General features: G+C 27.9%; 6 protein-coding genes across 9 annotated transcripts; 2 read left to right on the plus strand and 4 right to left on the minus strand.

Moving 5' to 3' along the window:
- Positions 1–11,289: 11,289 nt before the first annotated feature.
- Positions 11,290–17,052, minus strand: LOC127277968 (putative uncharacterized protein DDB_G0289263). Its single transcript, XM_051299436.1, has 4 exons — positions 16,924–17,052; positions 15,954–16,664; positions 13,567–14,749; positions 11,290–12,297 (listed from the first exon to the last, which is right to left on the minus strand). Exons 1-4 carry the CDS (start codon positions 16,936–16,938, stop codon positions 11,831–11,833), a joined length of 2,376 nt encoding a protein of 791 aa, XP_051155393.1. The 5' UTR covers positions 16,939–17,052; the 3' UTR covers positions 11,290–11,830.
- Positions 17,053–18,126: 1,074 nt separating this feature from the next.
- LOC127277972 (insulin-degrading enzyme-like) lies at positions 18,127–37,927 on the plus strand. The gene is made up of 15 exons (XM_051299441.1): positions 18,127–18,199; positions 18,461–18,660; positions 20,456–20,974; positions 25,139–25,335; positions 25,432–25,689; positions 33,832–33,896; positions 34,249–34,585; positions 34,749–34,858; positions 34,956–35,100; positions 35,225–35,335; positions 35,444–35,564; positions 35,672–35,890; positions 35,981–36,294; positions 36,401–36,610; positions 36,803–37,927. Exons 1-15 carry the CDS (start codon positions 18,144–18,146, stop codon positions 37,031–37,033), a joined length of 3,093 nt encoding a protein of 1,030 aa, XP_051155398.1. The 5' UTR covers positions 18,127–18,143; the 3' UTR covers positions 37,034–37,927.
- Positions 30,297–31,446, minus strand: LOC127277973 (uncharacterized). The gene has a single exon (XM_051299442.1). The coding sequence runs from the start codon at positions 31,236–31,238 to the stop codon at positions 30,393–30,395; it is 846 nt and encodes a 281-aa protein (XP_051155399.1). The 5' UTR covers positions 31,239–31,446; the 3' UTR covers positions 30,297–30,392.
- A 284-nt stretch (positions 37,928–38,211) lies between the features above and the next one.
- On the minus strand, positions 38,212–49,358 carry LOC127277969 (ras-related protein M-Ras-like). Of its 2 annotated transcripts, none has more exons than XM_051299438.1 (4): positions 49,279–49,358; positions 45,751–46,088; positions 44,737–45,053; positions 38,212–43,246 (listed from the first exon to the last, which is right to left on the minus strand). In XM_051299438.1, the coding sequence occupies exons 2-4, from the start codon at positions 45,938–45,940 to the stop codon at positions 43,157–43,159; spliced, it is 597 nt and encodes a 198-aa protein (XP_051155395.1). In that variant the 5' UTR covers positions 45,941–46,088; positions 49,279–49,358; the 3' UTR covers positions 38,212–43,156. The 2 variants fall into 2 exon arrangements, with proteins under 2 accessions (XP_051155395.1, XP_051155394.1); XM_051299437.1 differs by lacking the exon at positions 49,279–49,358 and adding an exon at positions 48,914–49,195.
- Positions 49,359–60,598: 11,240 nt separating this feature from the next.
- On the minus strand, positions 60,599–110,607 carry LOC127277989 (host cell factor 2-like). Of its 2 annotated transcripts, none has more exons than XM_051299464.1 (9): positions 110,575–110,607; positions 107,766–107,975; positions 88,773–88,933; positions 77,609–77,766; positions 63,866–64,022; positions 63,402–63,698; positions 62,921–63,231; positions 62,329–62,648; positions 60,599–62,256 (listed from the first exon to the last, which is right to left on the minus strand). In XM_051299464.1, exons 3-9 carry the CDS (start codon positions 88,924–88,926, stop codon positions 61,599–61,601), a joined length of 2,055 nt encoding a protein of 684 aa, XP_051155421.1. In that variant the 5' UTR covers positions 88,927–88,933; positions 107,766–107,975; positions 110,575–110,607; the 3' UTR covers positions 60,599–61,598. The 2 variants fall into 2 exon arrangements, with proteins under 2 accessions (XP_051155421.1, XP_051155422.1); XM_051299465.1 differs by having other exon boundaries at positions 107,766–107,930; positions 110,575–110,601.
- Positions 86,532–88,450, plus strand: LOC127277994 (uncharacterized). Of its 2 annotated transcripts, none has more exons than XM_051299475.1 (3): positions 86,532–86,687; positions 86,915–87,083; positions 88,047–88,450. In XM_051299475.1, the coding sequence occupies exons 2-3, from the start codon at positions 86,940–86,942 to the stop codon at positions 88,311–88,313; spliced, it is 411 nt and encodes a 136-aa protein (XP_051155432.1). In that variant the 5' UTR covers positions 86,532–86,687; positions 86,915–86,939; the 3' UTR covers positions 88,314–88,450. The 2 variants fall into 2 exon arrangements, with proteins under 2 accessions (XP_051155432.1, XP_051155431.1); XM_051299474.1 differs by having other exon boundaries at positions 86,920–87,083.
- Positions 110,608–121,896: the final 11,289 nt, after the last annotated feature.

Here is a 121,896-nt window from a genome sequence, read left to right on the forward strand (position 1 = left end):
TGTATTCTGTGCAAGAATATGCAATAAAATCGTCTGCCTAAGAAAAATTGAATTTTTTTGGACAGTTTTTTATGCTTTTGGATGCGTTTTTGGTCATAAAAAGGGTCTTCCTCTACTCGGATCTGGGTGTCAATTTTTTTCTACACTTTTCGGTGTATTCTGTGCAAGAATATGCAATAAAATCGTCTGCCTAAGAAAAATTGAATTTTTTTGGACAGTTTTTTATGCTTTTGGATGCGTTTTTGGTCATAAAAAGGGTCTTCCTCTACTCGGATCTGGGTGTCAATTTTTTTCTACACTTTTCGGTGTATTCTGTGCAAGAATATGCAATAAAATCGTCTGCCTAAGAAAAATTGAATTTTTTTGGACAGTTTTTTATGCTTTTGGATGCGTTTTTGGTCATAAAAAGGGTCTTCCTCTACTCGGATCTGGGTGTCAATTTTTTTCTACACTTTTCGGTGTATTCTGTGCAAGAATATGCAATAAAATCGTCTGCCTAAGAAAAATTGAATTTTTTTGGACAGTTTTTTATGCTTTTGGATGCGTTTTTGGTCATAAAAAGGGTCTTCCTCTACTCGGATCTGGGTGTCAATTTTTTTCTACACTTTTCGGTGTATTCTGTGCAAGAATATGCAATAAAATCGTCTGCCTAAGAAAAATTGAATTTTTTTGGACAGTTTTTTATGCTTTTGGATGCGTTTTTGGTCATAAAAAGGGTCTTCCTCTACTCGGATCTGGGTGTCAATTTTTTTCTACACTTTTCGGTGTATTCTGTGCAAGAATATGCAATAAAATCGTCTGCCTAAGAAAAATTGAATTTTTTTGGACAGTTTTTTATGCTTTTGGATGCGTTTTTGGTCATAAAAAGGGTCTTCCTCTACTCGGATCTGGGTGTCAATTTTTTTCTACACTTTTCGGTGTATTCTGTGCAAGAATATGCAATAAAATCGTCTGCCTAAGAAAAATTGAATTTTTTTGGACAGTTTTTTATGCTTTTGGATGCGTTTTTGGTCATAAAAAGGGTCTTCCTCTACTCGGATCTGGGTGTCAATTTTTTTCTACACTTTTCGGTGTATTCTGTGCAAGAATATGCAATAAAATCGTCTGCCTAAGAAAAATTGAATTTTTTTGGACAGTTTTTTATGCTTTTGGATGCGTTTTTGGTCATAAAAAGGGTCTTCCTCTACTCGGATCTGGGTGTCAATTTTTTTCTACACTTTTCGGTGTATTCTGTGCAAGAATATGCAATAAAATCGTCTGCCTAAGAAAAATTGAATTTTTTTGGACAGTTTTTTATGCTTTTGGATGCGTTTTTGGTCATAAAAAGGGTCTTCCTCTACTCGGATCTGGGTGTCAATTTTTTTCTACACTTTTCGGTGTATTCTGTGCAAGAATATGCAATAAAATCGTCTGCCTAAGAAAAATTGAATTTTTTTGGACAGTTTTTTATGCTTTTGGATGCGTTTTTGGTCATAAAAAGGGTCTTCCTCTACTCGGATCTGGGTGTCAATTTTTTTCTACACTTTTCGGTGTATTCTGTGCAAGAATATGCAATAAAATCGTCTGCCTAAGAAAAATTGAATTTTTTTGGACAGTTTTTTATGCTTTTGGATGCGTTTTTGGTCATAAAAAGGGTCTTCCTCTACTCGGATCTGGGTGTCAATTTTTTTCTACACTTTTCGGTGTATTCTGTGCAAGAATATGCAATAAAATCGTCTGCCTAAGAAAAATTGAATTTTTTTGGACAGTTTTTTATGCTTTTGGATGCGTTTTTGGTCATAAAAAGGGTCTTCCTCTACTCGGATCTGGGTGTCAATTTTTTTCTACACTTTTCGGTGTATTCTGTGCAAGAATATGCAATAAAATCGTCTGCCTAAGAAAAATTGAATTTTTTTGGACAGTTTTTTATGCTTTTGGATGCGTTTTTGGTCATAAAAAGGGTCTTCCTCTACTCGGATCTGGGTGTCAATTTTTTTCTACACTTTTCGGTGTATTCTGTGCAAGAATATGCAATAAAATCGTCTGCCTAAGAAAAATTGAATTTTTTTGGACAGTTTTTTATGCTTTTGGATGCGTTTTTGGTCATAAAAAGGGTCTTCCTCTACTCGGATCTGGGTGTCAATTTTTTTCTACACTTTTCGGTGTATTCTGTGCAAGAATATGCAATAAAATCGTCTGCCTAAGAAAAATTGAATTTTTTTGGACAGTTTTTTATGCTTTTGGATGCGTTTTTGGTCATAAAAAGGGTCTTCCTCTACTCGGATCTGGGTGTCAATTTTTTTCTACACTTTTCGGTGTATTCTGTGCAAGAATATGCAATAAAATCGTCTGCCTAAGAAAAATTGAATTTTTTTGGACAGTTTTTTATGCTTTTGGATACGTTTTTGGTCATAAAAAGGGCCTTCCTCTACTCGGATCTGGGTGTCAATTTTTTTCTACACTTTTCGGTGTATTCTGTGCAAGAATATGCAATAAAATCGTCTGCCTAAGAAAAATTGAATTTTTTTGGACAGTTTTTTATGCTTTTGGATGCGTTTTTGGTCATAAAAAGGGTCTTCCTCTACTCGGATCTGGGTGTCAATTTTTTTCTACACTTTTCGGTGTATTCTGTGCAAGAATATGCAATAAAATCGTCTGCCTAAGAAAAATTGAATTTTTTTGGACAGTTTTTTATGCTTTTGGATGCGTTTTTGGTCATAAAAAGGGTCTTCCTCTACTCGGATCTGGGTGTCAATTTTTTTCTACACTTTTCGGTGTATTCTGTGCAAGAATATGCAATAAAATCGTCTGCCTAAGAAAAATTGAATTTTTTTGGACAGTTTTTTATGCTTTTGGATGCGTTTTTGGTCATAAAAAGGGTCTTCCTCTACTCGGATCTGGGTGTCAATTTTTTTCTACACTTTTCGGTGTATTCTGTGCAAGAATATGCAATAAAATCGTCTGCCTAAGAAAAATTGAATTTTTTTGGACAGTTTTTTATGCTTTTGGATGCGTTTTTGGTCATAAAAAGGGTCTTCCTCTACTCGGATCTGGGTGTCAATTTTTTTCTACACTTTTCGGTGTATTCTGTGCAAGAATATGCAATAAAATCGTCTGCCTAAGAAAAATTGAATTTTTTTGGACAGTTTTTTATGCTTTTGGATGCGTTTTTGGTCATAAAAAGGGTCTTCCTCTACTCGGATCTGGGTGTCAATTTTTTTCTACACTTTTCGGTGTATTCTGTGCAAGAATATGCAATAAAATCGTCTGCCTAAGAAAAATTGAATTTTTTTGGACAGTTTTTTATGCTTTTGGATGCGTTTTTGGTCATAAAAAGGGTCTTCCTCTACTCGGATCTGGGTGTCAATTTTTTTCTACACTTTTCGGTGTATTCTGTGCAAGAATATGCAATAAAATCGTCTGCCTAAGAAAAATTGAATTTTTTTGGACAGTTTTTTATGCTTTTGGATGCGTTTTTGGTCATAAAAAGGGTCTTCCTCTACTCGGATCTGGGTGTCAATTTTTTTCTACACTTTTCGGTGTATTCTGTGCAAGAATATGCAATAAAATCGTCTGCCTAAGAAAAATTGAATTTTTTTGGACAGTTTTTTATGCTTTTGGATGCGTTTTTGGTCATAAAAAGGGTCTTCCTCTACTCGGATCTGGGTGTCAATTTTTTTCTACACTTTTCGGTGTATTCTGTGCAAGAATATGCAATAAAATCGTCTGCCTAAGAAAAATTGAATTTTTTTGGACAGTTTTTTATGCTTTTGGATGCGTTTTTGGTCATAAAAAGGGTCTTCCTCTACTCGGATCTGGGTGTCAATTTTTTTCTACACTTTTCGGTGTATTCTGTGCAAGAATATGCAATAAAATCGTCTGCCTAAGAAAAATTGAATTTTTTTGGACAGTTTTTTATGCTTTTGGATGCGTTTTTGGTCATAAAAAGGGTCTTCCTCTACTCGGATCTGGGTGTCAATTTTTTTCTACACTTTTCGGTGTATTCTGTGCAAGAATATGCAATAAAATCGTCTGCCTAAGAAAAATTGAATTTTTTTGGACAGTTTTTTATGCTTTTGGATGCGTTTTTGGTCATAAAAAGGGTCTTCCTCTACTCGGATCTGGGTGTCAATTTTTTTCTACACTTTTCGGTGTATTCTGTGCAAGAATATGCAATAAAATCGTCTGCCTAAGAAAAATTGAATTTTTTTGGACAGTTTTTTATGCTTTTGGATACGTTTTTGGTCATAAAAAGGGCCTTCCTCTACTCGGATCTGGGTGTCAATTTTTTTCTACACTTTTCGGTGTATTCTGTGCAAGAATATGCAATAAAATCGTCTGCCTAAGAAAAATTGAATTTTTTTGGACAGTTTTTTATGCTTTTGGATGCGTTTTTGGTCATAAAAAGGGTCTTCCTCTACTCGGATCTGGGTGTCAATTTTTTTCTACACTTTTCGGTGTATTCTGTGCAAGAATATGCAATAAAATCGTCTGCCTAAGAAAAATTGAATTTTTTTGGACAGTTTTTTATGCTTTTGGATGCGTTTTTGGTCATAAAAAGGGTCTTCCTCTACTCGGATCTGGGTGTCAATTTTTTTCTACACTTTTCGGTGTATTCTGTGCAAGAATATGCAATAAAATCGTCTGCCTAAGAAAAATTGAATTTTTTTGGACAGTTTTTTATGCTTTTGGATGCGTTTTTGGTCATAAAAAGGGTCTTCCTCTACTCGGATCTGGGTGTCAATTTTTTTCTACACTTTTCGGTGTATTCTGTGCAAGAATATGCAATAAAATCGTCTGCCTAAGAAAAATTGAATTTTTTTGGACAGTTTTTTATGCTTTTGGATGCGTTTTTGGTCATAAAAAGGGTCTTCCTCTACTCGGATCTGGGTGTCAATTTTTTTCTACACTTTTCGGTGTATTCTGTGCAAGAATATGCAATAAAATCGTCTGCCTAAGAAAAATTGAATTTTTTTGGACAGTTTTTTATGCTTTTGGATGCGTTTTTGGTCATAAAAAGGGTCTTCCTCTACTCGGATCTGGGTGTCAATTTTTTTCTACACTTTTCGGTGTATTCTGTGCAAGAATATGCAATAAAATCGTCTGCCTAAGAAAAATTGAATTTTTTTGGACAGTTTTTTATGCTTTTGGATGCGTTTTTGGTCATAAAAAGGGTCTTCCTCTACTCGGATCTGGGTGTCAATTTTTTTCTACACTTTTCGGTGTATTCTGTGCAAGAATATGCAATAAAATCGTCTGCCTAAGAAAAATTGAATTTTTTTGGACAGTTTTTTATGCTTTTGGATGCGTTTTTGGTCATAAAAAGGGTCTTCCTCTACTCGGATCTGGGTGTCAATTTTTTTCTACACTTTTCGGTGTATTCTGTGCAAGAATATGCAATAAAATCGTCTGCCTAAGAAAAATTGAATTTTTTTGGACAGTTTTTTATGCTTTTGGATGCGTTTTTGGTCATAAAAAGGGTCTTCCTCTACTCGGATCTGGGTGTCAATTTTTTTCTACACTTTTCGGTGTATTCTGTGCAAGAATATGCAATAAAATCGTCTGCCTAAGAAAAATTGAATTTTTTTGGACAGTTTTTTATGCTTTTGGATGCGTTTTTGGTCATAAAAAGGGTCTTCCTCTACTCGGATCTGGGTGTCAATTTTTTTCTACACTTTTCGGTGTATTCTGTGCAAGAATATGCAATAAAATCGTCTGCCTAAGAAAAATTGAATTTTTTTGGACAGTTTTTTATGCTTTTGGATACGTTTTTGGTCATAAAAAGGGCCTTCCTCTACTCGGATCTGGGTGTCAATTTTTTTCTACACTTTTCGGTGTATTCTGTGCAAGAATATGCAATAAAATCGTCTGCCTAAGAAAAATTGAATTTTTTTGGACAGTTTTTTATGCTTTTGGATGCGTTTTTGGTCATAAAAAGGGTCTTCCTCTACTCGGATCTGGGTGTCAATTTTTTTCTACACTTTTCGGTGTATTCTGTGCAAGAATATGCAATAAAATCGTCTGCCTAAGAAAAATTGAATTTTTTTGGACAGTTTTTTATGCTTTTGGATGCGTTTTTGGTCATAAAAAGGGTCTTCCTCTACTCGGATCTGGGTGTCAATTTTTTTCTACACTTTTCGGTGTATTCTGTGCAAGAATATGCAATAAAATCGTCTGCCTAAGAAAAATTGAATTTTTTTGGACAGTTTTTTATGCTTTTGGATACGTTTTTGGTCATAAAAAGGGCCTTCCTCTACTCGGATCTGGGTGTCAATTTTTTTCTACACTTTTCGGTGTATTCTGTGCAAGAATATGCAATAAAATCGTCTGCCTAAGAAAAATTGAATTTTTTTGGACAGTTTTTTATGCTTTTGGATGCGTTTTTGGTCATAAAAAGGGTCTTCCTCTACTCGGATCTGGGTGTCAATTTTTTTCTACACTTTTCGGTGTATTCTGTGCAAGAATATGCAATAAAATCGTCTGCCTAAGAAAAATTGAATTTTTTTGGACAGTTTTTTATGCTTTTGGATGCGTTTTTGGTCATAAAAAGGGTCTTCCTCTACTCGGATCTGGGTGTCAATTTTTTTCTACACTTTTCGGTGTATTCTGTGCAAGAATATGCAATAAAATCGTCTGCCTAAGAAAAATTGAATTTTTTTGGACAGTTTTTTATGCTTTTGGATGCGTTTTTGGTCATAAAAAGGGTCTTCCTCTACTCGGATCTGGGTGTCAATTTTTTTCTACACTTTTCGGTGTATTCTGTGCAAGAATATGCAATAAAATCGTCTGCCTAAGAAAAATTGAATTTTTTTGGACAGTTTTTTATGCTTTTGGATGCGTTTTTGGTCATAAAAAGGGTCTTCCTCTACTCGGATCTGGGTGTCAATTTTTTTCTACACTTTTCGGTGTATTCTGTGCAAGAATATGCAATAAAATCGTCTGCCTAAGAAAAATTGAATTTTTTTGGACAGTTTTTTATGCTTTTGGATGCGTTTTTGGTCATAAAAAGGGTCTTCCTCTACTCGGATCTGGGTGTCAATTTTTTTCTACACTTTTCGGTGTATTCTGTGCAAGAATATGCAATAAAATCGTCTGCCTAAGAAAAATTGAATTTTTTTGGACAGTTTTTTATGCTTTTGGATGCGTTTTTGGTCATAAAAAGGGTCTTCCTCTACTCGGATCTGGGTGTCAATTTTTTTCTACACTTTTCGGTGTATTCTGTGCAAGAATATGCAATAAAATCGTCTGCCTAAGAAAAATTGAATTTTTTTGGACAGTTTTTTATGCTTTTGGATGCGTTTTTGGTCATAAAAAGGGTCTTCCTCTACTCGGATCTGGGTGTCAATTTTTTTCTACACTTTTCGGTGTATTCTGTGCAAGAATATGCAATAAAATCGTCTGCCTAAGAAAAATTGAATTTTTTTGGACAGTTTTTTATGCTTTTGGATGCGTTTTTGGTCATAAAAAGGGTCTTCCTCTACTCGGATCTGGGTGTCAATTTTTTTCTACACTTTTCGGTGTATTCTGTGCAAGAATATGCAATAAAATCGTCTGCCTAAGAAAAATTGAATTTTTTTGGACAGTTTTTTATGCTTTTGGATGCGTTTTTGGTCATAAAAAGGGTCTTCCTCTACTCGGATCTGGGTGTCAATTTTTTTCTACACTTTTCGGTGTATTCTGTGCAAGAATATGCAATAAAATCGTCTGCCTAAGAAAAATTGAATTTTTTTGGACAGTTTTTTATGCTTTTGGATGCGTTTTTGGTCATAAAAAGGGTCTTCCTCTACTCGGATCTGGGTGTCAATTTTTTTCTACACTTTTCGGTGTATTCTGTGCAAGAATATGCAATAAAATCGTCTGCCTAAGAAAAATTGAATTTTTTTGGACAGTTTTTTATGCTTTTGGATGCGTTTTTGGTCATAAAAAGGGTCTTCCTCTACTCGGATCTGGGTGTCAATTTTTTTCTACACTTTTCGGTGTATTCTGTGCAAGAATATGCAATAAAATCGTCTGCCTAAGAAAAATTGAATTTTTTTGGACAGTTTTTTATGCTTTTGGATGCGTTTTTGGTCATAAAAAGGGTCTTCCTCTACTCGGATCTGGGTGTCAATTTTTTTCTACACTTTTCGGTGTATTCTGTGCAAGAATATGCAATAAAATCGTCTGCCTAAGAAAAATTGAATTTTTTTGGACAGTTTTTTATGCTTTTGGATGCGTTTTTGGTCATAAAAAGGGTCTTCCTCTACTCGGATCTGGGTGTCAATTTTTTTCTACACTTTTCGGTGTATTCTGTGCAAGAATATGCAATAAAATCGTCTGCCTAAGAAAAATTGAATTTTTTTGGACAGTTTTTTATGCTTTTGGATGCGTTTTTGGTCATAAAAAGGGTCTTCCTCTACTCGGATCTGGGTGTCAATTTTTTTCTACACTTTTCGGTGTATTCTGTGCAAGAATATGCAATAAAATCGTCTGCCTAAGAAAAATTGAATTTTTTTGGACAGTTTTTTATGCTTTTGGATGCGTTTTTGGTCATAAAAAGGGTCTTCCTCTACTCGGATCTGGGTGTCAATTTTTTTCTACACTTTTCGGTGTATTCTGTGCAAGAATATGCAATAAAATCGTCTGCCTAAGAAAAATTGAATTTTTTTGGACAGTTTTTTATGCTTTTGGATGCGTTTTTGGTCATAAAAAGGGTCTTCCTCTACTCGGATCTGGGTGTCAATTTTTTTCTACACTTTTCGGTGTATTCTGTGCAAGAATATGCAATAAAATCGTCTGCCTAAGAAAAATTGAATTTTTTTGGACAGTTTTTTATGCTTTTGGATGCGTTTTTGGTCATAAAAAGGGTCTTCCTCTACTCGGATCTGGGTGTCAATTTTTTTCTACACTTTTCGGTGTATTCTGTGCAAGAATATGCAATAAAATCGTCTGCCTAAGAAAAATTGAATTTTTTTGGACAGTTTTTTATGCTTTTGGATGCGTTTTTGGTCATAAAAAGGGTCTTCCTCTACTCGGATCTGGGTGTCAATTTTTTTCTACACTTTTCGGTGTATTCTGTGCAAGAATATGCAATAAAATCGTCTGCCTAAGAAAAATTGAATTTTTTTGGACAGTTTTTTATGCTTTTGGATGCGTTTTTGGTCATAAAAAGGGTCTTCCTCTACTCGGATCTGGGTGTCAATTTTTTTCTACACTTTTCGGTGTATTTTGTGCATATTCAGTTACTTTAAATGTGTTTTAATGTGCAATAAAAATATTTAATTATTTATATGTGAAAATAATGCATAATAATTTGAAAAAATATTTTTTTAATATTTAAATTATTATAAAATATACTATCTTGAATTTTTACTTAATCAATTTATTTTAAAATTAAATTTGAAAATATTAATTTCCAAATTGAAAATTAATACTTTAAGTTTTTTTGAAAAATTTTTGAAGGATAATTTGAATTGGAAAATATTTGAAGAGTATATTACTGAAAGAATCACAATATTTATAAAAAATATTTTTTCTTCTTTCACCTTTTTATTAATTATATATTTATTATCATTGGTCTTAACAATACTTAAAATGTCAAATTATAAATTTTTTGATGCTTAGAATCGGTTTGAAAAAAGTTATTTTATGGTTATTTTCTATACATACATTATTGTTGGTTACAAAATGACTCATTTCAGTTAGATCATTTGTTCTTGAAACTGCACGTCAGCCATTTCAAATTTCGTAAAAAAAAATATTTCGAAAAAAATTTCTCCTTACTACCAGGATTGTTTAGCCCGCTTGAAACTCCTAGAATTGGTTCTTCATATTGGTAAGAATTTATGGTAAAAATTTGAAAGAGAAAAAAGTGGGGTTTTTGAGAAAATTGACTTTAATGATTTTTAGAAAATCATCTCCTTTTTTGTTAATTTTGAATCTTTTTTCAAATTTCAAATGGGATTTTAAAGAGGAATATACCCCCTACAAGATCCAAGAAAAATAATTTGATTACATTCATTAGAAAAAAAATTACAAGCGAAACAATTTTTTTTCATTGTTCTTTCGAGTTTTACCTCTCAAACTTCAAATGACCATAACTTCGTTAAACATAATTTTTATGAAAAATAAAAAAATACGTGTCTCTTTATTTTTCATGTAGAATAACATATTTCATCGACAGAAAAATCTACAACATGAAGGTGGTCAGCCTGTACGTTTTGAAATGGATTCAGCCTTAGATCGATTACTTATATAAAGAAGATGTTGTGGTATAAGTCCATTACTCCTGCACATTAGCAAAAAAGTCAGTAAGTCAGTTGATGTTTAAAATATGACCAAGTTTTTAAAGGAAGAACGGTGTTTCTTCCCTATTTTTCTCCAATGAATTTGAAAAAAACAACTTCGAGGAAATGTTGACGAGGAAATTGACCCTATCGTCTGTATATAATGTGAAAATTGTCATCGAGTCAGTCAGTTTGACTAAATCATTTCTATTAATATGTTTGTGATTTGTAAATTTAAATATTTTATATTTCTGTTGTATTTTCTTTATTTATTTGATTTTATTTATTGATTTTAATTAGGTAAAAAAAAATTATTTTTTAATTTTTTGTTTAATGTTATAATTTTGAATTTAAAGTGTTGTATTTATTTGAATATAATTATAATAAGTGACCTGATGATAGTGGCAAACCAGACCACCGAAACGTTGTCTTAAATATTAAAAAAGTGAAAGATTGTTTTTTCTTTTATACCTTACATATTCCAAAAAAATCGAAAAACTAATTTATTGACTTTTAAAAAAGTTTTCAAAATAATGTAAAATAAAATTGACTTTCTTTTGTCATCAGATTTTTTTTTTTTTTTTTTTGAAATGTGAAGGTTGAGAAATTTGTCATTGACATTCAGGTTTGCAAACACAAGTGCCTGGAATTCCTGAATAACACAGGAGAAAATAATTTAATGTTTATTCACTTTCTAATCACACCCACCGTTTTTTATGTATATATGTGTAGGGAATTTTGTCTAATATTCTTTTTAATTAATACAAAAAAGGTAAGGTCCCTTCTCTCATGAAGCGTCTAAAATAAATAAACAATTGTTGCAATTTTCGCATTTAAAATTTTTTTTTACAAAAAAAAAACATTTTTAATTTTTTAAAGAAATCAAAGCTAAAACTTAAAGAAATTTTGTATCTGCAGGTTTAAAATGTAATGAAAAATCTGATTGAATGTATTTTCCATGTAAATTAAGATATTACAATCAATATTCTACACTTCATGGAGATATGTATTAAAATTTGATTTTTGGTTACGGCGACATAAACACTTTTAAAATATCACATCTTTTTATTAAAATCATTTATCAATGTAATTAAGATTTTTAACTCTTACAATTATAGAGTTATTGTATATATAAATATTGCATAATGTCATACATTTGTAAACACACAAATAATAAAATTATCAGAAGCAGAATAAATGTGCGTAGTCAAAAATATAACTTAAAAAAATAAATTCAATTTTTTTGCAAATAAATTTCTTCTAATGAAATAAATTCAAAAGGTTCTTGAATAAATTTCTTTTCATTGAAAAAAAAGTACTTTCACTGTGACTATATTAATGCACGTTTTCATATAAATATATATATATTCAACAATTTTCGATATGTCATTCGTTTGCGTTGCATTAATTTTATTTTAATTTTTTATTTTTACTTCTAGAAAATTAGAAATTTTATCAAAAACAAATATAGTAAAAGTATAATTCGACTTTTTTTTTTTAATATAAAAATGGTTAAAAAGAAAAATGGAAATATAATGTAGAAACTAATTTACAAAATAAATGGAGAAAAAGTTTGTTTTTTTTTTTTATTTTTCCGTTTGTGTGCATTGGTGTGCTCTGGAGGGAAGAGGAATGATGGTATTTAGTTTTCCGACAGAAAGGGAACCTTGTTGAAACCGTTGTGTTTCGGAAGAAATTCCTTTGGGCGATGTGACTTGAATTTTTCTCATACGAGCTATTGGAGGTCTAGCTCTTACTTTATATTTATACCATCCACGTTGACGTTTTGCAATTGGACTTCTGTCTTCGTTAGGTAAAATAGGACTATGAATTATTGCAGATTGAGATATTGCATCTCTGGGTCGTTTACTTGCGAGATGATTTATACTTTGTTCCAGTCTCGGTTGTGAACTCGATGATGAAGATGATAATGGTGATGATACTAATGATAATGATGATGATGATGATAATTCTATTGGTGATGGTAATTTCGTTAATGATGAACTTGACTCTTCATTTGATGATTCACTTGATTCTTGTAATATACTCGCTCCTGAAAAATTATTATTATTTATTGTTATATTATTATTTATTTTTGTACTTTATTTATTTTTTTTTAAGTTAATTGAATATTATGCAAAAAAAAACATTGAGGGTATGAAGGGTTGAATCCAGGTTCGACGTTTACAAATTGAGAACATTAATTAACTTACTATTATGAAGAAATGTTTGAAAAAATAATTTTCTGATGTCCATTGGTTGTAGTAAATTGGTTAGCGTTCTCAATTTGTGTGCGTCGAACCTGGGTTCGATCCTCCATACTCTAATTTTTTCATTAAATTAACTTGAATAATATTAAGTAAAATATAAAAATTAATAATGCAAGCTTGCTGGTAACAATTTTGAACAAAAATCAGAATTTAAATAAAAACCAACTCTCAAAAACATGTTGCGATATAAAAATAAGAAACATTAAAAAAATTTTAAAAGAGAAAAAAAAATTTTTTTTTGAAAAATTATAATATATTTATATAGAAACGAATTGTTCCAGTAGTGACTGGTTGTCAAGATACAGGGGCTCAAAAATTTATACTCTTATATGAGTTATTTCTGAACTTTCTCTGTTAACATAACTATAATGAGTTTAAAATTCAATTTTTATCTTATATTTTTTGGGCTTTTTAATAGAATAATCAAAATTAATATAAGTATAAATTAAACTGTATTTTGAATAATTATTAATAAAGAAATTTATGGTATTAAAATTATTTCCGTTTATTTTTATTACATTTTCACAGCTGTTAAAACAACTTTTTGAGTGCATGCATAAAAATAATTAATAAATAACTAATTTTTAATACTATAATTAATTAACAGTAATATAATAGTAAATTAATTAAAGACGTCTAATTTTTTTAAAATTTTAATTAACATTTTTACTTTTTAAAAATTATAATATTACTGATATTTTTACTTTTTCATTATACGAATTATTTTCGCCATTCATTATTAAACACTCGATTTTTGTTCAAAAATTTTTATATTTCCATTTCTTAAATATTGTAATATTCAAAAATTAGAGATTAGAAAATTTGATAAAAAATGCTAACGCTTTAATAAGTTTCAAATTTTTTCAATTAATATTTCAATTTTTTCAATAAAATTTTATTCCCCATTTTTATGTAAAATTAAAAAGAAATTTTTATCATTCAAATTACATAAATATTTCTGTTATTATATTGTAGAAATTAAATTCTCTCGTAAGTAAATTTTTTATTAGAATCGTGAGCTCCACAACAAATTAAGTAGAGAAACCATCTACCTGGAAATTTTTTCAAAGCATTTCTCACGACTCGTGCCATTGCTGAAAGAATCCCATCAGATTTTGAAGAGTCTTCATTTTCATAGGACGCATTTTCTTTATTGCTGATACTTGTGAATGATGATTCATTTTCTGCTGTATAACACTCACTACTACTACTGGCAATAGAAAAATAACTATTGACAGATGACGTTGTGGATTTTCTTCTGAATTGAGAATTTTTCATTGAATATTTTTCCTCTTGTGATCCTATTGAACGATTGGAAATTGAATTGTAAACAGTGTTTATCGATGATAATGATGATGTTGATGATGATGATGATGATGTTGTTGTTGTTGTTTCCTCCAATTTTTTTAATTCCGAATCAATTAAAGGTACCAAATCTGATCTTGAAAATTGTGATGCATTATCAATAAGAAGCATCATGACAATTCGTGAAGATTCTGCTGCTTGTTGATTTTTTCTTGAATTTGTCTCAGATGAATTTGAATTTGATGAACTTGGACGAATATTTTCAAATTCATTTTCTTTATTTTCATCTTCGCTAATTTCATTTTGTTGATAATAAATATTTGATTCGTCAAATGAATTTTTTTCTTCATCTCCATTTTTCTTTGTGTAAATTTTATTTTCACTTACAGAAACAATGTTATTTTTAAAACAAACATTTTCTTTTAAATAAATATTTTTCATTGATGAAATATTTTTTTTATGTAAATAATTTTCATTTATTGCTATTTCTTTTGATTTATTGTCATTTAAATAAACATTGCTAATCATTAGAGAAATATTATTTTCATTTTCTAAAGAAATTTTATTTTCCTCTAATAAAAATTTATTTTCCTTTTCATAATTTATTTTATTATCATGATTATCAGTATTGTCAAAAGTCGATTCAATTTGATTCAGTGATATTTCATTTTCATTAATTTCTTCTTCGTTATTTAAAAATTGTTGTGATATTTCGGATAAATTTTCATGAGCTTCAAAAAATTCTTCATATTCAGCCATTTCTATTGTTTGGGAAAATTGATCGGAAAATCGAACTGTTTTCTTTAATTGTTTTATATCTTTCTTATAAGTTTCACTTCGATGATATTTTGAAAACTCTTCAACTTTTGTTAATTTTTTACCGGAATTTAAATCCTGTTGTTCACAGGTGTAATATTCGGAGCTGCCACTCTGTAAATAAACAAAAAAAAATGCAAGGCATTTAATTTATTATTTAATTAAATTATTTACATTTAAAAATTATTGAAAATTTATTTTACACTAAATTTTTTGTCTTTTTATTTTAAAAAATTGATAACATTTTGAAATAAAAGACACCTTATCGAAGAGAATTAGTTTAATTTTTAATCAAATATTTTTCATTAAAAAAACTAATTTTTAATTTATTTTTCTTATTTTTTTTTTTTTTTATAAATCTTGACATAATTTGTTTTAATTTTCTTGGGCAAAGAAATACTTCTTTGATTTTACGAAATTTTTTTATTTGAATCCAAGAAATAAATGTTTATTTTAATGAAGAAATTTCTTTTAAAAGAAAAATATATTTATATCATTTTAAAATTGTATATATACATTCATATTTTGATTAAAATATGTTTATTTTTAAATATTAAATTAATTAAATATCTTTGAAATGCTTTGAAATATATTTATCAAATAAATCAATAATTAATAATAAAACAAAATTTTTAAAAATCCACTTGTACTGTTTTCAACAAAAATTATTTTGACAATAAAATTTGTTATAAAATAATAATAATTATTCAACATTTTTGTGTTTCTTGTTTAAAATTAGTAAACAATTATAATTATCTCCTTACTTAAATTTCTTTATAATTTGTAAATAGTTTATCATCCGTTTGTTAATTTAAATAAATAATTTTATTCAATTTTTACAAACAATAGCTTATTTTATACTTTTTAAAAAATTTTCTACAATTCTGTTTGTTATTTTTTATTGAATAAAATTTTGATTATTAAAAAAAAAATTAAAAATTAATTCTAAATAAGCATCAAATATATGTTAAATAACCTTCTCTAAAAATGTAAAAAAAATTTAACAGATAAAAATAAATAAAGAAATATAGGTATATTTAAAATAAACAAATTTTCCTGTATTGAGAATTTAGAATATAATTGTTATCGTTACCTCATTGACGCGGCTTGGAAAAATTATAATTTATCGTAATAAAAATAATCACTTTTCGTATAACACATATATATATATATATATATATATTTTGTTTTTAGTTTTGTTAAAATATTAATAATTTTCCAAATAATAAAAATTTATAAATATTTTCAATATATATTTAAATTTGTTGTAAATAAATTTTTTCCTACAAGAAACACCTTGTAAAATAAATAAATATACCTGTATAAATGATTTTGATTGTGAACTGTATCGACCACTGTTGAATACAGAATCAGAACTACACTTATTTCGAAATTCGTTATTATCCAAAAATGGAGGAGATTCCGTATTTTCCAATGATGATGAAAAATTTCCCGGCGTTTTAAGATGTAAATTTATAGAATTTGATTTTCTCAATTCGAAACTTATCTTGGGACCACTACTTATCATCGGCGTACTTGTATTTCTAATCAACACTGGAGGTGAATTCAATGTCACAAAATAACTGCTTTCTTTATTACAATGAGAATTAATTTTTCTATTATTATTATTATTTTTATTATTATTATTATTATTATTATTATTATTACTATTATAATTATTGCATGAATCGATATAATTATTGACGTCTAATTTTGGCGTTTTTGGTGATAGTGTATTTTCCAAAATTTTCAATACACGACGTGAATTTTCCAATTTCCACCAACCGCACTTTTGAAGTAACGTTAAATCTTCACACGTTCGAAACGACTGACCGCACAAACGACATAGAAGTGGTAAATGATGAAAAACCAAATGACAAATAAATTCGTGACTCTCGTCTCCTTTTATTTGGAATTTTTTTGAACAACAAATTGGACACTTTATTTCACGTGCTGAATGATTTTTTTGCTCGTGTGCCAATCGACAATTTGAACAACAAAATAATTTTTTACACTGTCGACAACGGTTCTGTAAATTTTCAAAAGATTTACCCTTATTATTAGTCATTCTTAAAATTTCATATAATTGACTATAAATTTATTATTAAGTTATCTACTTGAATTGTTTTGTGAAATTATTTTTGTATTTATGTATTTTTTTTTTAATAAGGCGATTAATCATATTATAATAAATTGTAGTATTAAATTTATTTGACATTTGAATATTTTTGTAAAAAATAATTAATTTTCCTAGAAAATAAAAAAAAAAAAGATAATTGATATTTAACCTCGTGAAATTTCATTCTCGATTTGATTATTAATCACATTTCACAACTCACGTTTGAATGTTTCACTTCTACTGTTTACAATTTTCTGAAATATGACAAATTTCTTTTCTTATGGAATTGATATCTTATTTTGTCAGTCAGGAGCGTAGATAATCAACGAAATTATAAATTTTTTTTTTTTTTTTTTTTTTTTTGAATTTTTAATATAATTATAATATCCGTCAAATTTGTAAAGTTATACGAAAAATAATTACGCTAAAATCAATTTTTTATGTAAACATTTAGTAATTGTAAAATTAATTAAATAAAATAAATTTTGATTTCACAATTTGAATTTTAATGAAATTTTCATTAAAGTGAATTTTTATTCAAAAAAATTTTCTGTTTTAAGGGAATTAAACAATTATTGTTAAATATAAGAATTTTAAATTCCGCATTAAACTTCATTTAATCGAATTCTCATATTTAACAGAATCATATCCAATTACCGAATCTTGTTTTATTACATTAAAAAGTAATGAAAACAAAATTTTGATTGGACAAGTTTAAAATTCGCGCTATAATGATTCCAGCTTGCTGGGAATAATAATCTATCAAATAAAAATTTGGTAAATTGATGATTTTTTTCAACTAATAATTTTTTTAAATGAATATTCTGTTAAATGGAGTTAAAATGAATTCGCAATTTTCAAATTTAAAAATTCAACTAAATAAAAATTATTTTTAGTAAAAATCCAGTTAAAGAAGATTTTTTTTTAAATTAAACATAACTTTTATACCTATAAAATATATACTCTTCTATTGTACCAGCACGGTGGTACAATTGAAGGAAATTACAATTACAATTTAGAAAATTAAAAAAATTAAATTAACTAGAGCTAATGAAGCATATTCAAGAATGAATATACACAGTTAATACAATTGAAATAATTTTAAAAATAATGAAAACAAACAGCCAGAAGCAACATTATAATCTACACACATTAAGGTATGTATATATTTTAAGAGATTTCTTAACATTTAACAATTGTCGAAATATATGAAAAATTTATATTTAATTTTTCATTTAATTTTTTTTTAATGAAAATTAATGAAATTTTGAAAAATGGAGCACATCACGTGACGTAAAATAGGTGGCTCCTATAATATATAAATGAAAAAAATTCTTCACTTAAAACAATTTGTAGTTTATAGTGATTGAATTTGAAATTTTGAAAAAAATGACATCGTTTAGTGAAAATGTTGACTTATCAGTAACGGAATCATCTTCTTGCAAGTATGAATTTTTGTCATATATATATATTTAAATATTAGGGTGTGGTCCAAAAAATCAGAAATGTTTTGCTCTAATCCATCAATTTTTTCGAGATAAATACCCGTATTTTTTCGAAATCGGAGAATATTTAGAGATTGCTCAAAGCCAATGAAATGTATGGTAAAAAGTTGATATTGTACAATAGTAGCCGGTTTCCCTTAACGGTTTATAATCATTTGTTTCGTATAATGTGAAAACGTATGTATGTATACCTTTTTTTAGGGGAATATCCTCGGAGATGAAATCTTTTCCAATAAAAGACACATGCATGAAAAATGTGAAATTTCGAAGTGATAACATTAAAAAGTTCCAGAATGATAAAAATGAATATAGAGGCCTTATATTGTCCAATGAAATGAAAGTTCTGTTAATTAGCAATCCGACAACAAATAAATGTGCTGCAGCTCTAAATGTTCAAGTTGGTAAGTAATGTTTTAATTTTATTTATATAAGTATTGTGTTCTATACTCTCAGCACAAGAGATTTAAGGATATCCCTGGGATATCCTAGGGATATCAATTTGCTTCCGGCGGTTTGGACATCCCTAGGATATCCTAAGTTTATCCTAGGAATATCCAAACTGCCGCAAGCAAATGGATATCCTTAATTATCCGGTGCAGTGAGGGTATAAAATTATCCTAACCAAAAATTGGCAGAGTTCACTATTGGAGATTTTAGGACATAATTTAAATTTAACAGAAATCTCATCTGACTTATAATTTCCAATCAATAGAATAAAATCTATCAAAATTTTCATTGAATAGAACTAACTCGAGCTTATTCGATGGAACTGCTTTTATAAGCGCGGAAAGAAACAATATAATTAAAAATAAATTTACTGTAAATGATCGTGATTAAAATTTCATATGGTCACAGAAGACTGAATTGTAAATACATTAAACTTATATGTTTAAGGGTCAAGACACTTTAAGCTATCAGTAAGAAATTGTTAAATGGTATTTCTTATAGATAAATTTTTTTTCAAAATTCTGTCCAACTTAATTCTTATGTCGAATAAAAATTCAGTTATCTACATAAATTTTAGAGCTGTGCAAGTTTTTAAAATTCGAACCGCTCCATAAGAATTAACATGGGCTCGAATCGAATATTCCATCCGAGCCCATACAAAATTCGAACTTTTGCACAGCTCTAATAAATTTCTATCGAATGTAATTTATGCACTGAGAAAAATATGCTATTCAATGAACAGCATTTCTGCTAAAGGTATAAAAATTATTGATTCAAAAAGCATATGCTATATATCTTTGTAAAATATTTTATAGATTCTATAACATATACTTTTGAATCAATAATTTTTATACCTTTGGCAAAAATGCTATTGATTCAATACCATATTTTTCTCAGTGTGTCACATGAACTTTTGGTGATTGTTAGTAAAGTAGTTTTGCAATATTTTAATGAACTTTTGAAGAAACGCCACACGGAAAAACTTTGTTCAAGAATCATTCCTACATTTGTTCAGGAACTGAGGATATGAGATTTGGTTGCGTCAAATTTAGGAATGATTCTTGCACAAAGTTTTTCCGTGCAGAACTAAATTATGTGATTTTAATAAACATTACATGACTACATGGAAAAATTTTTGGTGCATCAGATGCGCAATCTACGGTAGAACTGTTGTACTATGGGTTGAGGGCAAATGTTATCCTGATTTGGTGCGTCAGAAGCACTTGTTCTTAAAAAAAGAAAAAATCTTTTTAAAATAAAAAAGAAGAATAAAAAAGGAAAAAGTCAGAAGCACTGTAAAGGCAGCCCCCACCACGCAGCAAAGGTACAAGAGTAAGAGAGACAGAAAATTCAAATTTAAATCTACTGACTCTCTGAATGGCTCTTACTGGCTGCCTGTGCAGGCAGAAAAGACGGAGCAGTGTGTAGGATGTGTTTCAAATGAGATAGAAAAAGAAAGAGCGGTATTTCTGTCCTTTTCTAACTCATTTGAATCATATCCTGCACACTGCTCCGTCACTTCTTGTGCGAGCGCTCTAAGGGACATCAGACGCACTGTAGGGGACATAAATTGCACCAAACCGGAATAACTGATGTCCATTTTTAAAGTACAAAAATTTTTTAACTAACCAGTACAACCGGTGCACCAAAATTTTTTTCGTGTAAGGTTGTCAAAATCTCATGTGAAATTATCCAAAAGATGTAAAAAAAAATAAATAATGCCAATTTCCATTTTAAATTCTTTTTAAGGTTCTCTAAGCAATCCACGGGAGATTCCAGGTTTATCATGTTTGTGCCAACATATGCTCCAAAACAGAAATAAAAATAAAGAAATACAAAGTCCGATGAAAAGTAATTACGCTCAGTACCTTTTGCAAAATACCGAAATCTGCAGTTTCTTTTCATCTTGCGATAACACTTGTTACTCTTTTCATGTAAATGCTGATAAATTGGAGGGAGAATTGGATCGATTTTTCAAATTATTTTTCGAACCTCAATTTACAAAAGCAAACATGGAACAAGAAATCAAATGTATCAATTTTGAAAACGAAAAAGCATTGGAATTTAACGTTGAGTTTAATAATTATATTCAGCTTGAGCATTCATCGGCAAATCCAAATCATCCTTATTCTCAAATTAACAAGGGCAGTTTAGAGACACTTGACATTATACCAAAACAGAAAAACATTGACGTTCTACAGGAAGTAGTTAATTTTCACAATAAATGGTATTCGTCAAATATTATGACTCTTAGTGTTTTTGGAAAAGGTTCTTAATATTTTGTTTTATTAATTTATTCTACATTTCACACAAAGTACCCACGGTTCCCGGGAAGGGTGTTTAGTAAAAAATAATGGGCTCATCTGATTTTTTTTCTTCTAAATGGTAGTTCGAGATGCCAGGATGTCAGTCCAATAGTTTTTAAAATCGAAAACAAATGCCCCAGCCCTTAAAACAACATAAAATTAGAAAAAAATGAAAAAATCAGGTTTTTCGTAGGAAAAAAAATACATGGTACTTATATCTTGATAAATACAATTTTTTTTGTAAATAGTAGTTCGAGATACACAAAAGTCTAATTATATAATTATTAACGTCTTAAACCAATGCCCACTTCTCAAAACAACATAAAATCAGTAAAATTATAAAAAACTCTGTTTTTATATGAAAAAAATAGATAAATAATTATGTACATAATATATACATATATATATATATATACCCAGATAACACACGTACTAGTACGGTAGTAGTATAATACTAGTACGACGTACTAGACGTACTAGTACTGTACCAGCCATGTACCTTCGCACGGTACCAGGTACTGTACTAGTACGGCGTACCGGTATGCAATATCGGTAGAATACGAGTACTATACGAGTACGACGTACTGAAAACTTTTGTGACTTAGTATAACGTACTGTTATTGTACTGGTACAATACTAGTATGATGTACAATATAAAATATTATATACCCTCCCCTTTCTCTTCCCACAATAGTATTTTCATTATTTTCATTTATTATTCAAAAGAAAATCTGTGGGAGAACTGAAATAATAATAATTCATTTTTATTGAATCATTTTTTTTATTTACATCATATATGTAACTTGTATTCTCACTTATCTTAAAATATCTGGTATTTTATATTATTTTAATTACTTAACTTTATCAAATATTAATTGATTATTTCTTTACATTTAAACATTATTTCAAAAGAATTTTAAACTTGATGTTATAAATTGCTTTGAAATTTGCTTTGAAAAACATATTATCACATCCTAACCTATAAATATGTTATATGTATAAGAAAAACTATAACGAAATAACACACAATTGAATTTAAAAATATATCAATATGATCAAGACCGAATTTATGAATTTTTCTCATTATAAATGTAAAAGATTTTGATGTTTTTCAATGAAATAACACCATGGCACCATGTCAAAGTAAAAGAATATAAATCTTATAAAGATCGATAATTTAATATAAATTTAATCTCGGATATTCAAGATGAGTACAGAAGCACAAGTTACAAACGTTAAAACTCTTTTGCTGCATCATAAACGACTTTTTTCACCAACATTTAATGCACCGTTTTCAGTGACGCGTTCATATTTGACAATTGTCAAGAAAGTGAGGTTGGGTTGGCATTACCAGCAAAGATTCCCAGTACGACGTACCAGTATTATACTTGTATCGTACAAGTATGTTGTGCTTCTTATTTCAGAAGTACGACGTACTGGTATTGTACTAGTACTATACTTTTATCGAGTAATCATATTTTACAATTCTAACAGTACGACATACTTTTATTGTACTAGTACCGTACTGGTACGACATATATAATTATTTTGTACTTGTATAAAACTAGTATAATACTAGTACGCCGTACTCGTAAATAACGATTAGTACGCTTGGTTATCTGGGTATATATATATACTACTAGAGGGCCTACGCCCCCCTGCGCGCTTCGCGCGCCAACCCCCCTGTTTTAATCATTTTTTTTTAATTTTCCATTAATCTTATTTTTCCAAATGAATTACCTATTTCAAAGAATTATTATTACAAATTCATTGAAATCTAAATAAATATTATTAAAATTGAAATTATTAAATTTTAATTAATAAATTAATTAAATTAATAATCAATAAATAATTAAATAAATTAAAATCGACATTAAGAAATTATTTTTAAAAATAATTTCAATGAAATTGCCTAAAAACCAATAAATTATTAAAAAGTCTTGAAACGAACATAACCTTTAAATTCAAGTCATTTTTGGCGGGAACTCCACCTCCACTTGCGGCTATATTGAAAGTCTTGAAATTTACATAACCTTAAAATTTATGTAATTTTTGGCGGGAAATACAGAGAGAGATGAGGGAAGGGGGAAGGACTTACTGCTTTATTAGGGTCTTAAAACAAACATAACCTCAAAATCACGAAGTAGTATAAGGAGACGTAACGCCCATAGTAGATTGTGGTGAAAGTGAGCCCCAAAATCGTGTCCTAGAGTTTACGCATTTTTCTAATAATGCGATGAGGACGCCGCGCGTGGAGAAATAGAGAATTAAAATTTATCACGTGCTCGCATGCCCAAACGAAAAAAGAAAAAAGTTTCTTGAAATTTCAAAGAAAAAAAACAAATGACATAAAATAAAGCACCACTTGTTTAAGGCATTTACTTAACTGTGATAATATTTAAAGGAAAGTGATATTAATTGTTTGTTTAATTAATAGACATTTATAAATCGGACTGCAGATATTCATTCGTTTAAAGATTATATTTGTATATTTTATATTTAATTTTACCGATGTAAATATGATGTATATATAGAGAACTGAAAAAAAGATTATCTTTTTAAAACTAAATTAATAAATAAAAGAAAATTTTACTCTGATTAAGTCATTTTTATACTTTTTTATGTAACAGCACAGATAGCGAGGAATTAATAAAATTGTACAGTATACAGTATACAAGTATTATAAGTACATTTGTTATATAAAAAACGTTAATCTTTAACATTTCTTTGATTATTCTAATTCGTCAACAGCTTTTAATAATGAAATTAAGTCAGCCACAGATTCGATTCTCACAAACCTTGAAAAAGGATGAATTTTTTTATTTATAATAATTTTAATACTTAAATCGCTATACAAAACAACTCTTTTTATTACACTCGCCTTATCATCATTCTCTAATTTCAAAAAAGCAAGGAAAGATTCATTTCCTTGAATGTAGCACCACTTTTCTGATGGCAATTCTATCATACTTAAATTGGTTTTGCAAGTTGTAAAATTGAATGTTGTAAAATCCATATTTGGCTTCAGCAACTACATTCTATATTTATTATTTTATTCTCCAAATATTTAATGAATAACCTAAAATAAAGTAATATTTATGATAAATGTTGTAATTTTAATCTTCAAAACATAAGTTATTTGTTAAATTCTTAATGAAAAACGTACCTTTCATTTACTTTCACTAATATTTAATATTTCACAATATTTATTTTATTATTTATTTATTACACAATATTTTATCAAAACCACTTCGTGATCAAAACACTTTTGCTGTCAACTACAGTTGTTTACGCGATAGCAGACGACATATTTTGATTCCGATTTATCTCAGTAGAGGCGCTACAAGAGCATTATTCGAAAACCTTAGTAACTCTAGGACACGCATTTGGGGTTGCTTTGAATGCATGGCGTTACGTCTCCTTATACTACTTCGTGCTCAAAATTTAGGTCGTTTTTGGCGGAGGAGGGGAAATGAGAGGAGGGAGGGGGGACTTGCGGCTATATTCAGAGCCTTGAAACGAACATAACCTCAAAATTTAGGTCATTTCTGGTGGGGGAGGGGAGGGGACTTGCGGCTATATTCCCCCTCCTAGGGGGAATCCCTTTGCGACTCACCCCCTCCTAGGTCAAGAATTCATGAAACAGCGGCGGTGGAGGCGGCGGCGATATCTTTTTGTAATATAGGAAGATATATAATGAAAAAATTAATAAATTTAACTTGATATTTATTTTTTCATATAAAAACAGAGTTTTTCATAATTTCACTGATTTTATGTTGTTTTAAGAAGTGGGCATTGGTTTAAGACGTTACTAATTATATAATTAGACTTTTGTGTATCTCGAACTACTATTTCCAGAAAAAAATTGAAAGTATTTATCAAAATATAAGCATCATGTATTTTTTTCCACGAAAAACCTGATTTTTTCATTTTTTTTCTGGTTTTATGCTATTTTAAGGGGTGGGGCATTTGTTTGCGATTTTAAAAACTATTGGACTGACATCCTGGCATCTCGAACTACCATTTAGAAGAAAAAAATCAGATGAGCCCGACATTTTTAATTAAAGACCCTTCTCGCGAACCGTGTACCAGTTTAGTAATTGACATAAAATAATAACTATTTCAGAGAGTTTGGAAGATTTAGAAAAAATGGTTGTAAATATGTTTTCGGGTATAGAAAATAAGAACGTAGAAGCACCCAAGTGGACTCATCCTTTTAATGAAGAACAATTACAGTGTAAATGGTATATGCCATTCGTTAATAAGCAAAAAATGGTTATAATATTTCCTATTCCGGATTTACGGGAATATTATCAATCTTCTGTATGTTTATATCTATTATATTTACATATAATACAATAATCTCATTATTTATTATTTAATTGACAGAAATATTAATTAGTTTTTATTTTGCTATAGCCTGTGTCTTATTTGGAGAAATTATTTGAATACAAAGAAGAAAATTCATTACTTTCAATTTTAAAAAAAAAGGGATGGATTAGAGTGATTAATGATGTCGAACTATTTAAAAATGATGATACACGAGGTTTCAGTTTTTTTAAAATTTATTTCAATCTCACAAAAAATGGTCTCAATCACATTGACGATATTATAACTGTACTCTTTCAATATATTAATATGATTAAAAAGCAGGAACATTTGGAACCATTCTATAATGTAATTATATATATTTGTAATATCATCCCATTGAAAAAATGCATTTTTTCCAAAAATATTTCTAAATATTTTTTTAAATTCACAATTTAAAGATTTTACATTTTCTGAAAAAGTTTTAATAATAAAAATGTTTTGAAAATGTTGTGAGAACGAAAACCACCAAGTATAAAAATTTTTAAGTAAATCAAATTAATTTTTGAAAGTTTTTGAAAAATTGTTCAACATTTTGGACAAGAAGACTAGAAACAGGAGGTCGAACTACACTCATTTCCCATAGAGAGCGGTATGTTCGCGACACTGTTCTAGATTGGGAGGAGCCACGGTGAGAGTACAGTGTCCGGTAAACCAATTTCTGTCTTCTGCGCATCTTGAAACGTCTTCTCTGTCTTTTTGACAGATTGTCAAGATTGTTGCAATTGTTGCCAAGGCAATATACATATATTTTATATAATATTAATATTATATAAAATTGTTTATATCAAAATGGTGAGAAAGTGTTGCGTATTAGGATGTAACAAAAAGAAAAGAAGTATGTATTCTTTTCCGAAAAGTAGTGGATATAATTTTATTGACATTTTTTTTATTAAAATACCTGACATCAATTTTATATGTGCATGTTACAATATTTATACGTCAATATTATTATTGCATTTCATGTAATTATAATAATTTCGAATTTCATTTTTTATAAACATTCAATGTTTTGTATGTACATTTTTCCAGAAACAATAATATTATGGACTGTGTTTAAAATTTGTTCCATTTCTTCTTTTCGTGTAGGATTATCAAATTTTATCCATTTCATCAATGCAGAATGGTAGTAAATTTTTACATTTAATTCCAAATCGAAGCAAACTGCTAAATATGTACTATGATCCTCTTCAACTCTTATAAACTTCATTTCCTTCTTTGGGCTTTTTACTGCTACCCAATTTCTGCTTGGCAATTGCAAAGTATCTATATTATTTAAAATTCCATTTTTATAATTGAACTGAATTTGATTCAGCGATTTACTTTGCTTGATTTTTTCCATTTTGATAGCAGAGTCCTATAAAAAAATTTTGGATTGAAAATTCATAAGGATTAGCATTTTATGTTGATAATAAATAATGTTGAATATATATAACAATAAAAAATTCCATTTAATATTGTTTGTTTTAAAACAAAGTATCAAGTAATAAAGTATTAAATAAAAATCAATATATTTAATATTTCTAATTCTATTTCTAATTCTTATTCCGATGAAAAATTTTATAAGCATTATAATCAAATATATTGTAATAATTACCTTATAAAGTTTTATAATAACTGAATTTTTGTTGACACAATCCAAGACAAAATTTGACAACAAAACCAAACAACATTCCGATTCTAACCTCACTTCCACAGTATGCGCAGAGTACTTATAATGGTCTGACGGACAGTGTACCTTCTTGAAAGCCAACTCCCATTCTTGGCACTTTCTCAATACATACCCCCACTACCCGAGTTCGACCTCCTGTTTCTAGTCTTCTTGATTTTGGAATACACTTGTAACGTTTGTAATTAGAGAATCAATTTTTAGCTTGCCGAACCAGGGTTCGTTGATTTAATATCAAAAATAATAACAGGGTTAATTATAAACAAAAACAAATTATTTACTTACATATTTAAAGGTGTCGAAAAATTTACGGGCGTAACAGGTAAATCGCGGAAGTCGGTTTCAAGCAACGATTGTCGGCATTTATCGGGATACGTTCAGCCGCGGAATCGGAATATCGGCATCAATCTGGTAAGTCGCTTTATTTGAGCCATAACGATATCGACTTCAACTTGGATACGATGAGCCGTGAAATCTACTACTATACTGTCTAAAAATCCGCGATATACTGGTGAACCACGAGTAAAACTCGTGTTCAAATTATACTAAGAGTAAAACAGAATAGAGTATTAAGAGAAATAACAGAAATAATCTACGTGAATACAATAAGGCGTTACTATGCATTTCGTTACGTTACTTTACATTGCGTTACGTTAATTTACATTATGTTACGTTACTTTACACTATTTTACTTAAAACCGAATTACTGTCTCAACGGGTAAAACCACGTTGCAACGAGAGTAAAATTCTCTACGATACATGTTCAGAGTAAAAGTCCTGGACTAAGACTCCTCGGGGTAAAACCCCTTATCAGTAGGATAATACCCTCCTCGACTCGGTTTAGCACGAGTGCAGGCTCGGTAACCTACCATGCATTTAATATGGCCGTACTTTTTGATACGAAGCGCCATCTGACAGGAGGGCTCAACTAACTTTTGATTTGAATATGTTAGTGATTATTTGTATATTCGTTTTTTAAAATTTTCTATTAATTTAATTTGATTTAATTTTATTAATTTTTTATACCTATTGAAAAAAAATTAAATTAAGAAAAGTATATTTATATATTCATTTTCAAGCACATATAAATGTATATTTTTTAGAGGTTATGAAATTATAATAAATACATAATTTTGTAAAAATATATTTAAAAAAATTAAAATATTGAAAAGAAATTTTCCAAAATTAAGACAATCATTTCATCAATAATAATTACAGAAAATTAATTTAAATGAAACCATTCACAACGAGGTGCTTAACATATTTACAATTGTAAAAATAATTATATCATTTTCTTTGATTTTCACTCATCTACGATAACTCCAAAAAGATTTTAATTTAAATAAATTAAATAATGGACAACTGGGTAATTAAGGAGGCACTGTATAACCTCAGAACTAAAATATTGTTTATAACAATTTTTAACGCATACAAAATTATAATAAAAATTATTTGCAAACATTTTTAGAAGGTCTAATTATACACCTTTCAAAAAAATGCTAATAGTTCAAACTCTTTCATTAAATTATGTGTATTTTAACATTTTAATTTTATTTTTTCAGTTTAGACAAAAATCACAATTTTTGTCCAATTTTGGAAAACAAAAGCTTATTTTATTCAGCAAAACTTTCTCAAGGTATAATCGCTATATTTTTAATATTGTTATAAGTATGTTGTTAAAAAATTCTTAACAATACAAATTTTATTTATTAAACAACTTTTTGACAACATACTTTAAAAATATTAAAACTTAATAGAGATGGTTTCATTGAAACATTTCCATGAAAAGTTCCCAAGTTTATTAAAATTTTCCGGTTTCCGGAAAATTTTCTTGAAAACGGTAACATTGGATATTAGGAAAATAAGTCAGTTTCACTTATTGATTTGACAGTGACGAGAAAGTGTGTTGACTTTTGAGAACAGATTGCCATTTGGCTAACGCTTTTACAACAAAGAAATTGGCATTTGGCTTGTTGCTCAGATTATATACAATTTTTCCTTTTAAAATGCCAACAAGGAAAGCTGTCGTTGACGCGATGTACTGTTGAACGCAGAGGACAAAAAAAAAATTTACAGTTTGATATTTGTGCTCAAGACACGTAAATACGTCAGTCCTGACTTCTTTTTTTAAAAAGTCTAATAAAAAGGTGACAACGCCTTTCTCATGTAGAATAGAACTCAAAACCCTTTGAAGAATAGATTTCAAGTCAGAGTGGATTTTCTCTAGACAAGATCGCGAAAAAAGACGAGAGTTTGCTGGAGTAAAAGCAAGTTTATCCATAACTGCCTTGCATTCTTCACACGATCCCATAGATGGTAATTTTTTAAATATCTGCTTTATTATAACATCAGTTGCTGTCGAAATGGTACCTTTTTCCGGAATTGGATCGGTCATACAAGCTATTGCTTTGAGCTTGGACTGTGGTGCATTTACGACAGGTCGAGTGCAATGCATTTGAGGTTCATCATCAGTGGGACCGAAGTAATTTTGCCAAGAAAGAACAAAGTTACTTTCATCATCGCCACAGTTTGCTCCTTCAGAACGACTTTTGCTCATGTTATTAATGACCAAGGTCTTAAAGGAACCTATAAACTGAAAGCAGGTCGGTTTCTTGGTTCCGCAAGCTCTTATTCTTGAAAAGAAATTCTCCAAAGGGTCTTGGTTAATGTGTTTCGTTTTTAAATTTTGGAAACCTAAACCTTTTAGTTTGTCCCATAATCTGATGAATCCTCGTACAGTTGAGACTAAGTTCCGAAGAGTTGGTGGTTGTCGAGATACAGGAATTTTAGTCTTACGGTCTACATATCGCATTCGACTCAGAACAGACAAAGCTTCTTTAAAAAAAGGGATGTGAAAGCTATCATCATTTAATAGAGTTCGGAATGAACTATGTTCATCTCTTCGCACCTTTCCATTGAATGAATCAGCCAGCTTATTGAAAAAGGCACAAACCCAAGCAGTATTTACTCCTTCTTCAGGAACTTTTCTGGGTTCTAAAGATGTATTTCTCTCTGAAATTATAATCTTAATTAACATTAAAAATATAAAATTAAAGTTAAGTTATTTACCTCTTATTACATTTTTTGCAAGGTTGAAAATCCCAATTTTTTATTTTTTACAAATCTTTAAAAAATACTCAAAAATGAAAAAATAATTTAAATAATGATACATTATTCCCAAGATTTTTCTAAAGAAAATTATAAGTACAGTACGAAAAGAAGTATTTTTGACTTATACTATTTATGTAGAAAGACTAAGAAAAAATTGAGTTCGATTAAATATTCGATTCACTAATTTTTAAAAGAATGTTTAAAAGGTAAAAATAATTTTTTCAAATTATGTTCATATTATAAAAGAAATAGTACCTCTGCCTCCTGCTAAGCCTTCCAATCTACTTGCAACAGAGAGACTAAAAACTTGGATTGCATTTTTAACCCGCATTTTCTTTATTTTATTAGGATAAATATGTCTATCCGTCAACTTGGGCAAAAACCTTTGATTTTGTAGTCCGTAAATGTCGATTTCGTATACATTTACGATGTCTTGCCAAGAAGCGAATTTTCTCTCCGTCGATTTTTTACTAGGATGAACATCAAACTCGAGATCCTTGTCAATCAAGTTATTTCGAACGCACTTAATCAAATGAGGTGGATCAAACAATGGAATTATCTCCATGTCAAATAAAATAAAACAGCCATCTTTAAGAACAATATTTAAATAAGTTACCGTTATTTTTAAAAATATAAAAGTATTTAAAATAATGGACTTACACTGTAGGATATAATCGCTTCCTTTCATTCTTTCTGTATCATGCCCATGGTCAGCAAATTTATTTGTTCGAACGTTACCCCAATCTTCAAATCCCACAACTTTATCTTTACATTCGTCATAATGCAAACCTAAACCTAACAGTAATTCATCCCACATTACAACAACAGCTTTTTCTTTATCCGAAACTGCGGCTTGTCCAGCTGTTTTTAATCGTAAGCGAGTTTCTTCGGTTACCCCAGCATCCATCGATATATTTTTTAAAATCTTTTTAAGAGTTGTCACAGACGGGAATGGTAGGAAAGTCCTCAAATATCTGTAGGCCTTAGCAGAGGTTTTATAAATGGACAAACATAAAATTTGCTCCTCCTTCTCATATCGCCTGCCGGAGGGATTTCTGAGACCATTCCTAAGTACCATTTCTACAAATGATTGCTGTACTCTCGTCAGTTTACGGAGAATTCGCTGACATTTTTTCGTCTCTAAACATTCCTGTGGTTTTTTCAACTTGCGCTTACATCTAATATGAAAGGAAAGTGTAGGTGGTTGGAACTAAATTAGTTAGTAACTAAATTAATTTTATAAATAAAACGTATTTATTAACTTTATTACATTGCTTAATTACTACACTTAAATACTCGACGTGCTATCCTAGTCTACTCATACTGAGAAAAAGATTTTTTCATTTTTAAATTCAAGATAAGTTTTTATATTTAATTGAAAACAATTTTCAAATTTAATTTAAAAATATTATTTGTTTAAATGATAAATATTTGACACAAAGAATGCTTTACTTCAATGAAACAAGGAATATATGTTTCAAAATTTTCATTTAAATAGAAAAAATAAAATTAATTTGAAACAAACAAATATTAAGTTTTTAAGTTAAATATATTAACTTAACCAAAAATATATTTTAATTAAACTTAAATGTGTATAACCGTAAAGCAAAGATAAAATAAGTTTGAATCAACCATAAGAATTTTGTTTAAAAAATCGTTTTCTCAGTGCTTCATATATACAGATAAAAAACAATTTTTAATAAAAAGTGAAATTTTATTCTTATTTATTATAACTACTGTAGACGTATATTTAATTCAACATAAAAATAGAATAAGAATAGAAAAAATTTCAAAATTTATATACAAATTTTTCTATTATGAAAATTTTTTTGAATATCGTGTCCAAATAGTGTCTAAGATTTAATTATAAAATTGATACCTCTGCAACCTTCTCTGCAAGTTGTACAATTTCGCTTTCTTCGATTGCAATTTTTGAAGCAATTTTTGTTCTCTCGGAGATGGAATAGATGGTTGCTTCCAAGTACATTGTTTATTTGGCCTTACATAAACCCTAGAAGATTCGAATGAAGTTGAGCGTTCCGCAAATTCTTCTTCCAAGTGTACATTACCACCTTCTGTATTTTTCTCCACTTTATTTGGCATGTTAGGTGACGCAAACAATGTATCCATTGGCTCCGTAGTCGCTTTTAATTGATTTAATAAATTTGGTTGCTCCGTTGAAGTGTCCATAGGCTCATCCACATAAGGTGTCGAATGATTATTAATTGACTATGGAAAAATATATTATAAACTAAATTATAAACCAGAGATTGTGAACAATTTATTTTTAATGAAACTTTCACATAAATTATTTGTAATATTATAACAACCTATTGTTATATATAACCTAAATTAGTGATAAAACTTAATATTATCAAACAGAACAGAAAATTTTCCATAAAAAGTTATAAAAAAAATTAAACTAATTTTCAGGAAAAATTTAAAGATGACAAAAAATGCAAAGTTATTTATATTCAATATTTTTTGCAAAGCATATTGTAAAAAGATACAAATTTTTGTAGAAACTTTATTAATAAAATAAGATATGCATCATTTTTCTGTAATTTCATAAAATTGTACAAAGGAAACTAGAAAATCTATCTTTAAAAAAATATTTTCATAACAAAATATAAAAACATGAAAAGACCAATTTGTTTGACAGAAATCAAAAATTATTTGTTAAGCATATACACATAATTAAAAAAGAATACTTACGCTACTCAAATTATTAATATTCTCACAAATTATTTCTCCATTTAATTCACTCGCTTCTAAAGTGGATGCAAAATTTTGGACACTCGTTTCTATGGCTGCTTCCTTCTCAGGTGAAATCTCAACTGTTGGAGCTTCACATTGTCTTGGCACTAAATTTTCAGTTGGAATTGCATCGTTTTTTAATCTTAAAGCACCGTTTTGCGTATTCTTAAATAAGAATTCGGTAAAAAATGATGCGGACAAACAAACAGTTCCTTTGATGTTATCTCTTCATTCGAGAGTTTCTTTAAATTTTGACAGCCTATGTTGTCTAACCACTTTTTCCGAATGCTTTCCTTCCTCGGTATTTTATGACAATGCTGTTTCTTACCACAAATCCTCTTGCAGTAACCACAACCGGGCACAACACACACTCCTCCGTGGATTTTTATTTCACGTTCCATTTTCAGGATCAAAAAACTTCAAAACACCGCGAAGCCATAACCAAATTTTAAATTCAAAACAATAACGCGCTGTTGTCACATGATTTACCTCGAGGACAGCGCCACCTACCACGAGGGTCGAACTAATTTTCCCCTTACCCCTTGTACCCCTCTCCATAACTTTAAAATTCGCCATATCTGGGAGGAAGGTTACCGAGCCTGGCACGAGTGTGACGATTTTCTGCGGGAGCACAGCTTATATAGCCGATCGGTGGGCTGGGCGCACGCAAGAGAGCTCGGCGAGATCGGGTACTACGTCTGCGTACTCAGCGGTTGGTAATATATTTATCGACATACGACAATATTTAGTACAAATATTTACCGGCGGATTTCGAACTATCATTACACACTAGTTAGATTTATGAAAATCTGACTAAAGATTTATAATAATCAACGACCTCGAAGCCCATATCATTTAAATTGTATAAATTGTGGTCTTTTAAAAACTTTATATCAATTTTTATACATTTTTAGTTTATTTATCCTGATGAGGGTGTATTATGTATGAAGTCCATTTCAAGGAGTACTGTACCTTACCTGTAAGAAGCGAGAAATTAAGAAAAATTGAGAATTTTTAATTCTTCTGAATTCTATTTCTGTTCAATTTTTTTCTATCTGTTTGAAGTAATTGAAAAATTAAAAATTTTATGCAGAAAAAAATAATCGATCTGAAGATTTGAACCAACTTGTCCAGGCAGTTATATCAGTTGTACTATAGATACTTAATTTTAAAGATATTTAAAATAAGACTTACTTTAGTAGTTTGAAATGCAAAACTTAGTCCCAACAAAAAATATACAAAAAAAATTAAACCGAAATGGAATTTAAAAAGATAGATTAATTTATGGAAAGGCAAGAATTTTTAATTTTCCGATTCTTACTATGTTTTAGTTATGTCTCTAATATAGTAAATATTATGCCAGATTGTCCAATTGAAGAAATAATTAATAGATTTAATTCATTATTCTTTGAATGGAGACCAGATCTTATTAAAAAGCTCGTCGATTATTTGACTCCGGAAAATATTCGAGTTCACATTTTCGACAAATCTTTCGAGAATATTGCTACGGAAATTGAACCCATTTACAAATCAAAATTTAAAAAGGAAAAAATACCAGCTAATCTCATTGAGAAGTGGAGAAATGCTGGTGATAATTGTGACTTGAAATTGCCAACGAGAAACGAATTAATTCCGACTAAATTTGATTTGAAACTTGAGAATTCAGTCGTAAGTCTGCTTTGTGTGTCATTAATTATTTTATTATAATAAAATGTTCAAATTCAACTTTTTCAGAATTGTATAGTAAACTTATTATTTTTTAATTTGAAAATAATTAATTCATAATTTCATATGGTCATACTGAACAAATAATAATTATATAAATTTTCAGATTGAAAAATATCCTAAAATTATTCAAGATACACGATTTATGAGAGTTTGGTTCAAGCAGGATGATGAATTTTTTTTGCCAGAAGCTTATATGACTTTTAACTTTGTTAGGTAACATTTTTTTTTTTAATAAAAAATTATCGCTACTGAAAAAGAAAATATAAGATCGAATTTTTATTCATATATTTTTAATTAATTTCTTTTACAGTCCGTTCGCTTACATCAATCCAATAAATTTCAATAATAATTGCATGTTTGTGAAACTACTGCAAGACTCGTTAAAAGATTATGCCAAATGTGCCGACTTGATTGGTTTAAAATTTATTCTCTCTGCTACTTCGTATGGCATAAATGTAAGTGCACAGAAAAAACCTAGTCTCATTTTTGTTGCATTTTAAAATGAGTAGCGTACGCTACTCATTTGAAGTACACTTTTTCTTCTAAATGTCTTTTATATTGTTTAAATTTTTATTTTAGTTTAAAATTGAAGGATATGATCACAAGCAAGACGTTCTAATAGAGAAAATTATGGATAAAATGATAAATTTCAAAATTAATGAAAAAAATTTTGAAAACATGAAGGAAAAAGTTAGTATATGATGAAATTTAATTTTTTTTATTAAAAAATAAAAAAAAACTAAATTGATTTGTAAATTTGTTTATATTTATTTTTTGAATAAATTTAATTGATTTCAGTATATGATAGATTTAGAGAATTTAGATGCCTATCCACCATTTCGTCAGGCAAAATACTATTGCTCAGTATTATTAACTGAAAAAGCTTGGGATAAAAATGATTTACTGGGCGCATATACACGTAGGTTTTACCATACTATATATTTGAGGCAAAATATAAGATTTTTGAAAACTAGTATTTTATGGACTAATTTTTTATTCTTATTTAAATTCGATTCAATTTTTCAGAATTAACGGTTGAAAGTGCACGGGATTATATGCAACTGTTCTTTTCGAACATACACGTTGAATCCTTAATTTACGGAAATATTACAAAAGACGAAGCACTAAAAATTGGATCCTTAATCGAATCGAAACTAACAAGTGCTCACAATTTTAATAAAGGAAATATTAAACCATTGTTACCTATGCAATGTGTTCCATTTCGAGAAGTTAGTTTAGCACCAGGTAACACCTGACATTCTTAAGTTCTAAATTATTTTAGTATAGAAACCTAATTATTAATTAATTAATTTTCCCCTAACTTTCCATTTACAGGCTCAAACTATTGGTATGAAACGCAGAGTATACAAAATAATGAATCTTGCACTAGTAAAGAATTCTATGCGACGAATATTTATTATTATCAAATTGGATCACAATCCATAGAGTTAAATATGCTTCTTGAATTATTTTATGACATAATTAGACAACCTTGTTTTGAAATTTTGAGTCTTAAAGAAGATTTGGGACACGTGTGGTGTGATTTGCAAAAATCGAATGATATCAATTGCTTAGAATTGACTGTAGCTGGCCGTAATTATCCCCAAAACATTGAAGAACGGATTAATATATTTATAAAATCGATGGAGGTTTGAAAAAAATTGTTGGACTTTGACAGAAAATGAATTAATAATATTAATGTAATTATTTTCCTTTTTTACATACATACAATTACAAATTACTTTTTTTAAACAGGATTACATCAAAAATATGTGTGAAGAGGAATTCAATGAAAATAAGGAAATTTTCGCAGTAAATAAACTTAGAAAGCCGGAAACAATGTCAAATATGTTCTCTAGTTATTGGAATGAAATTTCATCTCAAGTATACAATTTTGACCGAAAAAAAATAGAAGCAACGTATTTGAGGACAATAACTAAGGAACAGTTATGTAAATTTTACGAGGTAATCTAATAAATATATATTGTCAACTAAAAAGCTAATTAAACGACTTAATGAATCATTTAAACAATATAATTAAATAAATAATTTTATTTATTATACAATTTTTTTATCAAGGAACCAAATTTTTGTTTTTTAATTTATTTATCTAGAAGTAAATAGGACGAAAAATAATTTTTTAAATTTTAATTTCAGAATTACATAAGCGATAATGCGCAGTTTCGAAAAAAATTATCCATTCATGCGATTTCGTCAGGAGAAGTTCCTTCCGAATTGAAGGAACAAATCGCAGCAACGAAGATAACTGAAGATCAACAACCGATTCGAATCACTGACATTGATGCTTTTAAAATAAAACATTCACTTAATCCTCTTCCCCAACCATTTAACAATATTCCAAGAAAAGGAATGCTATCAAAATTATAAAATTTCCTATATAAAAAACAAAGGAAAAAAAACCAAAAAATGTTTTATCGACTTTATAATTAATTTTATTATTATTAATTTTCTTTTTCATTCCTGGTGTATATATTTGGATCAGAGTCCCGAATATTCAAGAACACCAGGAAGACGAAATTGCTTTTTTGTTGACGATTTGTCGAACTATTATGGGATATATATATATGGGCAGTGAATTTCCTATGGACTTTTTACATTAATCAATTTAACATCGGATAGTGCAGGGATCTGCGTGATCGACGACTGCGTATCGGCAATCGGTCGCGGGTATTATATTATTGAATATTAATTGATCTCAATGACACCGAAAAGAGAGGCCGCTGTTTAGCGACGCTTTCAAGTTTAACTCGTCAGCCATTTTGCTCTCATTCTCATTTTGGTGTCCGTAGTGTAAACTTAGTTTTGTGCCTTTTTGTGAAATTAAATTTAAAATGTGATAAATTTATAATTTTTGGCACGAGGCGTCATCGTTGTCGTCAAATGGGCAGACTTCCCAGTTACATATTATGAGTCGTTTTCCTTCTGAATCGATCTCATTATTATTTAAAAATAATAATAATTATTAAAATCAAATTGAATCTTGTTAGACGGCTTTCTGTCCCTTTCTTAAATATCAAACTTGAAGTGATTAGCAATAAATAGTGTAACTGCTATAAATTTTGTTTAAATAGTGTTTTTCCTTATCCCTCCATCTCCTCGGTTTATTGTTGCTGTAAAGTAACAATGGAATTCCTGAGCTGATTTTATTTTTTCCTAATTAAAATTATAAAATTTACTTGTCGGGTTATTTAACTATTTTTTACATTTAGTTATTTTCCATAAAATAACTTGGCGTCTTGGCAAAATTAATAATTAAAAAGTGTAGATAACGTAGATTGTCTTGAAAATATAATGATAAATAATTTAAATTTAAAATAAAATCAATAATCTTTAGCCGTTTAAAAGATATGCCCATTTAAACAATTTTTGAGTAATTAGAACTTTCTCCGAAAAAAGTTGTAACTTTCACCACGTGCATTCGAAATTTTTAAAAAGGACGATAAGGGCAAGGTTATGCTTATAAGGAAAAAATTTTTCCTTTAAGAAAAGTTTAAGTGAACATACAAGACGCTTATTAGAGTTTTGTATGTAGTAAAAAAAAGAGATAAATTTGTAAACACGCGTTATAATTTATTATTTACGTATGGCATATACAGTGACCTGCACAGTTAGAGACACTTCAACAAAAAAATATACATTTATGTTTATTTATATATATAAAACAATAGTATTCCTTAGATTATATATTATATGTTAACTGTTGTCGAAGAGGAATTTTCGTTTTGAAAATAGAATCTCTTTTTCTTTCGTATATAGTCAACATATTAATTGCAGCGGCGTTTAACAAACTCCTCTGCCTTTGTAATTCACCTTATATATGTGTACCCTTAATTCTTTGTTTCGTGTGCGTACTTATGCATTTTTCTTGTACATTAATATCTCTAATAATCAATTATAAATCTGCGTACAATACTTACAATATTATTGCTGCCAAAAAAAGACAATACAAGAAGCCAACAAAAAAATTTGAACTGATATCTATCTACATATAGATATGGACACATTGCATTTCTTTTTCACTCAATACTTTTTCAGCAAAAATTTTTCACATTATTTCATTTTTCAATGTTTAAATCGCCTTATACTTACAGCGAGCAAACAGTGGCATACATTTTTAATCGGGGAGTATCTTGTGGGTATTTAGGACAAAAAAAATCTCGATTTAACTTATGAATCTATATACGGCAATTATATTTTTAATTAATGATAATAAAAATCATTACTTTTCAATCAAAAAAGAAGACCTATGGGAATTATAATTTGAAAAAAGGGTTAATAAAAAATTTATAATATAAAATTGCTAATTAATTGAAAAATTATTAAATAAAAAAATTACTCTTTAATAGAAAGGTATACTGATAAAAAATTAAAATTATTCATTAACGGAAAGAATACTTATTAAATAAATTATCACTGTAATTAATGATAAAATTTGTTATTATAAAAATAAAATTTTCTATTTAGAAAAATTCCGGAAAAATAGTTGATAGAATTGTTCTTATTGTGCCATTGTTTAGAAGAAGTTTTGAAAATATAATTTTTTTGAATTGTAAAGGGATTTTTTTTCTCAGTGAAATGGAATATTACCCACAGCAATTGGAAAAAAAAATTTTTACAACCAATGCACTCACGATTCTTTTTATCCTTTTACATTCGCAGTATCACAATTTCATAACACATATTGACTGTATCATATAGGTAAATTTTTATACATATATATATATTTAATATTCATTCCATTACTTTAAAAGCATTGTTCTATGCTAAAAAATTTTTTTGTATTCGTTTAATTCTTCGTTCGCGAATATTCAATTATTTAGAAAGAAACTTTTTCTATAAAAAAATAAAATTCAATTCTTATTGTGCCTATAGAATTTCATTGTTCAATTATTATTATTGTTATTTTCGTTTTATCTGGAATTCACTCGATTATTATAAGCATTTTTGTAATTAAGGCCTCGGCGAGTTCTTCTTCCCGAGGTCTCAATTTATATGGACGGTGATATATAAAAACTTGACATTATTATAAATATCATAGTATGTTAATATCGCAGAAATAATAGAATTATAATAATTAATTTATCGATAAATTTATCAAAATTAATTAATTTTTTTTGCATTGTAAAAATTGTCAGTTTAATTGTTCTTTCAGTGTTTTTTTTTTAATGAACATTTCTCTTTTCCCGAGCAGGCACCATTTTTGAGTTTTACATTTTTTTTGTCATTCTTTTGAAAATATTTTAACATTGAATAGAAATTGAAAATTTGAGGAGCATCAAAAGAATTATTCGCATTAATTTCTTACTTTGGATTTCCATCTTCTTTTATATAATATAATTATGCTCAATTGTTTTATTAAATAAATAAAAATCCAACACCCACATTCTATATATCTATTTGTATTAATATAATACACAATAATAATAATTCATTGTTAAATTAATTAATTAATTATTAATAACTATGTATGTCTTTAATTGTTCATGAAAATACACTTAAAGAAGGTCAATAAATACTGACGTTTAAATTAAAAAGATACACGGGGGAAAATTGATGTTTCTGAATGTGAAGTCAGATTTCAAAAATTAAATATGGCCGACCCAATATGGAGGACTTTTTTTTTAATTCATCAGATTTGAAAAAATTTGTCTGGAAAGTTAATGAAATTAACAAGAGAGTTGAAAAGACCCTCTATTTTTCTCAATTTTTTACATTATTATAAGAAACAATGTTAGTCTTGTTGTTCATTGCGAACCTACATTATCTTTAAAACTTTGGATGTCAGAAAACAAAATTGTTAGATTGAAACTTAGAAACTTATGATTAATTTAATGAAAATTAGCCTTGTGCATTTTGGGGATAAAAATATTTAAATAATAATAAATTTAATGGAATATTATTGTCTTACAGTAAATAATCTATACTGTAATAATTATATACTTTATTAAGTATATATAATTCGTCTGCTTTCTTGGTTATATATAGAGCTGGCCTTGAAATATTTCAATAGAAAATTTTATTTTTTCTTATTTATCTATTTACAATTAATATAAATTTTTTATTTTTAAAATAATTATCAGAAACTTAATTTTTTTCATCTTATTAAAATATTTGTCGATTTTAATTCGTTCATGCCCAATGTTGTCTACAGGCGACATTGCAAATTGACACAAAAAAAAATAAATAAAAGCACTGATTTAATATAATCAAAATAAAATTTTAATTGTATTAAAACATTTCAATTTATAGCTTTCTAATGAGTTTATGCGCTCAGCTCAGCGAAACAATGATAAAATTATATTAAGTCAATGATAACAGAGATCATGCAATATTCAATACAATATTTTTCTTGGGAATTATTTGTGCATATAATATACGTTTATATACTACATCTTAAAATGTCTACTATGTCAAAAAGATAAAATTTTTCACTAAAAAAATTTCTTTCAAAAAAGAATCATGCAAAAATGATTCTTTAAATTATATTATGCGAAACCACTGACACGCAATATTTATTTATATTATAATTCGTTTGCACAATCATTATATATATACGTAATATTTTGTTTATATATTTTTATACGAATATATATGTTTTTCCTCTTATCTATAATATAGGCCATGGCATCGATTCCTTAATATCGTTAGACGGATCCGATACGAAATTTACAAAATATAATTATGAAAATGATTATCTATTTATTTTATTATAATAATTTTAGCACAAGAGGTAAAATATAATTTAAATGATAAAAAAATTTTTTCTAAAAATTATAATATATAATGTAGTGAAAAAGGGAAGACAACGATATTTATTATAAATTATAATTTCTCGTGTCGGACCCTCGAGTGCCAAAAAAAAGAAACTTTAATATAATAAAAATGATAATATTACAGAATAATATATTTTTAATAGGATTCTATTAATAAATGCAAACCTATTAATTATGAAAAAAATTTTCTTGATTCATTTTAACATGTCACAAATTGAATCATCTAAAAAATAATAAAATCTAAAAATATCCAATTGTATTATATGAGTTCTGAAAAAATTTTTCATTTTCTTTGTTAAAAATTTATATATGCATATTCTTTTATCTATAAGGAAGCAAAATACCGCGAGGTAGTTTTTTTTAAAGAAAAAATATATTGTTTTCTTTTGTAAAATAATATAAGTAAAATATAAATTATTTTGGATAATTATATATTTGCGATCAAAAAGATTCGTATATGAATAAAAAAATAAATACTTTTCTCAGAGACGATGTTAAAACACACTAATTGAATTAAAGTATAATAATATTCTAACGTAATAAACAATAAATATTAAAAACAGTGACTTTTACAAAAAAAAATTGGAAACCTTAAAAATATGTATATTAAAAATATTGTAATTTTACAAAAACAATAAAAAAAATATTGTGCTTTTGATGCCATTATTTAAAACTTGAAAACTATTTCTTTTCTGAAAAATACAAATTTAAACTATATTTTTTAGTGAGTACAAATTTTGTTCGAATGGAACATATTGTTTGAAAATAACGTATTAATAAATAATAACATAATAAGTAATAAAAATGATAAATATATATCGCCATTTCGTAAAATACGAAAATAGAGTGCAATATTGAAAACAAGGACATCGCATATACTGTAAAGGCTAAAAGAAAAGAGAATAAAGCGGTGCAAACTAAAATTAGAAAAGACGATAGTATAAAGCTTATTGGCAGCTATTCCAAATGAGCTAATTCGTTATACAAAAATTATTATAGTCATTTCATGACAAGATTCAAAGTCGAAGAATATAAGAAACTCTTTTAAAGTTACGAGTTTTAATAAAAAATGATCAATTCCGTTTGTATGTCGATGGTAAAAAATTGATGTCTTCATATATATATATATATATATATATATATATATATGAATGGACGCCGTCTAGTTTTTTTAACATCAAAAAGATTTATGAATACAGTCGGTTTTTAAAAAATGGATCACTCTCCCGTTCTATATATGTATATATACCTATATAGGAATATAAATCTACAGCGGCGTCAGTGAAAAATCTAACTCAATTCTACAATGCGACTCGATTCATTATTATATTTATTAAATTATTATTTTTTTTCTTTGTCTTTTTTTCGTTTGTGTCATGTTCAATTTCGTTTTTAATGCGTTTATATTTTCGTTTAGCACAAGAATAAATGGCAGGAATGCACTTTTTTCGGACATTTTTGACATTTTTTTTTGATGCGATATTTATATAAATATAGTGTCGCGAGAAAAAGATACTGCTTATTTATTTATATGTGTCTGTGTGACAATTTAACAAAAATTGACTATTTATATAGTGAAAGTAACAGCAGGAATGAGGAAAATACTAATTAATTTTTTTTTTTTGCAGTTTCGCATCAGGAATTGAATGTATGTGTGTAAGGAATTTTTTAATGCGCTTCTTTTTCTTGCGATTCTATTAGGATTTTATACAGTGACTTATAAAATATTACACTTCCCTGAACGCCTTCGTTTTCGACGATTTTTTTCAAGCTCCGCCGGTGGTTGATTTCTAATGATGCGTACCACCTATAAATATTTTTATAATTATTACACAAACAGAAATAATAAATAATAATTGACTACATATAACTTTTTAGATAGGAAGTTTTCAAAAGTAAATAAATCCTTTCTTTTAAATTGGAGATAAACGCAGATTTAATATATTATAAAGACTTTATCAATTGGATCTGTCACTGTTAAATTAAAGATTTCAAAGAAAGAAAAGAAATTTCAATTTAAAAATATTTAAGTTTAACCAAGATGATTTATAATGATGATTTATAATACGAATCTTGAAACATAAACGGCGATAGTCGGTCAGAAAAACGATACCGTATTTGTACGTTAGAGACGAGTAATACTCGACATTTAGACGCCCAAAGGACCATTTGACTGTTTAGAACAAGAATTTTACATTATATACATTGGTCTTGAGTAATGTTGAATACCGTAAAAAGTAATACTGTTATCAAGGTAGGAGAAATTCTCTGAAATGAACCACTCTTTGTCTAATAAGGGTAAGGACCCTTTAACGATTCTATAAACCACGAGAATGCAGTTTTCTTTTTTTGCTTTTGATCTTTAATGAATATTTAGGTTGATATAATAATGCTTTTTGTGAATAATAATTTTTTAGTATGTCATGAGTATATATGTCGTAGGGAAATAGAAGAATCCGGGAGTAATTCTACTTCCTAGGCAGTAGGCTTACTGCTGGCAATTAGAGGAATTCACGTAGAAATCATTCACATTCATCTATTTGCGTAGGGAGTAGGCTTACTGCCCGATAAAGATTCGGCATTTAGACAACTTATATCGCGTGTACATCGCGTTATACTGCACTCCGAACCAATCTGCAGAATTTCATACATTTTGGAGTAATGATAGAATTTTTTTGACTTTTTTTCACTTCCATTAATCAAAATTGATTTCACTGCTTCATATTGCTGTTTACTCCACACGGATCTATTTCCTGTTTGAGCCTCCACTTTCATTTTAAATATTTTTTTCAAATTCACAACGATTCACCGAATTAACGTCCATTAATAATAATTGTAATTAATTTATATAAAAAATAATAAAACGATAGAAATTAAAAATGAATAAAATCACTACTGTTTGCTTCAATGATTCTAAAACGTTTGTAAATTGTAAATACAAATTTTCCACTACCTTTCACCCACTGTCTTAACAGACCATCAAAGGACAATACAATAATAGTATATAATTGATAGTATAAAGTTTAATAATAGTACAGTTTAAATTTTGTACATTTTATATAGTATAATAATAATTTATTTATAAATTAATTATAAATATATATTATTTTGTCCATACTATTGCATTAAAAACAGAAAAACTGGGTTTTAGGTTTTAAAATTTTGAAAATAAAGGGTTCCGATTCGAGTTCTATTTCTGAGAGGAAAGAAAAAACATGTTACCGTTATTAAGTATAATTGTAAAAAAAATTGTTGAACTTAAAATTTATTTGTAATAATTAATCGACAATTGCATACCTCGTGAAAAGCAACATCCACATTTAATGGCGGATCCTTTGCAGATGTTTCAATGTAAGGAATACCCAGTCGATGTGCCAATTCCCTACCCTGTTCCTCTGAAACTTTTCTCAAATGAACTAAATCCACTTTGTTTGCAACAAGCAGCATTGGATATACATCTCTGTCTTTGACTCTTAAAATTTGTGTGTAAAAGTTGACGATATTTTCATAAGATTGTTTATCGGTGACGGAATAAACTAACAAAAATCCGTCCCCTTTACGCATATACTGCTCTCGCATGGCACTAAATTCCTCCTGTCCTGCTGTATCCAACACTGAAAAAATTTATTAATTTTTTTATAGAACAATTTCTTGAATACTATTAAGAAATACTGGACTTGAAAATAGTGTGAAGTAGAAGAGATTATACTGATTTTTTCAAAGAATTTTAAATTTAAAATCATATTTTTAAAATATAGCAAATTAGGGTAATATGTTCTGATTATGATTGCTTCAGTTCTGATTATAAAATTGTAAACTGAAATGAAAATAGGGTGAGTGCGCATATCGAACCCCTTCCATGCTGACAGTGCGACGAGTTTACCATCTCCAACTCACCAGCAGCCAATGAGTGAAAAGTGGGGCGCATATTCCGTCTGTGCATGAAAAGCTATAAAAGGAGACGCGCGCCTGACAGAGCGACACATTTCGTCGAGCGGTCGTATCGCTAAGAATTTAGAGTAATTAATAATTTTTCATGAAAATTTATTTTATTTAATTCTCCTACTCTCATCACCTTTTTTTCAAGTTCACATTTTTATTTACTTGACATTTTCTTAATCATCATTTAAATTCTTTTTTTATTTAATCAAATACTATTTCATTTCATTTTATATCAATAAGAATGCATACATTCCACATAACTCGATATCCACTGTTGCTGGTGGGGGACTATTAATATTTTACTAAAAAATACTATTTTTTGGAAATATTTTGTATTATTGTATAAGAAATAATAAAATAAAAGCTTACCATCGAGAATGCACCACTGTTTATCAATCTCGGTGTGTTGAATATAACTGTCCTCGATGGTGGGATCATAGTCGGTAACAAATAATTTCTGGAAAAATTGTATTGTAAGTGCACTTTTTCCAACTCCTCCATCTCCGACTACGACGAGTTTGAAAGTCATAAGGTTTTCATTGTTTGGAGGTCGTGTCATTCCGCCTCTTGATCTCCCGCCCCCTCGCCCACTGTTCTGCCTGTGTTTGCCTATTCTGCCAAATCTTTTTGGACCTCTTTAACAGTGCCCCCTATTATTTGACCAACCTCCTCGATTGTAATTCCTTTATAGCAACTGATAAGTTAACCTAAAACAAAATTTGTATTGTTAAATTTATTTTTTCAATACACTTTAATATTAGAAACAAACTTTTAAAAATTTTAATTTGGTTGATTTTTAATGTATATTGATAAGTAGTAAAAATTTTAATTTAACAACATTTCACAGTAAACTTGGTTGTATCTTTTTCTATTGCAACGTTTTGATGCACATAAGTTATATCAAAAAGAGATCGTTTTGTGTATAATTTTTAGAAATGATACACGAAACGGTCTCATTTTTTGATGCAAAAAATTTAATCAATTTATATCAATCATGGCCGAATTGAATCGACTCAAAATTAAACGAATTTTTTTCAGATATTTTGGTAATAGTACAATTGCGGAGACCATTTCACTATTTAATTTAAAAATGAAAATAACAGAAAATCAAAGACAATGTGCAATTCGATAATTAAAAAGTGACAGCTTATAAACATAACCTAAAATGCATGAGAAAAAATTTGTCGATAAAATCAATATAGCCGAGCTTTTTAGAAGGTAGATGGCAGTTTTGCTTTTTATGAAACCGATTCAGAAAAAATTTAAAGAAAGAAAATAGATGAGTGCTGCCATCTACCTTCTAAAAAGCTCGGCTATATAGATTTTATCGACAAATTTTTCCTCATGCATTTTAGGTTATGTTTATAAGCTGTCACTTTTTAATTATCGAATTGCACATTGTCTTTGATTTTCTGTTATTTTCATTTTCAAATTAAATAGTGAAATGGTCTCCGCAATTGTACTATTACCAAAATATCTGAAAAAAATTCGTTTAATTTTGAGTCGATTTAATTCGGCCATGATTGATATAAATTGATTAAATTTTTTGCATCAAAAAATGAGACCGTTTCGTGTATCATTTCTAAAAATTATACACAAAACGATCTCTTTTTGATATAACTTATGTGCATCAAAACGTTGCAAAGATTTGATGCAATTTTTGGTCTCAATTTGATACTTTTAGGAAAACTGTGTTGCGGTATAGTAAAATAAATTATACGCAAACACATGTTCTGTTGTTCAAATTAAACGTTTTTTCACAATGTAATAAATGCCAATTAAATCTTAGTTTGTAAATCATTTACTCTGATTATCTACATATATATAATTGTATAATTGACTTAATTTCACTGATTGTTGGATATCAAGATATATCTAATTGCGAAGAAGGTAAATATTAAATTGAAATTTCGTATAAAAATAGATAAGATGAGATAACAAAGCGTGTGATTGTGCATAAACGTTATGGTATTAGTTGCTGATATGAAAAATATAATTAATAACCTGATGGCTAACTCGTGACGTTATCTCATTAACATTTAATAATATATAATGTGGGTTTTTTTTTCTCCTTTTTTCTTTAAAAAATAACAACTAATTTTAATTCACCTATATATGAAACAATATAAATGTATTGTATATTTTTTTTTCTGAAATTATTCATACAAAATAATTTAAAGAATTAGCTCTCTTTTCAATTTTGGAATATTGAAAATAGAAGAGGGAATTTTCCGCATTAATTAGAATATATAAATTTAAAATTTCATAAAAAATATATTATATGAGATAATTTTAATTCAAACCTTCTTTCACGCAAGTAATCTCCTTCATAAAAATAGGAATTTTAATAATATTCAGAGATTTTTAAATTGCTATCAAGATTCCGAACTACCCACATATATATTTAAAAAATATAAAGATAAAACATTTATTTTTGAAAACCAACTAAATGATATTTATACATGTTAAATGAAATATTAATAACAAAATAAATAAAATACATATAATTGAAGTTATTAAATTTTAATATAAATATCATTGAATTATAAATAAAATAATAATAGATTTAATTAGACTAAGTACCAATGTCGGCTTTAGACAAAATTGCACCCCAGACAAATATAAAATTTATCCTCTTACCTTTTTTTTTTTAAATAAAAACTTTCTAAACTGTTTTAACAATAATATTTAAATAATTATTAATTTAATGATTATGAAGCACAATTTTTTTTAAAATATAGATTTTTTTAATTTCACTTAATTTTGACGTCTGTGAAAAATACCTCGCCGTAAAGCCGGCCCTGATAAATACCGTTTGATTATTTAATTACAATAATTTTGAAAAGACAATTATATAATTAAGATAAAAATAATAGAAACGATCATTAATAACCATATTAGACCTTATCTTTTTAAAATTACTATACAAATTATCTTATATTTACTATATTATTTAATTGTTTGTTTAAATATTTCATTTAAACTAAATGTCAGTAGTTATTACTTATATCACTTTAATTATATTATATTTTTCTCTTTAAACATTTATTGGTAAAATGAAATGTTATCTATAATAAAAATAAGTATATAAGTATATAAGTTCATTGAAAATAATTATAAAAAATTAAATTTTAATAAATTAATAATTAAATTAATTATCATCACATAATAATAAATTATTTTTTAATCATTATTAACATTTTGAAAAATAGATAATGAATTTATATTGTAAATAAACATTATTTCTAAAAGTTATTTTTGAATCTTTCAATTGTTATACAATTCACTAATTTTTTTTTTTTTTTTTTGAAAAACAAACGATCTAAAATGCTTTTTACAAATGTAAAAAGTAGCATATTAAAAAAAAAAAAAGAATGTAAAACAAACTAAATGAAAAATATTGTTTTGATCACTTTTTTCAGGAAACACTCTCAATAAAAATTGGAAATTAAATAATCAATCTTTAACAACTGTCAACTGTCACTTGCACTAACAATAACAAATTTATTTTAAATATGCTTTTATATATTACCTCAGTTTGTATTTTTTTTTTTTTATTAAAAACTTAAGGATTTTTTTTTTCTAGATAATAAACACACGTAATTTACTGAGTAATAATTATAATTATAATAATAATAATAATAAGAAAGTGTAATCCCGATTATTTAAAGAGTATCCGCAGCCCGTATCATAATCAACCTTGATCACTGATGGGGCGTGCTTTTAGAGGATGCAATGTGTAAAAATACTTTTCAGTGATTAAACGAGAGGGATGCTGTGTTAAAATATGGATGTTTCTCACTTGAAGACAGACGGATCGACACAGGCAAATTTTTATATATACGAAAAGAAAAAGAATCAATTGCTTTGACAGCTTATTTGATTTACTTGCCTTACATGGTGTGCCACTCCTGTCTTCTTGTGTGTTTGCCAGTCGGCTGTTGCCGTTGCTCAGGGTTTTAATTGTGTAGTTTTATCTTGTGTAGGTGTACATGCGTGTAGGCGCTCATGTATTGCGTGGGGTGTACGTGAAATGCGGTACATATAGGATCGACATTGCTTCATCTGAGCCCAGTTCGAACAAAAATTTACTTTCTAATTTCGTCAATATTTTTCGTTTATTCAAATTCAAAAATTATCAAATTATGAATTGTCTGAAAAAAATTTTTTCCTGCATGTCATACCTTTTTTTTTTTTTTAATGATTTTTGCGAAGAAAGTATATATATTTTTTTTCATAATAGGGTTGAAGAATTAAGAAATTCATATAGGGCGTTGCATTTTCTGCGCCCCTGAAAGTGTTGTCAAGTTTATGCGCGCGTACAATGCGATTCAGTTACCATGTTTGCCTCACGATGGCAATAGACTTGATTGAGTGAAAGGTTTCATAGAGGGCACCAATTTACGGTTTTCTTAAAACATTATATTTCCATTACAGAGTTCTTTATTATCATATATATGCATTGAAAAAAAAATGGTTGATTTTGTTTATAGTGCCTTGTCCTAATCTTTATCGGACCTAATTCTTAAGTAGCCTAATTTTTATTTAATTTTTATTTAGTATAATTTTAATCTGACCTAATATTCATTTGATATAATTCTTAATATTTGGTTTAAACTCAATTTAACCTAATCCTCATTTGTTGTGTGAATTTTGTGGTCGCTGATTCCAAATCTGTAGTCAAAATACGAAAATTCAAAATGGCGATCAAATTAGAGATAAGGTTTTTTTTTTTAAAAAAAATGCTTACACGATGGTTTTTGGAGTCGTTGAAAAATATGTTTCAAATTTTTTAAAACAAAAATAAAGAAATTTTAAGATCATATTTATCAATTATTTTGCGAGAAAATTTGCTGAGAATATTTACATGTAAAATATCAACAGTCCCTCACAACAAAAGGATATTCAGGATATCCTTGGGACGTCCTGGGGATATCGATTTGTTTTCGGCGGTTTGGATATCCCTGGGATATCTTAGAGATGTCCATGGATATCCAGAGGATATCTTAGGGATATCCGAATCGCCAAAAGCAAATGGATATCCCCAGGACGTCCCAGGGATATCCTGAATATCCTTGTGTTGTGAGGGGTCATACCCTCATAACAAAAGGATATCCCTAGGATATCCATATCAATGGTCGATATCCTAGAATGGTCCCCAGGATATCTTGCGATATCCCTAGGATATCCAAACCGCCAGTCTGTGGGACATCAACAGGACATCCACAGGATATCCCTAAGACATCCACAAAATATCTATTGGATATAATATCGCAGGATATCCATGGGATATTCTCAGGATGTCTGTGGGATATTCTTAGGATATTCACGGGTTATTTAATATCTCAACATATATAGAGATATCCAGAAGATATCCTGTGGATATCCTCAGATATCCATGGGATATTCAAAGGATATCCAAACCGCCGATTTTTTGTATATCCTTAAGAGATCCTTTTGATATCCATAGGACATCCCTAGGATATCTGCGGGATATTATCAATATATCCCAAGATATCTTGTGTTATTAGGGTATGACCTTAAAAAATCGCATGTCTGTTGCAATGAATATTGAATTTTCTTTAAATATGCAAAATTTTTAGAAATAAATTTTTTTATAAAATATTAATATACTCTGGCACAGAACAGCGAAACCTTATAATATTTTTGAGTTCACAAAATTTTAGCTCAATCTATCAAATATTAAAAAAAAAAAATCAAAAAATTGCAGAGCATATTAACATGTGAATCCACACCAATAACATAACCTTAAAGGAGAGGAAGAAAATACAAATCAATTTTTTATACCGAATTATATTTTGTATTCTATATAGCAATATATTATAATAATACAAGTGGCATTACATTACATTGCATACACTAATAAATATACATGTACATTGATATCAGTTACTGATTAAATAATCTACATATATTTGAATAAACTCGTAATATTCCTCCGCTTCAAGATTCGTGATTCATAAAAAAAAAAAAAAATGAAAACAAAAAAAAATTATAAAATTAGTGAACGCAACTTTTGACTATATTATAATAACAAATCTTTTGTTGCAGAGCAGCAATTTTTTCAAAAAAAGGTAATGTTCTTGCTTCTTAATTCAAAAGAAATGTTCATCTAACAATATTCGGAATAACAAAAATTAAAAAAATACCAGAGGTTCTAAATTTTTGTTATACCTTTTATTTGTCGCTATTATTAGATGAATTATTTTATCTGCAACTAAAAATAGTAAAAATTTAGTATATATTTGGTTTTTTTACATTTTACTATTAGCAAAAAAAAAAAAAAAACCTTTTTCAAAATTAAATATAAAAACCTAGTAGCTGTTTTTACCAAAAGTGACACTCTGAAATACCGTTCTCATGCATAATTTCAATTAAATATAAATACGAAAATTACATATATGTTTACAAATAACAATGATTTTGAGTTTTCGTTGCATTCTCCAATATTAGAGAATTTTATTATTTTTATGTTATTTATTCTCATGTATCATTTTAAAAATTTTATTGAAATAAAAATTCAAAGCATCTGTAAATTTTTTTTTTAATCACATTCTGCGAGTATTCCTGTTCTCGATTCGAAAAGTAGAAATTTAAATAATTAATAACTGCCTCATGAAAATGGCAGGGACATTTTTTCTATTGCCTATTATCCGCACATTAAAAAAATACTGTCACAATTTTTTTTTTTTATACGATAAACACATTACATTTTTAATAGCGCATTCTGCTAACAATAATAAGTTCACTCAGATAGCACGTAAGCTTGCAGCAACCTTGCGTCAAGCTTACTGAGCAATATTGTCATTCTTGCATGGCAAACTTGCCGCAAGCTTTAAATGTCCCAACTGACCGAAAGCATGCATGGTAAGCTTATAGAAAGATTGCAGTGTAAGATTAATGCAAGATTGCACAGTAAGATTATCGCAAGATTTCTCAGTAAGCTTGCACGGTAAGCTTGTAGCAAGGTTGATGCAAGGTTGCCAAATAACCTTGCTTTGAAACTAAAAAATTTTTTTAAAAAATTTTTTCGTCTAATTTATATTATTTTATTAGGTTTATGTCTAATAAAGGCATCAACCTTGCTACAAGCTTACCGTGCAAGCTTACTGAGCTATCTTTTGATAATCTTATTGTGCAATCTTGCAGTAACCTTACACTGCAATATTTCGGTAGACTTACTGAGCAATGTTGCGATAATTTTAATGTGCAATCTTGCAGTAACCTTACACTGCAAGCTTTCGGTCAGGTGAGACATTTGAAGCTTGCCACAAGATTGCTGCAAGCTTACGTTCTATCTGGGTAATAACTTGAAGAAATGTCTGTTATTGAAAAATCTGGAAATTTGGATATAAATATAATGAATAAATATAAATAATAAATATAATAATAATTGTTTTAATGTTTATAACAGTAAAAAAAACAATTTTTTACAAAAACTTTCTGAAAAAAGATAGGTTTCTTTTTCTTCAAATTTTGTTGAAAAATTTTTTCATGTTTTTAAAAATTGATCTAAATTTTTGCGAAATCGTTATTTCCAGATTTTTTCTATTGTTTCTTTTTTACATTCTCATATAATAAGAGAAGGCAAAACGTTTTGTAAAAATCTTGTATTTTAATGGACATTTTTCAAATATATAGTAAATAATATATATGGCAAAAAGAGATTATTTCTTGCGAAAAATTGCAATTGGACAATAATCGAAATTTGAGAAATACATTTAAATATTGCAGCTGAAAAATTCCCTGGAAATTTTAATGGATGGATCTGACCAGAAAAATATTGGATGTGCTATTTTAGGTGAATATTATAGGCACGGAATGCTTTTTCTGATATTAGATTTGACATTTTTTTTTTTTTCTTTCTTTTTTTGTTTTTAATAAAACCCTAAATCATTTTGGCATCGTTTTAATGTTAGTCATTTTACAATACTGCTTAATAATTAATTGACCTATTACTTACGTATGGCATTTAGTTTTTCACAATTAGTAACTTGTTATTCTTTTTTCGCAACAATTTTTTTTTTTACTCAAATTTTTAAAAAATGGCAAATATTTAATATTTTTAATTAAATGTTTTAATGAAAAATAAATTTTAGATAAAAACATTATTTATAAATGACTTTTTATCTTTTTTTATAATAAAAAATATATTGAAAGAGAAGTTGTTTGTCAATGAAAGAATTTTAATTATTTTATAAAATTGTTTTTAAAATCTACTTTTTGAAACATTTAAAAGCGATTAAATTTTTTTTTTTTTAAATTCCTTCTTTATATTATAAAAATATGTTATTATTCTGCTGAAATAGGGGAAATTTTTTTTTTAATTTGTTTTAATATCATAAAAAGCTGACCATAGTTACTAATTGTTTCAAGCTGATTTAAAAGAGCGTATTTTATACATTTATAGTTACACTGACGGTTTGTGTGTATCTTTTTATCACGTTTTATTTTTATACTTTATTGCGATTTGCGTTCATTATACTCTCCAATTAAAATAACTCTCATATGAAATATTTCGTATTTATCCCACTTGTCTCTTTCAAAATTCTATTAGGGAATACTCGAATTTATATTTTATAAAAATGAATTTTAACTAAAGTGCTTTATATCTACACATCAGGAAAATTTTTTTTTATTCAAACCAAATATAATTTATTTGAATTAAATAAAAATATATATTGTATATTTATATCTCAAAGCTAAATAACTATATTCTTTTGTCTGAAACAAAAATTTTTTATTTAAATCAAATAAAATGTTTATTTAAATTAAATAAATTTTATTTGAAACTAATGTTAAATTTGGCTCTGAGACAAAAATAATATTTTTTCCGAATGTAAATGTCAAAATCTTTCATAACACTACGTCATCTCATTTTTTTTTTTTTTTTTTTTGTAAAAACGTTTTATATTCTTAAAATTTCATGATATTAAAATTTTTTAACATTAACAATAATTTATACACTGATAGCTAGTTAAAAAATAATTGTTCATTTTTATATTAAATGAAATTATAGAGAATTTTGATATTTTATTTAATTGATTAGAAATAATTTTGATAAGTAAGATTAATTGAAATATTTAAAAAAAATTCAATATTATGAAAAAAAAAAACTATTGATTAATTGAAAAATGTAAATAAATTTATGAATTTAAATGAAAATTATATAAATAAAACGTTTTTTCCGAAAAACAGACGATTCTGTAGATTTTGTGTGAGTGAATTTTAATTAGCACTTTTAATAGAGTACACAGAGAATTTAAATTTGTCACCTAATAACTACAATATTGGAAAACATTGATTTTTTTGGGCGTTCGTGGCTTGTATCTGAATGATATGGGAATCTCTTTTATATTTAATAAAATTGTCAACATTATAAATATTTAACTCAAAACAATGTTAGTTACCATAAAAATTTCGATACAATTTTTTGATATGTTTTGTTATTTTATTTTTTTTTTTTTCATTGCACTTCCCGCAAAAAAACTTTTAATTTAATTATAGGTAATAATTTTACTTAATTTTAATGATTGAATCTAATTTTTTAATTTAATTTTCATATAATTATTATATTCAAATTAATATTGAATACAATCAATTTAAAACTCGAATGAATTTTTAATGATGATTTTTTATTAATTTCTTGGAAAAAATTTATTTTCGTTAAATTAATATTTTTAATATCATTTATTTTTATTTTCGCAGTTTATTTAACATGTTTTAAATTAATTTAATATTATGCAGAAAAATTATTAGAGATATGCGGAATCGAACCCGGGTTCGTCGCTTAAAAATTGAGAACGCTAACCAATTTACTACGATCAACAATGAAAATAATGTTCATAGCAGAACAAGAAGAGATTCCCAAAATTCAGAAAAAATACGAGCAACTTCAACCTTCCTCTACTTGTGGATGGATTACATGTGTTGGGCCACCATATGGACATAAAAATTCTACAAGATGATTCCTCACATTAAATTTTTGTTTATCGCTTTTCTACAACTATTGTTCACTAAATCTATATTGAAAATTAATTTTCTATAATCATAAATATAATAATAATAATAATAATAATAATAATAATAATAATAATAATACATTATATGGAAATTATATACTCAACACTTGTATTGCAAAATTTCTGTAAAATGCTTTACTTTACTTTTAATTAAATAATTCAACTATATTTATTATAGTATTTAATTTTTTTTCAATTTTAACGAAACAATTGTGAAATTACATTATAATAAAAATATTAATATATAATTAATTATAACTAATATAATTAATAAAATATAAATAAATTCAAATTTTCTTTCAAAAATTAATCTTTAATTAACAAAACATTAATTATTTGTTAAAATTATTAACATTATAAATATATTAGATGAATCGACAAATGTTTTATTTATTTAATAAGAATAATAATAACATATAAACAGGCTTTTGTACAATTAAAAACTCAAAAAAAAAAAATTATGATAATAATAATTATAACAATAAATAACAAATTATAATTTTTTGCGAAAAGTAAAACAACGCATAACACCAATAAACACAACTAAACATAACTATTAGTTTCATTATTATATAAATGATTATTTATCAAGAACAAGGACATTGATCTGCAAAGGACGATAAAGAAACTATATTTATAACAACAGATAACCAAAATACGATGTTCCTGCTATTAAAAAAAAATAACATTTTTTTCATTTTTCAAAAATTTAACAATCAAGTGATCGAGCATTTTACGTGTTTTCGGGTCAAGAAGCGGATTTTGAGCAATTCCATTTTCGAATCATTTAAAATCATAAAATTAACTCTATCTCTCTTTAAAGTGTATTCTTTTTTTTTTATACGCTCCTGACAATATAATAAATTTATAATGATTATTTAATACAGAATAGAATACACTCACAATATTAGTATTATTCTTTTTTTTTCTATTTCGGAGCAGACGAGCCAATTTTTTTTTTTTTGAAAATAACGCATATTTCTTTCAAAATTCATATTAATATAAAAATAAAAAATGATTCATTATTAATACTGGGTGTATCTACATTGATTAATAATTAATGGCAGTAATTAAATCGTTCCAACTTTTGGAGTTAATTACCTTTAAATAATACATATTACAATTAAGAATTAGTAACTATAGTTCCTGCTGGCTTTTATTTAATAAAAAATAGACTTCTTTCAGAGGTGAATTGAACACTATTTACTGGTGATTTTACCCTAATAATAATAATAATAATAATAATAATAATAATTTTGGCACGTCTGATCCAATGACTTATTATCGATAAATCTGATTGTTATACATTTTACATCTTTTTACAATATGACAATTATCAATAATTAATTGATTAATTAATTAATAATTTATATGCAAAAAACCTAAAATGTTCAATATGAACTTATATTTTCTGCGTTTTTTAATTTGCTAGCCTATATTTCATGTAAAGAGAACGTTTTACATTGTCAATTTTTTTTAAATAAAAAAGCACAGATAAAAATCATATTCTCTTAAAAATTATTCTAAATAATTTTTATATTAATTATTAATATTCTGTTGATAAATTAATCAGTGAACTCAAAGTCAATAATATGTATAGTATTATATTCCAGTAGAATAATAATATTTAATGTTATATTTTGAAAGAATAATATAATTTAATTTGATAATTTTTATATCTACTTTTTGAGAAAAACTAATTTCTGTTAACGAAAAATCAAAGTCTTATAATTATTATTATAATTAACGAGTATACAAACATGATTTTAATACTTTTTTCAAGTTCTAATTATCTTATAAGTTTTTCTACATTTAAGTTCATTAACATACATATATTTATATATATATATATATATATTTAAAAATCTAGCTACCAATTTTTATTAATATAAAAAAACATCAACTAATTAAAGAATAATACAACAATTAATTATACAAAAAATTTTTTTTTAAACAATTATTATTGTAAAAAGGAGGATAATATCTTATGTGATTTTTCAAATTAATATAAATTAGTAATTTACTTATTTTTATTTCTCATTGAATTTTAATTGAATATTCTCAGGAACTAATCAAGGTATTTTTGTCTAATTATGGGGAGAAAAAACCCCTATTTTTAAGTATAAGTAAATTTTTGTCGTATATAGAAAACAAATCTCTGGATAATACATATATATACCTATATTTGATTGGAAAATGTTCAATTAGAATTCAACAAATAAACGTATTTTTTTAATAGAACATAATGACCCAAGCAGCACGATATATCCCCTAAATATCCCTTGAATACCACCGTGGAATATTCCCATGATCTTCAAGAAAAATCAAAATGTCCGCCTCATGGAAATATTCCACGGTGACATTCAGAGAATATTCCAGTGACATTGAAGGTAATATTAACCCCTTGACAGTCCAGGGCCCATATGTGGCCAGAAAAAGTCGTGCCACCTTTGTGCAAGTGGCCATATATGGCCATCGCAAAAAAATAATACTAAATTTAATTTGATTCGCCTGAAATTTGTTACTCGGGGGTTTTTGGGGTCGCTGAATCCAAATTTGAAGTCAGATTTCAAAAAAACAAAATGGCGGACCCAAAATGGCGACCATGAAAACTTAAAATTTATCAGATTTACATGAAACTCGTTGCTTAGGGGTTTTCGGGGTCTCTGATTACGAATCTGAGGTCGGTTTTTCAAAATTCAAAATGGCGGATCCAATATGGCGGATAATTTAAAAATTAATGCGTTTTGACCACAAATTGTTACTCGGGGGTTTTCGTAGTCGCTGAATTCGAATTTGAGGTCAGTTTTTCAAAATTCAAAATGGCGGATCCAATATGGCGGACAAATTTTTAAAAAATCAATCCGATTTGTCTGAAATTTGTTACTCGGGGGTTTTTGGGATCGCTGAATTCGAATTTGAGGTCGGTTTTTTGAAATTCAAAATAGCGGATCCAATATGGCGGACAAATTTTTAAAAAAATTTTTTTAAATTTGTCCGCCATATTGGATCCGCCATTTTGAATTTTGAAAAACTGACCTCAAATTCCAATTCAGCGACCACAAAAACCTTAAATATGATGAAGTCATATGTTTTTGGAAACTTTTTTTTCGGACCGTTTTAGGCCCACCAGCGATTTTTAACTGGACTGTGAAGGGGTTAAAGGAATATTCCAGTGATATTGAGAGAATATTTCACGGTTAAATTGAATTTTTTTTTTAAAGTGTTGAAATAATAGAAATCTGTTATAAATTGTTATTTGAATAAGCAGGAAGATTAAAAACACATTTAAAAAAAAAATTCAATATAACCGTGGAATATTCTCTCAATATCACTGGAATATTCCCTCAATATCATCTGAATATCCCCTTAATGTCACTGGAATATTCCATGAATGTCACCAAGGAATATTCCCTCAATGACACTGTAATATACCCTGAATATCACTGTGGAATATTCCCATGATGCGGACATTTTGATTTTCCTAGAAGATCAAATGAGAATATTCCATTGTGGTACTCAAGGGATATTCAGGGAATTTACCGTGCTGCTTGGGAAGATTAATTTTCAAATCACTTTTTTATAATTTAATATTTTAAAAACAAATTTAAGGGAATATTTTAAATGGTAACATTTTTTTTCTATAAATTCTGGCACTAATATATATATATATATTGATATACATTTGATGCACATTATTCTTGACAAAAATACTATATTTTATGTGTCTTAAGTTCAGTATTCTCTACGTTTAGTAAGCTGTTACAACTGAACATAAAGGAAAAATTTGTATACCAATTTAGAAATCAATATTTATTCTTTTTTGTTGTTATTATGTATATTATCGCCTAATATTTTTCTATATTGTTAATACAACTTTGATTCGTGTGATATTATCATATTTGATTTCTCGCAACATTCACTTCCATTATTAAAAAAAAAGTTACAAATATCATATTATAACATGTTAACAAATTAAATTATACACTACCTCAAATAATGTATAGAAAAAAAAAATCTTAAATCTAAGCTATCATTTAAAATCAGTTTTTTTTTCTGCACAAAACAATTTTTTATATCATATGTTATAAAAAGATCGAAAAATGAAATATTATTATTTTGAAAGTGATTGGAAATTGAAAGCATCACATTTACTTAGCAAAAATATTGGCAAAATGTTGATCTTTTTTACTTTCGAGTTATTTAAAAAAAAATTCTGTCGAAAAAATTAATTATTTGTTACGCATTATGTGAAGAATATCATTTGAATTTTTGTCATCTTTCATCTGCTAAGGAAAGTCTACTCTGAAAAGAATTCTGAGATTCAAAATGATACAACTCTATAGAATATTTTTACCAATAACGATTATTATTATTGAACCAAAACAAAGCGCTTGAAGATTATCAAACATACTTTTTATACATTGTCTTGAAAAATAATAATAATTTTTTTTATTTATAAAAATATTAATTTTTTATTATTACTTTAATTTAAGAATACTCTGAGCTTTAATTTTCTTTTTGTTTGATCAAAAAATATAAAAAACCAACCAATTTATCACGAGTTGAAGTGTTAGTTAGTTCCGAAACTTATTGTGCGACGCGTTACAATCGCATAGATACCAGAAATTCTGAAAGGAACATGTGCTTCTTGATTAAAAACATGCATGGTTAATTTCCACAGAGCCACGTGTATTGTATCGCAATTATTATATTGGAAAATTATATTATTATATTATTTATATCTATTTCTTTAGATGTTTATAAATTTTGAAAACAATTAACGTTATAGAATTTTGCAGTCTATTAAAATATAACCTAAAAGCATAAATTTCATTTGTATTTGAATTTCTTATTTATTACTTTCAACTGTTTTAAAAATTATTTATTCATTTTAAAAAAATTTCATTTTTTTTGTCAATACCTATTGCATGGAGTAGTATAAGGAGACCGAACGACCATGTTAAATCTGCGTTAAAAGTGGACCAAATTTTGGTAACCGCTTAGTGTCATGAAAATACGTAATGGACAACTAGCGCCACTGATTGTGTTAAACTCAGCTGGACAGTCAGCCATTGTAAAAGTTTTAAAAATAAGGAGCAATGTATTTTTGGGTTATGTTCAACGTACTTCTAATTTTTTCCACTTTTTACATACTTCCCACAAGAGCGCTTGTGTTCCATTACGTATTTTCATGACACTAAGCGGTTACCAAAATTTGGTCCACTTTCAATGTACGTCGTTCGGTCTCCTTATACTATTCCATGACCTATTGTTTAGAAATAAATCGCATGTTCGAATTTTGATTCTTGATATAACCTTAAAGTTGTCTTGTTAAATTTACCTACATTGTTAGAGATTAAAGTATTTAATATGTCTTCTTCGATGAATGTTCCAATATTGTAACTTTAATTATACTTTAACTTCATTTTTAATGGATAAATTATTTATTTTCAATCTAATTTAAAAATAATTCCCCAAGATAAAAATTTACCTAAATTCAGGTTATGTTATTGAAAACACTGACAGATATTTCTTGACATGCGTGCGTTGGTGGTATCTATGCGAATCTTTCCCCACCTATGGGGGTGCATGAGTACCTGTTATGAACCTCCGACAAATGTTGGCACTACTTTAGTGAAGTACATGCATGAGAGATTGGTCTCTTGTAGTCTATTCTTTATGGCAGAAAATCATGAAAGTCAGAAGGATAGTGATATCCATCTATCTCACCTGCACTCATGATTTTCTGTTTTGCATTCTATATTTGCACCGTCAATGTAACCTTAAACTCCAATAAACATGTCATATTTAAGTATCACAAAAAGTCTAAAAAACCATTTCCAATTTTCATTTTTGGGTGTACGTATTCTTTCCTTAAAGATGACAGATAAAGTATGTGGCAATTGGGAAATTTTCACCAACACAATATTTTTTCTATAAAAAAGCAAATTTATTTTAATTTGCATTGATCAAGATAAAAACAAAATTTCACCGACATATGATTTTAATCCAAAATTTTTGCTAAGTTACGAAAGAGAAGTCGAAAATTGAAACTGTATTTGCTATCTAACTTTGGCTCAAATCAGTAAATCCTCACATCACAATATTCAGCATCAATGATGATTTACTCTGAAATCATCAAATGACCATCTAACTTCATCTTTGAGGTCTCTAAAAAATATGAGGTGCTAATTGCAATTTCCAAAGAGATACAGGTCTCGCGAAAACTGTGACCTGACCTTTCTCCTTACCACCGACTAAGAAAACATAAAGTGGAGCAGGACCTGGAGGATTTGTCTCATTGGCTGCCAATTTGGCCCTTTGTCTCTCCGCTCGTGATGCACTGACAGCTCTTCTAGAAGGTGAGCCAAGAGGTAAACTTTTTGGTGGTGCTCTAGGCCTAATTTCCTGTAATTCGAGCAATTCAGTAAATGTTTGAGAAGCCGATCTTCCTGGCTCATCTTCCAGAACACTGTCGGGTGGACTATTTAACATTTTTGCAAATTTCCCATCATTATTACTTGTTTCAAGTCCAAGATAATTTGGATTACAAAATCCAAATTGACCTTCTCGTAATATCGATGTCTTGTGTTTCGTCTTCTTCGGCCAGTCGTCATCACCTAAAGGATCGCCAGGACTTCTGGCTTCTATACTCGCATAATCGGACGTTGATTCTTCACCTTCTTCGAGATCGGCAAATCGGACGGAAGCTGATGTTGGGATTTTTGTAGTCGTTGGAGTTTTTGGTGTTTGGACAGCCTCGTAAAGATGCGAACTATAACTTTCGCCCCGTGTCGGTTGACAGGCCTGGTGGATAGTTGCAAAGTCTCTGAAAAATTATATCAGAAATTTTATCATTTGTGTTCTATATAAAATGATTACTGTTCAAAGTAAAACATACTTTTCTTCTTCCGGAACTTCAATAAGTCGGGAAGTTGGCGGTTCTTTTCGATCCTCGTCACTGTCTTCAGGATCGACAAAAACTAGTCTGGAAGCTTCAACTGGAGTTAAAACTGGAGTTGGTAGAGTCAATGCTCTAAAATTTGGAACTGAAATTGGATCCCTCGTCATTCCAGAATAGGATTGATCGGTATTTTTTGGCATTTCTGAAATCTTTTGACGTCTTCTGGCTAAAGTATTGGCACTTCGAGATTTAACCATTCCCGTTGATGGCTCCACTATCTCCACATCCACTTGCTGGAATGGAAAATACGAAATTGCCTGCAGGCAGGCTAGCTTCATTCAGGCTCTATTTTCGCGGCAAATTATATATTAATTAAACTATAATCACAACTTAAAAGAACTAATTCTTCAAAATATCGATTTCTAATAGCATTATAGATATTAATGCATTTGCAAAATAGAAAAATATTAAAGAATGAGAATAATAATACAAATGAAAAATTTCATATATAAGTTGAGAAATTATAATCAATTAATTGAAGGAAAAATTAATAAAGCGAGCGTAACTTTTTTTTATTCGAAATACTTACATCATTTGGGCTTTCTTCAATGTCATCATGTCCACTTAATACAGAATAGCTGCATTTGTTGGGATGACTAAGCCGGGATAAATTAATTTGAGATAGTTTTGAAATTTCTCTAAGAAAACTGGGTCTCGTTGGCGCCTCATTGGGTGAGATTCTACTACAAGGAGGTCTGGGTCTTTGACTTCTTGGTCTAGGTCTAGAATTGTCCAAACCATTGCCACGAATAACGAGTTCGGAAACAGCGAGAGCAACGCTTTCCGCTCTTGGCTGAGGCTTTGGTCCCGGAACTGCAAGCTTCTCCCACGTTTCCGTTCCTGTGATTTATGGAAATGAAAAAAATTCCTCACTTTTAATATTTGAGGAGGGAAATTAAGAAAATCTGATAAAATCCATTTAAAAATTTTTATTTGCAAACAAGATTTCTATTCATAATATATTATTCATAAAATTTGAATAAATTTTTAATACAACCCCATATACGTACCAAAATGAAACCTCCAGAGTTCATTTGTAGCAAGACCACCACTTTCTCCACCAAAAATTAACATACAACTTGGTAATCGACAAGCGGCATGACCATGAAGTGGTCCTGGACCTGGTTTATTTTTCAACATACACCAGGAAGCTGTGTGGACATCCCATCGCCAACAGTCACTTCTTTCTTGAAGATCTGTCATTCCACCATAAATGTACATGGCGTCATCATGTAAAACTGATGAGTGTTTATGACGAGCCGCTGGTCCACATTCACTGGATGACAGTAGGTGCCAGGATTCCGTTTCTAAAGAATTAAATACTAATGGTAAAAACAAATTTCTATGTAATCTATTACCACTACTAAATTATTAAATTTTATACAATCATAATTATTATAAACAAAAAAAAAATTTGTAGATTAAATTTCGATAAAATTAAATAAATTTACAAAATATTAATCTAGGAATTTACCAAAATGAAAAGCCCAAAGTTCGGGAGAGCTTCCTCGTAAATCCTGGTAACCTCCATAAATTAACATTTGACCTCGATGTACCAAAGCCGAGTGACCTCTTCGTCCTCTAGGAACTGCACATCCCTTTTGTGCTCTAATCTTTCTCCATGAATTAGTCTGTAAGCAAAAAATAGTATTACAATACAAACTTTAAGGATAATAAAATAGGCATTTAAAAACGTATATGCCAATTTAAATTTGCATCTAAATTAAAGTTTCTGATATTTAATACAGATACACTGAGAAAGTTTTATTCTAAATTTAAAAATATATTTTGACACCTAATTAAAAGGGCGATTTTGGTTTTGCACATATTAACGGTATTGATTTTACTTAACCGCAGTCTCACCATGATGAAGTGCTTTTGATACATCAATTCGAGGTAAAAGAAAATTATCCAACTCATCATAGTTGGGCAATTTGTATTTGATGCTAAGTTTAACTACCAATAACGTTGAATATTAGGGTCAAGTCCTTTAATTAATCTGTTAATTATAAAATACCATTATATAATTTTCAATTGATGAACGATTTAGATTTTGAAGTGTAGCTAAATTCTATTTTACGACACTACGTAGATTACGTAAGCAGATTCCCTTTTCATTGACACAATTATTGAGAAAATTTCATTTGAAGCTCTAGCTTATTGAATATCTTCTTTTGAATAAGTTTCACGCTATACATAAAAATTAGTTGCAACAAGTGGTAAATTCTAAATCAATTTGTGTGCATCGCCTACTTATCGTTTAAATAATATTATTTTTCTAAATCGTCTAAAATTCTATGTTAGACACAAATTGTCGGTACGATAGGCGTGAGTGCAGTGGAAAATTTGAGCTGACTTTAAAAGAAGATATTTCAATTTAGAATAAAAAATAGAAACTTGGAACTTAAACTGTTTGAAAGCTGAGAGCCCACACAGCACAGTATATTGCTGTAAGCTTACCTCAAGCTTACATGTAATTTTTGTAAGCTAACCCTGTAAGCTTCAGGTAAGGTCGAGGTAATATAAAAATGTCCGCCATACAGTAAGCTTACACAGTAAGGACATAGTAAACTTACGTGGCAAAGTCACTGTAAGGTTACAGTAGGCTTACACGGCAGGTTTTCAAAGGTATCAATAAATAATTTTTTTAAAATATTTATGTGCAGTAGCTTTCTATGGCACTTACGAATGCGCAGTAAATTTTTTTAAGCAAACGCTACCGGGGTTTTTTATATAAATGACAAAATAAATATAATTGTGCAAAACAATTTATTGTTTACTGTAAGTTGATAAATTAATACTTTGTTATTTGTTAGCAATTAATATAAGCTTACAGTGTAAGCTTACTGTAACCTTACAGTGATCTTACCGTGTAAGCTTACAGTGCCCCTACCATGTAAGCTTACCATGGCATTACTGTGTAAGCTTACTGTATGGCGGACATTTTTATATTACCTCGACCTTACCTAAAGCTTACAGGGTTAGCTTACAAAAATTACATGTAAACTTGAGGTAAGCTTACAGCAATATATTGTGCTGTGTGGGAGAATTCTACGTCTAATGATCAGTATAAATTAAAATTTTTGTGGCGTATCACCTACGAGTCAGTTACTCTGCCTGAATTTTATTCTATACTTTCAACTTACAATTAGTCGTTTTAGTATACTACACTATTCATTGACTTCTTGCTAATAAAGTCATCATCGCATAATTCTAAAATTAGTTGAACAAACTTCAGGTAATTAATTGAATAGGTAATTTTACATTAAAATATCTTAGAAATCATCCTTAATCAGTTGACTGCATCAGTATTGTAGATATAAGATTAGTTTCTGTCATCCATGAAATGATAACATCTACTTTGCAGATACTAACAAAGTTTTCAGACTGCATAAACTTGCTGACAATAGAATTTCACTCCTCGTCTTGAAACTCGTCTTGAAGTTTGAATGAATGGAAATACGAGTAATATCGAAATAACGTCACAATGTTGGACATAACTTTATTGAAATCAAATACGGTAGCAATTTCAAGGTTCAAATGTCATAACGCTGTAAATGGTTCCGCAAATTAGGCCACGAATTCTCATGAGTCTTGATACAAAATCCAAATAAAAACCTATGTAATAAAACTGATTTTCATAAATGTTTGTAGAATAATCTAATTACGGAGAAAAATGGGATTGTGGTGTAAATAATTTTTGTATTGTTGTGAGTAGATTTTTTGATATTACAATTCGAAATGTTAATATTACAATTCGGATAGTTGTCAATACAAATGTATGTTGTTTTAACAACAATACGAATTTTTTGTCAGTTCTGTTCAGTTTGCAATTCCGTACATTTCCAGAAGCAAACTCTCTGTTGATTGCTCATAGAACAATCCGGATTTGTTCAGCTGACAGGTTTATTGTTCCATGTCACGTGGTCATCTTAAATTCTCGCAAACTGGCGTGCAGATCGTCGCGTCGTTTGCTTCTGGTACATGTGCCACTTTTGCTTTTATTATTAATTTTTTTTAAATGACAAACTGCTGTTAAATAATGAATCTGGTTAAAGTGAAAAATCTATTGCAAGTGCAGTGTATGGATGAAGAGACAATTTCATTGTTTATCGGTAAGTTATACTCGGTTACTATTGAACATAACCTCACCTTAAAAAATACAAAATGTATATTAAATATTATTTAACAACAAATTTCAACTCAAAATAATTTTTTGGTTTCATTTCAAAGAATTTGATTCAGAAGCTGCATGTTCCACAGATTTTAATGCAAATGAAACTGGTGATATGATGTACGGAAATCTGTTATCGATTATTTTAGAAGGCGAAGAAACTGAACAAATTATTATTAGACGGTTCAAAGCTTTGTTAATACAACAAATTGTTCATCAAACAATTCTGTTTATTCACCGAACAATCCAAATAGTTTCCAAAATAAAAAAAAATAATTGGGAGTAAGCGAAAAGAATTGGTGGTCACTTAAGCTGAATTTGGTTTGGTGAAAAAACCGAATTGGAAGGTTACTGTGAATTATTTTTTTCTTACCGTGAATTCTTTTCTCTTGAACACTAAACACTTGATAAAATTGTCGGTGAATCTGTCACACTTCGCTTTTATTTCTTTTTAAAAAATTATATATTTCTTAATCCAAATCGGCTTTTTTACATTTCGAAACCAATTTTTTTCGCTTACTCCTAATTATTTTTTTTGCTGAGTTTAATAATAATCCCATTTTAACAACTTTTTTTGTCCCAAAAACAAATAGAACTGCTGGTTCTACATTGACAATCCGGAATTGTTGTGTGGACTTAATTTTTAGTAACCACAATAATTCTTTTTTCTCCGTGTAGGTATAATGTTATATTTAACATTTCAAGAAGTGAAGAAATAGCCTGACCATAAATTCATTTTCCATATACTGTAATACATATCCTGTTCAGTGTTCTTCAATGCTTAAAGTTCGCCCATTATAAATTGCGTGATTGTAATGCTTATAACTTGCTAAAGACTAATCAAATACAGATTATTCAATTAAGCCTATAAAAGTGACTGACTTCCTAAACAACTATGTATACCTGTATACCTATAATTATTACAATTATATATTGATCTTAATTAAATTACTATGAATAAACTTTCTTTTCTTAATTCCATAAATATATAATAATGCGATTCATTGAGTATTCAATTGTTAATTGACAATGGAATTAGAAACTAATCGCGCATTTATTTTATTTATTTAATGAGATCAAGTTCCTAGGGCTTACAGCCCACTGAGGAACTAATACACAGAATTACTTTTACGCAAGAATTATATAATTATAATTATATAAATTAGATGAATCCCTAATAGTCGATAGAAGTTTGTTCCAAAGTCTAGCACCTCTGACAATGAAAGACCTTTGCATTTTACAAGTTTTGTGAACAGGTATATTTAAAATATTTTTTCTTTTTTGGAGTCTCGCATAATTTGGTTGATTGGTAGTTTTAAAATCAAAAAAGTTAAATATATATAGTGGAGTCTTGCTATTAATGACAGAATAGAGTAAATTACCTATAAAAAAAATGTCTTCTAGTAGCTACATTTAATAATCCTGACTTAATTCTATGTTGTGTGATGTGCTCAGCCTTAGGTAAATTGTAAACAAATCGAATGCAGGCATTCAGTGCTCCTTCCAACCTTTTATTAAGCTTATCGGTGATATCGTCATAAACTTGACAGCAGTAATTAAAGTTGGGAAGAACAAGAGATTTTATTAATAACAAACGAGTTGCAGTTGGAAGGGAGTCTTTATTTCTATTTAATTGTTGTAAAATTATGAATGTTTTTCTTGAAATATTGTCGACCTGTTCTTTCTACGACAAAGTACGATTCATTATTAAACCAAGATCCTTCACATTTTTCTTGTATGAAATAGGATTTCCCTCCACCAGGAGTGAAGGAAAAGCGAATAAGGTTTCCATAGTAGGAGATGTCGAACATAGCGTGAGTATTACTAGAATTTAGCATAAGACAATTATTTTTTCCCCACTCCACAACATGATTAATATCTAATTGAATCTTGTGCAGCATGTCACTAAGTGTGAGCAATGGGCCTGACAATAAATTTTGAAATCATCTGCATATTTATGGTATTTACAATATTTAAGTTTTTTTTCCAGATCTGAAACAAAAAGATTAAAAAGAAGAAATAAGAGAGCTGTCCCATGAGGAACACCACATTCTAGTCTGTCCCATTCTGAAAAATTCCCATTTCCATCAATGATTTTCTGGTACCTTGAATCAATATAAGACCCAAAAACCATTTCCACACTGAGTTCGACATATTAAAGGATCTTAGTTTATGAATAAGTAAGTAGTGATTGACTGAGGGAAATGCTCTGGAGAAATCAAAAAAATCATTTCTTATAATTTGTAATAAATAATTTTATAATTGTTACAAATATTATATTATTATAAATAATGTTACTTTTTATCTCGTAATTAAAAAATATTTTCATAATAGAAGTGACAATAATAATGGGTTAAGAAATTCTCTGTTATTTTCGACAGTATATTCTAGAATTGTAGGGTGCTAAATTGAACAAAGGGCATAGAATTTAACAATTTGTCATTTTCCCTCTATATATAGATTTATCTCTCTCGCTCATAGTTTAGAATAATTTATTGCATGAAAGGGCAGCTTTTGATGTTCACGTAAATTACTATTATATTACGCCAATAACGTTATGCACATTCCAATGTTATGAATTAGTGACAATTAAATTTTCAATATCTTGTTATATATCTGAAAAAAATGTACAATGTGTAAAAAAATTATAAAACACTTCAAATTAAATTATTTATATGTCTATATACATGATAATTAATTTTGTTTATATATTACCTATTTAATTATTTAATTGATCAATTATTTTCCATACCAATCAGTAATTAAACACAGGTAAATATTATATATATATACTTTAGAATAAATATTGCGGACGATATAAATCAAAATGATAATGGCACTTATGGTATGTTAATTTCACTATTAATTCTGGATACTTAAACTTAAATTTTTTTTTCTTTATACCCTTGAAAATTTAATCCACATGCAAGCACAACTTGCATGAAAGAGGCACACGGAAGAGGCGGCAGAGATCGTTTATCGCTCGAGTGAGCGATAAAGTACAGCTTTCAGGCATGTTATATTTTACCAAAGAAAGACGGACTAGTAATCCGAATAGTTTTTAGTCGTTTTTGTCAATTGATTTTGGATTCTTTTTTTCTTTCTTTGCTCAAGCTTCCATGTTCCAGCGATTGAAAATTAAGTTTTTTTTTTTGTTATTATAATTTAGAAACAAAATCAGGACAATCCATCAAAGCGTGTTGGAGATACATAATTTGTATACAAGATTTTGTGACACACACATTTGGACATTTGTTTAAAACTTCAAATATATGCATACTAGATAAAAATTATAACCCATTTTTAAAAAATTGAAACTCGTCACGAATACAAATAGCTTTCTCGGGAGGAGAGGAAGCAAAAAAAGGGAGTTAGATTTTAACTTCCAAATGCGTGAAAAATTTTTGCAACAAAAGTTGACTATGTGTTTGAACTCCTGCTGGTGGAAAAAGTGCGTCGAGTTTCATTATCGGGGTAAAGAATAACACTCAAGCTGCGTGAGATAAGTATAACACGTTATATGTTACTGACGAGGGAGAAGTGTCGTTGGTACATTTTTACATCATACATCACCCCCTCTTCCACTTTTATTATACAACTTTTATATAGGTTTATATACCAACCTTTCCTTATGAAAAACACAAGCTACACTTACGATATGTGATATTGAACGAGACTTGCGGCTCAAGAATAAAAACTTTCTTTTCTGTATAACAAGGAAGTTGTGGTGATAAAGTTTTCATGACTCGGTTCTTTATTTATAACATCTCTGTGTAATAACACAAATACAAATACAGCATATGTATATATATATATATATATATATGGGCAAATCCACAAAACTTTTAACTTTCAAGAAAAAAAAATTTCTTTTTTTAATTTCCAGGCACATTGATGTCACTTTGTATACACGTTTAAGTACATTTTAGCACTACAAATTCATATGCGTGATTCATTTTTAGCTCACGCCATCAATGTTTAACTCTTTAAACTCTTTAATGTTAATAAATTACACATAAAATTGAAAAATTCAACTTTTTTTATTTTTTGATATCGGAGTGGTTTCCAAAGTATTTTCGTTCTCTAAACACGATTCTGGCACCAAAATTTGCTTAGCACGTCAGGATTTTCAGAAAAAAGGGGGTAAAGACTAAAAAAAAGTGTTTTCAGTATATTCTTAACTCAATAAAATTTATTTCACTCAAAATCCTTAAGCGGCGTTTTTGTGTTGAAATATATGTATGAAAATGTTTCGATCACACCATAGATTGAACTGTTTAAAGCAAAAATGCAGTTGTGCCTTTCAAAAATGTATAAATTTAAATGAAATCACGATTTTTATTATCATCTTTAAATTGTTGCCACAGGAATACAAATTAGAGGCACATCATTGAAGAAGGTCTTAAAATTTTTGTTTTTTTATCACCTTTTAAGAAATGCATTGAACTTTTATTTTTATCCAACGCCGTAATAGATATTTTCATTAGAAGACGTTCAATTGAATTTTTTTAAAAAGTGGTATCACTCAATCAATCCTTTGTATTTTTAGTTTTAGTGGTGGCACACTAATGGGATAGTGAAAATTTTTTTAGAAAATATGTCTGTTAGATATTTCCATAGTAGCTGAAGTGATATTTTACACGCCGCAAAAATAAAAACGTTAAGAATATAAACTTTTTCAAGAAATTCAAATGAAATTTAAGCATTTTTTCACTTTTTAACTTATAAAACTAATTGTAAAATAAATATTTTATTCTAATACTGTACATAAATGTTCCTTTGTATATAATTTAGCAAAAAAAAATGATACCCAAAGTTTTAATTAAAAATAATTCAGATTTTTAAGTGTTCGATTCGAGAATCACAAAAGTTAAAAGTTTCGTGGATTTACCCATATATACTTTCATTCTATTTTACAATTCAATATCAATAAACTTTACTTTATTACTTTTCCGCACTATATTGACTTTTGCTATTGCAATTAAAGCCGAAAGATTTAAAAAAAATTCGTTTAACAGATTAGATCTACCATTTTGAATTTTATTTGTTTTCACTCTCATTAACTATGAAAGTGGAAATGGAAGTAAAAATATAAAAGTGAAAATTATAATCATTGGAACAGAAAGTAAAGTGGAAGTGGATGTGAAAATATGAGTGAAAATCAACAATCTAACATAGAACGTTTTAAACTTAAGGCCCTGCAAAAATTAACCTTCTTGGGTGTAATTCCGTAATCTAAATATCTAGATTTAACTTCGAAACAATATGGGATACGAAGGGTAAAATATGATAGAAACAGGCGCTGAAACTAAAAAAATGTTATTAAAAATTTAGTAACAGTTTTGACTAATTTGTAATAAAAAACTACTAATTGCTAGTAGAAAATTACTAATTCATGGAGTAAGTCGAATTTTTTACTATTTCAAATTAGTAAGCCGATTTACTCCATGAATTAGTAGTTTTCTACTAGCAATTAGTAGTTTTTTACTACTAATTTTAATTAGTCAAAACTTTTACTAATTCAATTGGTAAACGAATATGCACTCTTTTATTAGTAGAAGACTACTAATGTAGATTTAGAGAGTAGTAAGTCAAAATCGAAAATGGTTAAAAGTGTCATTCAAGAGGATATTTTTCCATCTTTTTTACCATTACGTCTAAACAAATATATATACTTTTTCAAACTATAAAACATGGTTTATAGGATAAAACATTTATTTTTAAACATTTTTTACTGATAAAAGATAATATTAAAAAAAAAACCACTCATTTGATGTTACTTAAATTTTATTTTCGTCTATTAAATTTTTGAAAGCATTTTTGACGTGAAAATCTTGAAAATAAGCAAAGGAGCTCTATGTACTGACGCAAAGGGAAACTGGTAAGGCTTTCGAATCAATTCTTAGGGGCTTCTGTAACTTTTCCCCAGGCTCCCCTTCATTAATTTTTTATATTCTGCTCTCAGCGAACGTCTTTCAAAAAGATCGAATTGCATTTATATATCAGGGGTGAAAATTCAAGTCAAAAGGGAAGAAACACCAATAACGAAATAATTCTACGAAAACTGACAAATGTAATTTTTCTTTTTCTATAATGATATCTTTTTTTTTCTCTATCATTTATAAATAAATAGTTGCATTTTTTACACACACTAATAATAATGATGATAATAGAAAATGAGCAACAAACGATTTATTCTTAATTTTCTCGATTAATATAAATTGAAATTATAGCATAGCCTCTAATTTTAATTCGAGTGAACATAATTTTGCTTTATATTTTTATTATACACATGATACATTTTTTTTAAATTTTCAGTTTTTTAGTAATAATTGTGTTAATTACACAGAAAAACAAATTCGGGTCAACTTTTAGACCCAAAAAAGTAAGAACGTTTTTTAACGTAATTTTTTATGCTGAATTCGAATCTATCATTAGATTTTCTTCAACACATCAAATATCAAAATGTTGAATACAATATGGCGGAAAAAAAATAAAAATCAATAGCATTCGCTCGAAACATTTTACTCGGGGATTTTTGGAGTCGCTGATTACGAATATAAGGTCAGATTATAAAAATTCAAACTGGCGGATCCAATATAGTGGCCGAAAAAATAAAAAATCAATTTAATTAGCTTGGAACTTGTTACTATGGGGTTTTTGGAGTCTGTGATTACGAATATAAAGTCAGATTTTACAAATTCGAAATAATAAGTTTCAAGCAAATAAAATTGTTTTTTAATATTTTTTCGTCCGCCATATTGGATCCGCCATTTTGATTTTTTGTAATCTGACTTCAAATTCATAATCAGCAACCCCAAAAACCTTTAAATAATTTGCGACTTTTTTTTCTAAGTCATATTTGTCGATTTTCAATAACAATTGTTTAAAAAGTAGCAAAATATTAAAAATTGCAATTATCACAATAACCTGACGTGTAGTGAAAAAACGGACTGCTAATTCAAATTCAGCATTTAAATTTACTATTTAGAAACAGGTTTACATTTGCTCGGGTCCAAAACCTTGTAAACCTGTGTTTTATAAATACCATTGTTAGTTTTAAAATTAGACTGTTGCGAGCATTTTTTATGTCTTCATCATGTGACGTCTGTAAGTATTACGTGCCCTTAATCGTATACACGAAATATAATTGCATGCTTAAACAGCACAATACAATGTTATAAAAAAAAGAGTATATACAATAAGAGTGCAAAATTTCACGTAAAATACAAGATTCTTTTAAAAATTTATATGTGCAATATTTCCTCTGACGGATTTTGGAATATGGTTGTGAATTTTTCAGTTACATTTTCATTTAATATTAATATTCCAAAGAGAAATGGCAAGTAGCAACAACTCCTGATATGCTACTATCTACAAAATAAAATAAAATTTATGAATTCAATAAAATTCTCAAAGCTAAATAAAAATCACTATCTATTTTTCATTAAAAATAATAAATCAACATGGCTTAAATTTTTTTAATATAAAGATTTATACAAAAATCTTATTTATATTTAAAATTTGGTAATTTTTTAAAATTATTTTTTCAGCCCACTCTGTAGCCCATTCTTCTCTATTTATACAAAATAATCGCGAAACAAAATTAATAAAATTATTCAACTTTTTTGTTTTATTTTTTTAGTAGGTATATTTTTATATTTATTTTAAAATTAAATTTTTTGAATGAAGAAAAAATATATTTAAAAAATAAAAATAATTTTTTTTTCATGACAAGTTTTTCATTAATTTTTAATTCTTTTAAAATACATTGAATAAATCACAGTGATGACCCGCTGGTGGAGTTCTTAATCAACTTTTGTGTGTCTGTAGGGGAGAAAATTTCGACCAGACAACTATAGAGAAGCAATTGGCTCTCTGTTCAACTGATTAGTTTTCTGACTGAAACAAGGAAATTATGTTCGGACGAGTGAACAAATTGAACCTGTTCTGTCCACCGGATAATATTATTAAACTTCTAAGCAGACAACAAATCCAATAAAAAAAGGGTTCTTCCAATTTTCTTTTTTTTTTTTTTAATATTCTAGATTGTTACATTTACATTATATATTTATGAACATTATAGTAATCTTCTATTATATTAAGTTAACAATTTCCAAAAGCGACACCGACACCGTGACCTCGACACCGTCCTTGGAAAATCTATTTTCACTTATTTTCAAATAAATCAAAATACTTTGCCATATGCTTTTACAAAATCTTACATACTTTTTTTTTCAATTTTAACCCGAAAAAAGGTTATTTTTCATTTTCATCCCAAAAAAGGGTTATTTTGCAATTTTATGCAATTTTTTACGAATTTTTGAATATATACTTTTAAAATTACTATAATTTAAAAAAGTTACTTATAAACAATTTTTTATGGCTTTTTTTATTATTTATTGTTGTTTTTTAAATTTTTAGTTAGAAACTTATAATATTGTGCCTAATTTTAAGTGTCATTGAAATCGATGGTTTTTAACTTAATAATTTTAACATTTCTTATTTTAAAACGAAACATCTTCTTTTATATTAAGTTTACAAATTTTCCAAAAGCGACACTGACACCGTGACCTCGACACCGTCTTTGGAAAATCTATTTTCACTTATTTTCAAATAAATCAAAATACTTTGCCATATGCAATTTTTAACGAATTTTTGGATATATACCTTTAAAATTACTCTATTTTTAAAAATTTACTTATAAATAATTTTTTTCAATTATTTAACCCAAAAAAGGGTTATTTTGCATTTTCATCACAAAAATTTTGCAATTTTATGCAATTTTTTACGAATTTTTGGATATATACCTTTAAAATTACACTATTTTAAAAAAGTTACTTATAAACAATTTTTTACCAATTTTTTATGGCTTTTTTTATCATTTATAGTTGTTTTTTAAATTTTTAGTTAGGAACCTATAATATTGTGCCTAATTTTAAGTGTCATTGAAATCAATTGTTTTTAACTTAATAATTTTAACATTTCTTATTTTAAAACGAAACATTTTCTATTATATTAAGTTAACAAATTTCCAAAAGCGACACCGACACCGTGACCTCGACACTGTCCTTGGAAAATCTCCATGTGTTTGTGGGGCAATTTACAGCAATATAATATAATATAATATAATATAAGATAAAAAAAATATATCATTATATAATATAATATATTATAATATAATATAATTAATATTGTTGTTATAATTATAATAAATTAAAACATTTAATATTTAACAATTGTCATTTCATCCTTCAATGATACTGATCAAAATTAAGATAAATTTAATACAATATTAATAATACATTATATTAAAACATAAATTATATATATAATATACATAAACTACAATAAGTAAACAACAATAAGTACAACTATAACCGAGCGAGCGAGGAATACATCGCTAGTTTTATATTAAAATAAAAAAGTTTTCAATTTGAAAAATATAATTTAAATAATTAAAGAAAAAATAAAGTAAAATCATTGAAAATATAAATTATTAATTTTCATTATTAAATGAGTATAAAATCATTGTAGGCAAATTATTTTAATATTATATATATATATATATATATATATATATATATTGATTTTTAAAATCCACAGAAGCAATAATTGAGATAAATTGAAATATATTTTTCGAATTTTATGACTTTTTGCATCATTTATCCAGGCCAATGTGCCGTAAAATATAACATTTACATCGCCTAATGTAATCGATTACTCGATATTGCTACACGGAAGTTTGTATTATATACTTGCTGACCTCATAGTCTTCCTGTTATAAGCGGATTTAAAAGAAAAAAAAACATGACAATACTTTGTCAGTATAGCTGTGATAAATGATAAATGCATCCACCCCGGAAAACGATTTCCAATCTATATAATAATTTCTACATTTTGTTGAGAAATGCTTTATGCTAAAAATTCAAATTTTTTCTCAAAAACATCATTTATCATATATATATATATATATAACACTGAGGGAAAAGTTTTATTTTAGATTACTGGTTTTTTAAGCTTAAAACAAAATTTATATATATTTTTTAATTAATATTTAATATTTTCTGATTTATATTTTTTATAAATAAATTTATTTATTGAAATTAAGAGAAAACCAAATTTTATTTTAATAATTCTTTTATAAATATCCATAGAAAATATAATTTTTTTTTTTAAATTCTTAAATAAATTATTATTTTTTAAAATCTAAATACAAAATTTTTTGTGTAAAATCAAGAATTTTTTTTAAAAAGAAAATGCTATTGTTATATGTAACATCAAGTTGATGCTGCGGGGATAGGTTTAAAGTGACAGTGATCATTCACTCGAACCATCTAGGTCAAGCACCTAATGAATCGCTTTTTACCTCCGCTTCAACCTTTTCTGTTGATTTTTTCATCAACTTTTTTTCCCTTGTTGCATGAAGCTGAGAGACAGCTTTAGAAATATCAAAAGCCCGAGGGAGAAAGTTAGTACCTTTAAAGCGCATATTCTTTTTTCTGCTCTAAAAAAGCTTCTCGCACCATTATTTTTATTCCATGTTAATAAAAAAATATTTTTTATATATATATATTATTCTTTTAGTCCCATCGCTCTTTTTTTTGGGTTTCGTCAAAAAAAATTTTAACAATTTTTTGATAATCTGTTTCTATTGATAAAACTTATACAGTTTTATTTTAATTTTTCTATTTTTAATCCTTACATTAATTCTATTTTAAATGGTTGACATTGTTGCATATTTCAATTATCAAAAACCAATTTTAATTATAAAGAGAAAAAAGTACCGTGGATGTCCCAGTTACTGTCCACCTAAGACCTAGTTTCCGTCCAGTTTAATTTTCAAAATAACATTTATAAAAAAATTATTTTCTTTTATTTGTTTACTTAAACTAATAAGTCGATTGCGAGCCAAAAGGAATAAATTATTGTTAAAAAATAATTTAAATTACTATACGAGATATTTGTAAAATGGACGGAAACTGGGACATGGACAGTAACTGGTACATCCACGGTATATGAAAAGAAATAGAAATAATTTACCTTAACAGTGTAGCACCAGAGTGGAGTTTCAGTCCCAGCGGAAAATCCAAGTTCTCCTCCAAAAACATAAAGACAATCTCTGTAAGCAACAGCACTGTGTTCTTGAAGTGCAGGCGGTCTTTCACCCCCCGGATGTAATTCTTCCCATCTACTCTCAGCTAAAACAGAAATATTTTTTTTTATTAATTTTTTTATCTTTTCTTGGTTTTTTATTTATTGGTTTTTCATTCAGGCCTACGAAAAATGTATATATATGCTTTAAATTAAAAATAAGTAATATTTTCTTCAATTTAATTATTTACTAATAAACGCCCATTTATTATTAATATTTAACGTTATTATTACATATAATGAAATATTATATGTGTAATATTAAATTATTAATAAAAAAAAAATTTAATGATATTTTCTTGTAGGAAATACATATGATAGAGGACAATTCTATCAGAAGGTCGCTAAGGAAGTTTCGCACCCTCGAGAAATCTTGTAATAAGAAAAAGGGCGCTCCCCTAACCGCACGGAATATGTCAAAGCAATGAGCACATGTGTTGTACAATATAGCCGCAAAAGAACTCGAATATAACCTCAATATTTAAAATTTCAAAGGCGCACACTTTGTTCTTTTTATTCTTTTGAAAATATAATACACACATTTATACTAAGGACAAAAGGTATAAGAATGAATGATATATTTCCATTAAATCATATGTATATAATGTCATATAAAATATGACATACTTACTTAACAAAAAAAGTTTTTTTTTAAACTAATCAAAATTTTGTTAAAATTTATTAAATATTTTCCCAACGATTAAAATTTTAATCAGATACAGTTACTCGATACAATATTTAGCAATTCCCAAGCAAACATTTCTGTCATTTGTTACGTCTCAAAATAGAGAAATAACTAACGAAATAATATTTTATTTTATTTATGGCCGCTCGGTGATTCAGTGAATTCCTGTTTCATTTACAGAGCAGAAGGCTCTGACATGAGCTAAGGGTACAGGGAAGAAAGAAAATAGTGATTTTTAATGACAAAGTTACAAATTTATTTAGACAAACATTTAGAGTTATAAAAATTGATATTTGAGAGAGAGTATCCTGAAGCAACCATTTTTGAAATAAGGGAATTCCACTGCAACAAGAAATGTAAAGGTTACTACAAATTTTTATAAGGCGTTTGAAAGGATTTAGATAAAAAGTATTACGACTTTCCTTTGAAAATTTAAATGTAAGATGTATGAAAAAGGACCACTGCTGTGTCCTAATTATGATAGGAACGTCTGGTACCAGATATAGTTTAAGAGCTCACAGGAAAGTTGACGGGCCTTAGTGATGACCACAGGTCCAGAGTTCAGTTGACCGTAATGAAACCCAAATAATTAAATTTCTTCCAGAAAAGGAAGAAAAGAAGATCCCAGGTGTGAAAGTTCCCGGTAGTGACCACCGCACCGGTACCGCTACCTGTAATTCCCGGAAAAATTATCGGTAGTGACTACCAGTAGCCACTACTGGGAACTTTTCCACCTGGGATTTCCAAATATTATGGGAAGTCGAATACTTGGATGAGCTTTTCTTGATGTAGAAATTTTTAACACTAGACACAGAGATTCTTCTAAGTTGAACTTGAGTCACATAGTAACAGTACTTGTACAAGATTTCGTATATGAAAAGGCGTGCTGGTACCAAAATCTGAACTTGATGTTACGGGTTCGTTAACCTTTGCTTTCAAATAAATTATGGTAATAAAGGAAATCATAAACATATTCTCTCGACAGAACAACGCATGAACAGGCAATATTTCGATGTTTAATTTTTTAAGTTCGGAGAAAATACAAAAATAGAATAATAATGTCATATTACAGAAAAGGTTTCATTTACTTAGTTTCGATACAATTTTAGGTTCAGTGTCAGAATATTATTTATTACAATGATAAAAATTATTTTATGAGATCGTAAATGATCTTCCGGTACATTTAATATATTTTAATAATACCGAACAAATTAGTAAGTCAGACTACTGTCGCGACTGTAGTATTGATCTTATACAGGAAAAAATCAAGAAAAGACTCTGTTACAAAAAAATGCAGCTAAGACTATGCGTTTAGCAAAGTTACGGTGACGTGACACATTCATTGATATTAAGAAATAATGAAAAGTTTAAGTAAAAGATCAGAAGTAAGTTGTTTAATAGCCGCGGTCGTTAAAATTCTTTAGATTTGATGTTAGATTTAGTCATGCGATTAGGTTCGATCTCCGTAAGGTTCAAATTTTAATTTAACTAAACTAATTATAATTTATCAGTATCAATTTTTCTTAATCATTTTTTCATGTATTAGGGGCAAAATTTTGCTTTTAATCAAAGTTAACCAAATTCGAACCACATTCAGATTAAACACAGTTTTCCGGATTCGCCAGGGAAAGTCATCTTCGTGAAACTGTTACTCAAATAAGAATAAATAACTTATTTAATATTTTTCGAATATTCTTCTTAAGAATAATAAAACCTCTTCCAGTCTATAAATAATGAAACCTTATTATGGTAATCTAAGTATTGGAAGAACGTCATCTTAGGAGAAGTTTTGAATAAAAATGAGATTAAAAAAAAATTTTAAGGGTACGAAACATAAAATTCACCCTGTATATATTTTTAGTTTCACACACTAAAAGAAATTTGGTTTGTTGATAGAATATCAATTAGTAAAGAAAGTTCTACAATTAAAATTTTAGATTAAGTTCACAGAAAAAACCTGAATTCAAATTGAGTATAGATTCTATACTCAATTTGATTCGCAACAAAAATGAAACTGGTTGTCTCATTTCGAGTTCTAAGGTAAAAGTATCAAAATGAAACAGGCAAGTTTCATTTTGAGAAAAAGAAAAATGGAAAAATATTGTGAAATAACGAATAATTTTGCACAAAAACATGAAATATAATAATTACAAAGAAGTAAATAACACGCTAGACCTAATATATTTGATTAAAAATTGCTTGTAATCGCGTAATAAAATAATAAAGGAAATATGTTTTTAGGTTAGAAAAATGAAAACATGTGTTTTGACAACAGGAACGGTACTGCCAACTTAAATAATAGCGGTAAATTTAAAAACTTATGAAATTAATTATTATCTACGTAAATAATAATAAATAATTTTTATTTAAAAACTTCTAAATATTCGTACTGGTCAAAATAATCTTTCAGGTGTTGTTGAAATATTAGAAACAATAATTGAAATACAAAATTACTCTGCTTATGATGCCAACTTAGAAATCTGAAATTCCAGCCAATATCATTTTGAATAACATGAAGTTTGTCCCATACTCATTTCGATACCCAAAAGAAAATGAGTTGCAACAAAAATGAGTCCAAGTTTTTTCTGTGTTAACATGCTGATGTGAATAGAAAATAACCTAACAAACAATTTTCTTCAGAATAAGCTGCTGCTATTTAATTCGTTACTGTTAATATTTCGTTATTAGTTAATCTAATTATTTAGATAGTTAAACTTTAATTATCTGTTAAAGTAGTTACCTGTTAAAGTAATTACCTGTTAAACTTGCAGCTAATATCAAAACTAAAACTATACCTTTAACTAAAGGTAAACTTAGTTAAAAATAACAAATTAAAAACTTTAGTTAAAATAACAAATTAAAGCAGTATATTTTACTAACCTAAAATATCTCTAACCAATTTTTTTTTTCTCATTGCAACAAAAGAAAGCAAATTTTAATACTAATTAATTAACAAGCAGACAGAAATTTTGTTAAAATATAAAACATTTTTATTTTGTTCAAATTTCTCCGAAGATGACGTTCTTCCAATACCTAGATTATACCAAAGTAAGAATTTACTATTTATAGACAAGAAGATGTTTTATTATTTTTGAGAAGAATATTCAAAAAATATTAAATAAGTTATTATTCTTATTTGAGTAAAAGAAATTAAGATAAATAATACACTATTAAAGGCATAAAAAATTACAGTATTTTAGTAAAACTTCCTTGCAGATGGGATTATATTTGAACACCTAGATCATCATAATAAAATGATTAGATTGGCAGTGTCAGTTAAAGTATATACATAAAGCTTTATAGATCACCATAATGGGTGGTTAGGACGACGTCGTCTATTCAGGTACTATTAGAGGTGTATAAAATTCTCATTTAGTTGAAACTTTCCTGAAGATGATGTAAGTTATTTTAATAACTAGATTACATTGAGGTTTTAAATGACACCATGATCCTTATTAATAAATTGGAAGTGATTTATAATTTTTATTTGACTATAATTATTCGTATTTCAGATGAAAAATCTAGTTGTGAAAATTATAAAACTTCTCGACATTAACTTTGTAAAAGTTATTGAATTTCCAGTTTTACTTTTTGTTTAAATAATTCTATTGAATCCAACATCAGCATTCATACGTCAGCGATATAACATAAAAAATGTATCCTATTTTAAATAATTTATTGTAAATCCCCTCTACAAGGATGTTTTCAGGTCGATGTAATATTATTTGAACTTCTCTAGGGATTTTGAGACCTAATCGATCGCAAAATCTTGACTGAGAGAAGTTGAATTTTTTAAATATATCTCTCCAAAATTATCCACAAAATGGTCTTATCTTTCAACAATTCTGCTTTATTAGAACAATATCAGAGTTCAAATATATAAAATTAATGATCAGGCTTTGAAAACAATATTTTCCTCTACTTATTACATTCAATTCTTGAGTTTTTTGTAATTATATAACAAGTATGAATTCTAGTGCCTCCAAAACTCTACGGTTAACCTGTTGTATAAAGTCTCTATCAGTCTAGAATTTCTGTTCGATTTTAATACACCACCTGTTTTAGCAGATCTCTTATCAGTTAGTACAGCTGTCACTATGACGTTGTTACCATTTCAATCCTCGCACCTTCACACTAAAAAAGAAATCTTGATTTCAGCCTATTTTTGAGGCTGAATTTAAGGTGTAAACGGAGTCAGACCAATTAAAAAAGGACAGACTTATGCAAAATATATGGGCTTAATTTAAGGTGTAAACGGTTTAAGACTTTGTTTTTACTGTGTTATCTCGACGATTTATTTTGTGTGCCTAACTGAGGTTTGTTCCCGTATTGTGATTAGACATAATAGAATTTCTGTGCAATTAAAACGTTAAAAAACGTTTGAATCTGATTTTACTTTGAAAAGGTTTAAAAAAAAAAATATCTATATCCTCCACATGCTGCGATTTCTGACAAAAGAATTAGAGGAAACTCTAAAAAAGGAGTGTTACAGGATCAGAGTGCTTCTACAAATCAAACCTCAAGGTCCAATTTTGAAAATTGTTTCGCTAATTCCAATCAAAAATTAAATAAGTTTTCGAGGGGTTTATTACTTAAGAAATCAATGTAATTTTTTCGATGAACGCATTGCTTTGCAAACCTACCCAAGTATCACGTAATATTACAGTAACAATAAATATTGTATAACTGTTATTAAATCTGAATCAGTGAAAATTTCACTGACTTCAAATCAGTGGCTCAGTTTTTCTTTAAGTCAACAGTGGATTTAAAGAAAACTGAGCCACTGATTTGAAGTCAGTGAAATTTTCACTGTTTCAGATTTAGAGTATTGGGTCGTCCATAAAAAATGTAATAGTGCTACTTTAGGGGATGAGAGGGATCAGCAAAATATCACGCTCCAAGTAAATCGTTAATAAAGAAAGCATCGTAAAATATAATTCTATTCCATTTCAAATAATTTCAGTCTGAAACAACTTTAAATATATTTTTTGAAATAAATTCACAATTATAACCAATTGTAGAAATATTATTGCAAAGATAAGTATATTAATTAAATAAATTTTATATAGTAAACCATGTATATAAAATATTGTATAAAAAATATGTCACAATGTCCGACTAAGACGTGCCCTGGAACAAAGACACTTAGATTTACTTAAGGGCCATAACGCAAAGCTGAGAGGCTGCAACGTTGGAGAACTGCACTAGAGATGGCCGACATTGATTAAACACACGTGTCTTATCTCTTTGGCTGAGAGACATTGTCTTTTTTTTATATGATAAAACACATTAAGTTTACATTGCAAAAATTTCAGATGAAACAATTTCATTCCTAAGTTTATTTGACAAAGTTTTATGATATAAAGAACAAAAAGACGACTTTAAAAATCATCACAATATACAAGCAAAGCAAAGAAATTATTTATTAACTATTTATTTATTTATCAATAAAATAATTATATAACTTTTAATTTTGTCGACTTTGAATTTAATTATTAATTAATTATTACAACTTTTCTATTAAACTGACATATTTTATATTTACTAATATATATATATATATATATATATATATATATATATATATATATATAATAGTGATTTAACTACAAATACAAAAGGAAAAAAATGTTAAACAATTATAGACAATTTGCGAGAAAATTAAATAAACAAAGAAAAAGGGGAAATATAAATACCGCGGTTATTTTAAAGACTATTTTTTATAATTATATAGTCATAAAAATTTTTTTTTCTTTAATTAACAAGATTGTGTATCACAAATTTTCTGCTAGACATTTTTACATATCAATTATAAATAACATATCATTATTTATAATAGAAAAAATATGAGAAGAAAATAAAAGTCCAACAAAATATTTTTCTTTAATTCTTTGTAAATTATTTACTTCCAGAGATAATCCTCTTAAAATATATCTATCGATAGCCTTTCCTATATTGTTATTTTGCTTCTGTTATTACAAGACCTTTAAAGTTCATTGACCTCCGTAAACTTATATTTTCGATGTCATTAATTTTTTCAAAATAAAGTAAAGTGGTAATTTCTATGTTAAATAATAATAATAAATATATATGTAACAAATACAACGAACATTTAAAAAAGAAAAATAAAAAATTTTTAACAAAACCATTTTTACTCATTGATCTCTCTAAATTTAAATTAGTGAAAAGTGAGCTACTAATTCACATTAGTAAAATTTTTTACTAATTTTTAGTAAAATATTACTATTTAGTATAGTTTAAAATTTTGTTTACTAAGGTTTTAGTAAAAAGTTACTAAAAATTAGTGGACATTTTTACTAATTTAAATTAGTAGCTAATTTTTCACTAATTGAGATTTAGAGAGATTAATTCAAAAAATTGAAATTAATGTTTCTTTTGATAAAAAGAAGAGAAAAAAAAATGATTTATATATATTGTAAAATAAAAGAGTTGTAAATTGAGTTGTAAATTTGAGAGAAATATTTCAATTAGCATATATATATAATCCTCAACAATTATGGTTGCATATATGTATGATGAAACTGTTAAGGAAAGCAAAGGGATGCTGTTTAAACTTGGTGTCTGTACATGTACGAGTGGGAGGGTGTCGCGTCGGAATTTGAACGAGGTTTAGACCGATCAATAACACGCCGTTATTAAAGCGCGTTTAATATCGGTTAAATCCGAAGGCAATAGATGCCAATTATATACTCTAATTTCCAATGAGATTAGACATTTAAATTAATCTCACTCTCATGTCGTTTATGATTATTGTACACTCGTTAATTTAAACTTTATTCACTCCTTCTTAAGTTTTATTAGCAATATATATATATATACTGAAAAAAAAATTTATTTGATTCAAATAATCAATTACTTGACTATTATCAAATAAATATTTATTTTTATCAAATAATTATTGAGTCAATTAAATGATATGAAATACAAAAATTATTGGTTCAATTACATTCAAATAAAAATGCTCTGAGGAAGACGATCTATGGAGCAAAAAATTATAGGTTATGTTTATGATAGTTTGGAGTGAAAAATTCAAAGACAGAAAGAATTTGGCGCCAATTTTAAAATTAACCAATCACAATTTTCTTGATAATTTTTGATTGGTTAATTTTAAAATTCGCGCCGAAATCTTTTTATATATATTCGGTCATTTGCAATTTCGAACAAATGGTAATTTGTCATTTTAAATATTCTAACAAATAATAATTTGAAGAAATGAAGATTCGATGAATTGAAAATTCTGGCATTTAAAAATTCGAATCACTTAAAATTCTGTTGAATGAAAATTTTTCTAAATTAATATACTATTCAGTTAAATGAGAACATTTTAAATAAAAAGTCCATACGCAAAAAATGTGTAAAATTAAAATTCTTTCAAATAATTCAAAAAATGAAGTCAAAAAAAAAAATAAAATTATTTTAAAAAATTATTTAAAATGAAAATTTTAACTAATTATTTGAATGTGAAATTCATGCACCCCTGTAGAACAACTTTTAAAGTAGCATTTTTAGAAATTGAAATTTTTTAAAAACGAAATAGAGTGAAATAATTTCGATTGAGAAAAAGCAAAGTTATGTGCAATGGACCATGATTCTCCTCCGCATGCACACACATCGCCAACTATTAATCAGAAGGGTTTGTTCCGCGCACAGGGTTTGGCTGAATATTAAACCATAGCATCATCAAAAGGGTTCGACCATTCACATCGTCTCCTGGGGGTAAGTAACATCGAAAAGGGGCTTTTCTGTCTCGTGTTTTCAAAGCTCCGCATAAGCATTGTCGATTTTTGTCACAAAAATATTGTACCAGTGAAAACTCCATTATAAGACTTCCCTTTTCCACTTATCTCTCATCGCAACAAAAAAGGGTCGATGAGTTTAAGTATATATAAGACTTGATTTTTGTTTCACATCTCTTTTCATGCGATTATATTGATTTCATCTTTACATTTATAACCCTTTTCTCAGCATTCATATTATGTTAACTTATTAAGTCACTTTAGACTGAAATGAAGAATGAGAAAAATATTTTTTTTTTTTTTCAAAAAAAACAAGAGATACATCTTGAAGTTGTATGTGAGAAAAAAACGTCTTTCAATTATTTTTAAATGAAATGTTTTTTTTTTTTAACACAATGTGACATGTCAATAGTTTATCTTCATACAATTTAATTCCAAATTCAAAAGTATATAGATATTGAAATTAAATTTCTCTAAATCTTTATGAGTAAAATATTGGCTATTTTACGAAGAATTGTTGAAAGAGGTAAGTTGGTAAATTTAAAAATTGTACTTTAAAAAAAAAATGTTGACTCATCCGTAACTAAATAAAATTTAATAATAAAATATTTCGAAAAATATGAATTATTAACTTAGATGTTTTGTAAATATTAATTACTGTTTCATAATTGATATATGATTATAATTTTTTTGTTATTGCGACTTTTTAAATATATTTGTTTTTTTGATATTTTCGTTTAACTCTGTCATTAGTATAGAATTAAGGATAACCATCATCATGGCTGACGACAAAATACATTCATTGGGAGTGGTCGTTCGTGCTCTTCGAAAACTTGCTGAAAATCATCGACCATCTCCAGAGCAAATTTTAAATTACATGGTTACGAATTATAATATACCGAAAGAAAAAATTAAACGACGGGTAATGAACTTGTTAATTCTGTATTATTAACAAATTTTATATTTTTTATATATTTTATTTTATATTTATTTTATAAATATTATTATTTTTATTTTATTATAAATATTTTTTTTTTTAAATTATATGAACATATTTATTTATTTTACTTATTTTATTTATAAATTAAATTAATGGAAAGGCAATCATTTATTTTAATTGAGGGATGTATTTTAAGAATATTCTTTATAAAAAAATATTATTTAATTTAAATAATTAAATAATTGATTAATTGACTATTATTAAATTATTTATTAAATAATTATTATTTTAATCAAATTAAATGCAATATTTATTTCAAATACAGAAATATTTTTCTTTTGATTATATAATCAATTAACAGATTATTATTTGAATCAAACAAATGTTTTTTTTTCAATTTACAGAATAACATTTAATTTTTTGTAATATTTGACATAAAAAATAATTTTTTATTAACATTTTTATTTGAAATCATTCTCTGAAAATATAAAATAAATCTAAATTTTAAAACAGGAGTCAATCCACACCGAGATAAAAAAAAAAAGTATTTGTCTCAGAGCTAAATAAATATTTTCGCTATGCAAACAAAATTTTTTTTTCACAATAAAAAAATTTGATTGCATTTTTTTTAAAAAAAAGCTAATAATTCAATGGGGAAATACATTAAAGAATTTATAAAATTTAAATTAGAAAATCGTAATTCTTTTTCTTGTATATTAAAATATTTAAAAATCTTCAAAAATGGAACCTAGTTTCTATAATCCAAGAAATTTCAATTGTTTGATTAATTTTTTTTAAAAACATTATTTCTCGTAAATATAAAAACGAAATTAAAAAAAAAATTGACAAAATTAATTATAAAAAATTAAAATAGGAGAAATTTTAATTTAATATATTGTTAGAACAATGAAAGAATTATATAAATTTTTTTTTTTCTATATATAGTTGGGTTCAATACTAAAACGATGTAAAGAATTTGGCATTTTAAAACGGACATTTGGACATAAAACAGCAGTAATCGATAAACCTGCCTGTTGTGATTGCAAAGATTGCGTTGGAAATTGTGGATATTGCGACAAAAAAGAAAAAAGTGGAATGTGTGGTAGAAAAAATAAGCGTAAAATGTGTAAAGGATCAAGAAGAAAAACAATGAAACGTCAATCATGCAAATCAAAGTCAAAGAGATCAAAAAGATCAAAAAAATGTCGTTGATTATTTATTTTAAATTATAATATAAACTGTCTCCATTATATTTAATTAAAATTAATTGTGCATTGTTCTCTAATTATTATATTAATTCTAATGTAATAAACATATTACAATTTCTTCAATAAATGAGCTCGCATCAAGTTAAATTCTTTTTTTTTTTTTACTTAATTTACATTGAAAAATGTAATGAATAAAATTATAAAATCAAATTAATTTTACAAATAAATAGACTTGTATAAAAAAAAAAAAAAAAGTTTTAAGAAAATTGTTTCCGTGAATATTTTTGAATAAATTTAACGCGACCAAGTTCGTTATATTTATAAAGGAACCCTTGAGATTTAATTTTGCATCTGTTTGCATTTGAAGTTTGAAGGGTAGTGTTGACTTTTGAATTTATGTACATACATATATAAAATATTGAAAATCGATTGGAAGAAATCTGATGGAAAAAAATAAACTTACCAAGACTGTAACGCCAGAGATCTTTAAGTGGAAGATTACCATTTCGACCTCCTAGAAGATAAACGTGACCCCCAAGGAGGGTTGCACTATGTTTACTTCGGGACGGTGGTGCAGGTCCATTTTCCACACCGGCCGCTGTAACCGAGCTCCACATTTTCTATCTGTAACAAAACAAAAAAAAAACAAAAATTTTAGGTATATTGATATTTAAAAAAAAAATAATAATTTTTCAAATTATTAAAAAAAAATTAAATAAACGAAAAAAATTTGAAATAAAAATAATTTTTTTATTTCAATTTTGTAAACTACACTATTTTTGGAAGTAATAAAAAAACAAAATTGTTTTAAAATTAACTGAAAAAGTATACAGTTGCAAAGTAAATTTGATACACCGACAAATTGAATATATATTTTTAGAATTTTATTTATAGTGAAAACTGTAAATTTTTTATCAAATGAAAAATTGTAAAAACTGTCAGCAATTAAAAAACTAAATATATATTCAATTTTTTTTTTGAAATTAGATCCTATTGTTTTATTTTTAGTTGGATAACTTTTCGAATTTTTTATTATTCTCAAATACAGTATTTTCACAAAGAAAATTTTTTATTTATCTCAAAGCTATAAATAAATATTTATTTGATTTAAATTAATATTTAGTTACTTTAAATAAATATTTAATTGCGTCAAATAAGTATTTATATAAAGAAAAAAAAAATTTTTTACTTGAAACAAATAATTATTTAGCTCTATACGTTATACTTTTTGTTCAAATAAAAATTTTCTCTTATTAGAAACAGATTAGTTAACTTTTAATTTTTTTGGTCTTTATTTTGAATTTTTTTTTTAATTTATAACTACAGATTCAAATTCTGCGACTAAAAGAAAACAATCATAAACTGAATTAAGTTATTTTTTTTCCAGAAAATATTATCCAGTTTCAAGTAAAATTGATGCTATTGTTCCAAAAAGTAGTAAGTATAGTATATGACAAATATTTTGTACAAATATAAATTTGTTTATTTTGGATAAGATTTATGTTTTACACGCTCGTATGAAATCATAAATCATTGACAGTAGACATATAGGAACACACCCTCTTTTTTTTATCAGTGATCTTAAAGAATCTTGTAATCTTTTATCTTAAAACGTTATTGATGAAATGAGAAGGGTATACAATATTGAATGGTACTTTATGTTATCTATTTATTCATTTACATCTCAGATTTTAATATCTTCAATAAAATGTAACTTATACATTATGTTTCAGAAGTATAAAAAGCAGAATTTTTAGGTTAGTGTGAATTGACAAATAATACAAATACCAACTATGTAACACAAAACTAAACATAATGGCACTAAATTTAAATTAAAAAAAAAAAATAAAGTAATAATTTATAGAAAAATTATATTAACATATGTATAGAAATTTTATTACATTTATAAAAAATTTTAACTAAGAAAACTAAAATTTAAATGATTTAGAAACAAAAAAGATGATTCAGCTTTTTATCTCTAATGCGGTAATAAAAGAGTATAATCAATTTAAAAAATTAAAAATTGTTTGTTTATTTCTTCACTTGATATAATAAGAAATAAGATGCGCGAGATACAAGATATTCTTGTTTTAATTCCTATCTTCAAGTGAGGGTGAATAATTTATTGTAGACTAAATATTTGCTCAAGACTTTACCGATAATTGAACTGGGTTACTTCGGTGATTTGTTTCTCAAACAAATAATACATTAACGTTATTTGTCTCTTCAATGAAGGTTGAAAATTGTAAATATTCATTAATAATAATTAGTTTTTGTTACTATTCACACTAATAAATTTTAGTTTAGAAATTAAATAATTATTAATCAATTATTTAAATAATTGATAATTTATTTATAATAAAAAAATAATAATTTTAGGGATAGGATAGGGCAACTAAATGCGGTTGTTTGGAAAATAAAATTTTTTTCATCATATCTCATTTGATCATCATTTATGTTAAATATATTCTAATCACAGTTTTCCTAAAAGTATCAAATTGAGACCAAAAATTGCATCAAATCTTTGCAACGTTTTGATGCACGTAAGTTATATCAAAAAGAGATCGTTTTGTGTATCATTTTTAGAAATGATACACGAAACGGTCTCATTTTTTGATGCAAAAAATTTAATCAATTTATATCAATCATGGCCGAATTGAATCGACTCAAAATTAAACGAATTTTTTTCAGATATTTTGGTAATAGTACAATTGCGGAGACCATTTCACTATTTAATTTGAAAATGAAAATAACAGAAAATCAAAGACAATGTGCAATTCGATAATTAAAAAGTGACAGCTTATAAACATAACCTAAAATGCATGAAAAAACATTTGTCGATAAAATCAATATTGCCGAGCTTTTTAGAAGGTAGATGGCAGCACTTATCTATTTTCTTTCTTTAAATTTTTTCTGAATCGTTTTTATAAAAAGCAAAACTGCCGCATCTACCTTCTAAAAAGCTCGGCTATATAGATTTTATCGACAAATTTTTTCTCATGCATTTTAGGTTATGTTTATAAGCTGTCACTTTTCAATTATCGAATTGCACATTGTCTTTGATTTTCTGTTATTTTCATTTTTAAATTAAATAGTGAAATGGTCTCCGCAATTGTACTATTACCAAAATATCTGAAAAAAATTCGTTTAATTTTGAGTCGATTCAATTCGGCCATGATTGATATAAATTGATTAAATTTTTTGCATCAAAAAATGAGACCGTTTCGTGTATCATTTCTAAAAATTATACACAAAACGATCTCTTTTTTATATAACTTATGTGCATCAATACGTTGCAATAGAAAAAGATACAACCAAGTTTACTGTGAAAGATAGAGAAATATTCACCTTTATAAGTGCGAATATCTCAAACAAACTGACACGCTTTTACATACATACAGTCAACTTTTAAGCTTTACTTTTATGTTCTTTCGAGGAAAAAATAACTCGCTTCCTGTGTTCTCACTTTAAAAAGCTTCTATCATAAAAATATTACCTGATATAAAATTTTTTTCCGTGTTATTTAAAAATCATAAAATTTAAAATTATAGAGACTCACACAAAATAAATATATAATAAAATAATTTTAATAAACCTTTTTACTCTTACGTTTTACTGAAGATATCATATTTTGCTCCATGAAAAAAGGGACCTTATGGTAAAGAAATTTTAGGTTATGTTTAATGATAATTTTACCTTGATAAAAAGTTTCTAATTAATGTAATAAAATCAAAAATAATTTTTATTAAATTTTTCGAATGTAATGAAGACATTAACATAAATGTTTTTGTATTAACATAGTTGATTCTTTTTTTAAATTCACTTCAAAAATCACAAACATAACTTAAAATTATTTTACCATAAGGTCCCTTTTCTCGTGGAGCGTATAAGTGTTATAGAAAATGAAAAAATTAATTAGTGAACATATAGTACAGAGAAATGATATGATCCTTAAAACAAAGAATAATGCAATTATAGCTTCAGGGAACTTAACTTTGAACATATAAGCGAATATATATATATATATAAAAAAGCTGCGATATCCAAGGCACCCTTTGCGCTTTCACGCAAACACGAATGAACAAAATATTCATATATACATAAAAGCAAGCTTTCTCTCTCTACAAGAATATAAACCAATACACAGAGAATTGTTCTCTCACACGCTATGACAATGCACTTCCTAACTCGTTTTATTTAAAGGCCAGGTTTCGTTGAAAGCTTCCCTTGTCAATAGAGAGTGTACTCTATAGAGTTGGGGGTGAGAAAAAAAATAAAATTCGCTCTATATATAGATAAGCTTCCAAGGTGCCGCACAATTTTACTTCAACCAAAATTTGTTTAAAAAACAACTTTCATTTATACTTTCACATATTTATTAATGTGAATTTTATGATTATTAATCAAATTCCAATTCAATAAATGCATTTCAGTTTAGTCCAAATAATTTTATAATGAGGAATCTAAATTATTTCTTATATTTTTTTTTCTTACTTCATAAAACCGTGACGCTAAAATCACCTGTTTTTCTAAATTCATTTATTTAGCATACTTAAGAATGAAGGAAGAATGTTTTAAAAATTATTAAATTGTCATATTCGTAATCAGCGACCTCTAAACCCCCTCTCCCTTCAGTAATAATAAAAATAAAAATTATTTTTAAATAGGAATTTAAAAAAAAATTTTATACGCTTTGCAAAAATTTTGAATAAGATTAATCGAAGAGGGGTTTAAACAAAAACATATATTTATAAGACTATATTGAGAAAATATAATTTCAAATGCATAATTCATAAAAAGAAAAAATATTTTGTCTCTTAAAAAAGGTTGTTGACTTGTTCGAATATTTGTCTTCAATATATATATATATATTGTATACCATTACATCTACTATATATCTATACCTATATCTATAGTTGAAATTATAACAACTATGTGTCCTGGCATGGGATTTATAAGATTTCCATATATTAGAGTCAGTCTGCTTGTTCGTCACATCTACTTTTCGAATGAGGCGATCAATAGGAAACCTATACACCAGCAGCTTCAATATTATTAAATGCCGGACGCGCATCCATATAGATTTCATGAAAATTGTTTCGTATTTGGTTTTCTCAATTTATTGAGTGTCTATTACAATCCGTTTCATTTCATTTCATTTGACGCGTAAAATGATAATTTGCAATTATATTAAAAAATTAATTAATTATTATTCATAAATTAAGTATAAGAGAGCTTGTGATTGGTTGTAACAAATTTTTATAATATTGTGTAAATTATAAAATTTATCAAGTCTTTTATATAATCATAATTGTTATTATCGATAAATCAATCATTTCTGCAATAATAATTACATTAAAGTAGAAATTAAAAAATTCCGCGTTTTCACACAAAAGGCGTTTTCATTTAATAAAAAATTAGCTGTTACAAATTACCCCATGTTGAGTCAGTTTGTAACAGTTATATAAGGCAATTACTGGAATAAAAAAATGTTTTTTTTTTTGTTAAAAACAAAAAACATACGTAATGTTTTGTAACATTTAATATTGACATTTGAATGAAAACTTGTCAATGAAAAAGAATCATTTCTCTTGTATGATCAGCCAATGAGCTATATAGCAAACAGAGGATTTTTAATCTCTTACAATGCTTCAATGCTGTCATTCGCAGAACAATAGATTATTCACAGTGCTCACTGTTCATCATTCACATGTCCATCTGAATATACTTAACCCCTTTGTAATATAATGAAAAAATGGTTTTCAAAAAAATATAATGAAATATTAAAAATTATTACAAATTATTAGTTAGGCAAAAATAACCAAAATGGTTATTGTAACCAAATTTTGGTTGGCTAAGGATGGATTTACATGTTGATGTAAATGCAGAATGCAAAACTAAAAATAATGAGAGTAAAAAGGATAGGTATGTATCACTATCCTTTTCACTCTCATTATTTTCGGTTTTGCATTCTGCATTTACATCAACATGTAAATCCATCCTGAAACAAAGTCTTATATGAAAAAAAAAAATTAAATTTAAAGTGTAGATAATTTTTTTTTTATAAATAACATTCAGATTTCTGTCACTTTTTCGTATCACGACATAATATTGTCAAATGGAAAAGGGAATTTAGATTTGTGAAATTGATTTATAGACAAAATTCACGCGAGATTTCATCAATCACAATTGTATATATATGTAGAAGAGATGATATTACTTATGTTCAGAGGTGCATTTTTGACGGGTCACAAGACGCCCGAATCTTGCGCGTTGAAAGCACTTTTCTTCGTCCCTTCTGGGGAAAGTGGAACGTTATCGACCGAGAGCTTTATATTCTTGGGGACAGGCGTGCCTTGGGATATCTTCACCATATATATATATATAAAGGTTTCTGCATGGGGCTAGTATTTCATCTCTTTAGTCATTTCGGGGGCACCCAGTTACGTAAGGGGATTCTCTATCCTTAACTCGAGTCACAAGGGATGCCAACTATTAAAGGGAGAGTCTTTCGCGTATTTCTCTCCTCTCGCCTTGCAACTCCATTTTCCAAGTTCTGCCTCCAAGCCCTGACTCTTCCTTTTCATATATATATATATATATTCTTGTCCTCTTCTCTCATTTACTTTTTTCCTCATATTCATCCCTCTCACTTTTGTACCTTCCAGAAATGACTCTGGATTATACGTTGCGTTGTTCCTTTCCAGTCGACAAGATCGCATTCAAGCTCAAGGATTATGCCTTGAATTAAGGGAGCTTTTATCCTCTCTCTCTTTCTCTCTCTATAAATACATATATATATATACATATATATTTATTTCCCCAAAAATGAACAGAAACACGTGAGGCAAGCTTTGATAAAAGACAACAAAGCTACATGTTATATATCGATTCATAACTAACTTTCGAAATAAAATTTAAATAAAACATACCAAAATAGTTATTTTCGTACCAAGGGCGCAAAATAGGTGATTGTGGCGCAGGCGAGATTTAGGAAACCGAGGGGATTCTTTTTTGTATAAAAATACAAGAAAAAAATTATCTATACCGGTTTCAGTTTTATATCCCCTCTGATATAAATTAAATTACTAGACAAAAAGTATAAATTGCATAAGTGTGTGTGTGTGTGTGTGAATATAACACTGTAATATATTATAAACAGTAAAATTCCCTTATGCCTTCTTGACCATAAGAAGCGGGCGTAAAAGTACTTTTACGCCCGCTTGCCTAACCCCGAGCGACAATGAGATACTTTGGGCCCGCTTTAAGTGCCCGAAATGACATATTTTTCGGGCAGGTAGGACAAAAAAGGTATTTTTTGATCTTTTATTTTAATTGTTTAGAACTAAGCTAAAACACACAGTAGCGGATTATTTTGATATAATTGGGGTATAGTTAATTTATAGGTTAATTAAATTAATATTAGAAGTGTACAGAATAAAAAAAAACTTAATATTAATTTAATTAACCTATAAGTTAACTATATCCCAATTATATCAAAATGATCGACTATCGTGTGTTTTAGCTTATAGAAAAATCTCTCATAACATAGGATATTCCATTCTTATCCTGTGATATCCCACCGGACGGAAAATTGGATGTCCCACGTGGCATTTATGCCCGCGCATGAGTAGAAAGCAAACAGGTGATAATAATTGTCATAACGTTGAATTTAATTTATTATTGATTTTTATTTTAAATTTAAATTATTTATTATTATATTTTCAAGACAATCAACGTTATCTTTATGGAAAATAACTCAACCAAAAAAATAGTTAAATAACCCGACAAATAAATTTTATAATTCTACTTAGGAAAAACCCTAAAACCAGCTCAGGAATTCTATTATTACTTTACAGCTACAACATACCGCAAAGAGTGTGGGGAGATAAGGATAAACACCATTAATTAGACAAAAATTTATAACAAAAATACTACTTATTAATATTCACTTCAAATTTTAGAAAAAGTTCAATAATCGCAGAAGGCCGAAAGACAGGATTTATATTTTATTTATTCAATTATACTTTAATAATAATGAGATCAATTCTGAAGGAAACGACTCCTAATTAATTTATTTCGGGATTCACCGTCCATTTGACGACAACGATGACACCTCGTCTCATTTTTATAATTTTAAATTTTAATTATTTTACACGAAAAAGAATAGAACACAACTTGACACTACGATCACCAGAATAAGAATGAGAATAAAATGACTGACGAGTCAAAGACGAAAGCGTCGCTAAACAGCGGCCTCTCTTCTCGGTGTCACTGAGATCAATTAATATTCAATAATATAATACCCGCAATCGATAAACGATACGTAGTCGTCGGTAACGCAGAACCCTACACTGTCCGATGTTAAATTGATTGATGCGAGAAGTTCTTAGGAAATTGACTGCCAGTATTGATTTGACAGATCGTCAACAAAATAGTAATTTCGTCTTCCTGGTGTTCTTGAATACTCGGGACTATCATTCAAATATATACACCAGCAACCTCTTCCCTTAATGACTTCTAATTTCAATGATAGATAGTGATATCCTCAACGTCTTTATGACCCGGCGAAGCTCCTCAATGCCTCGCGAGAGTTTTCATAGCAGAATGAAAGGACAATTCAGAATTGAATTTATTTATTATAGGTCGACTATTATTCTGACGACTTTGGCAACTTGGTTTCTTAATACGTGAATTTATTTTACAATAATTTATTTATTGTTGTTTATTTACTAAATTTATTTAAATTTATTATTTTTAAGTCATTTGTACGCTAAAAAATGGTTGCGTTACAGTATCGGGATATGTTTTGTTTTATCAAAGTCGTGCATATTTATAAATAAAAATTTTATTGAAGAAAATAATTTCAAAATAAATATGTGGTTTTTTTTGTGAAAATTGTGGATTTTTAATAGAAAAATCATTTACTTTTATTTGTTATAATTATTAAAATTTTAAAAGATTAAAATTAAGCTTTAGAATGTAACGGTTTGGTTCAGAATGATATGAAAAATAATTTTTGTTACGTAGAAATTTAGATTTGGTTAAAAACTGATTTACTCTCGGAAATTTTTAAAATGCCTTGAAATGAATAATACTTAACCAAAATTGATATTAAACTTGAATCTGAAACATATTTGTTAGGATCTAAAATAAACAAATAATGTAAAACAACAAAAAATATTTGTTTACACAAAGAATATAAATAATGTATATGAATGTAAAATATAGTTTTTTTTTCAATCATCTTAAAGAAAATTGTGATTTATATCAAGCGAGAAGCGGAAAACTATGACTATAAAAAATCTGACAATTTAAAAGCTTATTTTTGAAGGGTCACTGAGTTCCCCTAAACGAAACACAGATTAACTGGTATGGGGTGCAATTTTTTTTTTCTTTAACACAGATCGATTTTTATTTCAGATATATACATTTACACTGCTCGAAAGAAATCTCTCTCTTGAGATAGAGAGAAATCGTTACATTGCCCTCTAGACTATGATTTTTTTATTGGCGCCCACTTTCCCACTATGTATATATGGTATCTAAATCAAGTGTCTTTCAAATTTACAAGAAAATTGACTTTACTTCTAATCTACATGGGGTCTCGCAAAGTAGATTCCTGTATAAATAATTTGGAGAAAAAATTCACTAGAACGAAATAAACTTAATTTACTTTTATTCTGCTCAATACATACAATGAGAAAAAGAAATAAAATTCTTTTTTTTTTTAAATAATTTCATTTGATATTGATTAATTGACTTCCCCCCCCCTCTCTCTCTCTCTCTCTCTCTCTCTCTCTGTTCGGTTATAAAGTCGTTATTTTTATTTCATCCTTGATTTCCAAATTAGGTATTATTATTCTTTTACTTTATTATTTCTCTCGACTCAAATTTTGACTTATTTTGTCTATTTTGATTTATATTTTTGTCCCTCATATTATATCCGACATTTTGAATTTTAAAATTCAATATCAGCCACCCTAGAAACCTCTAACTGCAATAAAAGATAACAAAATACTTTTCAAAAATTATATGGTCTTAAAACGTTGAGTATAACAAAATAATACCTGAACCTAATCTATTAAAAAATATAATGGAAGTGAATCGAATCTTAATTAATATAATATTCTGCCTTTTTAGTAATCTTTTGAATTATGCTAAATAGTTGAAGAATATAGTAAAAATTACCTATAACAAATAAAAAAATTTCTCAGTTTACAAGAGTTTCTAACGATTTGTCTGACTGAAACACACATACACTACTGATGCGAGAACTTATACAAACGTTTGAAAAGTCTGAATCACGTTAATCGCTTTAACACTAAGAAAAATATCATAATAATAATAATAATAATAAATCTTTATTGATGTTTTGTCCCAATAAATTATAATTTCTTTAAAATTTTGGCAATATTTTAGGACAGGAAAGATATATCCAAAAACATCTTTAAGGTTTCGAAACCGTACCGGTATCCTCTTTCCTGTCCTAAAAAATTATCAAAATTTTAAACAAATAATAATAATAATTTTTGTTGCGTGTAAATAATAATAGTTTAAATGTAGAATCAAGATAAAGTGTACCCCATCAGATTTGTCCTTTATGTAATAGCTGCGTATGGAGGATGAAGGTATTAAGACTGCCTCTTGTAACACTCGCTGCACACGCAAGTAACCACTTTTCCTCGCTTGCCATACTCTGGCAACTCTTTTTTTTTACTTTAATAAATTCCCCCTCTTTTATTTCCAACCTTCCCATGTATATATATATATATATATATGTGTGTGTGTGTAAGTACACATGCCCTATACTTCTCGCCATCTAAAACTTTTCATTCAAGGGGTTCAAATTACGCACTCGTGAAAGTCTCTCAACTTTCCACAAATTATTTCTCATTCTCATGCATCAAACTTTGCAACACACTGTATTTAATTTTTCATTTTTCTCCTCATTTCATTTAAGGACCTTATACTTGTACCTTATATGTTCTTTGTCCTTTATATACATTTAAACGCTTTTGCATTAAATTAATTTTGTATTAAAAAATACAAAAAAAAATTATTTAAAAAATAAACCTAGCAAATTGAAATAATTTTAAATATAATAAAAAAATTGGAGCGCATTATTATCCCATAAAAATGATTAATTAGAAGTTTGAATTTAAAGAATTTTATTAGATGTAATTATTTTTTAGACGAAATTTTATTTTTCAAATTAGCCTTTAGCAGCGAATTTCATTTTAAACGAATTTTTATAGTTAAGAATATTTTTAGATACCAAACTTTATATTTGGCAGAATTTTTATTTCACAAAATTTCTTTTTACTCAATTTTTCATTTTAAAAAATTCTTTTTAAAAATGTCAGACTAAAAAGATAAGTCTTAATTTCATTCTATTTTTGAGATTGAATTCAAGGTCTAAACGGAGTCAGCCTAAGTAAGACAAAGACAGACTTATGCAAAATATATGGGGTTAATTTAAGGTGTAAATGGTTTAAGACTTTGTTTTTACTATGGATTTATTATGCACTTACTTTTTATTACGAACATTTTTGTTTTTTTTTTATCTAAAATTTTTTTTTTTTTCTTTAAATCGTAAAGTCTGTTTTTTATAACGAAGATTTTGTTAATAGATATACTTATATTGAAGTATACATTATTTTAGAATAGGAAAATAAAAAAAAATAATTTTTGTTTACTCGCGTTTCCCGATTTGTCAACTTCCTGAGAACAATCGACTTTAAAATAAGTCTTGCAAAGAAATTCTGGTGAAAGTTCGGAAGTCATGAAAAGATATAAAAACCAGCAAAAAGAGTTTTGCACAGCATAATATTTGAAAGAATAATATATACCAGTTCTAGAAGTTGGAGATTTAGGATTTATGTCTTTTATCTTCTGATATCAAGAACAAATCGCAAACAAATTGAAATAGCAAACATATATAAAAAAAATATAAATATATGGGAGATTTCACGTAAAGTGATATAAAAAAAACGTTTCTTTTCAATCGCGCTCATGCTTATAGGTAATTTTTTCAATATCAGGTTCGATAGCTTTTTTGACGCCTCTTCGATTTCGTAAAGCGACTTTTTTGAAAAAAAAACTAATTTTTTTGCCCAAAATAAAATAAAATTCGTTTAAAAGAAAAATTTTTTTTTTTATTTAATTTTTATGTAATTTTAATTTTTTTTTTAAAATAAATATCTAAACTATAAAGTTTATCAGGAATTAATTAACGACCTTTTCCTTGAAACACTTGTACCTCTGCCCTTGCTTTGGTAGTTCTAAGTGGATTTCTCTCAAGAAATTAAATTAACACTTAGAAAGCCTAAACACAAAATATAAATTTTATAATTATAAAATATTTAAAAAATCGAATTTCAAAATTATCAATAATAGTTTAAATTTAATTTAATTAAAATATCAATATTTTAAGAGTAAATTTCCCGACAAAATCACAGTGAACTTGGTTGTATCTTTTTCTATTGCAACGTTTTGATGCACATAAGTTATATGAAAAAGAGATCGTTTTGTGTATAATTTTTAGAAATGATACACGAAACGGTCTCATTTTTTGATGCAAAAAATTTAATCAATTTATATCAATCATGCTATTCACTGGCCTACTCGTTGGCGCGCCACACGCGCAATCTTAAAAATTCAATATTTTTTAAACTATTGAATTAATCTACTTGAAACTTTACAGAAAACTTCATTATATCCTAATACACAAATGTCTCACTGGAAGTTCTTTCAACTATGAACTTCCCCGCAGACTTTTTGTCGGCGAAGATAACTGAGTATGATTACCGACAGGTAATTAAATATAATTATAATTAAAAATTGGTCAACAATTGAAAAAATTTCAACATTTTTTTTAGACTATCGTCATCTATGGACCCAAACGCGGAAGTATCCAAAATCTCATTGGAATTGATTAATATTTGTCGAAGATACGATGATTTATGTTTAAAAATTGAATGAAATTTGGAAATAAAAATTTATTAGTTTTTTACAATTATTAATTAAACTATTCATTTGACGAGAAAAATCCAGAGGAAAAAAAGATGCGCCTTTTCATTTCCTACAAGATAGCAGTTTTCAAAAATAAAAAATTTCGAATTTTATTTTTTCATCATTTTTGTATGTTTGACTGGCTTGGTAGCGTGAAGCCGAGCGCTTGGCGAGTTCTTATTTCCAGGTGCTCAAATACACTGTTAGAAAAATCTGTATTAGATTTAATATACATGCGTATGAAGCGAATATGCACTACAGGTATTGAAATCTAAGATACATGTATATTAAATTTAAAGTGACAACATGGCGGCTGTAGATGCCTATTTCACCAAAAGGTCATTATTTCCTTGATATTGAAAATTTATTTGAAATTGAAACAACAGTGCGTAATTCTTTAACTATTGTGTTATGTCCAAATAATGTTTTATAAGGGGAAAATTTTTCAAAAAAAACATTCTAAATACAAGAATTTTAATACTTATATGTGACATTTAGGTTAAGTACTATAAATGTCAAATTATATGCATTTTTACAATGTAAATTGATTTAAACTTGTATTTACATGAAAGAAATTACTTTGCTTTATTAATAAAAACCTTATTTTGTACACAAGAACATGTATAAATTGAGTAAAATGCAATTTTTTTATTTGAATTTTTTTCAGTGACAAAATTTAATATACTTTGTATATGAATTACACTCTAATATACCAGTTTCTTAAATTTAAGTACTTTATGTATATTAAAACTACAAACATTTTTAACAGTGTATATATACTTGACAGCTATTATTTAAGAGATTTTCTTCTTTTACGTTTTTCTAACTCATAAAGGAGGCTTTTATTTATAAAGAAGTGTATTGTGAAAATTATTAAAAGAAATTTCTTCGTCAAGCTCCTTCGGCCTATGAAGTTAAAGCACCTCACTCTTGCAAATAAAGTTCTTAGTTTGGCCAATACTTAAGCAAAGAGTGGTATGCACTTCAACTTCATGAACCCCATTTTCGATGAACATATAGGTATATACAGCCCACTGCCTATAAGTAAACATGGTGGTATTCCTCATTAGGTTGGTTCATTCCCCTGGGGTATTACATCAATGGGTACACTCAATGGATTGCTTCCACACATATATATATATATATATATATATATGTTATATACTTAAAGTAGCCGCATGCACGTACACCAAAATACACCCCATCTTTATGGAAATCACTCTTGCCTAAAATTTCTATACCTCTATACTTGTGCGCGGCTTACAAGACAAATATTGCCACTGCATTATTTAGCAGTCGATTGCAAGGATATTTATTTAAAAGAAGAGAAAATTTCAATTTACAATATCTATATGACAATATAACAATTTTGAAACTCTTCTATTTACAATTAATTTAAAAGTATCAAATGGGCTAAATTTGTCCTTTTTTAAATAGGGCTATGGTTAGGGTCTCCCTAGTTTTCCCTCACTGAAAAAAGCTGTTGATATGATTTTTGTTTCATTTGTAAAAAAAAAATTATATTAAGAGGTAACATCATCCAGAGCACCTAAAAAATAGTCTATTTCAATAATTTATTTTAAACAAACGATACAGAAAAAATAAAAAAATATCCTACGTGGAATAGTGTTCTCAAGCTGTAGTCTAAATTTCAAGTAAATCCATTAAAAACTGTGGGAGTAATCCTTATCCGACCATTTTGAAAAATTTAGTTTCGAGAAAAACAAGTTTAAAGTTTGCATTCATAAAAACATAAGTTAAAACTTTAAAAAGTTGAGCTACGCTCACGAAAATTACTATACCAGGGTGGTTTACGGGGGCGCTGATTACGAATCTGATGTCAGTTTTTAAAAATTCAAAATGGCGGATCCAATATGGCGGACGACAAAATTAAAAATTTAACAGATTTACATGAAACATGTTGCTAGGGGGTTTTCGGGGTCGCTGATTACGAACATGATGTTAGTTTTTCATTTTTTCTTTAAAATTCAAAATGGCAGATCTAATATGACGGAAATTTTGTTAAAAATGAGCAGTTTTGCTTGAAACTTGTTGCTCGGGGGTTTTTTGGTGTTGCTCATTACAAATATGACGTCAGATTTTGAAAATTTGAAAAGGCGAATGTTGCGAACGTTTTAGGCAAAAAAAAATTCTTGTACTATATAATCATCACTACACCTTTTTAGAAATGTTTCTACAACTATAATATCTATTTTAATCAGAAAACCCTCTAGCAACAAGTTTCATATAAATCCGTAAAATTTTTTATTTTCTCGTCCACCATTTTGAATTTTAAAATTATTGCAAATCTCAAATCAGGTTCGTAATAAGCCACCCCAAAAAATCCTCTGGCTACAAGTTTTATTTATATAAAACCGACATTATAGAAAAATCGTCATTTATTGAAAATAAAAATAATCTCACATAATAGATTAATTTAAAGGAAAACTGACAAGGTCCTAATAAGTTTTTCTCTAAGTATAGGGCATCAAAGGTTTCAAATTGATATAAAAATGTTGATCAATTTGATACTTTTAGTATCAATAACTTGATACCAAAAACACCGCGATCTATAATTTTAAGTTAACTCTGTGTTATTATATAAACTTCATGGAAAATAATGAAATTTCTCTATTAGTCCTATAATTACAATTTACTATGCGACTAGTTAATTATCAGTTCTAAAAACTTTACATGAGGAAACTAAATAATGTTATAGTAGAATTTGAAAGTTTGCTGTGGTCACTATAATTATACAACTATATTAGAATGTCAATAGTTCAAAAAGAAAAATTATTCTCATTGACTACCCAGTGTGCACGGTCTAGAACTGTTCTATAAAAAAACAGGTAACATTGTTCTAGAACAGTTGTTATCATTTTGTTATAGAACAATTCTAGAACTGTGTTATAGATTTGTTATGTAACATTTGTTCTGTATCTGTTCTGTAATGCAATGTTCTAGAACATTAGTTCTAGATTTGTTCTAGAATTGTGCCATAGCATGGTTCCTGCTTTGTTATAGAGCAGTTCCATTGCGAATGTTCTAGAAGTGTTTTATAAATAAAAGTAACATTTTTTAAGAATAATTGTTTTCTGGTATGTAAAAAATGTGTGCCTATAAGAAGTAAAGATAAATAAAGAAGATAGTGAAATTCATAGGAACAAATATTTATTGAATATAAAAGTTTTACTATGTTTTACATTTGAACATAATACAATAATGAGGCTTGATGAGCTAACTCTATTAACGCTAAAGATAATTATTATTAATAATAATACTGTTAAAACAAATACTGTTAAAATCGTACAAAAAATTTTACGAAAAAATTATTTTAAATAAGTCATAATATATATATATATATATATACACACTGAGAAAAATAATTTCGTAATAATAAGAAAATAATTTAGTTGAGCTTTTTTAGTTGGCGTTACTAAAATATGGTTGTCACAACAGAATAGAAAGTGGCAATAAATCGGGAAGTTTAGTTGGCTCTACCAAAAAATATATTTGAAGCTTTCATGTTTACGAACTAAATAGTTTGGTTCCCAGTACTAAATAGCTGACATGCTGTATTGCGCACGCGCTCTTCTCGTAAATATGGCGTCGCTTCCCATTCACGGGATGTCAACATTAACCATATGTCGTTCGCGTCGTGAAGTTTCAGTGTTGAAGTTTTTATGTTTTTCAGACATTTTAAAAAAAAAAAGTTTGTGTAGTGAAAATAAATAAATAAAACTTGTTACAAGAACGAAAGTTTTTTTCCAGCTTTTATACATTGTGAAAATGATTTAATCTCAAATTGTTAGTAGGATTCGTAGAGTAGTGGTCAGCGTTGTCGACTAGCGTTGCGTAGTCTGAGGGTTCGAGCCCCAGCAGTGTTAGGTTTTTTCCGCGATAGAAATTAATTTAAGTAGGCATTAGGTAGGTTATATAAAGAGAAAAGGGTGAAACAAAAAAATAAGTTGGTTGAGAAAACAAAAAAAAAAATTTCATTTAACTAAATTTTTTGTTTGCTTAAAAACAATAAGTTAGTTGTGCAAAACAAAAAATTTGGTAGACCGAACAAAATGATTCAACGAAAAAATTTAGTAGCCCGAACCAAACGGATTAGTTGCACATATATCAAATAAAAAATTTGGTAGAGAGAACCAAACTTTGGTAGATGATACTAAACATTTTTCTCAGTGTATATATATATATATATATATTTCAAATTTATATTTAAATTTATTATTTGTAAAAAATCAAAAATAATTTTTAATGTGTGTTAGAACTGATTTTTGTGGATTAACAGTGAATAAATGTCGACTTTTATGTAAATGTATAACAAATGTTTTTCTTATTTTATTCAAGCAAAAAGATCATATTAAAAAAATTTTGTTATGTAATTATTATGGATTTGTTCTAGAACACTGTTCTAGAACTGTTACAGATTCTGTTCTAGAACTGTTGCTTCAGAGGGACGACATTTTTAGTAACCAGTTTGTAACAAGTTCTAGAACCTGTTCTTTTTTGTTCTACAACTGTTACAGAATTGTTCTGTATCCTTGCACACTGGGTATCAAAGTAAAATAATTCAAATTGTTAACTTTTTTAAATGAAATTAATTATTAATTATATAATTAATCTTTATTCAATAATAAATATTCTAAGCCGTTATTATAAACAATTATAGAATATATATTTTACTGAATTTTCCTCTCGAAATTGTTATACCATTATTCAAATATTTGAACTCTATTTAAAAACGAAAAATAAAAAAAAAAATTTGATCTTGTTTCGTTTTTTTATATTAGACCAATATATTTAGAGTTCAAGTACAAGGGTAAAGCAATAAAATTCGTATGTTTTATTGCCAAGAAGTGAAAGTAACGTTTATTGATAATTTTCCTTTTGAACGTCAAGAACTTTTTATTTTATATATTATTCTTTCGTCTTGGATATTTTTATCGTAAAAATAAAATTACCCACCTCAAAAAATCCCTATATATACAAATTTTTTTATATTAAAATCTAATTTTTTTAATTTTGTATTCGCCATATATTGGATCCGACATTTTCAATTGTTAAACACTGACTTTATATGTACATTGAGAAAATTATTTAGTCCGAACAAACAAAATCTGTTTAGCCAAACTAATAATTTTGTTAGTGTATAACTCCCACAGCACCGAAACTTTCCTAAATATTTCCTAAAGATTTATTTAAAAATGTTCAGAATATTTAATTGCAAAGTTTAGTGAAAATTGTGTAAAGATTTAAATATCCCACTTAAATAAATGTTCAGGAAAGTTTCACACTAAACATTTATTCAAGTGGGACATTTAAATCTTTACACAATTTTCACTAAACTTTGCAATTAAATATTCCAAACATTTCAAATAAATCTTTAGGAAATCTTTAGAAAAGTTTCGGTGTGATGTGGAGGAAGCAACCAAACTGTTTGATTGAGTAAACAAAGTTATTTTGTTGCAATATTTTTTAAAATGTTTTCATATCAATTATTTTATAAATTGAGAAAATATTTACTTTTAATAAACGTATATTTGTATACACGTAGTGTAGAGTAAATTTAGTTTTGAAAGATAATTCAAATAATAACAGAACTATGTACGCTTCAAAAGAATAAAATATCACTTATTGTTTCGAGGTTATGTTTCATCTTCCATTTCAATTAGATGCGCATGCGTGAGAATGTTAAGAACCAAATATCACGCAAAGCTTCCAGCAACCTTGCCACTCAATATTGCCAACCTTGCACGGCAAACTTGCAGCAAGCATCAAATGTCCCACCTGACTCAAGCTTGCATGGTAAGCTTACCTGAAGATTGCAGTGTAAGGTTACTGCAAGATTGCACAATAAGATTATCAGTAAGCTTGCACGGTAAAGCAAGGTTGGTGCAAGGTTGGCAATATTGCGCGACAAGCTTGCTGCAAGGTTACTGCAAGCTTACGTGCTATCTGATGTATAACAAAATAATTCTCTTCACATAAACAACCTGTTTTGTTGCGCCAACCAAATCATTTTATATAATATCAAACATAATATTGTTTTTACAACTAAAAATGCTCAATTGAACGATTTTGTTGCAAACACAAAATCTTTTTTTCCCGGTGTATATAAATGAAAAAAAAATTGTTTCTTAATTTTTTTAAATACGTTGAAAAAAAAATGAATAATTCGCCCTTGTATTTGTGTTAATAATAATAAAATGAAGTTTATAGCATATAATATATGCTCTAATATATGTAAACTGATAATAAAATCAGGTATATGTATGTACAGCACTTATAGTATAGCCCAGTGCTTTGAAAGACATTCCACCTATTGATTGTCGGTCTCGTCTAAGGTCTCATCGAATAAAGATAAGATACAGCAAAGCAAAAATCGTGCTAATGTTGATGTTGTTGATATACTAATGTTTAATTGGCTTACCTTAGCTCGGTAAACCCTCTATCTTGTTAGTTAGCTGCAGCTCGTGACCCACATGCAAACGACGATTAATAGCACCGGATTTACTTGATGTGCAACAATCCATTCAAAATTCTTCTGTCTCTAAAGAAAACTTTCAATCCTTTTCTTTTCACTTTGCACAATGATCTTGATTCACCACTTTTATAAGTATATTCAATTCTTTACTCTCCTCTCAATTCATATATATATATATATATATATGCTTTCTAATATAAATTATACATTATATTTCATATTGTTAATGATAATACTTAATGCATTGATCTAAACAATTTTTCAATTTAAAAACAGAATTCTTCTATTTGTCTTATTGATAAATATTTGATAGTTATTAAGTGCAACCGTTATTTTTGATTTTTCCACAAAAGTTTTGATTAATTCGTCAATAAAATTTTTGTTGACACAACTAAAATTGAAAAAAAGTTTTAATATTTTTCTTGTAACTTTTTTTATAGTTGAGACAACAAAACATTGAGTGTAACAAAATCTAAACTAAAAGAATCAAAAAAGTTTATCTTCATAAATAATAACAGCCATACTTTTATATATGTCGTATACACCGAAAAAAAAATATTCTGATTGAAGTATACTTTTTCTAAAAAATATTTTCTAACTTTTATTTGATTCTAAAGTTTTTTTTCTTTTTCCTCTAACAAAGTTCAAATTCTAAAAATTTTTTTCTAATAAATTTGAATTCCCACCGATGATTATTATAAATTTCTAAAAAAAAAAGTTCAATTTGAAATTATATGAAATCGTTTTTTGTCATTCACAAGCAACTTCAGAGAAGTCTTATCAATTGTTTTTGTATCCAAATCAAAATCAGTCAAAATTATCCATAGTTAATAAAATCGAACATTTAATTGTAAAATTTTAAATTGTAATAAATATATATAAAAAATAAAATGGTTGTGAAACTAATAAAAAATCTAATTTATTAGAAAAATATTTTTTACTGAATTTAAGTATAAAATATAGAAGTAATTTCCCTAATAAAACCGATCATTATGAAAATTTATTTCGTGATCAACAAATATAGAAATAATGATTCCTAAATGATTGATACTATTAGGGACGTAGTATTCCCTTAATTTTAACTTCTATTATATTCATTACATATACAATAAACATAATGTATAATTTTATATTCCACTATTATACCATATTATACATATATTTTAATATTTGTATTATTCTATACAATATTGCACAGTTGCAGATAATAATTATTAAAATATTTAGTAATTATGAGGTAAAAAATTTTTTTTTAAATTATTTTTTAAAACTGCACTGCAATTAAAAAATATCACTTTTCTCACATACACCATGCGATGCCGATCAGAAACTTGAAATAAAGAGAGAAAAAAAGAATGAAAACAGGAAAGATGGGTTAAATAGTTTTTGAGATGGTAAATGACGTACCTATGAAATGAATATACGTCAGTGTTTACAGTCGGTGCTTGTGAATGAAAAGCAAAATCTCGAGTCTTAAGGAAACTTGGAATGATGGTTTTGTGGTTAGAGGAATTTTATATGAAGCTGCTTCTTCTTCTTCTTCTTCTTCTTCTGCTCCACATACAATAAACAAAAACAGTTCTTGCCTATTAAAAATTCTTATGCGAATTCATTCCTTCTGTATAGTTTCTTTCATATATATATGCACTGAACAACCACTGTATATAGCATCATTTTTATCATGTTCGTCATTACATTCCATTTCATCATCTAGAACCCTTGCTTTTCACATTTAGGTGTGACAATTATTCGAAAAAACTTTCTGACAATTGTTATATTATATTATATTATATTATAATATATATTATATTATATTATATTATATTACTTGTTATTTTGTTGTTATTTATCAATAATAACAATTTAAATACAAAAAGCTTCATTTAATAATCATGAAAATAAATTTTGTCCCAACTACCGCACAATTTTTTCATTCACTGAATAAATAAATAAATTATCACAGTTCTCTTTTTATTTAATAAGCAAATTTATCACCTGTCGAAACTATTCACTTTATAAATCAAATTTATAGCCGACAACACTTTTCTCTTAGTAAGCAAATTTTGTCTCACACAACATTTTTTTATGCATTTGTTAAATTATATCGAAATTTACAATACCTTTTTTTTATTTCGTTAATGTTTAATAAAAATAAATAATATAATAATAAAAATAATATTATAAACAATAAACTTTTCTTTAAACACTTAATATTTATTTCTCACCAATCTGTTAAGTTATTTACTGTTTTACATTATTAATATTATTTTTATTATTATTATTATTATTATTATTATTATTATTATTATTATTATTAGAAAAAAACTTAGTTTATTTATAAACTACCATCACTGATTAAAAATGTCTTTTAAAAAAATAACTCCCGCCTAAAAAAGTGAAATAATAAAATTATTAAAAAAAAAAAGAATTGTTATCACAAAGCAATTTTATCACTGACTTTTTTACATCTGAATCACAGCTTCATTTTTCGATGGAGCTATAAGGAGATGAAATAATGGATTGACGGTGTATTGTATGAAAGAAATATTTATATATATATATATATATATATATACTTTTTTTTTGTTGATAATATTTAGATGAATGATGATATTTAAGACATAAATTTTTTGTACTTCATATTGCTTATAAAATTATATATGAGAATGAAAATACATTGAAACAATTAACGAGTCATTGTTGATAAAGGAGCGCACGACAATAGATGAATGTATATTGAATTCGAGAGAGAAACCTGCGTTATAGATACGAGAGACTTATGTGTCCGTCGGTGGAATACTGCGTCCGGGTCGAGCACCTACCTCGTCGTCGTCGTCGTCGACATCGAGGACTCGACGCAGGCGCCTCAGAATCACCCCTGAAACACAGTAATCATCCCCTTGCATTTACTCCCACTATATTGTATATATATATATATATATACTATATGGCTTGTTGAGAATGACCGGGCGAAAAGGGGGGTAGTTGCATTCCCTTCTTAGTGACACATGCGTATCTTTCAAAATAAATAATTACACATGTAACTATAACCCTCTGTTTTCTCATCATCCGCAAAAACGAAAATACGCACTTTTGTTTACTTTTACTTCAATCTGAATCGCAAAAAATACCGATCAACCATCTTCAACTTTTTGAAAGAGAAATTTCTTAATCTATAACATGTAAATCGAATTTATCAAGAATTATCATATAATTTTTAAAATATAATTATTCATAATTTTTTTTAAACTTTTTGAATGTTTCGACAGCGAAGCTTAAAGTTTTGAGTAATCGTAAGCTTGCCGCAAGCTTGCTCTGCAAACTATGGAGTTGTGAGGACATTTTGCTATTTGCAGCAATCTTACTGAAAACTTACAGGTTAATTATTAGGGACGGTAAAGAAGTTTTTGAATGTTATATTAATTATAACCTACTATAAACCTACATTAGACCAACATTAGACCTACATTAAATACATATTAAAACTACATTTGACCTACTATGATCTGCATTGACCTACAATTATCCCACATTCGACCTACTTTGAACCTATTAGACCTATATTTTATCCTACATTCAACCAATATTCGACCTAAATTAAACCTATACTGGACCTACTTTGACCTAATTTCAACTACCGAGATAGCACGTAAGCTTGCAGCAACCTTGGGGCAACCTTGGGGCAAGCTTGCCACGCAATATTGCCAACCTTGCACGGCAAACTTTCTGCAAGCTTAAAATATCCCACTCGATCCAAGCTTGCATGGTAAGCTTACCGAAAGATTGGAGGGTAAGGTGTAAGGTTGCTGCAAGATTGCACAATAAGATTATCGCAAGATTGCTCAGTAAGCTTGCAGCAAGATTGGTGCAAGGTTGCCGAATAATTTTGCTTGAAACCTAAAATTAAACCTAAAAGTTTATTTAGGTTCAAAGCAAGGTTATTTGGCAACCCTGCACCAAGCTTATCGTGCAAGCTTACTGAGAAATCTTGCGATAATCTTATTGTTCAATCTTTCGGTAAGCTTACAATACAAGCTTGAATTTAGGTGGAACATTTAAAGCTTGCAGTTAGCTTGCGTCAAGTTTGCCGTCCAAGATTGGCAATATTGCGCGGCAAACTTGCCGTAAAGTTGTATACTGGCCAGTGACTGTCCAGATAATCTGACAAATCACTGGTCATATCATCTAGACGCAATGACTGGTCAAATTCTAGAATAGATTTTTTTTTTAGATTTTAATTAAAACAAAATTATATTAAGGATTGTCGCTAACAATTTAAGAAAATAAGAGGAATTACCAAATTTTGACAGTTTGTTAAGATTAATTTAGGTAATGAATTTTTTCGGTGTATTTTTTACCACGTAATTTTTTGGAAAAAAATTAAAATATTTGAACAATTTAACAAAGGCTCTTATGGGAACTTGTACAAACATATGAAAAAAGGATGATGGAAATAAGACAAAAATCTGAAACTTGGTATACGTCAGGGTTGGGTAGTAACTAGTTACAATTCATCAAGTACTTTAAGCAGAATAATAAAGAGAAAAATTAATGTAACTTAACACTTTTGAATATAAACTCAAGTGCGCCAAGCAACTCCCTGCGCCAAACAGCCCCGGTCTCCCCTAACTGTAACGAGTTACTTTTTTATAAAAGTAACTGTAACAGTAACTAATTACTTTTTTTCATTAAGTAACTTAAATGTAACGAGTTACTTAAAAGAAAGTAACTTACCCAACACTGGTATATGTATATATAATCAGTTTCTCAGTTCTGAGATATTCAACGTAATTTTGTCGAACTGTGTAGTGGTTCAAATTTCCCTTTGTCAGGTGACATGTCCATGATTTCACATCTAAAGCGCTTGAAATTTCATACACAAACTCACTGTCCAAAGCGAGTTTACTATTCGGCGACAGTTGCGTGAATATATAGTTCACTGTATTACTCAAAGCTTTTGCCAAGAAGGACAGTAGTAACCTAGTTTCTAATAGAAGATATCTATTGTCATCTCTAACATATTTATATTCAATCTCTCTCTTCTTGTAATATGTGTAATGAAAACTTATCTCTTATCACCTACTGGAGTCGTCAATGAAAGTCACAAAGTATAACTTTCTTCCAAAAGAGTCCAAGAAAATAGATTATAGGGGTTCATTGATAATCTGAAAACCGGAGCTAAAAGCTAATCCCCTCTTCTGAGCATCCCGCAAGCTGATCCGAGAGATCAACTCTATAAACGGAATCCTCTCACGTCACATCTTTAGTCCAGACTCGTAAACCAAGTTTCTGTAATCAACAGTACATCCAGGTTCAATTATAATATAGTAAGTATTCTATATAAGGTTTAAATTTTAGCATGGAGAATTACAAGTTTTTCATCTACAAACCTACACTGAAAGGATCTAAATAGCCAAGGTTTCTTTGTACACTAATGACAAACAGATGCCTAATATGTAATATAATTACAACATTGAAAAACCACTTCATATACAGTGGAACTGTGAAAATATTTACGATAGAATAATAAAAGTTTTAACAAAAATTATTAAAATTTTACCTATTGTTGTGTGAAAACTATTTTGCTGTTCCATCAGGTAAATCTTTTTTTTTCGAGTAAGTTCTAAATCTAAGATAGGTTCTCCATAAATTAAAAATCTGATTTTTACGTTTGTTATAAGGCTTAGGAAAAGGAAAAATTAGGAAAAGTCTGGCGAAAGACGATCTTCAGTCATCTGAATTACCAAAGTACTTAACCATCCGCTTATCTCCTCTCTAAATTTGAATCAGCGGAATAGTGGAATTTCACTGATTTTTCAGCGTATATCCGCTGATTGATACCAGTGGTATACTTATCGCTGATTCAAATTTAGAGAGTCGTGCCCGGAAAAAAATGGAATACAATAATAAAGTAACTTTTTCTACCCCTGTAGTAAATTCTAAGCTGTCCGGAATTTTTGCGCATTTATGGCAAATTTAGCTCCGTAAGTAGTAAAAACTACTATTTCCAGAGTAAACTTTACAATTTCAGTAGTAATTTTTTCTATATTCAGAGCAAAAGTTGTCAGATAATGCGCACACAAGTTTCGGACTGTTTAGGTTTTACTTTGTAAATATAATAAAAGTTACTTTATATTTTTTGTTCGTGTAGCTAATCAAAACTCAAATATTCGAATCCCTTATATGAGATTCACTTTCGAGAACGTTTTGGTAATCCTCATTCATTGGGATCTCCAAAATCTACTGAAATTTAGCAAATGAATCACTTCAATAACTTTTTCACTTAAATTCAGTCTTCACTAAAAATCAGTCGAATTATTACTTATCTAAACCCAGTTAAATCTGCATTATCATTAATAATAATAGGTAAACCAGATTTGACTATGTTTCAATCATTCTACTAAATTTCAGTGAAAATCTTAATGAAGTGATTCAGTTATTGCTATAAATTCCAACTATTTCATCAGTAAGAAATCTCACTGATTCAAATTTAGAGAGATCTTTTCGGGTAGCTTCTAGATATGGCTTCCAGAAAAATAGCACGTTATTCTTTTCTCCCCGCCCTTAATTTATATCTCTATAGCTTCTAAATTCTAAGATCATTGGAACCAAAAATTTGTTTCTCAATTAAAAAGGAAAGGATTTTTTTTTTTCATTTTTGCAAAATGAAACAATATTATAAGGGGGAAAAAAACACGTGTCTTTCAGTTGTCAAATTAATCCCTCTGATCTGAAACAGGTAAATCCTATACATGAAGAAGATAACAGTGTTAGAATTGTTAGTTCTACTTGCATCCGTTCGTGGTCCAGCTTTAATGGACGCATGCGTGGGCGTCGGTTACCCAAGCAACGGGATGCAAACCGCGTGTGAATTCGTATTGATTACTCTCCCCCTTATATTCCTCGCGAAATCTCTCTCTCTCTTTTTCTCTCATCTCTTTTCACTATATATATTTCTCCACGTTACCGGCACATTTTATCTCGCTCGAAAATTTACTGTCGGCTGCACGTGCAGACCAACCACGGTGCTCATTTTAAATTAGCTCCTTGACCCCCTACCCATTCAACCCTTTGTCCACTCTCTATGTACCAAGACTCAAACCACTGTCTCATGTATACTACATATTATAATCTTTGAAAAGCCAGTGGCACCTTATCTCCAAAAACTGAGATTCATTTTGGATGGAAAGACACACTTTTCATTTGCGATACATATATACAATTTTTTTTATAGGTAACTTATCGATCACGTGACCAAATACATTTGCCAACCCCTTATAGTGAGACAATTCTATATAGATACTTTTTTTTGCCTATAGCAACCGTTTCTCAAATTCGAAGGGTTTATATTTGCTACATAAAATCGTTACACTTTATTACATTTATTATTATTATTATGGCAAATATACTGATACCCTAATAACACAAGATATCTTGGGATATATTGATAATATCCCGCAGATATCCTAGGGATGTCCTATGGATATCAAAAGGATCTCTTAAGGATATCCAAAAAATCGGCGGTTTGGATATCCCATTGATATCTGAGGATATCCACAGGATATCTTCTGGATATCTCTATAGACTTTCATAAATGTCCTCCAGATAACCCATAGATATCGTCAGGATATCCCACAAATATCATCAGGATATCCCATAGATATCGTCAGGATATCCCACAGATATTTTCAGGATATTCTCAGTATATCTCCTGGATGTCAAGAAGATATTCTCAGTATACTGTTTTTAAAGTTATTATAAGACTACATACGATTGAGAATATTCTGTGAATTAAATTTTATATAAATAAAATAAAATGCAACTTGTTTCTCGAGAAAGTTGTTTAATTTGAAAAATTATTAACTAATTTTTTTCTCATTCGTGATTCATTCCTTTATTCATATGCTTAATATTGTCAGAAAATAAATTGGCTTTAAACAATATAAATTCTTCCCCGCAAATAACGAATAACTATTAATATTAATTATACATTAAGTGCATGAGTTTATTTAAAAACTATGAAAAATGCGTTTCAAATCTTTATTTAAAATAAATTAGAAGCTCATAAGATTTTTGTTTTGGGGCCATTCATTAATTACGTAAGGGTCCTTAGGGGGAGGGGGGGTTTATAAAATCTCTACATGGTCTTACGTGGGGGGTGGGGGGTAGAAGCTAATCTTACGTAAGTTTTTGCCAAGTATTTTCCATTTGTATTGATGTAATTAATTTTTTAATTACATTAATATTGTTAAAAACTTACGTAAGAAGGGGGAGGGGGGGTCCGAAAAATCTTATGTATCCTTACATGGGGGTAGGGGGGGGGTCAAAATTAGCCAAAATCGTCCTTACGTAATTAATGAATGGCCCCTTTTATTATATTACACAGCCACACAAAAAAAAGAGTACCCGGGCCGGGGAATGAGACCACCATTTCTTGATGTATTTTGATGCGCTGAACACGAAACTGAAGTCCGTTTAGCTCCATCACGTCAGGATTTTGACATAACCTCAAAAAACATAGCTGATTTTAAATGACAGGAGAAATTTTTTAAATAATGGCAGATTTGCTTGAATCTTGTTACTCGGGGGTTTTTGGGGTCGCTGATTACGAACTTAACGTCAGATTTATAAAATTCAAAATGGCGGATCCAATATGGCGGACGAATTTTTAAAAAGTAGTTGGATTTTTACGAAAATTGGTATCTAGGGGTTTTGGGAGTCGCTGATTACAAATTTATCGTCAGATTATTCAAATTCAAAATGGCGGATCCAATATGGCGGACAAATTTTTAAAAAGTAGTTGGATTTTTACAAAAATTGGTATCATGGGGTTTTTTTTGGAGTCGCTGATTACGAATTTAACGTCAGATTATTCAAATGTAAAATGGCAGATATAGTACGGTGGTCAAATATCTTTATGTTTCTACATGTGTCTGCATCCAGGGCACCTCCACGCGGTGACGGTGGGCAACGGAGTTTGTCCGCTATCCGGCTAAGTCCCTGGATAATGGCTTTGATGCCATCATGGCAGACACACGTAGGAAACGTATTACGATGCAGGGACTCGGAACCCCAGTATCGGCCAAGTTACATAAAAATTCAACTATTTTTTAAAAACTCGTCCGCCATATTGGATCCGCCATTTTGAATTTGAATAATCTGACGATAAATTTGTAATCAGCGACTCCCAAAACCCCTAGATACCAATTTTCGTAAAAATCCAACTACTTTTTAAAAATTCGTCCGCCATATTGGATCCGCCATTTTGAATTTTATAAATCTGACGTTAAGTTCGTAATCAGCGACCCCAAAAATCCCCGAGTAACAAGATTCAAGCAAATCTGCCATTATTTAAAAAATTTCTCCTGTCATTTAAAAACAGCTATGTTTTTTGAGGTTATGTCAAAATCCTGACGTGATGGAGCTAAATGGACTTCAGATTCGTGTTCAGCGCATCAAAATACATCAAGAAATGGTGGTCTCATTCCCCGGCCCGGGTACTTTTTTTTGTGTGGCTGTGTTATTATTCATTATATTAGCTTAACAATTTTAACCTTTAAAAATATATGTTGAGATATTAAATAACCCGTGAATATCCTAAGAATATCCCACGGACATCCTGAGAATATCCCATTTATATCCTGCGATATTATATCCAATAGATATTTTGTGGATGTCTTAGGGATATCCTGTGGATATCCTATGGATGTCCTGTTGATGTCCCACAGACCGGCGGTTTGGATATCCTATGGATATCCCAAGATATCCTGGGGACCATTCTAGGATATCGACCATTGATATGGATATCTTATGGATATCCTAGGGATATCCTTTTGTTATGAGGGTATTATATATTTATAGCAATATTGTCGTTTTACCTATTTTTGTTGCAATTCTAATAGAAAAAAAACGCTAATTACGAATTCGTTATCAGATTTTTAAAATTCAAAATGGCTAGCCCAATATAGAGGAAGTTTGTTTTCAAAATAATCAGATTTGAGTGAAATGATTCGCCTTATTTTGAACTAAATCTCAAAAGATTTACTCTCTAAATTTGAATCAGTAAAAATTTTAACTAATTTGAATTAGTGACTCACTTTTTGCTTTTGAATTATACCTAGTTAAATTTTACAAAAAAAAAAAAAAGTTAGTGACTAATTCAAATTACAGTAGAATCTCGTAATGTGGGAAAGAGATGCCTCGGATAACACGGAAGAAATAAAAAATAAGAAAATTTCAATTATTTGTTATGTATTTAAAGATTTTAAAGTGTTGGAATAAAATTATATTAAATAATATAATTATAAATAATATAAATAAAATTATATTGCATAACATTGTAGTTCGCCGTTTTCACATGGCGCAAGAGGTTTTGCGGAAAATTTATTCTAGACTTGGCAGCTTCATCCATTTTATCCGAGTTACGTAGCATTATCTGATCAGTGCTCGGAACCTCGGATAACACAGAGTCGAATTTTTAGAAATTCGAATTATCAAAAGAACAAATTTCTAATAGTTCAAATTATACAAAAAATTCTTAATTACACTGAAAAAAAAATTTATTTGATTCAAATAATCGGTTACTTTGTTATTATCAAATAAATATTTACTTGAACCAAATAAATTTCATTTAAATTATAAATAAACTGTATATTTGAACCTATAATTTCTGTATTTAAAACAAATATCATTTAATTGATTCAAAATAAAAATTATTTGGTTCAAGTAAATATTTATTTGATAATAACGAAGTAAGCGATTATTTGAATCAAATAAATTTTTTTTCCATGCAGAATTTTTATAGAAATTTGAATTATTAAAAGTTACAAATTATTAGAAAATAATCAGAAACACTTGAAACGAGTCGCCTTATTTTGGTCTAAAATTTCAAAAGATCATATTTCATAAAGTCGAATTACTATTTTATCGAATTTCTAAGGTTAAGTCCACAATAGACTACTTTTTCTAAATCTATACATAGCTTACATTTTTTTATATATAGGCATATAATGCAAAAAAAAACTTAAGCTGTGCATCGATTAAGAAAAATTTGTATATTATGGACTCAACCTTAAAGTATATACATGATAATGATGATGATGATGATCATAATGATGATGATGGTGATATAAAAGTAAGGTTAGGATTACAGTTTGTTCCATATTAGACATTATTGGTTTTCTTCACTAACATAATACCGTTTGGGAACTTAATATGAGACGCCTACTTTTTCCTCAATTTTTAAATAACCGAATTTTTAATTAACATAATTTAAAATTACAAAAGTGTTAATAAACCGAATTTAAATATTTCAGAATTTTTAAAAAACCGAATTTTTATAGTTCCAAATTTTCAGTTTACACAATAAAAAAATAATCGAAATACCATTGGTTATAATTTTTATGTTCTCGAATATTAAAATTACAGAAAATGAAAAGAGCAGAAGTTTCACTTGACAGACTTTCTGTTCAACCTAATTGCGATCGGACAAAATTTTAAGAGAACAGAAATATCAGTTAACATAATTTCAATTTTGCAGAATTTTTAGTTAACATAATTTAAAATAAACAGAAATGTCATTTGACATAATTTTTATGTTCTCGAATTTTAACTTTTCCGAAAATAAAAATAACAGAAATTTAACTTGACAGACTTTCTATTCAACCTAATTGCGATTGGACAGAATTTTAAGATAACGGAAATATCAGTTAACATAATTTCAATTTTGCAGAATTTTTAGTTTACATAATTAAAAATAAACATCAATGTCATTTGTCATAATTTTTATGTTCTCGAATCTCAAATTAACCGAAAATAAAAACAGCAGAACTTTCATTTGATAGAATAAATCCATTGTTGATGATTGTTTAAACAATGAATACACAATGGATTTGGTATGTCAAGTGAAACTTCTGCTGTTTTCATTTTCGGTTAATCTGAGATTTGTGACCATAAAAATTCTGACAAATGGTGTTTCGGTTGTTTTTCAATTCTGTAAATTAAAAATTCGGCAAAATTAAAATTATGACAAATGATATTTCTGTTTTCTTAAATTTCTGTCCAATCACAATTCGGTTGAACAGAAAGTCTGTCAAGTTAAATTTCTGTTATTTTTATTTTCGGAAAAGTTAAAATTCGAGAACATAAAAATTATATCAAATGACATTTCTGTTTATTTTAAATTATGTTAACTAAAAATTCTGCAAAATTGAAATTATGTTAACTGATATTTCTGTTCTCTTAAAATTTTGTCCAATCGCAATTAGGTTGAACAGAAAGTCTGTCAAGTGAAACTTCTGCTCTTTTCATTTTCTGTAATTTTAATATTCGAGAACATAAAAATTATAACCAATGGTATTTCGATTATTTTTTTATTGTGTAAACTGAAAATTTGGAACTATAAAAATTCGGTTTTTTAAAAATTTTGAAATATTTAAATTCGGTTTATTAACACTTTTGTAATTTTAAATTATGTTAATTAAAAATTCGGTTATTTAAAAATTGAGGAAAAAGTAGGCGTCTCCTTAATGGTTGTTTTCGGCGTTCGCCCTGGGTTAACTCTGAGTTAATTGTGATTGGTAGATCTAACAGAATGTTAATGATGATTGGACCATCGTTAACTCTGGGTTAACCCAGGGTGAACGCCGAAAACAGCCAATATATGCGCCTAAAACATTAGTATTGGTACTAGCAGAAATCCTAACCTCAATTTTTATATATAAAATTCAAAAACCTTTCTTTATTTATTAGAAACAAATTATTTTTATTAGTGAACAATATAATTTTCTCATGTAATTACTTTTTTTTAACACCTATACTTTTTAAGGAATAGATTTTATAACTTTTATATATATATATTATCACAGTAAACTTGGTTGTATCTTTTTCTATTGCAACGTATTGATGCACATAAGTTATATAAAAAAGAGATCGTTTTGTGTATAATTTTTAGAAATGATACACGAAACGGTCTCATTTTTTGATGCAAAAAATTTAATCAATTTATATCAATCATGGCCGAATTGAATCGACTCAAAATTAAACGAATTTTTTTCAGATATTTTGGTAATAGTACAATTGCGGAGACCATTTCACTATTTAATTTAAAAATGAAAATAACAGAAAATCAAAGACAATGTGCAATTCGATAATTGAAAAGTGACAGCTTATAAACATAACCTAAAATGCATGAGAAAAAATTTGTCGATAAAATCTATATAGCCGAGCTTTTTAGAAGGTAGATGCGGCAGTTTTGCTTTTTATAAAAACGATTCAGAAAAAATTTAAAGAAAGAAAATAGATAAGTGCTGCCATCTACCTTCTAAAAAGCTCGGCAATATTGATTTTATCGACAAATGTTTTTTCATGCATTTTAGGTTATGTTTATAAGCTGTCACTTTTTAATTATCGAATTGCACATTGTCTTTGATTTTCTGTTATTTTCATTTTCAAATTAAATAGTGAAATGGTCTCCGCAATTGTACTATTACCAAAATATCTGAAAAAAATTCGTTTAATTTTGAGTCGATTCAATTCGGCCATGATTGATATAAATTGATTAAATTTTTTGCATCAAAAAATGAGACCGTTTCGTGTATCATTTCTAAAAATGATACACAAAACGATCTCTTTTTGATATAACTTACGTGCATCAAAACGTTGCAAAGATTTGATGCAATTTTTGGTCTCAATTTGATACTTTTAGGAAAACTGTGTATATATACACGGTTAACTTTAATAATCCTTTGTTTAAAAAAAATAGAAGAAACTTATTTTATACATACTAATCTCATTGTTCTCGGGTTTTAGGCCAACGTTAATATGATTTCTAGGCGGAACAAAATAGTTACGCATATTTTGTAAGAGAACTCTTTGTTATAAAATAGACGTCAACATGAATAGAATAATTATGATATTATTTTTATTTGACTTCCGTCGAACAAGGATTTTCCATCTTACGCTAAAATTGCATATTTATATTATTATTTATTTTAATAAATATACAAATATTTTAAACATCTTTTCGCATTGGCAATTTTGGTCTATATTTATAAATTTATTCTCACGTTTTCGGGAT

Source organism: Leptopilina boulardi, unplaced genomic scaffold (assembly GCF_019393585.1).
Source record: "Leptopilina boulardi isolate dan_hultmark-lab unplaced genomic scaffold, ZJU_Lbou_2.1 LbouV2_193, whole genome shotgun sequence".
Classification (NCBI taxonomy): Eukaryota; Metazoa; Arthropoda; class Insecta; order Hymenoptera; family Figitidae; genus Leptopilina; species Leptopilina boulardi.

Excerpts from the sequence above, each read along its gene's own strand:
- LOC127277968 (XM_051299436.1), bottom strand. Across the intron at positions 14,750-15,953 it reads AATCAAAATCATTTATACAG|AGTGGCAGCTCCGAATATTA; the intron begins GTATATTTATTT and ends GTTTATTTACAG. Across the intron at positions 12,298-13,566 it reads TGCTTTGAAAAAATTTCCAG|GAGCGAGTATATTACAAGAA; the intron begins GTAGATGGTTTC and ends ATAATTTTTCAG.
- LOC127277972 (XM_051299441.1), top strand. The coding sequence starts at position 18,144 with ATGACATCGTTTAGTGAAAATGTTGACTTATCAGTAACGGAATCATCT. Across the intron at positions 25,336-25,431 it reads GGGAATATTATCAATCTTCT|CCTGTGTCTTATTTGGAGAA; the intron begins GTATGTTTATAT and ends ATTTTGCTATAG. Across the intron at positions 35,336-35,443 it reads TTGAAAACATGAAGGAAAAA|TATATGATAGATTTAGAGAA; the intron begins GTTAGTATATGA and ends AATTGATTTCAG.
- LOC127277973 (XM_051299442.1), bottom strand. The coding sequence starts at position 31,238 with ATGGTACTTAGGAATGGTCTCAGAAATCCCTCCGGCAGGCGATATGAG.
- LOC127277969 (XM_051299438.1), bottom strand. The coding sequence starts at position 45,940 with ATGACACGACCTCCAAACAATGAAAACCTTATGACTTTCAAACTCGTC. Across the intron at positions 45,054-45,750 it reads ACAGTGGTGCATTCTCGATG|TGTTGGATACAGCAGGACAG; the intron begins GTAAGCTTTTAT and ends AAATTTTTTCAG. Across the intron at positions 43,247-44,736 it reads TGGATGTTGCTTTTCACGAG|GTGGTACGCATCATTAGAAA; the intron begins GTATGCAATTGT and ends AAATATTTATAG.
- LOC127277994 (XM_051299474.1), top strand. The coding sequence starts at position 86,645 with ATGAGTAAAATATTGGCTATTTTACGAAGAATTGTTGAAAGAG. Across the intron at positions 86,688-86,919 it reads ACGAAGAATTGTTGAAAGAG|AATTAAGGATAACCATCATC; the intron begins GTAAGTTGGTAA and ends TCATTAGTATAG. Across the intron at positions 87,084-88,046 it reads AAGAAAAAATTAAACGACGG|TTGGGTTCAATACTAAAACG; the intron begins GTAATGAACTTG and ends TTCTATATATAG.
- LOC127277989 (XM_051299464.1), bottom strand. The coding sequence starts at position 88,926 with ATGTGGAGCTCGGTTACAGCGGCCGGTGTGGAAAATGGACCTGCACCA. Across the intron at positions 77,767-88,772 it reads TCTCTGGCGTTACAGTCTTG|CTGAGAGTAGATGGGAAGAA; the intron begins GTAAGTTTATTT and ends TTTCTGTTTTAG. Across the intron at positions 62,649-62,920 it reads TTGAAGAAAGCCCAAATGAT|GCAATTTCGTATTTTCCATT; the intron begins GTAAGTATTTCG and ends GCCTGCCTGCAG.